Below are 143,400 nucleotides of genomic sequence, written 5' to 3'. Positions count from 1 at the left end.
TGACATTACTAGGAAAGGATTTGGAATCCAGGGTAAGACTCATACCAGCCACACCAATCACACCGTACAACTTGTGATAACTATACCCAGTTAACAGTATGAACAATAACTGAGCCTCTCTCAACAGATGGCTCATAACAATAACCCTTTAGTTAAGCAATAACTATATACATGTATTGCAGAGAGTCCGCACTTGGGACGGGCTCCCAGCATCCACTACGGACTACGAGAAATAGAATTACCGGTGAGTAAATTCTTATTTTCTCTGACGTCCTAGTGGATGCTGGGTACTCCGTAAGGACCATGGGGATTATACCAAAGCTCCCAAACGGGCGGGAGAGTGCGGATGACTCTGCAGCACCGAATGAGCAAACTCAAGGTCCTCCTCAGCCAGGGTATCAAACTTGTAGAATTTTGCAAATGTGTTTGAACCCGACCAAGTAGCAGCTCGGCAAAGTTGTAAAGCCGAGACCCCTCGGGCAGCCGCCCAAGAAGAGCCCACTTTCCTCGTGGAATGGGCTTTTACTGATTTAGGATGCGGCAGTCCAGCCGCAGAATGTGCAAGCTGAATCGTGTTACAGATCCAGTGAGCAATAGTCTGCTTTGAAGCAGGAGCACCCAGCTTGTTGGGTGCATGCAGGATAAATAGCGAGTCAGTTTTTCTGACTCCAGCTGTCCTGGAAACATATATTTTTAGGGCCCGGACTACGTCCAGCAACTTGGAATCCTCCAAGTCACGAGTAGCCGCAGGCACCACAATAGGTTGGTTCAAATGAAAAGCTGATACCACCTTTGGGAGAAATTGGGGACGAGTCCTCAATTCTGCCCTGTCCATATGGAAAATCAGATATGGGCTTTTACACGACAAAGCTGCCAATTCTGACACACGCCTGGCCGAAGCCAAGGCCAATAGCATGACCACTTTCCACGTGAGATATTTTAGCTCCACGGTTTTAAGTGGCTCAAACCAATATGATTTTAGGAAATCCAACACAACGTTGAGATCCCAAGGTGCCACTGGAGGCACAAAAGGGGGCTGAATATGGAGCACTCTCTTAACAAACTTTTGAACTTCAGGCAGTGAAGCCAGTTCTTTTTGAAAGAAAATAGACAGGGCCGAAATCTGGACTTTTATGGAACCCAATTTAAGGCCCATAGTCACTCCTGACTGTAGGAAGTGCAGAAATCGACCCAGCTGAAATTCCTCCGTTGGGGCCTTCTTGGCCTCACACCAAGCAACATATTTTCGCCATATGCGGTGATAATGTTTTGCTGTCACATCCTTCCTAGCTTTTATCAGCGTAGGAATGACTTCATCCGGAATGCCCTTTTCGTTTAGGATCCGGCGTTAAACCGCCATGCCGTCAAACGCAGCCGCGGTAAGTCTTGGAACAGACAGGGCCCCTGCTGTTGCAGGTCCTGTCTGAGCGGCAGAGGCCATGGGTCCTCTGAGATCATTTCCTGAAGTTCTGGGTACCAAGTTCTTCTTGGCCAATCCGGAACAATGAGTATAGTTCTTACTCCCCTTTTTCTTATTATCCTCAGTGCCTTGGGTATGAGGGGAAGAGGAGGGAACACATACACCGACTGGTACACCCACGGTGTCACTAGAGCGTCCACAGCTATCGCCTGAGGGTCCCTTAACTTGGCGCAATATCTTTTTAGCTTTTTGTTGAGGCGGGACGCCATCATGTCCACCTGTGGCCGTTCCCAGCTATTTACAATCAGCTTGAAGACTTCTGGATGAAGTCCCCACTCTCCCGGGTGGAGGTCGTGTCTGCTGAGGAAGTCTGCTTCCCAGTTGTCCACTCCCGGAATGAACACTGCTGACAGTGCTAGCACGTGATTCTCCGACCAATCGAAGAATCCTTGTGGCTTCTGCCATTGCCATCCTGCTTCGTGTGCCGCCCTGTCGATTTACATGGGCGACTGCCGTGATGTTGTCTGACTGAATCAGAACTGGTTGGTTTTGAAGCAGGGATTCTGCTTGACTCATGGCCCTTAGTTCCAGAATATTTATGTGTAGGGAAGTTTCCTGACTCAACCATTGTCCTTGGAAGTTTCTTCCCTGGGTGACTGCCCCCCAACCTCGGAGGCTTGCATCCGTGGTCACCAGGACCCAGTCCTGTATGCCGAATCTGCGGCCTTCGAGCAGATGAGCACTCTGCAGCCACCACAGCAGAGACACCCTGGCCCTCGGGGACAGGGTGATCAACCGATGCATCTGGAGATGCGATCCGGACCACTTGTCTAACAGATCCCACTGAAAGATCCTTGCATGGAATCTGCCGAAGGGAATTGCTTCGTAAGAAGCTACCATCTATCCCAGGACTCGCGTGCAGTGATGCACCGACACCTGCTTTGGTTTCAGGAGGTCCCTGACCAGAGATGATAATTCCTGGGCCTTCTCCTCCGGGAGAAACACCTTCTTCTGTTCTGTGTCCAGAATCATGCCCAAGAACAGCAGACGCTTCGCAGGAATCAGCTGTGACTTTGGGATATTCAGAATCCAGCCGTGCTGATGCAGCACTTCCTGAGATAGTGCTACGCTGACTAGCAACTGCTCTTTGGACCTCGCTTTTATAAGGAGATCGTCCAAGTACGGGATAATTATGACTCCTTTCTTTCGGAGGAGCATCATCATTTCGGCCATTACCTTGGTAAATACCCGCGGTGCCGTGGACAGACCAAACGGCAGCGTCTGGAATTGGTAATGACTGTCCTGTACCACAAACCTGAGGTACTCCTAGTGGGGTGGATAAATGGGGACATGCAGGTAAGCATCCTTGATGTCCAATGACACCATAAAATCCCCCTCTTCCAGGCTTGCAATAACCGCCCTGAGCGATTCCATCTTGAACTTGAACTTTTTTATATAAATGTTCAAGGATTTCAAATTTAGAATGGGCCTCACTGAACCGTCTGGTTTCGGTACCACAAACATTGTGGAATAGTAACCCCGTCCCTGTTGAAGGAGGGGTACCTTGATTATCACCTGCTGAAGATACAGCTTGTGAATTGCCGCCAGTACTACCTTCCTTTCTCTGAGCGCAGCAGGCAAGGCTGATTTGAGGTAACGGCGAGGGGGAGTCGCCTCGAACTCCAGCTTGTATCCCTGTGATACTACTTGTAGAACCCAGGGATCCACCTGTGAGCGAACCCACAGGTCGCTGAAGTTTCGGAGACGCGCCCCCACCGCACCTGGCTCCGCCTGTGGAGCCCCAGCGTCATGCGGTGGACTTAGAGGAAGCGGGGGAGGATTTTTGATCCTGGGAACTGGCAGTCTGGTGCAGCTTTTTCCCTCTTTCCTTGCCTCTGGGCAGAAAGGAAGCGCCTCTGACCCGCTTGCCTTTCTGGGGCCGAAAGGACTGTACCTGATAATACGGTGCTTTCTTAGGCTGTGAGGGAACCTGAAGTAAAAATGTCGACTTCCCAGCTGTTGCTGTGGAAACAAGTTCCGAGAGACCATCCCCAAACAATTCCTCACCCTTGTAAGGCAAAACCTCCATGTGCCTTTTAGAATCCGCATCACCTGTCCACTGCCGAGTCCATAATACTCTCCTGGCAGAAATGGACATTGCATTAATTCTAGATGCCAGCCGGCAAATATCCCTCTGTGCACCTCTCATATATAAGACGACGTCTTTAATATGCTCTATGGTTAGCAAAATCGTATCCCTGTCGAGGGTATCAATATTATCTGACAGGGTATCGGACCAAGCTGCTGCAGCACTACACATCCATGCTGAAGCAATTGCAGGTCTCAGTATAGTACCTGAGTGTGTATATACAGACTTCAGGATAGCCTCCTGCTTTCTATCCGCAGGCTCCTTTAAGGCGGCCGTATCCTGAGACGGCAGTGCCACCTTTTTTGACAAGCGTGTGAGCGCCTTATCCACCCTAGGGGATGTCTCCCAACGTAACCTGTCCTCTGGCAGGAAAGGGTACGCCATCAGTAACTTTTTAGAAATCACTAGTTTCTTATCGGGGGAAGCCCACGCTTCTTCACACACTTCATTCAACTCATCTGATGGGGGAAAAACCACTGGTTGCTTTTTCTCCCCAAACATAATACCCTTTTTAGTGGTACCTGGGTTAATGTCAGAAATGTGCAACACATCTTTCATTGCCGTAATCATGCAACGGGTGGCCCTAGTGGAATGTACATTAGTCTCGTCCTCGTCGACACTGGAGTCAGACTCCGTGTCGACATCTGTGTCTGCCATCTGAGGTAGCGGGCGTTTTTGAGCCCCTGATGGCCTTTGAGACGCCTGGGCAGGCACTGGCTGAGAAGCCGGCTGTCCCACAGCTGTTATGTCATCGAACCTTTTATGGAAGGAGTTGACACTGTCGTGTAATACCTTCCACATATCCACCCACTCTGGTGTCGGCCCCGCAGGGGGTGACATCACACTTATCGGCACCTGCTCCGCCTCCACATAAGCTTCCTCATCAAACATGTCGACACAGCCGTACCGACACACCGCACACACACAGGGAATGCTCTGACTGAGGACAGGACCCCACTAAGTCCTTAGGGGAGACAGAGAGAGAGTATGCCAGCACACACCACAGCGCTATATATCACAGGGATGCACACTATACTGAGTGATTTTTCCCAATAGCTGCTATTATACACAATTTTGCGCCTAAATTTATGTGCCCCCCCTCTCTTTTTTACCCTAGAAGTCTTGGAACTGCAGGGGAGAGCCTGGGGAGCGTCCTTCCAGCGGAGCTGTGAAGAGAAAATGGCGCTGGTGTGCTGAGGAAGATAACCCCGCCCCTTTCTCGGCGGACTTCTCCCGCTTTTTTGTATGCTTTATGGCGGGGGATTATGCACATATACAGTTTAATAACTGTATTATGTGCTATTTAGCCATGTAAGGTACTCTAATTGCTGCCCAGGGCGCCCCCCCCAGCGCCCTGCACCCATCAGTGACCGGAGTGTGTGGTGTGCAGAGGGAGCAATGGCGCACAGCTGCAGTGCTGTGCGCTACCTTAATGAAGACCGGAGTCTTCAGCCGCCGATTTTCAACTTCTCTTCGTTCTTCTGGCTGTGCGAGGGGGACGGCGGCGCGGCTCCGGGACCAGATGACCGAGGCTGGGCCTGTGTTCGATCCCTCTGGAGCTAATGGTGTCTAGTAACCTTAGAAGCCCAAGCTAGCTGCAAGCAGGTAGGTTCGCTTCTCTCCCCTCAGTCCCACGTAGCAGTGAGTCTGTTGCCAGCAGATCTCACTGAAAATAAAAAACCTAACAAATACTTTCTTTTCTAGGAAGCTCAGGAGAGCCCCTAGGGTGCATCCAGCTCTGGCCGGGCACAGATACTAACTAACTGAGGTCTGGAGGAGGGGCATAGAGGGAGGAGCCAGTGCACATCAGATATAGTACCTAATCTTTCTTTTAAGAGTGCCCAGTCTCCTGCGGAGCCCGTCTATACCCCATGGTCCTTACGGAGTACCCAGCATCCACTAGGACGTCAGAGAAAATGGCGCTGGTGTGCTGAGGAAGATAGCCCCGCCCCTTTCTCGGCTGACTTCTCCCGCTTTTTTATATGCTTTATGGCGGGGGATTACAGTTTAATAGCTGTATTATGTGCTATTTAGCCATGTAAGGTACTCTAATTGCTGCCCAGGGCGCCCCCCCCCCCCCCCCAGCGCCCTGCACCCATCAGTGACCGGAGTGTGTGGTGTGCAGAGGGAGCAATGGCGCACAGCTGCAGTGCTGTGCGCTACCTTAATGAAGACCGGAGTCTTCAGCCGCCGATTTTCAACTTCTCTTCGTTCTTCTGGCTCTGCGAGGGGGACGGCGGCGCGGCTCCGGGACCAGACGACCGAGGCTGGGCCTGTGTTCGATCCCTCTGGAGCTAATGGTGTCCAGTAGCCTTAGAAGCCCAAGCTAGCTGCATGCAGGTAGGTTCGCTTCTCTCCCCTCAGTCCCACGAAGCAGTGAGTCTGTTGCCAGCAGATCTCACTGAAAATAAAAAACCTAACAAATACTTTCTTTTCTAGGAAGCTCAGGAGAGCCCCTAGGGTGCATCCAGCTCGGGCCGGGCACAGATACTAACTGAGGTCTGGAGGAGGGGCATAGAGGGAGGAGCCAGTGCACACCAGATATAGTACCTAATCTTTCTTTTAAGAGTGCCCAGTCTCCTGCGGAGCCCGTCTATACCCCATGGTCCTTACTGAGTACCCAGCATCCACTAGGACGTCAGAGAAAAGTAGCTAGCGAGCGATCAACTTGGAATGACTTCCTATGTGCTTTATTCAGAGTGCCCTGGAGCAGCTGTTTTTAGCGTCATATTCTCGGGGCTTCAAGGGTCTTCTCACAGTCAGCAGATAACCGAGACTGTGTGACACTGCACAAGGGTGTGTGAGCAGGAGGACCAATCAGAAGCTGCAATCACTGTGATATCATGTTGACCTATTGACAGGAGCCGGATTAGGGGGGGGGGGGGGGCTCCGGGGTTAAGTACCCCGGTCATCAGGACAAGTGTGTCATGATGACGGTTGGGGGGATTACCTCAAAACGTTGCAGTAAAGCACTTTATCTTTCACCAAGTACTGAGTCCAGGAGTACCACCTCTGCTGTTTGCATAATGGATGGGCTTTGCTGGTCCCTAGGAGGGCACACTGGCAGGTTATTTCTGTGGCATACGAGGTACGAGGGAGTGCTGGATTGTTTTATATATATATATATATATATAGAGTAAAGATACACTCGGCACTCCGCCAAATAAATGTAGACATCTTGCCCGGTGCCTTCCTTCTGAGTTTGATATAAGTATGGTATGTAGGCGGCACTCGTGGACTTAATTCAAATAAGAAACCCGGACACTCCTGGGTTGAATACAACGTTTCGGATTTATTATCCTTCGTCAGGTATATAACAAATGCAAGAAATCAAGCTTACCTTTATGCAGTTAAGAAACACCAAGTGAAAGTGAAAGTAAGTGCAAAAACACTCCCCATGCTGCTGCTGCTGACGTCATCACCAATAGACGGCGCCTGAGCAGTGACTGGGACAAAGTGAAAATGAAAGTGAAAGTAAAAACCGTTACCATGGTTACAATGATACATTGTACAAACGGACATTACTACAAATGATCTTACAGCAATACTACAAAAAATAGCAACATAACCATTATAAGAAACAATTAAAGGAAATCATTTCATTCAGTCCATGCGGGGAAACGGTATTCAAAAGATGTATCCATTTAATTTCTAACTGCAGAAGGATCTTTCCTCTATCACCCCCCCTGATATCTTCCTTGACATGGTCCAACATCATGTAGCGTAATGAGGAGAGACTGTGCTTGCAAGTTTTAAAATGTTTGGCAACAGGCTGATCTATGTTTTTCCCTTCCAATATCTGCTTAATGGCACTGCGGTGTTGTGCCATTCTTTCTTTGAACTGGCACACCGTTTTGCCTATGTAATATAAGCTGCAAGGGCACCTAATGCAGTAGATCACATATTTGCTGGTGCAAGTAAAAACATGTTTTAATTTGATCTGTTTACCACTATGTGGATGCCTGATATAATTGCCGGTGTCCAGATAGGTGCAAGTAGTGCAACCTAAGCACCTGTAGTTTCCTGGTTTTTTAGTCATGAAGTGTTTAGGATATGTGGGTGACATGTTAGCAATGTCAACATGTATCACATGGTCCCCGATGTTTTTACCCCTTGTATAACAAGGTAGTAACGCACTTTCAGACAATTCTGCAAGGTCTGGGTCTGCTTGGACTACTGGCCAAACCCTTTTAGCGGTACTGACAATGGTCTTAGTAGATACCGTGTAATTGTTGACCCAAATCATGGTAGTGTCTATTTTATTAGGTTTGGGACAGGTGATATTCTTTACTTTAGGTGCTTTGAGTGCCTTAATTTTAGCTGATTGTAAATCCTTGTTGCTGTACCCCCTTTCTAGAAATTTTTTAGTCATAAGTTCCATTTTATTCACCTCATCAACAGGATCACTGCAAATGCGGTGAACCCGTAAGAATTGCGAATAGGGGAGACCTCTTTTAAGGGAGCTCGGATGGTGGCTGGAGGCATGCAGCATATTGTTGCAATCAGTGGGTTTCTGGTAAATAGATGTACTGAAGTCAACACCACGTATTTTTACCTCTACATCTAAAAAATGTATGTTTTCCTTTTGAATGTTCCACGTAAACTTGATGTGTCTGTCCCTAGTGTTGGCCAGTGACATCATATTAGTGAATTCCTCCTCTGTGCCCCTCCATAGGAGGAACACGTCGTCTATATATCTTGTATATAGGGGTATGAGATTGGCCAGGTCCTGGTCATCAAAGAACAATTGGTGTTCAACTAGGAACATGAAAGCATTCGCGTAGGTTGGTGCGACACAAGATCCCATCGCACAACCCGATGCACAACCTGCAGGAAAAATTCATTGTTAAAAATAAAATAATTTCTCTCCAAAACCAACCTCAAAAGTTGCAAGAAAAAAATCCACATTAGGACCAAGATAGAGGGTGTTATTGGTAATCAAACTTCGTACAGCCTCGAGTCCCTTGTCATGAGGAATACTAGTGTATAGGCTTACTACATCAATAGTGCCTAGCCAGCAGTCTTCAGGTATAACACCAAAAGATCTGAGTTTATGCAAAAACATTGTCGTGTCTTTCAGATATGTAGATTGATTCTGAACTACCGGCTGGAGGTAAAAGTCAAGATATTTGGATACTTGATAGTACAAGGAGTCCCTGGCAGACACAATGGGTCTGCCAGGTGGCTTCTCACTGTTTTGATGCAATTTGGGAAGCATATTGAATACGGGTACCCGTGGATAATTACAACACAAAGCATTCTTTACAGATTCAGTAATATGTCCAGCCTCAACCGCAGACAGCAAGACATCCTCAAGCTCCCTTAGATACATAGCAGTGGGATCAGCCTCTAGCTTGGTATACACATTATCATCACATAACTGTCTGTAAGCTTCATCTCTATAATCACATAAGTCTTGCACCACAATGCCCCCACCTTTATCGGCTGCCCTTGCAGCTTATATTACATAGGCAAAACGGTGTGCCAGTTCAAAGAAAGAATGGCACAACACCGCAGTGCCATTAAGCAGATATTGGAAGGGAAAAACATAGATCAGCCTGTTGCCAAACATTTTAAAACTTGCAAGCACAGTCTCTCCTTATTACGCTACATGATGTTGGACCATGTCAAGGAAGATATCAGGGGGGGTGATAGAGGAAAGATCCTTCTGCAGTTAGAAATTAAATGGATACATCTTTTGAATACCGTTTCCTGGGTTGAATACAACGTTTCGGATTTATTATCCTTCGTCAGGTATATAACAAATGCAAGAAATCCTGTTGTAATTATCCACGGGTACCCGTATTCAATATGCTTCCCAAATTGCATAAAAACAGTGAGAAGCCACCTGGCAGACCCATTGTGTCTGACAGGGACTCCTTGTACTATCAAGTATCCAAATATCTTGACTTTTACCTCCAGCCGGTAGTTCAGAATCAATCTACATATCTGAAAGACACGACAATGTTTTTGCATAAACTCAGATCTTTTGGTGTTATACCTGAAGACTGCTGGCTAGGCACTATTGATGTAGTAAGCCTATACACTAGTATTCCTCATGACAAGGGACTCGAGGCTGTACGAAGTTTGATTACCAATAACACCCTCTATCTTGGTCCTAATGTGGATTTTTTCTTGCAACTTTTGAGGTTGGTTTTGGAGAGAAATTATTTTATTTTTAACAATGAATTTTTCCTGCAGACCCGGGGTTGTGCGATGGGATCTTGTGTCGCACCAACCTACGCGAATGCTTTCATGTTCCTAGTTGAACACCAATTGTTCTTTGATGACCAGGACCTGGCCAATCTCATACCCCTATATACAAGATATATAGACGACGTGTTCCTCCTATGGAGGGGCACAGAGGAGGAATTCACTAATATGATGTCACTGGCCAACACTAGGGACAGACACATCAAGTTTACGTGGAACATTCAAAAGGAAAACATACATTTTTTAGATGTAGAGGTAAAAATACGTGGTGTTGACTTCAGTACATCTATTTACCAGAAACCCACTGATTGCAACAATATGCTGCATGCCTCCAGCCACCATCCGAGCTCCCTTAAAAGAGGTCTCCCCTATTCGCAATTCTTACGGGTTCACCGCATTTGCAGTGATCCTGTTGATGAGGTGAATAAAATGGAACTTATGACTAAAAAATTTCTAGAAAGGGGGTACAGCAACAAGGATTTACAATCAGCTAAAATTAAGGCACTCAAAGCACCTAAAGTAAAGAATATCACCTGTCCCAAACCTAATAAAATAGACACTACCATGATTTGGGTCAACAATTACACGGTATCTACTAAGACCATTGTCAGTACCGCTAAAAGGGTTTGGCCAGTAGTCCAAGCAGACCCAGACCTTGCAGAATTGTCTGAAAGTGCGTTACTACCTTGTTATACAAGGGGTAAAAACATCGGGGACCATGTGATACATGTTGACATTGCTAACATGTCACCCACATATCCTAAACACTTCATGACTAAAAAACCAGGAAACTACAGGTGCTTAGGTTGCACTACTTGCACCTATCTGGACACCGGCAATTATATCAGGCATCCACATAGTGGTAAACAGATCAAATTAAAACATGTTTTTACTTGCACCAGCAAATATGTGATCTACTGCATTAGGTGCCCTTGCAGCTTATATTACATAGGCAAAACGGTGTGCCAGTTCAAAGAAAGAATGGCACAACACCGCAGTGCCATTAAGCAGATATTGGAAGGGAAAAACATAGATCAGCCTGTTGCCAAACATTTTAAAACTTGCAAGCACAGTCTCTCCTCATTACGCTACATGATGTTGGACCATGTCAAGGAAGATATCAGGGGGGGTGATAGAGGAAAGATCCTTCTGCAGTTAGAAATTAAATGGATACATCTTTTGAATACCGTTTCCCCGCATGGACTGAATGAAATGATTTCCTTTAATTGTTTCTTATAATGGTTATGTTGCTATTTTTTGTAGTATTGCTGTAAGATCATTTGTAGTAATGTCCGTTTGTACAATGTATCATTGTAACCATGGTAACGGTTTTTACTTTCACTTTCATTTTCACTTTGTCCCAGTCACTGCTCAGGCGCCGTCTATTGGTGATGACGTCAGCAGCAGCAGCATGGGGAGTGTTTTTGCACTTACTTTCACTTTCACTTGGTGTTTCTTAACTGCATAAAGGTAAGCTTGATTTCTTGCATTTGTTATATACCTGACGAAGGATAATAAATCCGAAACGTTGTATTCAACCCAGGAGTGTCCGGGTTTCTTATTTGAATTAAGTCCACGAGTGCCGCCTACATACCATACTTATATATATATATATATATATATATATATATATATAAATATACACACAGTGGTCGAAGTGGGGCGGTATACGGCGGTATGGTATACCGCCATTTCTTCCACTGACCCGGAAATGAGGAACTAAAAGTGCAGCAGGAGGCGAGGTAAATGGCCATCCTGCTGCACATGGTGCTCCCCGTCCCTGCGCGGCGGCTGTGTAGAGCGCTGTACTAGCTCTCAGCCGCTCACCACCGCACGCCACTCACCGCCGCCAGCCGCTCACTGCTGCCAACCACCAGCTGCTCACCGCCACCAGCAGCCCACCGCTCACCGCCGCCAGCCACCAGCAGCCCACCGCTCGCCGCCGCCCGCCGCTCACAGCCGCCAGCAGCCCACTGCCGCCAGCCACCAGCAACAAATGAGGTAACGTTCCCCTGCTGTCACCTCTCTCCCTGTCGTTACCGTTCCCACTGTCACTCTCTCTCTCCCTGCTGTCACTGTCATTACTCTCTCTCCCTGTCGTTACTCTCTCTCCCTATTGTCACTCTCTCCCTGCTGTCACTTTCGTTACTCTCTCTCCCTGTCGTCACTCTCTGTCACTGTCGTCACTCTCTCACCATGTCGTCACTGTCGTCAGTATCTCTGATTGTCGTCACTCTCTCTCCCTGTCTTCACTGTCGTCACTCTCTCTCCCTGTCGTCGCTCTCTCTCCGTCATCACTCTCTCTCCCTGTCGTCACTGTCATCACTCTCTCTCCCTGTCGTCACTGTCGTCACTCTCTCTCCCTGTCGTCACTCTCTCTCCCTGTCGTCACTCTCTCCCCGTGTCATCACTCTCTCTCCCTGTCGTCACTCTCTCTCTCTCTCCCTGTCGTCACTCTCTCTCTCCCTGTCGTCACTCTCTCTCCCTGTCGTCACTCTCTCTCTCCCTGTCGTCACTCTCTCTCTCTCCATGTCGTCACTCTGGCTGTCCCTGCTGTCACAATTTCAGCTCATTCAGTGTGCTATAAAGTAAATTTCAGCTCATTCAGTGTGCTACAATGTGAATTTCGGCTCATTCAATGTGCTATAAAGTGAATTTCAGCTCATTCAGTATGCTATAATGTGAATTTCGGCTCATTCAGTGTGCTACAATGTGAATTTCGGTTCATTCAGTGTGCTATAATGTGAATTTCGGCTCATTCAGTGTGCTACAATGTGAATTTCGGCTCATTAAGTGTGCTATAACGTGAATTTCGGCTCATTTAGTGTGCTACAATGTGAATTTCGGCTCATTCATTCAGTGTGCTACAATGTGAATTTCGGCTCATTCAGTGTGCTACAATGTTAATGTCGGCTCATTCAGTGTGCTTTAATGTTAATGTCGGCTCATTCAGTGTGCTATAATGTTAATGTCGGCTCATTCAGTGTGCTACAATGTTAATGTCGGCTCATTCAGTGTGCTATAATGTTAATGTCGGCTCATTCAGTGTGCTATAATGTTAATGTCGGCTCATTCAGTGTGCTATAATGTGAATGTCGGCTCATTCAGTGTGCTATAATGTGAATTTCGGCTCATTCAGTGTGCTACAATGTGGATGTCGGCTCATTCAGTGTGCTATAATGTGGATGTCGGCTCATTCAGTGTGCTACATTGCGATTTTCAGCTCATTCAGTGTGCTACAATGTGAATTTCGGCTCATTCAGTGTGCTACAAGGTGAATTTCGGCTCCTACCGGGTGCTACAATGTGGGGTGGAGGTATAGGGGGTCATTCCGAGTTGTTCGCTCGCAAGTGAATTTTAGCAGATTTGCTCATGCTAAGCCGCCGCCTACTGGGAGTGAATCTTGGCATCTTAAAATTGCGAACGATGTATTAGCAATTTTGCGATTACACACCTCGTAGCAGTTTCTGAGTAGCTTCAGACTTACTCAGCATCTGCGATCATTTCACTGCTTGTCGTTCCTGGTTTGACGTCACAAACACACCCAGCGTTCGCCCAGACACTCCCCCGTTTCTCCAGCCACTCCTGCGTTTTTTCCGGAAACGGTAGCGTTTTTTCCCACACGCCCATAAAACGGCCTGTTTCCGCCCAGTAACACCCATTTCCTGTCAATCACATTACGATCGTCAGAACGATGAAAATGCCGTGAGTAAAATTCCTAAGTGCATAGCAAATTTACTTGGCGCAGTCGCAGTGCGGACATTGCGCATGCGCATTAAGCGGAAAATCGCTGCGATGCGAAGATTTTTACCGAGCGAACAACTCGGAATGACCCCCATAGTACAGAATAAACAGTGGCACCAGGGCTGATGAAAGGGTGTTCGGTGCCTCCCTGCAAACTATAAATTTGCACCCTCTCTCCCATACTTAATAAAGGGACAGTGCGCACCGAAGTCACACGCCTCAAGAAGCGGGTGGGGTTTGGCCACACAATAGTACCAATTCAAATTACTCCATAAAGTAGCACAATCTTGTTCACATTACACCGCACACTGGGGGTCATTCCGACCTGTTCGCACGCATCGGTTCTTCGCTGCAGTGCAAACGAGTCGGAACTGCGCATGCGCGCCGGACGCAATGCGCACGCGCAGCGTTGCCTGGCGACGGCCGTCACCGGGAAGCAACGTCGCCAGCGAGAAATGTGATTGCATCGGCGATCGCAAGAAGACGGACAGGCAGGAGGCGTTCTGGGGCGGATACTCACCGTTTTCCAGGCGTGGTGAGTCCAACGCAGGCGGATCCAGGCGTTTGGGGGGCGGATGTCTGACGTCACAGCCGGGAACATCATCGCTAGATCCGTCGCACTGGGGAGTAGCTGCAGGTCTGGTCTTGTTTTGCTTTAAACTTTTTTTTAGCATAGCAGGGCTGCACAAGAGATCGCAGCCCTGCTATGCTAAAATGGTTGATTCTAAATCGGAGTGGGAGAAGGGACCTTCAGACGTCACTAGGGGATGAGACACGTCACCAGGGGGAGGAGCTACGGCGGAACAGGGTACCCGAAAAGTACGCTCGCTCCGCTCCGCTCACCACCTGATTACTATAAGTAATAGTTGGTGGCGTGGATAGTAGAGGACCCATCCTGCTGGCCTAGCTCCTCCGCCTTGTGTCGTGCCTCCTCCCCCTGTCATAAAAGGTCCCTTAGGCCGCTTGAATCTAGCATACACTCCCCCACAGATATGAGATAGAAAGATGGATAGATCGACAGACACATAGATAAATAGATAGATAATATGCAGACACATAGATAGATAGATAAATAGACAGACACATAGATAGATAGATAGATAGATAGATAGATAGATAGATAGATAGATAGATAGATAGATAGATAGATAGATAGATAGAAAACTCACTTTAGTTCCTCTGTACTGGTCCCGGGCAGTCTCTTTTGTTTCTGAGTCCTGTCTGTGATGAGATGACTCCGTCCATACAGATGGGGGCACCTAGTGGCACCTGGCAGAACTGCAGTCAGCAGTGACTGCAGCTCTCTGCTCCGAAGCTGTCCTTTGCTGGTCCCGCCCCCACACCTCCCCTTACTAGCGTCACAGCGCTGACACAGGAGGGGAGGATGAGACATCAGCGGCGGGGCAGGAGTGGGGGGGACAAAAGAGCCCCGATCCAGGCTGCTGGCTGCCGCTGCTTGTACAGTGGTAGGCGCAGCGGCAGCCGGCAACAACAGTGCAGTGAAGGGATGCAGAGCAGTTAGAGCGCCTCTCCTGCCTGGCGCTTACCTGCACCGCATCCCTTCGCTGAGCGGGTTCCTCCGGCACTGAGTGGCACTCAGGGTCTTCTGTGTCCAAAAAAACTGTATTGAACAAGTCACATACAACCGACGTTTTGAGGCTTGCAGACCTTCTTTCCCCTTATTCACACCTTGAAAAAGGGTCTGCGAGCCTCGAAACGTCAGTTGTATGTGACTTGTTCAATACAGTTTTTTTGGACACAGAAGACTCTGAGTGCCACTGTTTATTCTGTAATATATATATATATAATTATATATATATATATATATATATATATATATATATGAGCAGGGTGGAGATCCTGGCAGTCGGGATCACAGCATTCGAAATACAGACACCGGAATCATGACACTGTTCGGATCCCTGACCGCTGGAATCCCCTATGAATGTTTGCCAGGCCCACGGAGAGGTAACATGCGGGGGGAATTAGGTTTAGGTTGCAGTGGGAGTGTTAGGGTTAGGCTGTGGTGAGTGTATATATATACATACCTCCCAACTGTCCCGCTATTCGGACCCTGTCCCGCTGTCCCACCCGCGAGCAGCAGTGTCCCGCGGGTGGGGGGGCAGTTAGGGGAGGCTTTGATCACCCGCTGCTCTGCTCTGCAAAGCAGCCGGTGATCACTGAATACATGCTGTACGCACGCGCACGGCATGTATTCAGAACTAGGAGGGGAGCGGGGGCTGCCCAGCTGCTGGGAGAGCGCTGAGCACGCCCCCAAAAGGAACAAAAACAGGCCGTTTGGTGAGGCCACGCCCACTCGCACGAGGCCACACCCATCACTGTCGAGGCCACGCCCCCTTTTCAGGTCGACGAGCGGCTTAGCCGCGCAAGAGTCCCGCTGTCGACAAGCCAAAAGTTGGGAGGTATGTATATATGTGTGTGTGTGTGTGTGTGTGTGTGTGTGTGTCTATGTATATTATCTATATATATATATATAATAACAGAAATTACCGGCACTCACTATCTCATCCGTGGTACGCCCAGGTGTGTGTGTATATATTTATATATATATATGTGTAGATGTAAAATAGCTAATTTATCCAAACTACCCGATACTCCCCTAGTTCAAACGATACATTGTGTATTTTATATATATATATATATATATATATATATATATATCATTTTAGACCTTAAGGCCCCCCCCGTCTTAAGAACCCCGGGCCCCCCAATGCCTTAATCCAGCTCTGCCTATTGACCATGTCAACCTAATGCATGTTCCCAGACATGCGGGGGGACACCCAGCACAGGGCTAGCCTGCCCCGCATGTCTGTCCGGCACCCCCTGCACAAGTACAAAAGCATCACACAGCGGCAATGCTTTTGTACTTGTTGAGTAGCTCCCAGCCAGCGCTGCTCCTGTGGCTGACCGGGAGTTGCTCGCCACTGCCTCTGGTCGCAGCAGCTGCATGTGACGTCACACTGCAGCCCGCTCCCCGCATGGTCTGCGTTGGCTGAACCATGCCCCAAAAACAGTGGCCAAGTGAAGGGTTAAATCTCCTCTGTCATTGTGCATTGTGTAAATATTGTTTCTTTTTCTTTTGCCTTGGATTTAGCTTGCATTGCATAAAATAAATATAGTTCCACCCATAGTTTGTTGGGAACTGTGTGAAATCCCCACCCCTAGATGAAGTACTAGGCTGTATCCTACTTCCCCCCATGTAGCCTGTTTTACCCCTCCTATGCAGTAAAGTTAAACAAATAAAGTATTTACTTTTGCCTACCCCTCCCTGGACATTCCAATCCCTCCCTAGACAATGATGCCTTATATACCATTGTTATGAACAATAAACGCAGAGTGATTCTTAATTACATGGTGTCGTGTATAATCTGTAATTTTAAGGATTGCTCTCACTGACGTCAGTGGCCATCAAATCGAGGGGTACAAGAAGAGGCTGATATCCTTTCAAGTGGGGGCTCAGTCCTGGATTCAGTTGATCGCCCCCGAATCGGTAAGATAGAGAATTCATTGTCTGTCTTTTCCGTAAGGGATTGCGTTCAAACACTGAATTTGAACTCGCTCCGTGTTCCGGGAACACGTGACAAGGTAATATTTAAGTCCGGGACTTAATATTACGTAGTTTTATGTAAAGCCATAAAACAGGTATCAGGGATACCATATAATCTTTAATGTCTGGGACTTAAAGATACGTCTGAGAAAAGCGCAATTCTCCAAAGACGTTAGTATCTGGGATACTTAAAAAATAGACCTGGGGTCTATACGTAACGTAGAAAATACCCCGATTTGATCGCCTATATTCTTGTATGCTTGTAGTGTGATAAGTTCTTATGTTTGGTCCAGACGGCTGGTAAGTTTTCGTCTGCCAGATATCTTTACTCAAAACACTTTTCTTGCTTCCTGTTTAAAACGCTGTATTTTTTCTGACATCTTGTACGAAGGTAAGCGTACCCGTCAAAAGATTTCATGTTCTCATTATACAGATAATATTGTGATATTGTCAATGACTAATTAACTGGTGTTAACTAATGCATGCATAGAAAGTTTTTGTAAATTGCATAGAAAGTCTTTTTGTTGTGAAGTTGTATAGAAGGTTTTTTTTTTAAACTGCATTTTTGTTGTGATATTGCATAGACAGTTGTTATAAGTTGTTGTAGAAATTGCGTAGAAAGCTGGTGTAGATTGTATTCTTTACTATGGGAGGGGGTCAGAGTAAGACAGTCATTTACCCCCCACCTTTACCAGGAGAAACATGTAAGGAATATGTTGCCCGTAACTCCACCACAGATTATTATTTAGTTAACCCTTGGGTGGATAACTTAGCAGGATGGACAGAGAAAGTTGGCAGCCCCAGTCCATTCCCCCGTGACGGTATTAATTATCCCTTTTATATGGACATGGTCAAAGGTCTTTGTCTGGAAGACAAGGAAGCCTGGCCATGGTACGATCATGACCCACAATGGGACATGACATATATGCGTGCTGGAGGAGAGCAATGGCTCACGATAGCACCTCATTGGTATGACAAGAATATCAAGCAGAAACAGCGTAGAATAAAATCTGTAACTTCCAGACTGCATAAAGCTGAGGAATTTAGAAGCAACAAGTTTCTGAAAAATTCTTCTCCCCCGCCTTACAATCCCCTATACCCCTCCTTAAAAGACACAGATCTGTTAGCTGCAGTTGCTTTGTCACGAATTCCGATGCAAAGGGGAGGGGGAGGAGGGGAAGGGGAAGGAGAAGGAAGCTCAGTTGCTTTGTCACGAATGCCGATGAAAAGGGGAGGGGGAGGAGGGGAAGGGGAAGGAGAAGGAGGCTCAGGAGGAATAGCCCCCCCTGACAGTACCCTCCACATAGACGTAACCACCCCCGCCCCTAGTGCCCCTACTCCTAACAAACAAATCACCTCCCGCCGTAACGCTGACTCAACTGTTATCATTCACCACCCTCTTACCCCCTCCATAACGCGATCCGGCACTGGTTTCCTTGAAAACAGTGCTGATGCCAGCAGTGTCGCCACCCAGCACCTGCCCTTCATGACAGTAGGGGATCAGTTGTTAAAGAAACCCATTGAAATAGAGGATTTAGACAGAATTGTTAAGAACTGTCCCAAACCCACTGTTGCACCTGACGGCTGCATAGCTTACTTGAAAAAGGCTTGCACAGGACGCAGCTATACTCAAGAAGATATGAAGCTGATCATAGATGGGGTTATAGACCATTACAACGGGTGGGATTGGAAAAAGATTCCCACCATAAACACTCCTACCACCCTTAACGATGCCGTTCGCTACCCTCTCAATACTGGGGACGGTGTAACGGAGATGTGGAAGGAAATTGAGACCCATATGAAAGAGATTTTTAAAACCCGAGCTTCTCTTCCTATTGCCGTAGCATGTAAACAAAAGCCCACTGAAACTGTCACTGAGTTTTGGAAGAGGTTTAAAAAGTGTTGGTCTGAAGATGCAGGTCTTACTCTTGTAGATACAGACCATTTACTAATTTCTACCTTTGTAAATAACTTGTTGCCATCTGTTATGGTCCCTGTTAAGCAAGGTGTTTCTTCCTGGACCTCTGATAATATTAAGGAATTTGAAAAGCACTTATATGAAAAGGAAGCTGCAGGATGCTTTGATGTTAAAAAACCCTTGCAGAATGCCCCAACTCATAATTACCAAAATCACAGAAACCGGGGAGATAGACGCCAGCAGCACTTTACTGGCCCACCCCGCAATCCAGCCCGATATCAAAACCCACAAGCCAGGCCACCCCACCCCCCTGACTCTGCCAGCAGGAAACAAACCTCCTGCTTCAACTGTGGAAGGGACGATCACTGGGCAAGGGATTGCCCTTGTCCCCCACAAAACCACCGACAGCCCCAAGCTCCGGCTCCCTCCCGGGATCATCCCCGACAGTCACACAACAACCCCTTTCAGGATCATGTCCGATTCCGAGTTGACTGGCAGGACCCCTCCCACTGACGGGGCCCGGAGGAGGGTATCCCAGCCTTTGCCCAACTCACCAGACACTGGAAGGACCCACCGCTACTAACCTTGATTATAGGAAAGAGAGCAATCCCTTTCCTGGTAGATAGCGGGGCAACTACTAGTGTTTTGTGTGTCGACCTGTACGATGGTCATTTGGAAAAGACTGCTCCTTCAATGGGAATCAATGGGATACCCACAGATGCTTACCTGACAGATGCCCTTAGTGTCAGAACCACGGGAGGCACGTATATGGGTAAACACAATTTCACTGTAATACCTGAATGTCCAATTAATCTTCTGGGAAGGGATCTTCTTAGCAAACTCGAAATCTCCATTCTCCCTTCACCCACTAGCAGTGGCCTGGAGGTCGAGTCCCCACACCTACCGGTGTGGGAGGCAACAGACATTACACCTGATTTTGACAAAGTGAACCCTGCTCTATGGTCGGAGGGTCCCTATGACACTGGCCTCATTCCTTGCACACCATATAGAGCAACCCTGAAACCTGACACACAACCTGTCTATCAAAAGCAATACCCCTTGTCACAAGGGAAGGTTGAAGGTCTTAGACCAATGATACAACAGTTTCTCCAACAAGGCATTCTCAGACACGTAATTTCACCTTACTGCACACCAGTCAACCCAGTTGCTAAGTCAGATGGCAGTGTAAGGTTTGTACAAGACCTTAGGGCAATTAACCAACTCATTGTGCCTATAGCACCCATTGTACCTGACATTAACTCACTCATTTCAGCTATCCCTGCAGATGCTGCATTATTTTCTGTAATTGATTTAAAAAATGCATTTTTTAGCATTCCAGTGGATGCACAGACACAGTTACTTTTTGCATTTTCTTTTGAGGGCAAGCAACTCACCTGGTGTCGTTTACCCCAGGGCTATATTGACGCACCCGTTGTCTATAGCATTGTACTCCAGGCCACATTGGGGCCCTGGCAACCTCACCATGGTTCAGTCCTGCTACAGTATGCAGATGATCTGCTGCTCTGTAGTCAAACTGAGGAGGCCTGCCGGGAGGATGGTATATCACTGTTAAACTGGCTCTGTGAATGTGGACACAAGGTGTCCAAAACAAAAATGCAATGGTGTAAGAAGCATGTGGATTACTTAGGTTTTGTGCTCACTCAGGGGGAAAGGAAAGTCAGTCCACAGCGCATTCAGTCTGTATTGGGCCTGGTCACCCCAACTACCCAGAGAGAACTGCTGTCTTTTCTGGGTATGGTAAATTACTGCAGACAGTGGATATCTGATTGTTCCTATTATGATAACATTTTGAGACAAGCCACACTGAAAGACAAACCTAATATTGTACAATGGTCACAAGAAATGTTAACTGCATATGAAAGCTTAAAGTGTATGTTAATGAAAAGTCCGGCACTTGGCCTCCCCAACTATGTACTACCTTTTCATTTGTTTGCAAGGGACAATTGTAAAACCATGGCGGGGGTGCTCACACAGTTTCATGGAGGAAAGTTGCGCCCAGTGGCATTTTTTTCCAAAGTAATGCCTGTCACTGTGCAAGGTATGCCTGCTTGCCTCAGGGCACTTGCAGCCTGTGCAATGGTAACTGAAATGGCCACCACACTCACCCTAGGCCACACAACAATACTTCACACCACTCATGATGTTCTAACCATTTTAAAAGGGTTACACACACAACACATGTCAGCTCAGCGCCTTAGTGGATATGAGGTTCTCCTTTTGAACAACCCCTCCCTCACCATTAAGTATGCCACCAACTCTTCAGGTCCTGCACCCATTCTCAACGCTCTCCTGGGGCTCAAAGGTCCTGAAGACCACCCTCCTGAACCCCATGACTGCTCAGCCTCCATTGAGTCAGAAACATCCCCCAGACTGGACATGTCCCCTGTCCCTGTCCCCGACGCGGATGTCATTTTTGTAGATGGTTCCTGTAGCAGACCCAATGACACCACGTACCAAGCGGGTTATGCTATTGTCACTCTCCCTGACATTATTCTGGAAGCACAGCCCATTCCTTACCAGTCAGCACAGGCTGCAGAGCTCATTGCTCTCACAAGGGCTTGTCACCTTTACCGGAATAAACCAGTCACCATCTACACTGACTCCAAATACGGGTACGGCGTCGTGCATGACCATGGGGTCATTTGGCAACGCCGTGGTTTCCTTGGAGCTGATGGAAAAGGCATATCACATGCCCAACTCATCTCTGACCTTCTGCATGCCATAACCTTACCCTCTGACATTGCAATCCTCCATTGCAGGGCACACACCGGGGGGAAGGATGCAGTCTCCCTTGGAAATGCCCTTGCTGACTCTGCTGCCAAACATGCAGCCTCACAGCCCATCACTCAGGCCCACATGACCATCATGACCCCCCCAGCTCTCGACAACCATTACCTGATCACCCAGTTACAGGCCTCAGCCTCCACTGCCGACCTAGCTGACTGGACTTACCCAGTTTTGCAGAAGAATCCTAAAACAGGATTAATCTGCAAAGAGGGGAAACCTTGTATACCCCAGTCCAGTGCACCCTTGTTTATTGCTCACTACCATGGCATAGGACACCACAGTAAGGCAACAACTACCTTACTCTTACGTAATGATTTCTATGTCACGGATGCCAAGTCATTAGTAGATCAGTATGTCAGTAGATGCATCACTTGCCTGCGAAACAACCCCAACAACCCTGACAAGGCAAAACATCAGCATCTTGAATACCCCACCACACCCTTTACACACCTGCAAATTGACTTCACCCATATCCCAGGTACTGGTAAACAGGAATATGCCCTGGTCATTGTAGACATGTTCTCTCGATGGCCAGAGGTATTCCCCACTAAATCTGAGGATGCAAAGACAGTTGCTAGGATCCTAACTCAGGAAATCATCCCCAGATGGGGGTGCCCATTGCAAATCAATAGTGATAAAGGCTCCGCCTTTACAGCAAAAATTACACAGGCCTTGGTAAAGGCCCTGCAGGTGGAATGGAAGTTCCACATCCCGTATCACCCGCAGAGTTCAGGGGTCGTAGAACGCATGAATAGGACCCTCAAAGACAAGCTTAGGAAGGCCACAGGGGGTACCTTCCATAAATGGAAGAAGGTCCTTCCTATTATCCTAGCAGAGATCAGAATGACACCACAAAAGACTTTGGGTTACTCCCCCTTTGAAATATTAATGGGTAGGCCCTTCCCTACACCTTGGGCTAAGAAACCATTGGTAATACAGGAGGGAGATCTAGAACTTATCAGAGAAGAGTATGTCAGGTCCCTGATAATAAAACTGAATGAAATTGAACATGAGGTTGTTTGTAAAAACCCTTTGAATCCACAGGAACCTACACACCCCTTTAAAGTCGGAGACAGAGTCGTGGTGAAGGTGCTCCCCAGGAACAAGAGCCCAGGAGACTTTACCTACGGTCCAGAGACAGAGGTCGTAGCAGTAACCAGAACAGCAGTCCTGACAGAGGAAAGCCCCACCTGGATCCATGCATCCCGAGTGAAAAAGGTTCCTAGACCAGACCTAGAGAGGGAAGCAAGTGATTCCAGCGAGGTACAAACGGGGGCAGACAGCCCTGACCTCCCACCTAGCGAAGACAGAAGAACAGAGGAGGATGAGGAACCTGTCCCCTACCTCTATCCTGGGGACTATGTTGATAATCCTAATGGTCCTCACTTGCCAAGCTACAGCTGAAGTAGACATTACACAAAAATCCGGCACCTACACATTTTGGTATAACTCCTCCAATACTGAGGTTGCCGCCTATAAAATAGATTTCTGTACCATTGCTCCCTGTCTTAACAAACATTATGCCTGGCAGTGTGATCAGTATGGTACACGTAATACCCCCACTGAAGCCTATATTTGTGTTACTAGTAAATATTGGGGAAATAAATGTGCGTATTGGGGATCAGTGGGATGGAATTCTGGCCATAGTTATGGATACCAGCCCAAAGAGGCTCTCTCAAGAAAAGACAAATATGGTGAGTCCCTGCTTACCCGTCTTACCCTTCATAGACAAAACAGATGTGATAGTAAATTCATATTAAGCATAAAACATCCCCAGTCTACTGATGCAGGCACCTATGTCCTAGGTGAATCCTTTTTTTTAAACCCATCCCTTACACCATTCTTGTTACAGGATATGTTTAACAATGAAAAGTATGCCCAGCTCAAGCCCCCTAAACCACGCCCCAACCTCTTGAAACCTCATATAACCACCTTCAAGGATATGATGGCCGTTAACAATCCCACCTTTAAAGACACCCTAGCTATTGAAACTGGTTTCTCTGACATCAATTTCTGGTTAGAATGGATGAAGTATAGTGCTAGCAAACATAATAAAAGTAATTGTTATGTCTGTGGCAAATCTAGGCCCCACCTAGGTACAGTGCCCCTTAATATACCCCTAGAACAGGAAAATTGTTTTTTCAGCCTTTTTAATGACACCAAAACAAATGACAGTCAGTGCGAAATGTGGAAAAGGGAATATCCCATATTGTCAAAAAATCCCAACCCAGGAAGCACCATAACCATATATCCTGGAAACTATACCTGTTATACATCTAACACCACCACAGGGAGAAATTTAAAAACCTTCCCACCAGGGTATTGTGCAAATAAAAGAACAACTGTTTTAGTCAACCAAACTAGATCATTAGGTGACATTTATTATATATGTGGGGATATGAAGCTTAGAACTAAATTAGACACACCATGGTATGGTGAGTGTGCCCTGGCCAAAGTCATAATGCCACTCCTAATGATCACTGATGACCCCACTCCTCCCTCTAATACTCCTGCTAATCGAAAGAAAAGAGCACTCCCAGGAGGTAGCTTTGACCCCCACGTATACATTGATGCTATAGGGGTCCCAAGAGGTGTTCCAAATGAGTTCAAAGCTAGAGATGAGGTGGCTGCGGGTTTTGAATCATTGTTCCCTATAGTAACTGTAAATAAAAACGTAGCCTGGATTAATTATATATATTATAATCAACAAAGATTTGTTAATGATACCAAAGATGCTCTTAAAGGTATAGCTGAACAGCTAGAAGCCACTTCCCAAATGACCTTCCAAAATAGAATGGCCCTTGACATGATTCTAGCAGAAAAAGGCGGTACATGTGTTTACATTAGTAAGGTGGAAGGCTGTTGTACATATATTCCTGACAACACTGGTCCCAACGGTAAGGTTACTTTAGCCATAAACAAGTTAGAAACCTTATCCATAGAACTTAAGAAAAATTCAGGTATTGATAACCCATGGAGCCAATATTTTGGGTGGTTTGAAAATTGGAAACAGGCTCTTGTGCAAATAAGCATATTCATACTTGTAACTTTAATTCTTTTAGGCATTATAGTTTATTGTGTAATTCCCTGTGGAAAGAAACTTACCTCCAAAGGCATTGATAAGGCCCTGATGTACTATGATATAACCACCAGTCCTGTCACCTCCTCTGATAGTAAGGGACCCGACGATTATGCCCAATATCTCAAGAACTGGAGGAACAAGAAAGGAGCCTCACTTAAGAATCATGTCATATAACAATCATGATTCTAAGAGGGGATTGAAGGGTTAAATCTCCTCTGTCATTGTGCATTGTGTAAATATTGTTTCTTTTTCTTTTGCCTTGGATTTAGCTTGCATTGCATAAAATAAATATAGTTCCACCCATAGTTTGTTGGGAACTGTGTGAAATCCCCACCCCTAGATGAAGTACTAGGCTGTATCCTACTTCCCCCCATGTAGCCTGTTTTACCCCTCCTATGCAGTAAAGTTAAACCAATAAAGTATTTACTTTTGCCTACCCCTCCCTGGACATTCCAATCCCTCCCTAGACAATGATGCCTTATATACCATTGTTATGAACAATAAACGCAGAGTGATTCTTAATTACATGGTGTCGTGTATAATCTGTAATTTTAAGGATTGCTCTCACTGACGTCAGTGGCCATCAAATCGAGGGGTACAAGAAGAGGCTGATATCCTTTCACCAAGCACCGCCATTCCGCCTCCTCCGCCCAGCGACCGACTCTGCCTGTCAATCAGGCAGAGGCGATCGCTAGGGAACGACGGACTTCGGCCGTCCGGCGCATGCGCTGTTCCGACCTGATCGCTGCGCTGCGAACAAGTCCACCTAGCGATCGGGTCGGAATGACCCCCCATACCCGCTCTTTTCACAACAGGCATTTTCCACCTGGGCCGAGAAGACGCAAACGTACGCTGGGGCTGATGCAGATTTGCATACAAGACCGGCAGGTTTTTCTTCCTCTGAATCTTTGCACCGCGCAGGCGTTGGAGCCGTGCATATACATTTATGGGCTATTCAGTGTGGTACTCAACTCAGTTGAGGCATAACTGGCTGGCAGCAGAACATTTCTAACTAGGCTAAATGTACAGAGGGTGAGTTGATGTGTGAGATTGATGGCATAGATGTTTACAAATCGGCATGCAAACATATATCCGCATTTAGGATATTATTCAGCATGAGTTGCAGTTTTGATATAAAAGCAAAACTGCAATTGCTGACAATCACATGCTGGGGGCTGCCTAACACAACGCAAGGCAGCCCAGCATGTTAATTGCCGCCAGTGATGCAATCGCAATTCAGTTGTGACCACATCGCTGTCCCTGCAGTTTAAGGGTAGCCCCTTGCCTGCGCACTGCTGCCATTTTGTATATCGGAGCGGCCCTGCATGATGTCAAGCAGCCACCTCAATAATGCTCACACCTATGTTTTTCCTGAAATGTCCCCCCCAATGCCACACTGCCACTCACCCAACGCCTGCCACTGTCAATCATATTGTGGTTGCAGTGCAGCTGATGCGCATACGCAGTAACAGCACAGGTCCGGAGAATGCAAATGCAATGCATTTCCAAACCGTGCTGAATGAGGCCCTTAGTTCCACACACACAGCAGATCATACTTGCCTACATTTTATTTCTCCTCTCCGGGAGAAGCCTGGAGAGGAGACGCTGCAGGAGTCTTCAGGGGGCGGGGGCCGGATGGTGACATCTCCAAGCCCCTCCCCCACATGGCAAATGCCGCGATTTGCGGGTACGTGGGAAGGGGGCGGGGCTAAAATGACGCAATTTGTGTCATTTTAACCCCTTCCCTTCACAGTAAGTATAGCATGGATATTGTATATAGATTACACCTCCTCTTATTATGCATCTGCCCATTTCTTGCACATCTATACCCTATTGACAAAGAACATTGGACCAGTATGAAATGCAGCTCCCATTTAACCAGTTAGTAGCAAACAGCAAAATTGGCGTATCCATAATGGGTGCAGGATGTGTTGTGTACATAGGCCCCTTGGTCCAGGGGACACTCCTAATTATACTTACCCCTCCAGAGTCCTGCGAAGGCTGATGCTGCAGAACAGCAGAAATCATTGTGAAAATGGCACAGTGACCATTTTCCTGGTGTTTTCCAAATGTACAATACAGAAGTCCCCGGAAATGTGTCACGGGTGCCATGTTACCGGAGACCTGCGCATGCGCAGTAAACTCTGGCACATAGCCAGGGTCAGGAGCATTTCTAGAGAGGAGGAGGCCCATGCAGGGTCCGTCTAGGCCCCCTCCTCTCCAGCCAGCAGTGCTGTAGAGCTCTGGGCACTAGGGTCCCTAGAGGACCCCAGCACTGTCCCAGAATCTAGAGCGCATGTGCAAATCACAGTGAAAATGGCGTGGTGGTCATTTTTCCATTGATTTTCCTACTGCGCATGCACAAATCACCGGGAAAATGGCACTGCGCCATTTTCCCAGTGATTTCGACAGCGCTGCTACTGCACTGCGGTACTCCGTAGGGGAAGTTCTTAAATTAATGGGTGCAGGGTGTTTGGTGTTTTCCTCCAGGGACACCCAGGGGCCCATGTGCACAGCACATACTGCACCCTTTATAAATACGCCATTGGCCAGGGTCTACTGCCAGAGAGGAGGGGGCCCACACGGAGCCTGCACATGGGCCCCCTCTGAAACTGCCTCTAAACAGCAGCCTTCTTACTAGTCCATTTACCATATGTTTTTCATCTGGGTTTGATTAGTGTCTTGTGGGGTTTAAATAAATTGTCTTGAAATTAAAAATTGAGAACGAATCCATACAACAGGGAATGAAAATCCCTCATTAATATTTTCACCACAGGACGAATGCAATACGGTCGTTAGGTCGACAGTCATTAGGTCGACCACTTAAGGTCAACATGCATTAGGTCAACATAGTCAATAGGTTGACACGGTCATTTGGTCGACATGTACTAGGTCGACATTAGTTTTTAACTTTTTTTTCATTCTTTGGATTTTTTCATTCTTAACGATTCGCATGGACTGCGATTGGAACAGTGACCTGTGCCGAGCGAAGCGAGCCATGCAAGGGGACATGGTGCACTAATTGGGGTTCCCCGTCACTTTATGACGAAAACAACACCAAAAACAGTAAAAATAACCATGTCGACCTAATGACCATGTCGACCTATTGTCCCTGTCGACCTAATGCATGTCGACCTTCCATGGTTAACCTTATGACTGTAGACCTAAGTTGTGTCTATCCAACGACCCGTACCCAGACGAATTTCACGTCTATTATTTATATTAATTTTCACTGGCATGGGGGTATAATAACATCGAATTTGTCTTTAAATTATACACGCACCAATTTTAAAGGAAGTTTAAGAAGAAAAGATATATTTTAAATGACTTCATTACGTTAACAAAACATAACAGAGTGCTCCCCACAAGGAATTTTCTTTCTGTTTTGGCCTAAGCCACACCAAATATGATATGGGCTCCTCCACTATGACAGGAGATGGGTGCTGCAGGAGAATGTTACACTGCAGCACCTGCTTCCTGTCACTAGGTAGAAGCCGGCATTTGGTCACTGGCGTTTCTATAATGTGTGCAGTTTGTGCAGTGCACACAGGCCCCTGAGTCCAGAGTGGGCCCCCACCGCACACTGCACCCATTTTTAAAATACTCACCCCTCCGAAGTCCAGCGCCGGCATCCGCAGCGCTGTTAGGACACAGTGAAAATGGCTCAGCAGCCATTTTCACGGAGTTCTGCACATGCGCAGTATAGAAATCTCAGGGAAAATGGCCGCCGCGCCATTTTCTCAGAGATCTGCACATGCGCAGTAAAGTCTGAGCCCTCTAGTGCTCAGACTCTACAGCGCTCCGGGCAGAGAGGAGGGGGCCCAAATGGAGGAGACTGAACACGGGCCTCCTCTTCTCTTAAAACGCCCCTGCATTTGGTGTAACCCCTTCTGAGGGTGACACCCGGGTACGGGACGCACCCCCCTTCTGATGCCACTGGAGATAAATGGGAATCTGCGTTTTACCATTGCATACCTCCCAACTGTCCCAATTTTCGCGGGACAGTCCCATTTTTGGGGTACTGTCCCGCTGTCCCACCCGCGGGCCGCAGTGTCTCGTGGTGGGGGCAGTTGATAGGCTCAGGCACTCGCTGTCCTGCTTAGCAGAGCAGCGGAGAATAGATGCTGTGCGCATGCGCACAGTGTCTATTCACTGGACTCAGAGGGAGAGGGGGCATGCCAGCGGCTCACAGAGTGCTGGGCATGCCTCCTCAGTGACTAAAAGGGGGCGTGGCTCACGATTGCCGGTCCTCCCACTGAGCCACGCCTCTTTTCTTAGACCACGACCCTTTTTCTGGAGCACACGTGGCGAAGCCACGCGTGTGTCCCGCTTATTACAAGTTAAAAGTTGGGAGGTATGCCAATGTCTATTTATGCTACTGTTTTAGGCACTTTTTAAATATGTTTAGATTAGAATATCAAAGTCTTTTACATGGTGCAGTTTTTCTTATTCTGCCTCTTTCTGTATTTCCAAAGGATCATAGTTTTCAATCCAAAATAGGCGCTGGTCATATATATATATATATATATATATATATATATATATATATATATATATACTATAATTACGATCTCTTGGAGATGGTTGCCCCCTAAAACTGGAAACAGAACACTGCCATTGAGAGATGTCCACTCCTTGGCAACGTGACCCTGTCCGGAGATGACGTATCGGGACTTAAAAGGTAACCTGGCAAAAGTGCCCTGACCAGATGTGGTGTATAACGTAACCAATCAGGTGCACTGTACTGTACAGAGTATCAAGTAGCCATGATTGGTGCAGGGATGTGCCACACTGAGAGGAAGCCCTGTTTAGGCAGGTGTGTTGGTATAGCGAAATTACCTATACTGACAGATGATTGGTTAGATTTGGTATTTAATTCTGTGAAGGAGATGAGGATAGCACACTGGGCTAGATGCATCTTTGCTTGGAGTGTGATAAAATGGAGACAGAAAAAGCAGCCAATCAGCAATCAGCTCCTAACTGCCATGTCACATGCTGTGTTTGAAAAAAAATGACAGTTGGGAGCTGACTGGCTGGTACTTTCTCTCTCTCCATTTTATCACTCTCCATCACTCTCTATCACTCTTGAAGGCCAGTAATAGTGTGCACATTTCGAACACTATTACTGGCCTTGAAAAAGATCCCAGAATGTGATTGAAACTCGTTGACATTTGTGTGGACTATACGGTAGATGGTGAAGGATTCTGGAGCCATTGCCTGACTGGGAGCTATGCCGTTGCTGTGATCCGGGACACCCGCTGGTACTGTATTTCTTTAATTATCTATACAGAGAGCTCATTTACATTGGTTCTCATGCACAGTCGGCAATTGTACCTTTATGCACACCATCTTGTAGAATGCTTATCTTTTATATATATTTTTTTATACCTTTATTCTTTTTAACAAAAATCTGCATGTTTAGATTAAAATGTACTGCACTATGGACCCTATTCAGTATGGCTCCTATATGAGATGTAATCACTTACGGACGATTTATGGGCAAGTGCGCATGTTCAGCACTTGTTCTGCGCATACACAGCCCGGGAGAGGCATTCACATCTCAGTGATGTGAATGCCTCTGCCTGATTGAGACAGAGGCGGGGGGGGGGGGGGGGGGGGGGGCTGTGTGGCCTTGCCCTGTACTAATTTAGCAATACTGCAATTGTAGCTGAATAAGGTCCAAAATACTATTTTATGCCCCTGACTATAATGTCTTGTGGGAGATTGTGAAGAAGGAGAGATTAACAGACTCCATATGCTCTGACAAACCCACAATTGCACTGTGGTCGGAGATTAGGAGGTGTCCTTATACAATAAGGGATGTATCACTCTTATATACTGACTGATTTCAATAATAAGTGCCAATAGAAAGGACGTTCAAAATGTTGGTTGCATTATTTGTTTAGTTAAGGAGTGAGGTTCTCCTTATGTGTGTCCTCTTTACAGGCAGCTTTGGCAGTGTGCGCATTTCATGGTACATACCTATTGTTATTTTTTTTGCATATATTTTGTAAAATGTCCTAAGCCTTGGAGAGAGATAAAGTACCAGTTAATCAGCTCATAATTGCCATGTTACAGGCTGTGTTTGAAAAAAGACAGGAGTTGATTGGCTGCTACTTTATCTCTCTCCATGGCCCTCACTCCGAGTCGTTCGCTCGGTATATTTCATCGCATCGCAGTGAAATTCCGCTTAGTACGCATGCGCAATATTCGCACTGCGACTGCGCCAAGTAATTTAACAATGAAGATAGTATTTTTACTCACGGCTTTTTCTTCGCTCCGGCGATCGTAATGTGATTGACAGGAAATGGGTGTTACTGGGCGGAAACACGGCGTTTCAGGGGCGTGTGGTTAAAAACGCTACCGTTTCCGGAAAAAACGCAGGAGTGGCCGGAGAAACGGAGGAGTGTCTGGGCGAACGCTGGGTGTGTTTATGACGTCAAACCAGGAACGACAAGCACTGAACTGATCGCAGATGCCGAGTAAGTCTGAAGCTACTCTGAAACTGCTAAGTAGTTTGTAATCGCAATATTGCGAATACATCGGTCGCAATTTTAAGAAGCTAAGATTCACTCCCAGTAGGCGGCGGCTTAGCGTGTGTAACTCTGCTAAAATCGCCTTGCGAGCGATCAACTCGGAATGAGGGCCCATGGCTTAGTACATCCAGGGCTGGTGCTAGGGTGTTTGCCCCCCCCCCCCAAACTATAAATTTGCGCCCTCCCGTATTTCACAAAGGGTCAGCGTGTGCCTTTGGCGCGTGCCTGGAAAAGGGGTGTGGTCTCACAAGGAAGGGGCATGGCCACACACTAGTACCCACATTTGAAATTACACCACACAGTAGCACAATCTTATTCACCTTATATGTAATGCCCCACCCGTAGTAGTAACGTCCTTATATAGTAATGCCCCCCAGTAGTAGTAGTAGCATCCTTATACATAATCCCCCCCCAGTAGTAGTAGTAGCATCCTTATACGTAGTGCACCTCCAGTAGTAGAAACATCCTTATACGTAATGCCTCCCCCAGTAGTAGTAGCGTCCTTATACGTAATGCCCCAAGTAGTAGTAGCTTCCCTATACGTAATGTGCCCCCAGTAGTAGTACCGTCTTTATACATAATGCCCCCCCAGTAGTAGTAGCGTCCTTATATGTAATGCTACCCCAAGTAGTAGTAGCATTGTTATATGTAATGCTGCTCCAGTAATAGTAGCGTCCTTATACGTAATGCTCCCCAGTAGTAGTATCCGTATACATAATGCCCCCTCTGCCAGTAGTAGCGTCCTTATACGTAATACTCCCCCCAGTAGTAGTAGAATCCTTACATGTAATGCCCCCCTAAGTGGTAGTAGCGTCCTTACATGTAATGCCCCCCCAGTAGTAGTAGCGTCCTTACATGTAATGCCCCCTCCCCCAGTAGTAGCGTCGTTACACATAATGCCCCCTCTCCCAGTAGTAGCATTGTTATACGTAATTCCCCCCCTGTAGTAGGAGCATTCTTACATGTAATGTCCCCCTAGTAGTAGTAGCATCCTTACATGTAATGGCCCCCCCAGTAGTAGCAAACATAATGTGCGTGCGCACACAGACACACATCCCCACCCCCACCATACACCCCCCCACCATACACACACACACACCATACACACATGCATATATTTCTCTCTCACCCTCCACTTACCTAAGTCTGGCTGGCTGCCACTGTAATTTTCTCTCCCTCTCTACAGCAGCTTTGTCCGTGTAGCTCCGCCCCCTCCATCCTGTGTAGCTCCATCCCTAGCATCCCGTGTAGCTCCGCCCCATCTTCAGATCTGTACATAGCTGCTGTCACACAGGTGAGGGGAGGGGAGTAGGCTTTTCATGCTGCCGACGCCGCTGCCTGTCATAAAGTGACAGTCACAGCAACCGGCAGCAGCAGGGGGGACAGGGTGGCGCAGCAGCAGGGAAGGGATGCAGAGTAGGGAGAACGCCTATCCAACCTAGCACCTCCCTGCACTGCATACCTTTGCTGAGCGGGTAGCGCTGGGCCTGAGTACATCATACCCTTGGTTTGATACCTGTAATCATCATCAGTGCAGACTTGCAGCAGCCAGCAAATGTAATGCGGCATATTTGCGCAAAAGTCTAATGCTGCATAGGCCGCAATTGCATCGACATGCCCTCACTTAGCATTGACCCAGTACGAACGCCCCCTTACAGCACAATTACACCTTCTCAGTTGCAAGTGCAGAAGTTACCCATACTTCTGTGCGCTCAGTTCTAGACTATGCGGAGTGCGATGCCATGTAAGATATGCTCTGCACATAGTGATAAGGCTGATGTTCCCATTTTTGCATGATCACCACCCACGTACTGTACGGTATCCAGACTCGACAACACTTAGGGCGACACCAGTTGGTCGATACACCTTAGGTCGACACGGCCAATAGGTCGACGTGAACAAGGTCGACATGAGGTTTTAGGAAAAAAAACAATTTTTAAAAAACTTTTTCATACATTATGATCCCCGTGGATTGGAAATGGTAACCTGTGCCGAGCGCAGCGAGGCACCTTGCCCAAAGCATGGCGAGTGAAGCGAGACATGTGAGGGGACACGGTGCACTAATTGGGGATCCCGGTCACTTTACAAAGAAAACAACACCCAAAAAATATTAAAAACTCATGTCGACAATTTTCTATGTCTACCTTGTTCATATCGACCTTCAGTATTGGCCGTATCCACCTATTTCTGGTGTCGACCTAAGGTGTATCGACCAATTGGTGTCGAGCTAAGGTGTGTGTCAACCTAGATACTGCCGACCCTGAGTCCAAGACCCGTACTGTACTTATCTGTACCAAATAACACACTAAACACTCCAGATCAGTTTTGAGTATATAAGTTTATTAAATTCCATTCAACTGTATTGGTAATGTAACCCTTATATTCCAAATATTCAGCAATAAACTAAAAAAAAAATCAGCAAAAATCACAGGAAAACCCATCAAGCTCTATACCCTGAGTTCACTGTATTCATTGTCATTTTATACTTGTCATGGCCTAATAGGTGGTGCCTGAAACTGGTGCCAGGGGTGAACTATGGACCTCACTTCTAGTGCCCAGTCTAACACAAAACAGACCACAGCCCAAAACTTATGCCAGGGGGTCACCTGCGGCCACCACGTCTAGTGCCCAGTCAAACAAACAACAGTCTGGAGCCTGAACCTGGTGCCAAGGGGTCACCTGTGTCCCCCAAGTCTAGAGCCCAGTCTAACAAACAACACGCCGAAGCCTGAAACTGGTGCCAGGGGGTCTCCTGCGACACGGGGAATCATCTGCGACCCCCACGTCTAGAGCCCAGTCTAACAAACAACAGGCTAGAGCCTGAAACTGGTGCAAGGGGGTCACCTGCGACCCCTGTGTCTAGTGCCCAGTCTAAGAAACAACATGCAGGAGCCCGAATCTGGTGCCAGGGGGTCACCCGCGGCCCCTAAAACTAGTGCCCATTCTAACATACAACAGGCCGGAACCTGAAACTGGTTCTAAGGGGTCACCTGCTACCCCTACGTCTAGAGGCCAGTCTAACAAACAACAGGCCGGAGCCTGCAACTGGTGCCAGGAGGTCCCTTGCGACCCCTATGTCCAGTGCCCAGTCTAAGAAACACCAGTCCGGAGCTCGAAACTGGCGCCCGGGGGTCACCTGCGGCCCCTACATCTAGTGTCCAGTCTAACAAACAACAGGCCGGAGCTTGAAACTGGTGCCAGGGGGTCCCTTGCGACCCCTACATCTAGTGCCCAGTCTAACAAACAACAGGACTGAGCAGGAAATTGGTGCCAGGGGGTCACCTGCGACCCTGATGTCTAGTGCTCAATCTAACAAACAACAGGCTGGAGCCTGAAACTGGTGCCATGGGGTCCCTTTTGACCTCTACTTATAGTGCCCAGTCTAACTAACAACTGCCTGAGTACGAAACTGGTGCCAGGGGGTCAACTGTGACCCCTATGTCTAGAACCCAGTCAAAAAAACAAAAGGCTGTAGACTGAAACTGGTGCCAGGGGGTCCCTTTTGGCCCCTACAACAAGTGCCCAGTTTAACAAACAATCGGCCGGAGCCTGAAACTGGTGCAGAAAGGTCCCATGTGGCCCACTACGTCTAGTGCCCAGTCTAACCAACAATAGGCCGGAGCCTGAAACTGGTGCCAGGGGGCCAACTGCGGCCCCCATGTCTAGTGCCCAGTCAAACAAAACGCCGGAGCCTGAACCTGGTGCCAGGGGGTCCCTTGTGGCCCCTAAAACTAGAACCCAGTCTAACAAACAATCGTCCGGAGTCTGAAACTGGTGCCAGGCGGTCCCATGTGGCCCCCGCGTCTAGTGCCCAGTCTAACAAACAATAGGCCGGAGCCTGAAACTGGTGCCAGGGGCTCCCTTGTGGCCCCTAAAACTAGTGCCCAGTCTAACAATCAATCGGCCGGAGACAGAAGCTGGTGCCAGGGGGTCCATTTTGGCCCCTACAAGTAGTGCCCAGTCTAACAAATAAAAGGCCGGAGCCTGAAACTGGTGCCAGGGGGTGACTTGTGGCCCCCGCGTCTAGTGCCCAGTCTAAAAAAATAAGGCTGGAGTATGAAACTGGTGCCAGGGGGTACCTTGTGGCCCCTAAAACTAGTGCCCAGTCTAACAATCAATCGGCCGGAGACAGAAGCTGGTGCCAGGGGGTCCCTTGTGGCCCCTACAACTAGTGCCCAGTCTAACAATCAATCGGCCGGAGCCTGAAACTGGTGCCAGGAGGTGACTTGTGGCCCCCGCGTCTAGTGCCCAGTCTAAAAAAATAAGGCTGGAGTATGAAACTGGTGCCAGGGGGAGACTTGTGGCCCCTACAACTACAGCCCAGTCTAACAAACAATAGGCCGGACCCTGAAACTGGTTCCAGGGGGGCCCTTGTGGCCCCTACAACTAGTGCCCAGTCTAACAAACAAAACGCCGGAGCCTGAACCTGGTGCCAGTAGGTCCCTTGTGGCCCCTAAAACTAGAACCCAGTCTAACAAACAATCGTCCGGAGCCTGAAACTGGTGCCAGGGTGTCCCTTGTGGCCCCCACGTCTAGTGCCCAGTCTAAAAAAATAAGGCTGGATTATGAAACTGGTGCCAGGGGGCCCCTTGTGGCCCCTACAACTAGTGCCCAGTCTAACAAACAGAGGCCGGAGCCTGAAACTGGTGCTAGGGGGACCCTTGCGGACACAACATTTAGTGCCCAGTCCAAAAAACAAAAGGGCGGTGCCTGAAACTGGTGCCAGGGGGTCCCTTATGGCCACTACAACTAGTGCCCAGTCTAACAAACAATCGGCCTGAGCCTGAAACTAGTGCCAGGGGGTCACCTGCGATCCACTTGTCTAGTGCCCAGTCCAAAAAACAAAAGGCTGGTGCCTGAAACTGGTGCCAGGGGGTCCCTTGTGGCCCCTACAGCTAGTGCCCAGTCTAACAAACAATCGTCCGGAGCCTGAAACTGGTGTTAGGGTGTCAACTAAGACCCCCACGTCTAGTGCCCAGTCTAATAAAAACAGGCCGGAGCCCCAAACTGGTGCCCAGGGGTCCCTTGCGGCCCTAATGTCTAGTGCCCAGTCTAACAAACAATAGACCGGAGCCTGAAACTGGTGCCAGGGGATCCCGTTTGGCCCCTACAACTAGTGCCCAGTCTAACAAACAAACGTCCCGAGACAGAAGCTGGTGCCAGGGGGTCCCTTGTGGCCCCTACAACTAGAGCCCAGTCTAACAAACAATAGGACGGAGCCTGAAACTGGTGCCAGGGGGTCCCTTGTGGCCCCTACAACTAGTGCCCAGTATAACAAACAAAAGGTCGGAGCCTGAAACTGGTGCCAGGGGGTCACCTGCGATCCCCTTGTCTAGTGACCAGTCCAAAAAATAAAAGGCTGGTGCCTGAATCTGGTGCCAGGGGGTCCGTTGTGGCCCCTACAACTAGTGCCCAGTATAACAAACAAAAGGCCGGAGCCTGAAACTGGTGCCCAGGCGACCCTTGCGGACACAACATTTAGTGCCCAGTCCAAAAAACAAAGGGGCAGTGCCTGAAACTGGTGCCAGGGGATCCCTTATGGCCCCTACAACTAGTGCCCAGTCAAACAAACAATCGGCCTAAGCCTGAAACAAGTACCGGGGGTCACCTGCGATCCCCTTGTCTAGTGCCCAGTCCAAAAAACAAAAGGCTAGTGCCTAAAACTGGTGCCAGGGCGTCCCTTGTGGCCCCTACAACTAGTGCCCAGTCTAACAAACAATCGTCCAGAGCCTTAAACTGGTGTTAGGGTGTCAACTATGACCCCCACGTCTAGTGCCCAGTCTAATAAAAACAGGCTGGAGCCCCAAACTGGTGCCCAGGGGTCCCTTGTGGCCCCAACGTCTAGTGCCCAGTCTAACAAACAATAGGCCGGAGCCTGAAACTGGTGCCAGGGGGTCCCGTTTGGCCCCTACAACTAGTGCCAAGTCTAACAAACAAAAGGCCAGTGCCTGAAACTGGTGCCAGGTGGTCAACTGCGGCCCCCACAAGTAGTGCCCACTCTAACAACTGGCCTGAATACGAAACTGGTGCTAGGGGGTTACCTGTAACCCCCACGTCTAGTGCCTAATCTAGAAAACAAAATGCTGTAGTCTGAAACTGGTGCCAGGGGGTTCCTTGTGGCCCCTACGTCTAGTGCCCAGTGTAACAAACAATCGCCCTGAGCCTGAAACTGGTGCATGGGGGTCCCTTATGGCCCCTACAACTAGTGCCCAGTTTAACAAACAATCGGCCTGAGCCTGAAAATAGTACCGGGGGTCACCTGCGATCCCCTTGCCTAGTGCCCAGTCCAAAAAACAAAAGGCTGGTGCCTGAAACTGGTGCCATGGGGTCCCTTGTGGCCCCTACAACTAGTGCCTAGTCTAACAAACAATCGTCCGGAGCCTGAAACTGGTGTTAGGGTGTCAACTACGACCCCCACGTCTAGTGCCCAGTCTAATAAAAACAGGCCGGAGCCCCAAACTGGTGCCCAGGGGTCCCTTGAGGCCCCAACGTCTAGTGACCAGTCTAACAAACAAAAGGCCAGTGCCTGAAACTGGTGCCAGGTGGTCAACTGCGGCACCCACAAGTAGTGCCCACTCTAACAACCGGCCTGAATACGAAACTGATGCTAGGGAGTTACCTGTAACCCCCACGTCTAGTGCCTAATCTAGAAAACAAAAGTCCGGAGTCTGAAACTGGTGCCAGGGGATCCCTTGTGGCCCCTACAACTAGAGCCCAGTCTAACAAACAATAGGTCGGAGCCCGAAACTGGTGCCAGGGGGTTCTTTGTGGCCCCTACAACTAGTGCCCAGTCTAACAAACAATCGGCCTGAGCCTGAAAATAGTGGCAGGGGGTCACCTGCGATCCCCTTGTCTAGTGACCAGTCCAAAAAATAAAAGGCCGGAGTCTGATACTGGTGCCAGGGGGTCCCTTGAGGCCCCTACGTGTAGTGCCCTGTGTAACAAACAATCGTCCGGAGCCCTAAACTGGTGTTAGGGTGTCAACTATGACCCCCACGTCTAGTGCCTAGTCTAATAAAAACAGGCCGGAGCCCCAAACTGGTGCCCAGGGGTCCCTTGCGGCCCCAACGTCTAGTGACCAGTCTAACAAACAAAAGGCCAGTGCCTGAAACTGGTGCCAGGTGGTCAACTGCGGCACCCACAAGTAGTGCGCACTCTAACAACCGGCCTGAATACGAAACTGGTGCTAGGGGGTTAACTGTAACCCCCACGTCTAGTGCCTAATCTAGAAAACAAAAGTCCGGAGTCTGAAACTGGTGCCAGGGGATCCCTTGTGGCCCCTACAACTAGTGCCCAGTCTAACAAACAATCGGCCTGAGCCTGAAAATAGTGGTAGGGGGTCACCTGCGATCCCCTTGTCTAGTGACCAGTCCAAAAAATAAAAGGCCGGAGTCTGAAACTGGTGCCAGGGGGTCCCTTGTGGCACCTACGTCTAGTGCCCAGTGTAACAAACAATCGCCCTGAACCTGAAACTGGTGCCACGGGGTCAACTACGACCCCCACGTCTAGTGCCCAGTCTAATAAAAACAGGCCGGAGCCCCAAACTGGTGCCCAGGGGTCCCTTGCGGCCCCATTGTCTAGTGCCCAGTCTAACAAACAATAGACCGGAGCCTGAAACTGGTGCCCGGGGGTCCCGTTTGGCGCCTACAACTAGTGCCCAGTCTAACAAACAATCGTCCGGAGACAGAAGCTGGTGCCAGGGGGTCCCTTTTGGCACCTACAACTAGTCCCAGTCTAACAAACAATAGGCCGGAGCCCCAAACTGGTGCCAGGGGGACCCTTGCGGCCACAACATTTAGTGCCCAGTCCAAAAAACAATAGACTGGTGCCTGAAACTGGTTCCAGGGGGTCCCTTGTGTCCCCTACAACTAGTGCCCAGTCTAACAAACAAATGGCCGGAGCCTGAAACTGGTGCCAGGGAGTCCCTTGTGGCCCCTACAACTAGTGCCCAGTCTAACAAACAATCGGCCTGAGCCTGGAACTAGTGCCAGGGGGTCACCTGCGATCCCCTTGTCTAGTGACCAGTCCAAAAAATGTAAGGCTGGTGCCTGAATCTGGTGCCAGGGGGTCCCTTGTGGCCCCTACAACTAGTGCCCAGTCTAACAAACAAAATGCCGGAGCCTGAAACTGGTGCCAGGGGGACCCTTGCGGACACAACATTTAGTGCCCAGTCCAAAAAACAAAGGGGCGGTGCCTGAAACTGGTGCCAGGGGGTCCATTATGGCCCCTACAACTAGTGCCCAGTCTAACAAACAATCGGCCTGAGCCTGAAACTAGTGCCAGGGGGTCACCTGAGATCCCCTTGTCTAGTGCCCAGTCCAAAAAACATAAGGCTGGTGCCTGAAACTGGTGCCCGGGGGTCCCTTGTGGCCTCTACAACTAGTGCCCAGTCTAACAAACAAAAGGCCGGAGCCTGAAACTGGTGCCAGGGGGACACTTGTGGACACAACATTTAGTGCCCAGTCCAAAAAACAAAGGGGCGGTGCCTGAAACTGGTGCCAGGGGGTTACGTTTGGCCCCTACAACTAGTGCCCAGTCTAACAAACAAAAGGCCAGTGCCTGAAACTGGTGCCAGGTGGTCAACTGCGGCCCCCACAAGTAGTGCCCACTCTAACAACCGGCCTGAATACGAAACTGGTGCTGGGGGGTTACCTGTAACACCCACGTCTAGTGCCTAATCTAGAAAACAAAAGGCCGGAGTCTGAAACTGGTGCCAGGGGGTCCCTTGTGGCCCCTACGTCTAGTGCCCAGTGTAACAAACAATTGCCCTGAGCCTGAAACTGGTGCCAGGGAGTCCCTTGTGGCCCCTACAACTAGTGCCCAGTCTAACAAACAATCGGCCTGAGCCTGAAACTAGTGCCAGGGGGTCACCTGCGATCCCCTTGTCTAGTACCCAGTCCAAAAAACAAAAGGCTGGTGCCTGAAACTGGTGCCAGGGGGTCCCTTGTGGCCCCTACAGCTAGTGCCCAGTCTAACAAACAATTGTCCGGAGCCTGAAACTGGTGTTAGGGTGTCAACTACGACCCCCACGTCTAGTGCCCAGTCTAATAAAAACAGACCGGAGCCCCAAACTGGTGCCCAGGGGTCCATTGCAGCCCAAACGTCTAGTGCCCAGTCTAACAAACAATAGGCCGGAGCCTGAAACTGGTGCCAGGGGGTCCCGTTTGGCCCCTACAACTAGTGCCCAGTCTAACAAGCAAACGGCCGGAGACAGAAGCTGGTGCCATGGGTTCCCTTGTGACCCCTACAACTAGAGCCCAGTCTAACAAACAATATTCCGGAGCCAGAAACTGGTGCCAGGGGGTCCCTTGTGGCCCCTACAACTAGTGCCCAGTCTAACAAACAATCGGCCTGAGCCTGAAACTAGTGCCAGGGGGTCACCTATGATCCCCTTGTCTAGTGCCCAGTCTAAAAAATAAAAGGCTGGTGCATGAAACTGGTGCCAGGGGGTCCCTTGTGGCCGCTACAACTAGTGCCCAGTCTAACAAACAATCGTCCGGAGCCTTAAACTGGTGTTAGGGTGTCAACTATGACCCCCACGTCTAGTGCCCAGTCTAATAAAAACAGGCCGGAACCCCAAACTGGTGCCCAGGGGTCCCTTGCGGCCCCAACGTCTAGTGACCAGTCTAACAAACAAAAGGCCAGTGCCTGAAACTGGTGCCAGGTGGTCAACTGCGGCACCCACAAGTAGTGCCCACTCTAACAACCGGCCTGAATACGAAACTGGTGCTAGGGCGTTAACTGTAACCCCCACGTCTAGTGCCTAATCTAGAAAACAAAAGTCCGGAGTCTGAAACTGGTGCCAGGGGATCCCTTGTGGCCCCTACAACTAGAGCCCAGTCTAACAAACAATAGGACGGAGCCTGAAACTGGTGCCAGGGGGTCCCTTGTGGCCCCTACAACTAGTGCCCAGTCTAACAAACAATCGGCCTGAGCCTGAAAATAGTGGTAGGGGGTCACCTGCGATCCCCTTGTCTAGTGACCAGTCCAAAAAATAAAAGGCCGGAGTCTGAAACTGGTGCCAGGGGGTCCCTTGTGGCCCCTACGTCTAGTGCCCAGTGTAACAAACAATCGCCCTGAACCTGAAACTGGTGCCACGGGGTCAACTACGACCCCCACGTCTAGTGCCCAGTCTAATAAAAACAGGCCGGAGCCCCAAACTGGTGCCCAGGGGTCCCTTGCGGCCCCATTGTCTAGTGCCCAGTCTAACAAATAATAGGCCGGAGCCTGAAACTGGTGCCGGGGGTCCCGTTTGGCCCCTACAACTAGTGCCCAGTCTAACAAACAATCGACCTGAGCCTGAAACTAGTACCGGGGGTCACCTGCGATCCCCTTGTCTAGTGCCCAGTCCAAAAAACAAAAGGCTGGTGCCTGAAACTGGTGCCCAGGGGTCCCTTGCGGCCCCAACTTCTAGTGCCCAATCTAACAAACAATAGGCCGGAGCCTAAAACTGGTGCCAGGGGGTCCCGTTTGGCCCCTACAACTAGTGCCCAGTCTAACAAACAAAAGGCCAGTGCCTGAAACTGGTGCCAGGTGGTCAACTGCGGCCCCCACAAGTAGTGCCCAGTCTAACAACCGGCCTGAATACGAAACTGGAGCTAGGGGGTTACCTGTAACCGCCACGTCTAGTGCCTAATCTAGAAAACAAAATGCCGGAGTCTGAAACTAGTGCCAGGGGGTCCCTTGTGGCCCCTACATCTAGTGCCCAGTGTAACAAACAATTGCCCTGAGCCTGAAACTGGTGCCAGGGGGTCCCTTGTGGCCCCTACAACTAGTGCCCAGTCTAACAAACAATCGGCCTGAGCCTGAAACTAGTGCCAGGGGGTCACCTGCGATCCCCTTGTCTAGTACGCAGTCCAAAAAACAAAAGGCTGGTGCCTGAAACTGGTGCCAGGGGGTCCCTTGTGGCCCCTACAGCTAGTGCCCAGATTAACAAACAATTGTCCGGAGCCTGAAACTGGTGTTAGGGTGTCAACTACGACCCCCACGTCTAGTGCCCTGTCTAATAAAAACAGACCGGAGCCCCAAACTGGTGCCCAGGGGTCCCTTGCGGCCCCAACGTCTCGTGCCCAGTCTAACAAACAATAGACCGCAGCCTGAAACTGGTGCCAGGGGATCCCATTTGGCCCCTACAACTAGTGCCCAGTCTAACAAACAAACGGCCGGAGACAGAAGCTGGTGCCAGGGGGTCCCTTTTGGCCCCTACAACTAGAGCCCAGTCTAACAAATAATGGACCGGAGCCTGAAACTGGTTCCAGGGGGTCCCTTGTGGCCCCTACAACTTGTGCCCAGTCTAACAAACAATCGGCCTGATCCTGAAACTAGTGCCAGGGGGTCACCTGCGATCCCCTTGTCTAGTGTCCAGTCCAAAAAATAAAAGACTGGTGCTGAAACTGGTGCCAGGAGGTCCCTTGTGGCCCCTACAACTAGTGCCCAGTCTAACAAACAATCGTTTGGAGTCTTAAACTGGTGTTAGGGTGTCAACTATGACACCCACGTCTAGTGCCCAGTCTAATAAAAACAGGCCAGAGCCCCAAACTGGTGCCCAGGGGTCCAATGCGGCCCAAACGTCTAGTGCCCAGTCTAACAAACAATAGGCCGGAGCCTGAAACTGGTGCCAGGGGGTCCCGTTTGGCCCCTACAACTAGTGCCCAGTCTAACAAACAAACGGCCGGAGACAGAAGCTGGTGCCATGGGTTCCCTTGTGACCCCTACAACTAGAGCCCAGTCTAACAAACAATATTCCGGAGCCAGAAACTGGTGCCAGGGGGTCCCTTGTGGCCCCTACAACTAGTGCCCAGTCTAACAAACAATCGGCCTGAGCCTGAAACTAGTGCCAGGGGGTCACCTATGATCCCCTTGTCTAGTGCCCAGTCTAAAAAATAAAAGGCTGGTGCATGAAACTGGTGCCAGGGGGTCCCTTGTGGCCGCTACAACTAGTGCCCAGTCTAACAAACAATCGTCCGGAGCCTTAAACTGGTGTTAGGGTGTCAACTATGACCCCCACGTCTAGTGCCCAATCTAATAAAAACAGGCCGGAGCCCCAAACTTGTGCCCAGGGGTCCCTTGCGGCCCCAACGTCTAGTGCCCAGTCTAACAAACAATAGGCCGGGGCCTGAAACTGGTGCCAGGGGGTCCCGTTTGACCCCTACAACTAGTGCCCAGTCTAACAAACAAAAGGCCAGTGCCCAGGGGTCCCTTGCGGCCCCAACGTCTCGTGCCCAGTTTAACAAACAATAGACCAGAGCCTGAAACTGGTGCCAGGGGATCCCATTTGGCCCCTACAACTAGTGCCCAGTCTAACAAACAAACAAACAAACAAACAAACGGCCGGAGACAGAAGCTGGTGCCAGGGGGTCACTTGTGGCCCCTACAACTAGAGCCCAGTCTAACAAACAATAGGCCGGAGCCTGAAACTGGTGCCATGGGGTCCCTTATGGCCCCTACAACTAGTGCCCAGTCTAACAAACAATCGGCATGATCCTGAAACTAGTGCCAGGGAGTCACCTGTGATCCCCTTGTCTAGTGCCCAGTCTAATAAAAACTGTCCGGAGCCCCAAACTGGTGCCCAGGGGTCCCTTGCGGCCCCAACGTCTAGTGCCCAGTCTAACAAACAATAGGCCGGGGCCTGAAACTGGTGCCAGGGGGTCCCGTTTGACCCCTACAACTAGTGCCCAGTCTAACAAACAAAAGGCCAGTGCCCAGGGGTCCCTTGCGGCCCCAACGTATCGTGCCCAGTTTAACAAACAATAGACCAGAGCCTGAAACTGGTGCCAGGGGATCCCATTTGGCCCCTACAACTAGTGCCCAGTCTAACAAACAAACAAACGGCCGGAGACAGAAGCTGGTGCCAGGGGGTCACTTGTGGCCCCTACAACTAGAGCCCAGTCTAACAAACAATAGGCCGGAGCCTGAAACTGGTGCCATGGGGTCCCTTATGGCCCCTACAACTAGTGCCCAGTCTAACAAACAATCGGCATGATCCTGAAACTAGTGCCAGGGAGTCACCTGTGATCCCCTTGTCTAGTGCCCAGTCTAATAAAAACTGTCCGGAGCCCCAAACTGGTGCCCAGGGGTCCCTTGCGGCCCCAACGTCTAGTGCCCAGTCTAACAAACAATAGGCCGGAGCCTGAAACTGGTGCCAGGGGGTCCCTTGTGGCCCCTACAACTAGTGCCCAGTCTAACAAACAATCGGCCTGATCCTGAAACTAATGCCAGGGGGTCACCTACGATCCCCTTGTCAAGTGCCCAGTCCAAAAAATAAAAGGCTGGTGCATGAAACTGGTGCCAGGGGGTCCCTTGTGGCCCCTACAACTAGTGCCTAGTCTAACAAACAATCGTCCGGAGCCTTAAACTGGTGTTAGGGTGTCAACTATGACCCCCACGTCTAGTGCCCAGTCTAATAAAAACAGGCCGGAGCCCCAAACTGGTGCCCAGGGGTCCCTTGCGGCCCCAACGTCTAGTGCCCAGTCTAACAAACTATAGGCCGGAGCCTGAAACTGGTGCCAGGGGGTCCCGTTTGGCCCCTACAACTAGTGCCCAGTCTAACAAACAAAAGGCCAGTGCCCAGGGGTCCCTTGCGGCCCCAACGTCTCGTGCCCAGTTTAACAAACAATAGACCAGAGCCTGAAACTGGTGCCAGGGGGTCCCGATTGGCCCCTACAACTAGTGCCCAGTCTAACAAACAAACGGCCGGAGACAGAAGCTGGTGCCAGGGGGTCCCTTGTGACCCCTACAACTAGAGCCCAGTCTAACAAACAATAGGCCGGAGCCAGAAACTGGTGCCAGGGGGTCCCTTGTGGCCCCTACAACTAGTGCCCAGTCTAACAAACAATCGTCCGGAGCCTTAAACTGATTTTAGGGTGTCAACTATGACCCACACGTCTAGTGCCCAGTCTAATAAAAACAGGCCGGAGCCCCAAACTGGTGCCCAGGGGTCCCTTGCGGCCCCAACGTCTAGTGCCCAGTCTAACAAACAATAGGCCGGAGCCTGAAACTGGTGCCAGGGGGTCCCGTTTGGCCCCTACAACTAGTGCCCAGTCTAACAAACAAAAGGCCGGAGCCTGAAACTGGTGCCAGGGGGACCCTTGCGGACACAACATTTAGTGCCCAGTCCAAAAACAAAGGGGCGGTGCCTAAAACTGGTGCCAGGGGGTCCATTATGGCCCCTACAACTAGTGCCCAGTCTAACAAACAATCGGCCTGAGCCTGAAACTAGTACCGGGGATCACCTGTGATCCCCTTGTCTAGTGCCCAGTCCATAAAACAAAAGGCTGGTGCCTGAAACTGGTGCCAGGGGGTCCCTTGTGGTCCCTACAACTAGTGCCCAGTCTAACAAACAATTGTCCGGAGCCTGAAACTGGTGTTAGGGTGTCAACTACGACCCCCACGTCTAGTGCCCAGTCTAATAAAAACAGGCCGGAGCCCCAAACTGGTGCCCAGGGGTCCCTTGCGGCCCCAACGTCTAGTGCCCAGTCTAACAAACAATTGGCCGGAGCCTGAAACTGGTGCCAGGGGGTCCCTTGTGGCCCCTACAACTAGTGCCCAGTCTAAAAAACAATCGTCCGGAGCCTGAAACTGGTGTTAGGGCGTCAACTACGACCCCCACGTCTAGTGCCCAGTCCAAAAAACAAAAGGCTGGTGCCTGAAACTGGTGCCCAGGGGTCCCTTGCGGCCCCAACTTCTAGTGCCCAGTCTAACAAACAATAGGCCGGAGCCTAAAACTGGTGCCAGGGGGTCCCGTTTGGCCCCTACAACTAGTGCCCAGTCTAACAAACAAAAGGCCAGTGCCTGAAACTGGTGCCAGGTGGTCAACTGCGGCCCCCACAAGTAGTGCCCACTCTAACAACCGGCCTGAATACGAAACTGGTGCTAGGGGGTTACCTGTAACCGCCACGTCTAGTGCCTAATCTAGAAAACAAAAGGCCGGAGTCTGAAACTGGTGCCAGGGGGTCCCTTGTGGCCCCTACGTCTAGTGCCCAGTGTAACAAACAATTGCCCTGAGCCTGAAACTGGTGCCAGGGGGTCCCTTGTGGCCCCTACAACTAGTGCCCAGTCTAACAAACAATCGGCCTGAGCCTGAAACTAGTGCCAGGGGGTCACCTGCGATCCCCTTGTCTAGTACCCAGTCCAAAAAACAAAAGGCTGGTGCCTGAAATTGGTGCCAGGGGTTCCCTTGTGGCCCCTACAGCTAGTGCCCAGTCTAACAAACAATTGTCCGGAGCCTGAAACTGGTGTTAGGGTGTCAACTACGACCCCCACGTCTAGTGCCCAGTCTAATAAAAACAGACCGGAGCCCCAAACTGGTGCCCAGGGGTCCCTTGCGGCCCCAACGTCTCGTGCCCAGTCTAACAAACAATAGACCGCAGCCTGAAACTGGTGCCGGGGGATCCCATTTGGCCCCTACAACTAGTGCCCAGTCTAACAAACAAACGGCCGGAGACAGAAGCTGGTGCCAGGGGGCCCCTTGTGGCCCCTACAACTAGAGCCCAGTCTAACAAATAATAGACCGGAGCCTGAAACTGGTTCCAGGGGGTCCCTTGTGGCCCCTACAACTAGTGCCCAGTCTAACAAACAATCGGCCTGAGCCTGAAACTAGTGCCAGGGGGTCACCTGCGATCCCCTTGTCTAGTGTCCAGTCCAAAAAATAAAAGGCTGGTGCTGAAACTGGTGCCAGGGGGTCCCTTGTGGCCCCTACAACTAGTGCCCAGTCTAACAAACAATCGTTCGGAGTCTTAAACTGGTGTTAGGGTGTCAACTATGACCCCCACGTCTAGTGCCCAGTCTAATAAAAACAGGCCGGAGCCCCAAACTGGTGCCCAGGGGTCCCTTGCGGCCCCAACGTCTCGTGCCCAGTCTAACAAACAATAGACCGCAGCCTGAAACGGGTGCCAGGGGATCCCATTTGGCCCCTACAACTAGTGCCCAGTCTAACAAACAAACGGCCGGAGACAGAAGCTGGTGCCAGGGGGCCCCTTGTGGCCCCTACAACTAGAGCCCAGTCTAACAAATAATAGGCCGGAGCCAGAAACTGGTGCCAGGGGGTCCCTTGTGGCCCCTACAACTAGTGCCCAGTCTAACAAACAATCGGCCTGATCCTGAAACTAATGCCAGGGGGTCACCTACGATCCCCTTGTCAAGTGCCCAGTCCAAAAAATAAAAGGCTGGTGCATGAAACTGGTGCCAGGGGGTCCCTTGCGGCCCCTACAACTAGTGCCTAGTCTAACAAACAATCGTCCGGAGCCTTAAACTGGTGTTAGGGTGTCAACTATGACCCCCACGTCTAGTGCCCAGTCTAATAAAAACAGGCCGGAGCCCCAAACTGGTGCCCAGGGGTCCCTTGCGGCCCCAACGTCTAGTGCCCAGTCTAACAAACTATAGGCCGGAGCCTGAAACTGGTGCCAGGGGGTCCCGTTTGGCCCCTACAACTAGTGCCCAGTCTAACAAACAAACGGCCGGAGACAGAAGCTGGTGCCAGGGGGTCCCTTGTGACCCCTACAACTAGAGCCCAGTCTAACAAACAATAGGCCGGAGCCAGAAACTGGTGTCAGGGGGTCCCTTGTGGTCCCTACAACTAGTGCCCAGTCTAACAAACAATCAGCCTGAGCCTGAAACTAGTGCCAGGGGGTCACCTACGATCCCCTTGTCAAGTGCCCAGTCCAAAAAATAAAAGGCTGGTGCATCAAACTGGTGCCACGGGGTCCCTTGTGGCCCCTACAACTAGTGCCCAGTCTAACAAACAATCGTCCGGAGCCTTAAACTGATTTTAGGGTGTCAACTATGACCCCCACGTCTAGTGCCCAGTCTAATAAAAACAGGCCGGAGCCCCAAACTGGTGCCCAGGGGTCCCTTGCGGCCCCAACGTCTAGTGCCCAGTCTAACAAACAATAGGCCGGAGCCTGAAACTGGTGCCAGGGGGTCCCGTTTGGCCCCTACAACTAGTGCCCAGTCTAACAAACAAAAGGCCGGTGCCTGAAACTGGTGCCAGGGGGACCCTTGCGGACACAACATTTAGTGCCCAGTCCAAAAACAAAGGGGCGGTGCCTAAAACTGGTGCCAGGGGGTCCATTATGGCCCCTACAACTAGTGCCCAGTCTAACAAACAATCGGCCTGAGCCTGAAACTAGTACCGGGGATCACCTGTGATCCCCTTGTCTAGTGCCCAGTCCATAAAACAAAAGGCTGGTGCCTGAAACTGGTGCCAGGGGGTCCCTTGTGGTCCCTACAACTAGTGCCCAGTCTAACAAACAATTGTCCGGAGCCTGAAACTGGTGTTAGGGTGTCAACTACGACCCCCACGTCTAGTGCCCAGTCTAATAAAAACAGGCCGGAGCCCCAAACTGGTGCCCAGGGGTCCCTTGCGGCCCCAACGTCTAGTGCCCAGTCTAACAAACAATTGGGCGGAGCCTGAAACTGGTGCCAGGGGGTCCCTTGTGGCCCCTACAACTAGTGCCCAGTCTAAAAAACAATCGTCCGGAGCCTGAAACTGGTGTTAGGGTGTCAACTACGACCCCCACGTCTAGTGCCCAGTCCAAAAAACAAAAGGCTGGTGCCTGAAACTGGTGCCCAGGGGTCCCTTGCGGCCCCAACTTCTAGTGCCCAGTCTAACAAACAATAGGCCGGAGCCTAAAACTGGTGCCAGGGGGTCCCGTTTGGCCCCTACAACTAGTGCCCAGTCTAACAAACAAAAGGCCAGTGCCTGAAACTGGTGCCAGGTGGTCAACTGCGGCCCCCACAAGTAGTGCCCACTCTAACAACCGGCCTGAATACGAAACTGGTGCTAGGGGGTTACCTGTAACCGCCACGTCTAGTGCCTAATCTAGAAAACAAAAGGCCGGAGTCTGAAACTGGTGCCAGGGGGTCCCTTGTGGCCCCTACGTCTAGTGCCCAGTGTAACAAACAATTGCCCTGAGCCTGAAACTGGTGCCAGGGGGTCCCTTGTGGCCCCTACAACTAGTGCCCAGTCTAACAAACAATCGGCCTGAGCCTGAAACTAGTGCCAGGGGGTCACCTGCGATCCCCTTGTCTAGTACCCAGTCCAAAAAACAAAAGGCTGGTGCCTGAAATTGGTGCCAGGGGGTCCCTTGTGGCCCCTACAGCTAGTGCCCAGTCTAACAAACAATTGTCCGGAGCCTGAAACTGGTGTTAGGGTGTCAACTACGACCCCCACGTCTAGTGCCCAGTCTAATAAAAACAGACCGGAGCCCCAAACTGGTGCCCAGGGGTCCCTTGCGGCCCCAACGTCTCGTGCCCAGTCTAACAAACAATAGACCGCAGCCTGAAACTGCTGCCAGGGGATCCCATTTGGCCCCTACAACTAGTGCCCAGTCTAACAAACAAACGGCCGGAGACAGAAGCTGGTGCCAGGGGGCCCCTTGTGGCCCCTACAACTAGAGCCCAGTCTAACAAATAATAGACCGGAGCCTGAAACTGGTTCCAGGGGGTCCCTTGTGGCCCCTACAACTAGTGCCCAGTCTAACAAACAATCGGCCTGAGCCTGAAACTAGTGCCAGGGGGTCACCTGCGATCCCCTTGTCTAGTGTCCAGTCCAAAAAATAAAAGGCTGGTGCTGAAACTGGTGCCAGGGGGTCCCTTGTGGCCCCTACAACTAGTGCCCAGTCTAACAAACAATCGTTCGGAGTCTTAAACTGGTGTTAGGGTGTCAACTATGACCCCCACGTCTAGTGCCCAGTCTAATAAAAACAGGCCAGAGCCCCAAACTGGTGCCCAGGGGTCCATTGCGGCCCAAACGTCTAGTGCCCAGTCTAACAAACAATAGGCCGGAGCCTGAAACTGGTGCCAGGGGGTCCCGTTTGGCCCCTACAACTAGTGCCCAGTCTAACAAACAAACGGCCGGAGACAGAAGCTGGTGCCATGGGTTCCCTTGTGACCCCTACAACTAGAGCCCAGTCTAACAAACAATATTCCGGAGCCAGAAACTGGTGCCAGGGGGTCCCTTGTGGCCCCTACAACTAGTGCCCAGTCTAACAAACAATCGGCCTGAGCCTGAAACTAGTGCCAGGGGGTCACCTATGATCCCCTTGTCTAGTGCCCAGTCTAAAAAATAAAAGGCTGGTGCATGAAACTGGTGCCAGGGGGTCCCTTGTGGCCGCTACAACTAGTGCCCAGTCTAACAAACAATCGTCCGGAGCCTTAAACTGGTGTTAGGGAGTCAACTATGACCCCCACGTCTAGTGCCCAATCTAATAAAAACAGGCCGGAGCCCCAAACTTGTGCCCAGGGGTCCCTTGCGGCCCCAACGTCTAGTGCCCAGTCTAACAAACAATAGGCCGGAGCCTGAAACTGGTGCCAGGGGGTCCCGTTTGACCCCTACAACTAGTGCCCAGTCTAACAAACAAAAGGCCAGTGCCCAGGGGTCACTTGCGGCCCCAATGTCTCGTGCCTAGTTTAACAAACAATAGACCAGAGCCTGAAACTGGTGCCAGGGGATCCCATTTGGCCCCTACAACTAGTGCCCAGTCTAACAAACAAACGGCCGGAGACAGAAGCTGGTGCCAGGGGGTCACTTGTGGCCCCTTCAACTAGAGCCCAGTCTAACAAACAATAGGCCGGAGCCTGAAACTGGTGCCAGGGGGTCCCTTATGGCCCCTACAACTAGTGCCCAGTCTAACAAACAATCGGCCTGAGCCTGAAACTAGTGCCAGGGGGTCACCTGTGATCCCCTTGTCTAGTGCCCAGTCCAAAAAATAAAAGGCTGGTGCCTGAAACTGGTGCCAGGGGATCCCTTGTGGCCCTTACAACTAGTGCCCAGTCTAACAAACAATCGCCCGGAGCCTTAAACTGGTGTTAGGGTGTCAACTGTGACCCCCACGTCTAGTGCCCAGTCTAATAAAAACAGGCCGGAGCCCCAAACTGGTGCCCAGGGGTCCCTTGTGGCCCCAACGTCTAGTGCCCAGTCTAACAAACTATAGGCCGGAGCCTGAAACTGGTGCCAGGGGGTCCCGTTTGGCCCCTACAACTAGTGCCCAGTCTAACAAACAAACGGCCGGAGACAGAAGCTGGTGCCAGGGGGTCCCTTGTGACCCCTACAACTAGAGCCCAGTCTAACAAACAATAGGCCGGAGCCAGAAACTGGTGCCAGGGGGTCCCTTGTGGCCCCTACAACTAGTGCCCAGTCTAACAAACAATCAGCCTGAGCCTGAAACTAGTGCCAGGGGGTCACCTACGATCCCCTTGTCAAGTGCCCAGTCCAAAAAATAAAAGGCTGGTGCATCAAACTGGTGCCACGGGGTCCCTTGTGGCCCCTACAACTAGTGCCCAGTCTAACAAACAATCGTCCGGAGCCTTAAACTGAATTTAGGGTGTCAACTATGACCCCCACGACTAGTGCCCAGTCTAATAAAAACAGGCCGGAGCCCCAAACTGGTGCCCAGGGGTCCCTTGCGGCCCCAACGTCTAGTGCCCAGTCTAACAAACAATAGGCCGGAGCCTGAAACTGGTGCCAGGGGGTCCCGTTTGGCCCCTACAACTAGTGCCCAGTCTAACAAACAAAAGGCCGGAGCCTGAAACTGGTGTCAGAGGGACCCTTGCGGACACAACATTTAGTGCCCAGTCCAAAAAACAAAGGGGCAGTGCCTGACACTGGTGCCAGGGGGTCCATTATGGCCCCTACAACTAGTGCCCAGTCTAACAAACAATCGGCCTGAGCCTGAAACTAGTGCCGGGGGTCACCTGCGATCCCCTTGTCTAGTGCCCAGTCCAAAAAACAAAAGGCTGGTGCCTGAAACTGGTGCCAGGTGGTCCCGTTTGGCCCCTACAACTAGTGCCCAGTCTAACAAACAATCGGCCTGAGCCTGAAACTAGTACCGGGGATCACCTGTGATCCCCTTGTCTAGTGCCCAGTCCATAAAACAAAAGGCTGGTGCCTGAAACTGGTGCCAGGGGGTCCCTTGTGGTCCCTACAACTAGTGCCCAGTCTAACAAACAATTGTCCGGAGCCTGAAACTGGTGTTAGGGTGTCAACTACGACCCCCACGTCTAGTGCCCAGTCTAATAAAAATAGGCCGGAGCCCCAAACTGGTGCCCAGGGGTCCCTTGCGGCCCCAACGTCTAGTGCCCAGTCTAACAAACAATTGGCCGGAGCCTGAAACTGGTGCCAGGGGGTCCCTTGTGGCCCCTACAACTAGTGCCCAGTCTAAAAAACAATCGTCCGGAGCCTGAAACTGGTGTTAGGGTGTCAACTACGACCCCCACGTCTAGTGCCCAGTCCAAAAAACAAAAGGCTGGTGCCTGAAACTGGTGCCCAGGGGTCCCTTGCGGCCCCAACTTTTAGTGCCCAGTCTAACAAACAATAGGCCGGAGCCTAAAACTGGTGCCAGGGGATCCAGTTTGGCCCCTACAACTAGTGCCCAGTCTAACAAACAAAAGGCCAGTGCCTGAAACTGGTGCCAGGTGGTCAACTGCGGCCCCCACAAGTAGTGCCCACTCTAACAACCGGCCTGAATACGAAACTGGTGCTAGGGGGTTACCTGTAACCGCCACGTCTAGTGCCTAATCTAGAAAACAAAAGGCCGGAGTCTGAAACTGGTGCCAGGGGGTCCCTTGTGGCCCCTACGTCTAGTGCCCAGTGTAACAAACAATTGCCCTGAGCCTGAAACTGGTGCCAGGGGGTCCCTTGTGGCCCCTACAACTAGTACCCAGTCTAACAAACAATCGGCCTGAGCCTGAAACTAGTACTGGGGGTCACCTGCGATCCCCTTGTCTAGTGCCCAGTCCAAAAAACAAAAGGCTGGTGCCTGAAACTGGTGCCAGGGGGTCCCTTGTGCCCCTACAACTAGTGCCCAGTCTAACAAACAATCGTCTGGAGCCTTAAACTGGTGTTAGGGTGTCAAATATGACCCCCACGTCTAGTGAACAGTCTAATAAAAACAGGCCGGAGCCCCAAACTGGTGCCCAGGGGTCCCTTGCGGCCCCAACGTCTAGTGCCCAGTCTAACAAACAATAGGCCGGAGCCTGAAACTGGTGCCAGGGGGTCCCGTTTGGCCCCTACAACTAGTGCCCAGTCTAACAAACAAACGGCCGGAGACAGAAGCTGGTGCCAGGGGGTCCCTTGTGGCCCCTACAACTAGAGCCCAGTCTAACAAATAATAGACCGGAGCCTGAAACTGGTTCCAGGGGGTCCCTTGTGGCCCCTACAACTAGTGCCCAGTCTAACAAACAATCGGCCTGATCCTGAAACTAGTGCCAGGCGGTCACCTGCGATCCCCTTGTCTAGTGTCCAGTCCAAAAAATAAAAGGCTGGTGCTGAAACTGGTGCCAGGGGGTCCCTTGTGGCCCCTGCAACTAGTGCCCAGTCTAACAAACAATCGTTCTGAGTCTTAAATTGGTGTTAGGGTGTCAACTATGACCCCCACGTCTAGTGCCCAGTCTAATAAAAACAGGCCAGAGCCCCAAACTGGTGCCCAGGGGTCCATTGCGGCCCAAACGTCTAGTGCCCAGTCTAACAAACAATAGGCCGGAGCCTGAAACTGGTGCCAGGGGGTCCCGTTTGGCCCCTACAACTAGTGCCCAGTCTAACAAACAAACGGCCGGAGGCAGAAGCTGGTGCCATGGGTTCCCTTGTGACCCCTACAACTAGAGCCCAGTCTAACAAACAATATTCCGGAGCCAGAAACTGGTGCCAGGGGGTCCCTTGTGGCCCCTACAACTAGTGCCCAGTCTAACAAACAATCGGCCTGAGCCTGAAACTAGTGCCAGGGGGTCACCTATGATCCCCTTGTCTAGTGCCCAGTCTAAAAAATAAAAGGCTGGTGCATGAAACTGGTGCCAGGGGGTCCCTTGTGGCCGCTACAACTAGTGCCCAGTCTAACAAACAATCGTCCGGAGCCTTAAACTGGTGTTAGGGTGTCAACTATGACCCCCACGTCTAGTGCCCAATCTAATAAAAACAGGCCGGAGCCCCAAACTTGTGCCCAGGGGCCCCTTGCGGCCCCAACGTCTAGTGCCCAGTCTAACAAACAATAGGCCGGAGCCTGAAACTGGTGCCAGGGGGTCCCGTTTGACCCCTACAACTAGTGCCCAGTCTAACAAACAAAAGGCCAGTGCCCAGGGGTCCCTTGCGGCCCCAATGTCTCGTGCCCAGTTTAACAAACAATAGACCAGAGCCTGTAACTGGTGCCAGGGGATCCCATTTGGCCCCTACAACTAGTGCCCTGTCTAACAAACAAACGGCTGGAGACAGAAGCTGGTGCCAGGGGGTCACTTGTGGCCCCCACAACTAGAGCCCAGTCTAACAAACAATAGGCCGGAGCCTGAAACTGGTGCCAGGGGGTCCCTTATGGCCCCTACAACTAGTGCCCAGTCTAACAAACAATCGGCCTGATCCTGAAACTAGTGCCAGGGGGTCACCTGTGATCCCCTTGTCTAGTGCCCAGTCCAAAAAATAAAAGGCTGGTGCCTGAAACTGGTGCCAGGGGGTCCCTTGTGGCCCTTACAACTAGTGCCCAGTCTAACAAACAATCGCCCGAAGCCTTAAACTGGTGTTAGGGTGTCAACTATGACCCCCACGTCTAGTGCCCAGTCTAATAAAAACTGTCCGGAGCCCCAAACTGGTGCCCAGGGGTCCATTGCGGCCCCAACGTCTAGTGTCCAGTCTAACAAACAATAGGCCGGAGCCTGAAACTGGTGCCAGGGGGTCCCGTTTGGCCCCTACAACTAGTGCCCAGTCTAACAAACAAACGGCCGGAGACAGAAGCTGGTGCCAGAGGGTCCCTTGTGACCCCTACAACTAGAGCCCAGTCTAACAAACAATAGGCCGGAGCCAGAAACTGGTGCCAGGGGGTCCCTTGTGGCCCCTACAACTAGTGCCCAGTCTAACAAACAATCGGCCTGATCCAGAAAATAATGCCAGGGGGTCACCTACGATCCCCTTGTCAAGTGCCCAGTCCAAAAAATAAAAGGCTGGTGCATGAAACTGGTGCCAGGGGGTCCCTTGTGGCCCCTACAACTAGTGCCCAGTCTAACAAACAATCGTCCGGAGCCTTAAACTAGTGTTAGGGTGTCAACTATGACCCCCATGTCTAGTGCCCGGTCTAATAAAAACAGGCCGGAGCCCCAAACTGGTGCCCAGGGGTCCCTTGCGGCCCCAACGTCTAGTGCCCAGTCTAACAAACTATAGGCCGGAGCCTGAAACTGGTGCCAGGGGGTCCCGTTTGGCCCCTACAAATAGTGCCCAGTCTAACAAACAAACAAACGGCCGGAGACAGAAGCTGGTGCCAGGGGGTCCCTTGTGACCCCTACAACTAGAGCCCAGTCTAACAAACAATAGGCCGGAGCCAGAAACTGGTGCCAGGGGGTCCCTTGTGGCCCCTACAACTAGTGCCCAGTCTAACAAACAATCAGCCTGAGCCTGAAACTAGTGCCAGGGGGTCACCTACGATCCCCTTGTCAAGTGCCCAGTCCAAAAAATAAAAGGCTGGTGCATCAAACTGGTGCCACGGGGTCCCTTGTGGCCCCTACAACTAGTGCCCAGTCTAACAAACAATCGTCCGGAGCCTTAAACTGATTTTAGGGTGTCAACTATGACCCCCACGTCTAGTGCCCAGTCTAATAAAAACAGGCCGGAGCCCCAAACTGGTGCCCAGGGGTCCCTTGAGGCCCCAACGTCTAGTGCCCAGTCTAACAAACAATAGGCCGGAGCCTGAAACTGGTGCCAGGGGGTCCCGTTTGGCCCCTACAACTAGTGCCCAGTCTAACAAACAAAAGGCCGGAGCCTGAAACTGGTGCCAGGGGGACCCTTGCGGACACAACATTTAGTGCCCAGTCCAAAAAACAAAGGGGCGGTGCCTGAAACTGGTGCCAGGGGGTCCATTATGGCCCCTACAACTAGTGCCCAGTCTAACAAACAATCGGCCTGAGCCTGAAACTAGTACCGGGGGTCACCTGCGATCGCCTTGTCTAGTGCCCATTCCAAAAAACAAAAGGCTGGTGCCTGAAACTGGTGCCAGGGGGTCCCGTTTGGCCCCTACAACTAGTGCCCAGTCTAACAAACAATCGGCCTGAGCCTGAAACTAGTACCGGGGATCACCTGTGATCCCCTTGTCTAGTGCCCAGTCCATAACACAAAAGGCTGGTGCCTGAAACTGGTGCCAGGGGGTCCCTTGTGGTCCCTACAACTAGTGCCCAGTCTAACAAACAATTGTCCGGAGCCTGAAACTGGTGTTAGGGTGTCAACTACGACCCCCACGTCTAGTGCCCAGTCTAATAAAAACAGGCCGGAGCCCCAAACTGGTGCCCAGGGGTCCCTTGCGGCCCCAACGTCTAGTGCCCAGTCTAACAAACAATTGGCCGGAGCCTGAAACTGGTGCCAGGGGGTCCCTTGTGGCCCCTACAACTAGTGCCCAGTCTAAAAAACAATCGTCCGGAGCCTGAAACTGGTGTTAGGGTGTCAACTACGACCCCCACGTCTAGTGCCCAGTCCAAAAAACAAAAGGCTGGTGCCTGAAACTGGTGCCCAGGGGTCCCTTGCGGCCCCAACTTCTAGTGCCCAGTCTAACAAACAATAGGCCGGAGCCTAAAACTGGTGCCAGGGGGTCCCGTTTGGCCCATACAACTAGTGCCCAGTCTAACAAACAAAAGGCCAGTGCCTGAAACTGGTGCCAGGTGGTCAACTGCGGCCCCCACAAGTAGTGCCCACTCTAACAACCGGCCTGAATACGAAACTGGTGCTAGGGGGTTACCTGTAACCGCCATGTCTAGTGCCTAATCTAGAAAACAAAAGGCCGGAGTCTGAAACTGGTGCCAGGGGGTCCCTTGTGGCCCCTACGTCTAGTGCCCAGTGTAACAAACAATTGCCCTGAGCCTGAAACTGGTGCCAGGGGGTCCCTTGTGGCCCCTACAACTAGTGCCCAGTCTAACAAACAATCGGCCTGAGCCTGAAATTAGTGCCAGGGGGTCACCTGCGATCCCCTTGTCTAGTACCCAGTCCAAAAAACAAAAGGCTGGTGCCTGAAACTGGTGCCAGGGGGTCCCTTGTGGCCCCTACAGCTAGTGCCCAGTCTAACAAACAATCGTTCGGAGTCTTAAACTGGTGATAGGGTGTCAACTATGACCCCCACGTCTAGTGCCCAGTCTAATAAAAACAGGCCAGAGCCCCAAACTGGTGCCCAGGGGTCCATTGCGGCCCAAACGTCTAGTGCCCAGTCTAACAAACAATAGGCCGGAGCCTGAAACTGGTGCCAGGGGGTCCCGTTTGGCCCCTACAACTAGTGCCCAGTCTAACAAACAAACAGCCGGAGACAGAAGCTGGTGCCATGGGTTCCCTTGTGACCCCTACAACTAGAGCCCAGTCTAACAAACAATATTCCGGAGCCAGAAACTGGTGCCAGGGGGTCCCTTGTGGCCCCTACAACTAGTGCCCAGTCTAACAAACAATCGGCCTGAGCCTGAAACTAGTGCCAGGGGGTCACCTATGATCCCCTTGTCTAGTGCCTAGTCTAAAAAATAAAAGGCTGGTGCATGAAACTGGTGCCAGGGGGTCCCTTGTGGCCGCTACAACTAGTGCCCAGTCTAACAAACAATCGTCCGGAGCCTTAAACTGGTGTTAGGGTGTCAACTATGACCCCCACGTCTAGTGCCCAATCTAATAAAAACAGGCCGGAGCCCCAAACTTGTGCCCAGGGGTCCCTTGCGGCCCCAACGTCTAGTGCCCAGTCTAACAAACAATAGGCCGGAGCCTGAAACTGGTGCCAGGGGGTCCCGTTTGACCCCTACAACTAGTGCCCAGTCTAACAAACAAAAGGCCAGTGCCCAGGGGTCCCTTGCGGCCCCAATGTCTCGTGCCCAGTTTAACAAACAATAGACCAGAGCCTGTAACTGGTGCCAGGGGATCCCATTTGGCCCCTACAACTAGTGCCCTGTCTAACAAACAAACGGCTGGAGACAGAAGCTGGTGCCAGGGGGTCACTTGTGGCCCCTACAACTAGAGCCCAGTCTAACAAACAATAGGCCGGAGCCTGAAACTGGTGCCAGGGGGTCCCTTATGGCCCCTACAACTAGTGCCCAGTCTAACAAACAATCGGCCTGATCCTGAAACTAGTGCCAGGGGGTCACCTGTGATCCCCTTGTCTAGTGCCCAGTCCAAAAAATAAAAGGCTGGTGCCTGAAACTGGTGCCAGGGGGTCCCTTGTGGCCCTTACAACTAGTGCCCAGTCTAACAAACAATCGCCCGGAGCCTTAAACTGGTGTTAGGGTGTCAACTATGACCCCCACGTCTAGTGCCCAGTCTAATAAAAACTGTCCGGAGCCCCAAACTGGTGCCCAGGGGTCCATTGCGGCCCCAACGTCTAGTGTCCAGTCTAACAAACAATAGGCCGGAGCCTGAAACTGGTGCCAGGGGGTCCCGTTTGGCCCCTACAACTAGTGCCCAGTCTAACAAACAAACGGCCGGAGACAGAAGCTGGTGCCAGGGGGTCCCTTGTGACCCCTACAACTAGAGCCCAGTCTAACAAACAATAGGCCGGAGCCAGAAACTGGTGCCAGGGGGTCCCTTGTGGCCCCTACAACTAGTGCCCAGTCTAACAAACAATCGGCCTGATCCAGAAAATAATGCCAGGGGGTCACCTACGATCCCCTTGTCAAGTGCCCAGTCCAAAAAATAAAAGGCTGGTGCATGAAACTGGTGCCAGGGGGTCCCTTGTGGCCCCTACAACTAGTGCCCAGTCTAACAAACAATCGTCCGGAGCCTTAAACTAGTGTTAGGGTGTCAACTATGACCCCCATGTCTAGTGCCCAGTCTAATAAAAACAGGCCGGAGCCCCAAACTGGTGCCCAGGGGTCCCTTGCGGCCCCAACGTCTAGTGCCCAGTCTAACAAACTATAGGCCGGAGCCTGAAACTGGTGCCAGGGGGTCCCGTTTGGCCCCTACAACTAGTGCCCAGTCTAACAAACAAACGGCCGGAGACAGAAGCTGGTGCCAGGGGGTCCCTTGTGACCCCTACAACTAGAGCCCAGTCTAACAAACAATAGGCCGGAGCCAGAAACTGGTGCCAGGGGGTCCCTTGTGGCCCCTACAACTAGTGCCCAGTCTAACAAACAATCAGCCTGAGCCTGAAACTAGTGCCAGGGGGTCACCTACGATCCCCTTGTCAAGTGCCCAGTCCAAAAAATAAAAGGCTGGTGCATCAAACTGGTGCCACGGGGTCCCTTGTGGCCCCTACAACTAGTGCCCAGTCTAACAAACAATCGTCCGGAGCCTTAAATTGATTTTAGGGTGTCAACTATGACCCCCACGTCTAGTGCCCAGTCTAATAAAAACAGGCCGGAGCCCCAAACTGGTGCCCAGGGGTCCCTTGAGGCCCCAACGTCTAGTGCCCAGTCTAACAAACAATAGGCCGGAGCCTGAAACTGGTGCCAGGGGGTCCCGTTTGGCCCCTACAACTAGTGCCCAGTCTAACAAACAAAAGGCCGGAGCCTGAAACTGGTGCCAGGGGGACCCTTGCGGACACAACATTTAGTGCCCAGTCCAAAAAACAAAGGGGCGGTGCCTGAAACTGGTGCCAGGGGGTCCATTATGGCCCCTACAACTAGTGCCCAGTCTAACAAACAATCGGCCTGAGCCTGAAACTAGTACCGGGGGTCACCTGCGATCCCCTTGTCTAGTGCCCAGTCCAAAAAACAAAAGGCTGGTGCCTGAAACTGGTGCCAGGGGGTCCCGTTTGGCCCCTACAACTAGTGCCCAGTCTAACAAACAATCGGCCTGAGCCTGAAACTAGTACCGGGGATCACCTGTGATCCCCTTGTCTAGTGCCCAGTCCATAAAACAAAAGGCTGATGCCTGAAACTGGTGCCAGGGGGTCCCTTGTGGTCCCTACAACTAGTGCCCAGTCTAACAAACAATTGTCCGGAGCCTGAAACTGGTGTTAGGGTGTCAACTACGACCCCCACGTCTAGTGCCCAGTCTAATAAAAACAGGCCGGAGCCCCAAACTGGTGCCCAGGGGTCCCTTGCGGCCCCAACGTCTAGTGCCCAGTCTAACAAACAATTGGCCGGAGCCTGAAACTGGTGCCAGGGGGTCCCTTGTGGCCCCTACAACTAGTGCCCAGTCTAAAAAACAATCGTCCGGAGCCTGAAACTGGTGTTAGGGTGTCAACTACGACCCCCACATCTAGTGCCCAGTCCAAAAAACAAAAGGCTGGTGCCTGAAACTGGTGCCCAGGGGTCCCTTGCGGCCCCAACTTCTAGTGCCCAGTCTAACAAACAATAGGCCGGAGCCTAAAACTGGTGCCAGGGGGTCCCGTTTGGCCCCTACAACTAGTGCCCAGTCTAACAAACAAAAGGCCAGTGCCTGAAACTGGTGCCAGGTGGTCAACTGCGGCCCCCACAAGTAGTGCCCACTCTAACAACCGGCCTGAATACGAAACTGGTGCTAGGGGGTTACCTGTTACCGCCATGTCTAGTGCCTAATCTAGAAAACAAAAGGCCGGAGTCTGAAACTGGTGCCAGGGGGTCCCTTGTGGCCCCTACGTCTAGTGCCCAGTGTAACAAACAATTGCCCTGAGCCTGAAACTGGTGCCAGGGGGTCCCTTGTGGCCCCTACAACTAGTGCCCAGTCTAACAAACAATCGGCCTGAGCCTGAAATTAGTGCCAGGGGGTCACCTGCGATCCCCTTGTCTAGTACCCAGTCCAAAAAACAAAAGGCTGGTGCCTGAAACTGGTGCCAGGGGGTCCCTTGTGGCCCCTACAGCTAGTGCCCAGTCTAACAAACAATCGTTCGGAGTCTTAAACTGGTGATAGGGTGTCAACTATGACCCCCACGTCTAGTGCCCAGTCTAATAAAAACAGGCCAGAGCCCCAAACTGGTGCCCAGGGGTCCATTGCGGCCCAAACGTCTAGTGCCCAGTCTAACAAACAATAGGCCGGAGCCTGAAACTGGTGCCAGGGGGTCCCGTTTGGCCCCTACAACTAGTGCCCAGTCTAACAAACAAACAGCCGGAGACAGAAGCTGGTGCCATGGGTTCCCTTGTGACCCCTACAACTAGAGCCCAGTCTAACAAACAATATTCCGGAGCCAGAAACTGGTGCCAGGGGGTCCCTTGTGGCCCCTACAACTAGTGCCCAGTCTAACAAACAATCGGCCTGAGCCTGAAACTAGTGCCAGGGGGTCACCTATGATCCCCTTGTCTAGTGCCTAGTCTAAAAAATAAAAGGCTGGTGCATGAAACTGGTGCCAGGGGGTCCCTTGTGGCCGCTACAACTAGTGCCCAGTCTAACAAACAATCGTCCGGAGCCTTAAACTGGTGTTAGGGTGTCAACTATGACCCCCACGTCTAGTGCCCAATCTAATAAAAACAGGCCGGAGCCCCAAACTTGTGCCCAGGGGTCCCTTGCGGCCCCAACGTCTAGTGCCCAGTCTAACAAACAATAGGCCGGAGCCTGAAACTGGTGCCAGGGGGTCCCGTTTGACCCCTACAACTAGTGCCCAGTCTAACAAACAAAAGGCCAGTGCCCAGGGGTCCCTTGCGGCCCCAATGTCTCGTGCCCAGTTTAACAAACAATAGACCAGAGCCTGTAACTGGTGCCAGGGGATCCCATTTGGCCCCTACAACTAGTGCCCTGTCTAACAAACAAACGGCTGGAGACAGAAGCTGGTGCCAGGGGGTCATTTGTGGCCCCTACAACTAGAGCTCAGTCTAACAAACAATAGGCCGGAGCCTGAAACTGGTGCCAGGGGGTCCCTTATGGCCCCTACAACTAGTGCCCAGTCTAACAAACAATCGGCCTGATCCTGAAACTAGTGCCAGGGGGTCACCTGTTATCCCCTTGTCTAGTGCCCAGTCCAAAAAATAAAAGGCTGGTGCCTGAAACTGGTGCCAGGGGGTCCCTTGTGGCCCTTACAACTAGTGCCCAGTCTAACAAACAATCGCCCGGAGCCTTAAACTGGTGTTAGGGTGTCAACTATGACCCCCACGTCTAGTGCCCAGTCTAATAAAAACTGTCCGGAGCCCCAAACTGGTGCCCAGGGGTCCATTGCGGCCCCAACGTCTAGTGTCCAGTCTAACAAACAATAGGCCGGAGCCTGAAACTGGTGCCAGGGGGTCCCGTTTGGCCCCTACAACTAGTGCCCAGTCTAACAAACAAACGGCCGGAGACAGAAGCTGGTGCTAGGGGGTCCCTTGTGACCCCTACAACTAGAGCCCAGTCTAACAAACAATAGGCCGGAGCCAGAAACTGGTGCCAGGGGGTCCCTTGTGGCCCCTACAACTAGTGCCCAGTCTAACAAACAATCAGCCTGAGCCTGAAACTAGTGCCAGGGGGTCACCTACGATCCCCTTGTCAAGTGCCCAGTCCAAAAAATAAAAGGCTGGTGCATCAAACTGGTGCCACGGGGTCCCTTGTGGCCCCTACAACTAGTGCCCAGTCTAACAAACAATCGTCCGGAGCCTTAAACTGATTTTAGGGTGTCAACTATGAACCCCACGTCTAGTGCCCAGTCTAATAAAAACAGGCCGGAGCCCCAAACTGGTGCCCAGGGGTCCCTTGAGGCCCCAACGTCTAGTGCCCAGTCTAACAAACAATAGGCCGGAGCCTGAAACTGGTGCCAGGGGGTCCCGTTTGGCCCCTACAACTAGTGCCCAGTCTAACAAACAAAAGGCCGGAGCCTGAAACTGGTGCCAGGGGGACCCTTGCGGACACAACATTTAGTGCCCAGTCCAAAAAACAAAGGGGCGGTGCCTGAAACTGGTGCCAGGGGGTCCATTATGGCCCCTACAACTAGTGCCCAGTCTAACAAACAATCGGCCTGAGCCTGAAACTAGTACCGGGGGTCACCTGCGATCCCCTTGTCTAGTGCCCAGTCCAAAAAACAAAAGGCTGGTGCCTGAAACTGGTGCCAGGGGGTCCCGTTTGGCCCCTACAACTAGTGCCCAGTCTAACAAACAATCGGCCTGAGCCTGAAACTAGTACCGGGGATCACCTGTGATCCCCTTGTCTAGTGCCCAGTCCATAAAACAAAAGGCTGATGCCTGAAACTGGTGCCAGGGGGTCCCTTGTGGTCCCTACAACTAGTGCCCAGTCTAACAAACAATTGTCCGGAGCCTGAAACTGGTGTTAGGGTGTCAACTACGACCCCCACGTCTAGTGCCCAGTCTAATAAAAACAGGCCGGAGCCCCAAACTGGTGCCCAGGGGTCCCTTGCGGCCCCAACGTCTAGTGCCCAGTCTAACAAACAATTGGCCGGAGCCTGAAACTGGTGCCAGGGGGTCCCTTGTGGCCCCTACAACTAGTGCCCAGTCTAAAAAACAATCGTCCGGAGCCTGAAACTGGTGTTAGGGTGTCAACTACGACCCCCACGTCTAGTGCCCAGTCCAAAAAACAAAAGGCTGGTGCCTAAAACTGGTGCCCAGGGGTCCCTTGCGGCCCCAACTTCTAGTGCCCAGTCTAACAAACAATAGGCCGGAGCCTAAAACTGGTGCCAGGGGGTCCCGTTTGGCCCCTACAACTAGTGCCCAGTCTAACAAACAAAAGGCCAGTGCCTGAAACTGGTGCCAGGTGGTCAACTGCGGCCCCCACAAGTAGTGCCCACTCTAACAACCGGCCTGAATACGAAACTGGTGCTAGGGGGTTACCTGTAACCGCCATGTCTAGTGCCTAATCTAGAAAACAAAAGGCCGGAGTCTGAAACTGGTGCCAGGGGGTCCCTTGTGGCCCCTACGTCTAGTGCCCAGTGTAACAAACAATTGCCCTGAGCCTGAAACTGGTGCCAGGGGGTCCCTTGTGGCCCCTACAACTAGTGCCCAGTCTAACAAACAATCGGCCTGAGCCTGAAATTAGTGCCAGGGGGTCACCTGCGATCCCCTTGTCTAGTACCCAGTCCAAAAAACAAAAGGCTGGTGCCTGAAACTGGTGCCAGGGGGTCCCTTGTGGCCCCTACAGCTAGTGCCCAGTCTAACAAACAATCGTTCGGAGTCTTAAACTGGTGATAGGGTGTCAACTATGACCCCCACGTCTAGTGCCCAGTCTAATAAAAACAGGCCAGAGCCCCAAACTGGTGCCCAGGGGTCCATTGCGGCCCAAACGTCTAGTGCCCAGTCTAACAAACAATAGGCCGGAGCCTGAAACTGGTGCCAGGGGGTCCCGTTTGGCCCCTACAACTAGTGCCCAGTCTAACAAACAAACAGCCGGAGACAGAAGCTGGTGCCATGGGTTCCCTTGTGACCCCTACAACTAGAGCCCAGTCTAACAAACAATATTCCGGAGCCAGAAACTGGTGCCAGGGGGTCCCTTGTGGCCCCTACAACTAGTGCCCAGTCTAACAAACAATCGGCCTGAGCCTGAAACTAGTGCCAGGGGGTCACCTATGATCCCCTTGTCTAGTGCCTAGTCTAAAAAATAAAAGGCTGGTGCATGAAACTGGTGCCAGGGGGTCCCTTGTGGCCGCTACAACTAGTGCCCAGTCTAACAAACAATCGTCCGGAGCCTTAAACTGGTGTTAGGGTGTCAACTATGACCCCCACGTCTAGTGCCCAATCTAATAAAAACAGGCCGGAGCCCCAAACTTGTGCCCAGGGGTCTCTTGCGGCCCCAACGTCTAGTGCCCAGTCTAACAAACAATTGGCCGGAGCCTGAAACTGGTGCCAGGGGGTCCCGTTTGACCCCTACAACTAGTGCCCAGTCTAACAAACAAAAGGCCAGTGCCCAGGGGTCCCTTGCGGCCCCAATGTCTCGTGCCCAGTTTAACAAACAATAGACCAGAGGCTGTAACTGGTGCCAGGGGATCCCATTTGGCCCCTACAACTAGTGCCCTGTCTAACAAACAAACGGCTGGAGACAGAAGCTGGATCCAGGGGGTCACTTGTGGCCCCTACAACTAGAGCCCAGTCTAACAAACAATAGGCCGGAGCCTGAAACTGGTGCCAGGGGGTCCCTTATGGCCCCTACAACTAGTGCCCAGTCTAACAAACAATCGGCCTGATCCTGAAACTAGTGCCAGGGGGTCACCTGTGATCCCCTTGTCTAGTGCCCAGTCCAAAAAATAAAAGGCTGGTGCCTGAAACTGGTGCCAGGGGGTCCCTTGTGGCCCTTACAACTAGTGCCCAGTCTAACAAACAATCGCCCGGAGCCTTAAACTGGTGTTAGGGTGTCAACTATGACCCCCACGTCTAGTGCCCAGTCTAATAAAAACTGTCCGGAGCCCCAAACTGGTGCCCAGGGGTCCATTGCGGCCCCAACGTCTAGTGTCCAGTCTAACAAACAATAGGCCGGAGCCTGAAACTGGTGCCAGGGGGTCCCGTTTGGCCCCTACAACTAGTGCCCAGTCTAACAAACAAACGGCCGGAGACAGAAGCTGGTGCCAGGGGGTCCCTTGTGACCCCTACAACTAGAGCCCAGTCTAACAAACAATAGGCCGGAGCCAGAAACTGGTGCCAGGGGGTCCCTTGTGGCCCCTACAACTAGTGCCCAGTCTAACAAACAATCGGCCTGATCCAGAAAATAATGCCAGGGGGTCACCTACGATCCCCTTGTCAAGTGCCCAGTCCAAAAAATAAAAGGCTGGTGCATGAAACTGGTGCCAGGGGGTCCCTTGTGGCCCCTACAACTAGTGCCCAGTCTAACGAACAATCGTCCGGAGCCTTAAACTAGTGTTAGGGTGTCAACTATGACCCCCATGTCTAGTGCCCAGTCTAATAAAAACAGGCCGGAGCCCCAAACTGGTGCCCAGGGGTCCCTTGCGGCCCCAACGTCTAGTGCCCAGTCTAACAAACTATAGGCCGGAGCCTGAAACTGGTGCCAGGGGGTCCCGTTTGGCCCCTACAACTAGTGCCCAGTCTAACAAACAAACGGCCGGAGACAGAAGCTGGTGCCAGGGGGAACCCTTGTGACCCCTACAACTAGAGCCCAGTCTAACAAACAATAGGCCGGAGCCAGAAACTGGTGCCAGGGGGTCCCTTGTGGCCCCTACAACTAGTGCCCAGTCTAACAAACAATCGTCCGGAGCCTTAAACTGATTTTAGGGTGTCAACTATGACCCCCACGTCTAGTGCCCAGTCTAATAAAAACAGGCCGGAGCCCCAAACTGGTGCCCAGGGGTCCCTTGAGGCCCCAACGTCTAGTGCCCAGTCTAACAAACAATAGGCCGGAGCCTGAAACTGGTGCCAGGGGGTCCCGTTTGGCCCCTACAACTAGTGCCCAGTCTAACAAACAAAAGGCCGGAGCCTGAAACTGGTGCCAGGGGGACCCTTGCGGACACAACATTTAGTGCCCAGTCCAAAAAACAAAGGGGCGGTGCCTGAAACTGGTGCCAGGGGGTCCATTATGGCCCCTACAACTAGTGCCCAGTCTAACAAACAATCGGCCTGAGCCTGAAACTAGTACCGGGGGTCACCTGCGATCCCCTTGTCTAGTGCCCAGTCCAAAAAACAAAAGGCTGGTGCCTGAAACTGGTGCCAGGGGGTCCCGTTTGGCCCCTACAACTAGTGCCCAGTCTAACAAACAATCGGCCTGAGCCTGAAACTAGTACCGGGGATCACCTGTGATCCCCTTGTCTAGTGCCCAGTCCATAAAACAAAAGGCTGATGCCTGAAACTGGTGCCAGGGGGTCCCTTGTGGTCCCTACAACTAGTGCCCAGTCTAACAAACAATTGTCCGGAGCCTGAAACTGGTGTTAGGGTGTCAACTACGACCCCCACGTCTAGTGCCCAGTCTAATAAAAACAGGCCGGAGCCCCAAACTGGTGCCCAGGGGTCCCTTGCGGCCCCAACGTCTAGTGCCCAGTCTAACAAACAATTGGCCGGAGCCTGAAACTGGTGCCAGGGGGTCCCTTGTGGCCCCTACAACTAGTGCCCAGTCTAAAAAACAATCGTCCGGAGCCTGAAACTGGTGTTAGGGTGTCAACTACGACCCCCACGTCTAGTGCCCAGTCCAAAAAACAAAAGGCTGGTGCCTGAAACTGGTGCCCAGGGGTCCCTTGCGGCCCCAACTTCTAGTGCCCAGTCTAACAAACAATAGGCCGGAGCCTAAAACTGGTGCCAGGGGGTCCCGTTTGGCCCCTACAACTAGTGCCCAGTCTAACAAACAAAAGGCCAGTGCCTGAAACTGGTGCCAGGTGGTCAACTGCGGCCCCCACAAGTAGTGCCCACTCTAACAACCGGCCTGAATACGAAACTGGTGCTAGGGGGTTACCTGTAACCGCCATGTCTAGTGCCTAATCTAGAAAACAAAAGGCCGGAGTCTGAAACTGGTGCCAGGGGGTCCCTTGTGGCCCCTACGTCTAGTGCCCAGTGTAACAAACAATTGCCCTGAGCCTGAAACTGGTGCCAGGGGGTCCCTTGTGGCCCCTACAACTAGTGCCCAGTCTAACAAACAATCGGCCTGAGCCTGAAATTAGTGCCAGGGGGTCACCTGCGATCCCCTTGTCTAGTACCCAGTCCAAAAAACAAAAGGCTGGTGCCTGAAATTGGTGCCAGGGGTTCCCTTGTGGCCCCTACAGCTAGTGCCCAGTCTAACAAACAATTGTCCGGAGCCTGAAACTGGTGTTAGGGTGTCAACTACGACCCCCACGTCTAGTGCCCAGTCTAATAAAAACAGACCGGAGCCCCAAACTGGTGCCCAGGGGTCCCTTGCGGCCCCAACGTCTTGTGCCCAGTCTAACAAACAATAGACCGCAGCCTGAAACTGGTGCCAGGGGATCCCATTTGGCCCCTACAACTAGTGTCCAGTCTAAAAAACAAACGGCCGGAGACAGAAGCTGGTGCCAGGGGGCCCCTTGTGGCCCCTACAACTAGAGCCCAGTCTAACAAATAATAGACCGGAGCCTGAAACTGGTTCCAGGGGGTCCCTTGTGGCCCCTACAACTAGTGCCCAGTCTAACAAACAATCGGCCTGAGCCTGAAACTAGTGCCAGGGGGTCACCTGCGATCCCCTTGTCTAGTGTCCAGTCCAAAAAATAAAAGGCTGGTGCTGAAACTGGTGCCAGGGGGTCCCTTGTGGCCCCTACAACTAGTGCCCAGTCTAACAAACAATCGTTCGGAGTCTTAAACTGGTGTTAGGGTGTCAACTATGACCCCCACGTCTAGTGCCCAGTCTAATAAATAGAGGCCGGAGCCCCAAACTGGTGCCCAGGGGTCCCTTGCGGCCCCAACGTCTCGTGCCCAGTCTAACAAACAATAGACCGCAGCCTGAAACTGGTGCCAGGGGATCCCATTTGGCCCCTACAACTAGTGCCCAGTCTAACAAACAAACGGCCGGAGACAGAAGCTGGTGCCAGGGGGCCCCTTGTGGCCCCTACAACTAGAGCCCAGTCTAACAAAAATAATAGGCCGGAGCCAGAAACTGGTGCCAGGGGGTCCCTTGTGGCCCCTACAACTAGTGCCCAGTCTAACAAACAATCGGCCTGATCCTGAAACTAATGCCAGGGGGTCACCTACGATCCCCTTGTCAAGTGCCCAGTCCAAAAAATAAAAGGCTGGTGCATGAAACTGGTGCCAGGGGGTCCCTTGTGGCCCCTACAACTAGTGCCTAGTCTAACAAACAATCGTCCGGATCCTTAAACTGGTGTTAGGGTGTCAACTATGACCCCCACGTCTAGTGCCCAGTCTAATAAAAACAGGCCGGAGCCCCAAACTGGTGCCCAGGGGTCCCTTGCGGCCCCAACGTCTAGTGCCCAGTCTAACAAACTATAGGCCGGAGCCTGAAACTGGTGCCAGGGGGTCCCGTTTGGCCCCTACAACTAGTGCCCAGTCTAACAAACAAACAAACGGCCGGAGACAGAAGCTGGTGCCAGGGGGTCCCTTGTGACCCCTACAACTAGAGCCCAGTCTAACAAACAATATTCCGGAGCCAGAAACTGGTGCCAGGGGGTCCCTTGTGGCCCCTACAACTAGTGCCCAGTCTAACAAACAATCGGCCTGAGCCTGAAACTAGTGCCAGGGGGTCACCTATGATCCCCTTGTCTAGTGCCTAGTCTAAAAAATAAAAGGCTGGTGCATGAAACTGGTGCCAGGGGGTCCCTTGTGGCCGCTACAACTAGTGCCCAGTCTAACAAACAATCGTCCGGAGCCTTAAACTGGTGTTAGGGTGTCAACTATGACCCCCACGTCTAGTGCCCAATCTAATAAAAACAGGCCGGAGCCCCAAACTTGTACCCAGGGGTCCCTTGCGGCCCCAACGTCTAGTGCCCAGTATAACAAACAATAGGCCGGAGCCTGAAACTGGTGCCAGGGGGTCCCGTTTGACCCCTACAACTAGTGCCCAGTCTAACAAACAAAAGGCCAGTGCCCAGGGATCCCTTGCGGCCCCAACGTCTCGTGCCCAGTTTAACAAACAATAGACCAGAGCCTGAAACTGGTGCCAGGGGATCCCATTTGGCCCCTACAACTAGTGCCCAGTCTAACAAACAAACGGCCGGAGACAGAAGCTGGTGCCAGGGGGTCACTTCTGTCCCCTACAACTAGAGCCCACTCTAACAAACAATAGGCCGGAGCCTGAAACTGGTGCCAGGGGGTCCCTTATGGCCCCTACAACTAGTGCCCAGTCTAACAAACAATCGGCCTGATCCTGAAACTAGTGCCAGGGGGTCACCTGTGATCCCCTTGTCTAGTGCCCAGTCCAAAAAATAAAAGGCTGGTGCCTGAAACTGGTGCCCAGGGGTCCCTTGCGGCCCTAACGTCTAGTGCCCAGTCTAACAAACAATAGGCCGGAGCCTGAAACTGGTGCCAGGGGGTCCCGCTTGGCCCCTACAACTAGTGCCCAGTCTAACAAACAAACGGCCGGAGACAGAAGCTGGTGCCAGGGGGTCCCTTGTGGCCCCTACAACTAGTGCCCAGTCTAACAAACAATCGGCCTGATCCTGAAACTAATGCCAGGGGGTCACCTACGATCCCCTTGTCAAGTGCCCAGTCCAAAAAATAAAAGGCTGGTGCATGAAACTGGTGCCAGGGGGTCCCTTGTGGCCCCTACAACTAGTGCCCAGTCTAACAAACAATCGTCCGGAGCCTTAAACTGGTGTTAGGGTGTCAACTATGACCCCCACGTCTAGTGCCCAGTCTAATAAAAACAGGCCGGAGCCCCAAACTGGTGCCCAGGGGTCCCTTGCGGCCCCAACGTCTAGTGCCCAGTCTAACAAACTATAGGCCGGAGCCTAAAACTGGTGCCAGGGGGTCCCGTTTGGCCCCTACAACTAGTGCCCAGTCTAACAAACAAACGGCCGGAGACAGAAGCTGGTGCCAGGGGGTCCCTTGTGACCCCTACAACTAGAGCCCAGTCTAACAAACAATAGGCCGGGCCATAAACTGGTGCCAGGGGGTCCCTTGTGGCCCCTACAACTAGTGCCCAGTCTAACAAACAATCAGCCTGAGCCTGAAACTAGTGCCAGGGGGTCACCTACGATCCCCTTGTCAAGTGCCCAGTCCAAAAAATAAAAGGCTGGTGCATCAAACTGGTGCCACGGGGTCCCTTGAGGCCCCTACAACTAGTGCCCAGTCTAACAAACAATCGTCCGGAGCCTTAAACTGATTTTAGGGTGTCAACTATGACCCCCACGTCTAGTGCCCAGTCTAATAAAAACAGGCCGGAGCCCCAAACTGGTGCCCAGGGGTCCCATGCGGCCCCAACGTCTAGTGCCCAGTCTAACAAACAATAGGCCGGAGCCTGAAACTGGTGCCAGGGGGTCCCGTTTGGCCCCTACAACTAGTGCCCAGTCTAACAAACAAAAGGCCGAAGCCTGAAACTGGTGCCAGGGGGACCCTTGCGGACACAACATTTAGTGCCCAGTCCAAAAAACAAAGGGGCGGTGCCTGAAACTGGTGCCAGGGGGTCCATTATGGCCCCTACAACTAGTGCCCAGTCTAACAAACAATCGGCCTGAGCCTGAAACTAGTACCGGGGGTCACCTGCGATCCCCTTGTCTAGTGCCCAGTCTAAAAAACAAAAGGCTGGTGCCTGAAACTGGTGCCAGGGGGTCCCGTTTGGCCCCTACAACTAGTGCCCAGTCTATCAAACAATCGGCCTGAGCCTGAAACTAGTACCGGGGATCACCTGTGATCCCCTTGTCTAGTGCCCAGTCCATAAAACAAAAGGCTGGTGCCTGAAACTGGTGCCAGGGGGTCCCTTGTGGTCCCTACAACTAGTGTCCAGTCTAACAAACAATTGTCCGGAGCCTGAAACTGGTGTTAGGGTGTCAACTACGACCCCCACGTCTAGTGCCCAGTCTAATAAAAACAGGCCGGAGCCCCAAACTGGTGCCCAGGGGTCCCTTGCGGCCCCAACGTCTAGTGCCCAGTCTAACAAACAATTGGCCGGAGCCTGAAACTGGTGCCAGGGGGTCCCTTGTGGCCCCTACAACTAGTGCCCAGTCTAAAAAACAATCGTCCGGAGCCTGAAACTGGTGTTAGGGTGTCAACTACGACCCCCACGTCTAGTGCCCAGTCCAAAAAACAAAAGGCTGGTGCCTGAAACTGGTGCCCAGGGGTCCCTTGCGGCCCCAACTTCTAGTGCCCAGTCTAACATACAATAGGCCGGAGCCTAAAACTGGTGCCAGGGGGTCCCGTTTGGCCCCTACAACTAGTGCCCAGTCTAACAAACAAAAGGCCAGTGCCTGAAACTGGTGCCAGGTGGTCAACTGCGGCCCCCACAAGTAGTGCCCACTCTAACAACCGGCCTGAATACGAAACTGGTGCTAGGGGGTTACCTGTAACCGCCACGTCTAGTGCCTAATCTAGAAAACAAAAGGCCGGAGTCTGAAACTGGTGCCAGGGGGTCCCTTGTGGCCCCTACGTCTAGTGCCCAGTGTAACAAACAATTGCCCTGAGCCTGAAACTAGTGCCAGGGGGTCACCTGCGATCCCCTTGTCTAGTACCCAGTCCAAAAAACAAAAGGCTGGTGCCTGAAACTGGTGCCAGGGGGTCCCTTGTGGCCCCTACAGCTAGTGCCCGGTCTAACAAACAATCGTCCGGAGCCTGAAACTGGTGTTAGGGTGTCAACTACGACCCCCACGTCTAGTGCCCAGTCTTATAAAAACAGACCGGAGCCCCAAACTGGTGCCCAGGGGTCCCTTGCTGCCCCAACGTCTCGTGCCCAGTCTAACAAACAATAGACCGCAGCCTGAAACTGGTGCCAGGGGATCCCATTTGGCCCCTACAACTAGTGCCCAGTCTAACAAACAAACGGCCGGAGACAGAAGCTGGTGCCAGGGGGTCCCTTGTGGCCCCTACAACTAGAGCCCAGTCTAACAAATAATAGACCGGAGCCTGAAACTGGTTCCAGGGGGTCCCTTGTGGCCCCTACAACTATTGCCCAGTCTAACAAACAATCGGCCTGATCCTGAAACTAGTGCCAGGGGGTCACCTGCGATCCCCTTGTCTAGTGTCCAGTCCAAAAAATAAAAGGCTGGTGCTGAAGCTGGTGCCATGGGTTCCCTTGTGACCCCTACAACTAGAGCCCAGTCTAACAAACAATATTCCGGAGCCAGAAACTGGTGCCAGGGGGTCCCTTGTGGCCCCTACAACTAGTGCCCAGTCTAACAAACAATCGGCCTGAGCCTGAAACTAGTGCCAGGGGGTCACCTATGATCCCCTTGTCTAGTGCCCAGTCTAAAAAATAAAAGGCTGGTGCATAAAACTGGTGCCAGGGGGTCCCTTGTGGCCGCTACAACTAGTGCCCAGTCTAACAAACAATCGTCCGGAGCCTTAAACTGGTGTTAGGGTGTCAACTATGACCCCCACGTCTAGTGCCCAATCTAATAAAAACAGGCCGGAGCCCCAAACTTGTGCCCAGGGGTCCCTTGCGGCCCCAACGTCTAGTGCCCAGTCTAACAAACAATAGGCCGGAGCCTGAAACTGGTGCCAGGGGGTCCCGTTTGACCCCTACAACTAGTGCCCAGTCTAACAAACAAAAGGCCAGTGCCCAGGGGTCCCTTGCGGCCCCAACGTCTCGTGCCCAGTTTAACAAACAATAGACCAGAGCCTGAAACTGGTGCCAGGGGATCCCATTTGGCCCCTACAACTAGTGCCCAGTCAAACAAACGGCCGGAGACAGAAGCTGGTGCCAGGGGGTCACTTGTGGCCCCTACAACTAGAGCCCAGTCTAACAAACAATAGGCCGGAGCCTGAAACTGGTGCCAGGGGGTCCCTTATGGCCCCTACAACTAGTGCCCAGTCTAACAAACAATCGGCCTGATCCTGAAACTAGTGCCAGGGGGTCACCTGTGATCCCCTTGTCTAGTGCCCAGTCCAAAAAATAAAAGGCTGGTGCCTGAAACTGGTGCCAGGGGGTCCCTTGTGGCCCTTACAACTAGTGCCCAGTCTAACAAACAATCGTCCGGAGCCTTAAACTGGTGTTAGGGTGTCAACTATGACCCCCACGTCTAGTGCCCAGTCTAATAAAAACTGTCCGGAGCCCCAAACTGGTGCCCAGGGGTCCCTTGCGGCCCTAACGTCTAGTGCCCAGTCTAACAAACAATAGGCCGGAGCCTGAAACTGGTGCCAGGGTGTCCCGTTTGGCCCCTACAACTAGTGCCCAGTCTAACAAACAAACGGCCGGAGACAGAAGCTGGTGCCAGGGAGTCCCTTGTGACCCCTACAACTAGAGCCCAGTCTAACAAACAATAGGCCGGGCCAGAAACTGGTGCCAGGGGGTCCCGTTTGGCCCCTACAACTAGTGCCCAGTCTAACAAACAAAAGGCCAGTGCCTGAAACTGGTGCCAGGTGGTCAACTGCGGCCCCCACAAGTAGTGCCCACTCTAACAACCGGCCTGAATACGAAACTGGTGCTAGGGGGTTACCTGTAACCGCCACGTCTAGTGCCTAATCTACAAAACAAAAGGCCGAAGTCTGAAACTGGTGCCAGGGGGTCCCTCGTGGCCCCTACGTCTAGTGCCCAGTGTAACAAACAATTGCCCTGAGCCTGAAACTGGTGCCAGGGGGTCCCTTGTGGCCCCTACAACTAGTGCCCAGTCTAACAAACAATCGGCCTGAGCCTGAAACTAGTGCCAGGGGGTCACCTGCGATCCCCTTGTCTAGTACCCAGTCCAAAAAACAAAAGGCTGGTGCCTGAAACTGGTGCCAGGGGGTCCCTTGTGGCCCCTACAGCTAGTGCCCAGTCTAACAAACAATTGTCCGGAGCCTGAAACTGGTGTTAGGGTGTCAACTACGACCCCCACGTCTAGTGCCCAGTCTTATAAAAACAGACCGGAGCCCCAAACTGGTGCCCAGGGGTCCCTTGCGGCCCCAACGTCTCGTGCCCAGTCTAACAAACAATAGACCGCAGCCTGAAACTGGTGCCAGGGGATCCCATTTGGCCCCTACAACTAGTGCCCAGTCTAACAAACAAACGGCCGGAGACAGAAGCTGGTGCCAGGGGGTCCCTTGTGGCCCCTACAACTAGAGCCCAGTCTAACAAATAATAGACCGGAGCCTGAAACTGGTTCCAGGGGGTCCCTTGTGGCCCCTACAACTATTGCCCAGTCTAACAAACAATCGGCCTGATCCTGAAACTAGTGCCAGGGGGTCACCTGCGATCCCCTTGTCTAGTGTCCAGTCCAAAAAATAAAAGGCTGGTGCTGAAACTGGTGCCAGGGGGTCCCTTGTGGCCCCTACAACTAGTGCCCAGTCTAACAAACAATCGTTCGGAGTCTTAAACTGGTGTTAGGGTGTCAACTATGACCCCCACGCAGGAACGTCGGAATGGGGGGGGGCAAGGGGGCAGCTCGCTCCCCCCAAACATGAGAGAGGCGCCATCCATTCCCTGCCTGTGTAAGCCACCGCCGCCGCCGGCTGCAGAGGAGCCGCTGTGTAGTGTTACTGCTTCTACTATAGTGCGCAGTGCGTGCTGCGGCAAAGACGGCCCTAGGCATAAAAGGCAAATGCGGCGTACGGGAACTGGGCGGGCGCCGCCGCGCGCACGGGGAGGGGAGGAGAGGAAGAATCAGTGATCTCACCTTATCACCAGCAGCTGGGGGCGGAACGGGGAGCCGTGAGTGCGTGACTGAGAGTGGGGGCGGGTTCTAGCTGTGTGCACTGCTGCCTGTTCCCTCTCTTTCTCCTGCCGCTCAATCACAATCTGAGGTGAGCAACCTGCCTCAGCATATCCTCACTGTAGCTGAAACCTGTGTATGTGTGTAAGTCAGTGTGTATCTCATGTTATATACCCTACCAGGCTCTAATGTACTTGTAACCAGGTCCCCCCCACCCAGGCCCCAAGTATGTGTGTCCCCATGTCCCTCATTGGCCCCACTATGTGTGTCCCCATACCCCTCACCCGTCCCCACTATGTGTGTCCCCATATCCCTCACCCGGCCCCACTATGTGTGTCCCCATATCCCTCACCCGTCCCCACTATGTGTGTCCCCATATCCCTCACCCGGCCCCACTATGTGTGTCCCCATATCCCTCACCCAGCCCCCAGTATGTGTAACAAGGGCACGCAGTCTGCCGCAATGTGTAACAAGGGCACACTGTCTGCCGTTATGTGTAAAAAGGGCACGCTGTCTGCCATTATGTGTAAAAAGTGTACGCTGTCTGCCGCAATGTATAACAAGGGCACGCTGTCTGCCGTAATGTGTAAAAAGTGTACGCTGTCTGCCGTAATGTGTAAAAAGGGGACGCTGTCTGCCGTAATGTGTAAAAAGAAGAATCTGTCCGCTGTAAGGTGTAAAAGGGTCTCTACCTGGTGTAGTGGTGCTACTGTGCGGCGTAATTTGAAGAATGGAGACTACTGTGCACCGTATTATGAATTGGTATTATTTTGTGGCCATACCCCTTCCCCACGAAGCCACGCCACTATGTATTTTTGCACGCGCCTACGGCGCGCACTGCCCCTGTTTTGCATGGAGGGGTGGGGCTCCGATGCTGTTTCTTGCACACAGTGCTAAAATGTCTAGTTACGGCACTGTTGCTAGGTATCCATTTCTCTGGCTCTGAGCAGGTCCCCCTCACCAGATCCTCTCCAGGGGTGAGGGGGTGGACTTGGATGGGATGGGGGGGCCCAAAGCATTTTGTCGCACCTGGGCCCACCGCTCGCTATTTCCGCCACTGCACCCGGCCCCACTATGTGTCCCCCCATGTCCCTCACCCGGCCCCCAGGATGAGTGTCCCCATATCCCTCACCCGGCCCCACTATGTGTGTCCCCATATCCCTCACCCGTCCCCCAGTATGTGTGTCCCCATGTCCCTAAACCAGCCCCCAGGTTGTGTCCCCCCATATCCCTCACCCAGCCCCCCACGATGTGTGTCCCCATGTCCCTCACCCGGCCCCCCAGGATGTGTGTCCCCATGTCCCTCACCCGGCCCCCCAGGATGTGTGTCCCCATGTCCCTCACCCAGCCCCCAGGATGTATGTCCCCATGTCCCTCACCCGGCCCCAGTATGTGTGTTCCCATATCCCTCACCCGGCCCCCAGGATGTGTGTCCCCATGTCCCTCACCCGGCCCAGGATGAGTGTCCCCATGTCCCTCACCCGGCCCCCCAGGATATGTATCCCCATGTCCCTCACCCGGCCTAACTATGTATGTCCCCATATCCCTCACCAACCCCCCAGTATGTGTGTCACAATGTCCCTCACCTAGCCCCCAGGATGTGTGCCCCCATTTCCCTCACCCACCCCCCAGTATGTGTCACCATGCCCTCCCAGACACCAGTATGTGTGCCAGCATATCCCTCTAAGCCCCTATGCATATGTCACCATATCCTCCCAGGTCCCAGTATGTGTGCCACCATGCTTTACCATGTCACCATGCCCCCACCCCAGTGTGTATGTCACCATGCCCCCACGCAAGTGTGTATGTCACCGTATCCCCCCAAGCTACTCTGTGTATGTCACCATCCCCCTCCCCAGGCCCAGAGTGTATGTCCTCATGCCCCTCAAAGGCATATGTGTGTATGTTTCCCCCCTTTCCATGTTCTAGGGGTCACCAGACAAAATCTTGCCTAGGGCATTAAATTGGTTAGGGCCGGCTCTGGGCAGTGCTGAAGCAGCCCGCGCCTGCCCCGTGTGCTCCGCCCCCACCTCATCTCCTGCAGTGTAATGTGTATAATGGGCTTTACCAGGGGTAATGTGTACAGTGATCGCAAAAACGCGCTATGGCACGTTTTTTACCCATTTTTGAAGACATGGGACTCCAGTTTACAAAGTGGGAGGGTCCCCGGGGACGCACTCCTCATTAGCCAATCCCTAAGGGGGATTTGTTTTAACTGACACGCTGGCCTCGGGCTGAATGATATAAAGAGGAGGTGGAGCCAGTTTCCCCTCCTCTTTGGCACCTGGCTGCTTGCGGAGGCCGGGTGACTTGGTGTCGGTGAGTGAATAGTGCGGCTGGTGGATGGGTTAAGGGGGGGGTGGGTGAGGGTTGCCACAGCGTCTCTGGGGGGTGCTGGCAATGTGCAGGGATCGGCGTCCTCCAGCTTTACCCACTAGATCACGGAGGATGCCGATCCCTCCACGTGTGGTGCGTTCCCCGTACTGTGTCCCTGTGTCCGCTACGGCCCGGGGGGGCGGGGGGGGGGGGGGGGGAGGAGGAGGACGACGGTGATTACTGCAGTGTGCCTCAGTGCTCTTACCTGGTGCAGTGTGCCTCAGTGCTCTTACCTGGTGCAGTGTGCCTCAGTGCTCTTACCTGATGCAGTGTGCCTCAGTGCTCTTACCTGGGGCAGTGTGCCTCAGTGCTCTTACCTGGGGCAGTGTGCCTCAGTGCTCTTACCTGGTGCAGTGTGTCTCAGTGCTCTTACCTGGTGCAGTGTGTCTCAGTGCTCTTACCTGGTGCAGTGTGTCTCAGTGCTCTTACCTGGTGCAGTGTGCCTCAGTGCTCTTACCTGGTGCAGTGTGCCTCAGTGCTCTTACCTGGTGCATTGTGTATAACGTGTTCTACCGGGCGCATTGTGTATAACGTGCTTTACTGGGCGCATTGTGTATAACGTGCTTTACCGGGCGCATTGTGTATAACGAGCTCTACCGGGCGAAGTGTGTATAACGCGCTCTAACTGGCGCAGTGTGTATAATGCGCTCTGCCTGGCGCAATGTGTATAACGTGCTCTAACTGGCGCAGTGTGTATAACGTGCAATAACTGGAGAAATGTGTATAACGTGCTGTACCTGGTGCAATTTGTATAAGTCCTCTACCTGGTGCAAAGTGTATAACGTGCTGTACCTGGTGCAAAGTGTATAACGTGCTGTACCTGGTCCAAAGTGTATAACGTGCTGTACCTGGTGCAAAGTGTATAACGTGCTGTACCTGGTGCAAAGTGTATAACGTGCTGTACCTGGTGCAAAGTGTATAACGTGCTGTACCTGGTGCAAAGTGTATAACGTGCTGTACCTGGTGCAAAGTGTATAACGTGCTGTACCTGGTGCAAAGTGTATAATGTGCTGTACCTGGTGCAAAGTGTATAACGTGCTGTACCTGGTGCAAAGTGTATAACGTGCTGTACCTGGTGCAAAGTGTATAACGTGCTGTACCTGGTGCAAAGTGTATAACGTGCTGTACCTGGTGCAAAGTGTATAACGTGCTGTACCTGGTGCATTGTGTATAACGTGCTGTACCTGGTGCAAAGTGTATAACGTGCTGTACCTGGTGCAAAGTGTATAACGTGCTGTACCTGGTGCAAAGTGTATAACGTGCTGTACCTGGTGCAAAGTGTATAACGTGCTGTACCTGGTGCATTGTGTATAACGTGCTGTACCTGGTGCAAAGTGTATAACATGCTGTACCTGGCGCAGTGTGCATAGGAGGTTCTACCTGGTGCAATGTGTATAAGCGGCACTACTGTGTGGTGTAATGTGAATTGGCACTATTATGTGGTCACGCCCCTTCCCCACGAAGCCACGCCCCTAAAATTTTGTGGCGCGCCTTCGGCGCGCATTGCCTATATTTTACGGTCTGGGAGGTGGGACACCAATTCACTTCCTGCCTAAGGGCACCAAAATGTCTAGTTACACCTCTGGCGCAGGGTGTCCTGCATGCTACACAGCCCAGCAGCATTGTCGCCCCATCCTCCCCACCTTGCAACACTTTTGTAGTGTCCAAACAAGATTAAGTTTAAAAGAACCTTCATTCCGATGGGACCCAGAAAAAGACCGGTAGGACCCCAATTTTCAAAAGTGAGGGGTCCCTGGGACCCACTTTTTTTTGGTCTCAGCGCGATCACTGGTGTATAAGCGGCTCTACCTGGCATAATGTGTACAAGGAGATACTCACTCCCAGCTACTTCGTAGAGTTCCGTAGAGGTACAAGTGACCTTTCTAAGGTGGTCAGAAGTTAGGGGCGCCAAACTGAGATTTCATCTTGCCCCCCCCCAACCAAAAAACGTTCTGACACCCCTGCCCCCACGTCTAGTGCCCAGTCTAATAAAAACAGGCCAGAGCCCCAAACTGGTGCCCAGGGGTCCATTGCGGCCCAAACGTCTAGTGCCCAGTCTAACAAACAATAGGCCGGAGCCTGAAACTGGTGCCAGGGGGTCCCGTTTGGCCCCTACAACTAGTGCCCAGTCTAACAAACAAACAGCCGGAGACAGAAGCTGGTGCCATGGGTTCCCTTGTGACCCCTACAACTAGAGCCCAGTCTAACAAACAATATTCCGGAGCCAGAAACTGGTGCCAGGGGGTCCCTTGTGGCCCCTACAACTAGTGCCCAGTCTAACAAACAATCGGCCTGAGCCTGAAACTAGTGCCAGGGGGTCACCTATGATCCCCTTGTCTAGTGCCCAGTCTAAAAAATAAAAGGCTGGTGCATGAAACTGGTGCCAGGGGGTCCCTTGTGGCCCCTACAACTAGTGCCCAGTCTAACAAACAATCGTCCGGCCCTTAAACTGGTGTTAGGGTGTCAACTATGACCCCCACGTCTAGTGCCCAATCTAATAAAAACAGGCCGGAGCCCCAAACTTGTGCCCAGGGGTCCCTTGCGGCCCTAACGTCTAGTGCCCAGTCTAACAAACAATAGGCCGGAGCCTGAAACTGGTGCCAGGGGGTTCCGTTTGACCCCTACAACTAGTGCCCAGTCTAACAAACAAAAGGCCAGTGCCCAGGGGTCCCTTGCGGCCCCAACGTCTCGTGCCCAGTCTAACAAACAATAGACCAGAGCCTGAAACTGGTGCCAGGGGATCCCATTTGGCCCCTACAACTAGTGCCCAGTCTAACAAACAAACGGCCGGAGACAGAAGCTGGTGCCAGGGGGTCACTTGTGGTCCCTACAACTAGAGCCCAGTCTAACAAACAATAGGCCGGAGCCTGAAACTGGTGCCAGGGGGTCCCTTGTGGCCCCTACAACTAGTGCCCAGTCTAACAAACAATCAGCCTGAGCCTGAAACTAGTACCGGGGGTCACCTGCGATCCCCTTGTCTAGTGCCCAGTCCAAAAAACAAAAGGCTGGTGCCTGAAACTGGTGCCAGGGGGTCCCGTTTGGCCCCTACAACTAGTGCCCAGTCTAACAAACAATCGGCCTGAGCCTGAAACTAGTACCGGGGATCACCTGTGATCCCCTTGTCTAGTGCCCAGTCCATAAAACAAAAGGCTGGTGCCTGAAACTGGTGCCAGGGGGTCCCTTGTGGTCCCTACAACTAGTGCCCAGTCTAACAAACAATTGTCCGGAGCCTGAAACTGGTGTTAGGGTGTCAACTACGACCCCCACGTCTAGTGCCCAGTCTAATAAAAACCGTCCGGAGCCCCAAACTGGTGCCCAGGGGTCCCTTGCAGCCCCAACGTCTAGTGCCCAGTCTAACAAACAATTGGCCGGAGCCTGAAACTGGTGCCAGGGGGTCCTTTGTGGCCCCTACAACTAGTGCCCAGTCTAAAAAACAATCGTCCGGAGCCTGAAACTGGTGTTAGGGTGTCAACTACGACCCCCACGTCTAGTGCCCAGTCCAAAAAACAAAAGGCTGGTGCCTGAAACTGGTGCCCAGGGGTCCCTTGCGGCCCCAACGTCTAGTGCCCAGTCTAACAAACAATTGGCCGGAGCCTGAAACTGGTGCCAGGGGGTCCCGTTTGGCCCCTACAACTAGTGCCCAGTCTAACAAACAAAAGGCCGGAGCCTGAAACTGGTGCCAGGGGGACCCTTGCGGACACAACATTTAGTGCCCAGTCCAAAAAACAAAGGTGCGGTGCCTGAAACTGGTGCCAGGTGGTCCATTATGGCCCCTACAACTAGTGCCCAGTCTAACAAACAATCGGCCTGAGCCTGAAACTAGTACCGGGGATCACCTGTGATCCCCTTGTCTAGTGCCCAGTCCATAAAACAAAAGGCTGGTGCCTGAAACTGGTGCCAGGGGGTCCCTTGTGGTCCCTACAACTAGTGCCCAGTCTAACAAACAATTGTCCGGAGCCTGAAACTGGTGTTAGGGTGTCAACTACGACCCCCACGTCTAGTGCCCAGTCTAATAAAAACAGGCCGGAGCCCCAAACTGTTGCCCAGGGGTCCCTTGCGGCCCCAACGTCTAGTGCCCAGTCTAACAAACAATTGGCCGGAGCCTGAAACTGGTGCCAGGGGGTCCCGTTTGGCCCCTACAACTAGTGCCCAGTTTAGCAAACAAAAGGCCGGAGCCTGAAACTGGTGCCAGGGGGACCCTTGCGGACACAACATTTAGTGCCCAGTCCAAAAAACAAAGGGGCGGTGCCTGAAACTGGTACCAGGGGGTCCATTATGGCCCCTACAACTAGTGCCCAGTCTAACAAACAATCGGCCTGAGCCAGAAACTAGTACCGGGGGGTCACCTGCGATCCCCTTGTCTAGTGCCCAGTCCAAAAAACAAAAGGCCGGTGCCTGAAACTGGTGCCAGGGGGTCCCTTGTGGCCCCTACAACTAGTGCCCAGTCTAACAAACAATTGTCCGGTGCCTAAAAACTGGTGTTAGGTTGTCAACTATGACCCCCACGTCTAGTGCCCAGTCTAATAAAAATAGGCCGGAGCCCCAAACTGGTGCCCAGGGGTAACTTGCGGCCCCAACGTCTAGTGCCCTGTCTAACAAACAATAGGCCGGAGCCTGAAACTGGTGCCAGGGGGTCCCGTTTGGCCCCTACAACTAGTGCCCAGTCTAACAAACAATCGGCCTGAGCCTGAAACTAGTACAGGGGATCACCTGTGATCCCCTTGTCTAGTGCCCAGTCCATAAAACAAAAGGCTGGTGCCTGAAACTGGTGCCAGGGGGTCCCTTGTGGTCCCTACAACTAGTGCCCAGTCTAACAAACAATTGTCCGGAGCCTGAAACTGGTGTTAGGGTGTTAACTACGACCCCCACGTCTAGTGCCCAGTGTAATAAAAACAGGCCGGAGCCCCAAACTGGTGCCCAGGAGTCCCTTGCGGCCCCAACGTCTAGTGCCCAGTCTAACAAACAATTGGCCGGAGCCTGAAACTGGTGCCAGGGGGTCCCGTTTGGCCCCTACAACTAGTGCCCAGTCTAACAAACAAAAGGCCAGTGCCTGAAACTGGTGCCAGGTGGTCAACTGCGGCCCCCACAAGTAGTGCCCACTCTAACAACCGGCCTGAATACGAAACTGGTGCTAGGGGGTTACCTGTAACCCCCACGTCTAGTGCCTAATCTAGAAAACAAAAGGCCGGAGTCTGAAACTGGTGCCAGGGGGTCCCTTGTGGCCCCTACGTCTAGTGCCCAGTGTAACAAACAATTGCCCTGAGCCTGAAACTGGTGCCATGGGGTCCCTTGTGGTCCCTACAACTAGTGCCCAGTCTAACAAACAATCGGCCTGAGCCTGAAACTAGTACTGGGGGTCACCTGCGATCCCCTTGTCTAGTGCCCAGTCCAAAAAACAAAAGGCTGGTGCCTGAAACTGGTGCCAGGGGGTCCCTTGTGCCCCTACAACTAGTGCCCAGTCTAACAAACAATAGGCCGGAGCCTGAAACTGGTGCCAGGGGGTCCCGTTTGGCCCCTACAACTAGTGCCCAGTCTAACAAACAATCGGCCTGAGCCTGAAACTAGTACCTGGGGTCACCTGCGATCCCCTTGTCTAGTGCCCAGTCCAAAAAACAAAAGGCTGGTGCCTGAAACTGGTGCCAGGGGGTCCCTTGTGGCCCCTACAACTAGTGCCCAGTCTAACAAACAATCGTCTGGAGCCTTATACTGGTGTTAGGGTGTCAACTATGACCCCCACGTCTAGTGCCCAGTCTAATAAAAACAGGCCGGAGCCTGAAACTGGTGCCAGGGGGTCCCGTTTGGCCCCTACAACTAGTGCCCAGTCTAACAAACAATCGGCCTGAGCCTGAAACTAGTACTGGGGGTCACCTGCAATCCCCTTGTCTAGTGCCTAGTCCAAAAAACAAAAGGCTGGTGCCTGAAACTGGTGCCAGGGGGTACCTTGTGGCCACTACAACTAGTGCCCAATCTAACAAACAATCGTCCGGAGCCTGAAACTGGTGTTAGGGTGTCAACTACGACCCCCACGTCTAGTGCCCAGTCCAAAAAACAAAAGGCTGGTGCATGAAACTGGTGCACAGGGGTCCCTTGCGGCCACAACGTCTAGTGCCCAGTCTAACAAACAATAGGCCGGAGCCTAAAACTGGTGCCAGGGGGTCCCTTTTGGCCCCTACAACTAGTGCCCAGTCTAACAAACAAAAGGCCAGTGCCTGAAACTGGTGCCAGGTGGTCAACTGCGGCCCCCACAAGTAGTGCCCACTCTAACAACCGGCCTGAATACGAAACTGGTGCTAGGGGGTTACCTGTAACCCCCACGTCTAGTGCCTAATCTAGAAAACAAAATGCTGGAGTCTGAAACTGGTGCCAGGGGGTCCCTTGTGGCCCCTACGTCTAGTGCCCAGTCTAACAAACAATCGGCCTGAGCCTGAAACTAGTACCGGGGGTCACCTGCGATCCCCTTGTCTAGTGCCCAGTCCAAAAAACAAAAGGCCGGTGCCTGAAACTGGTGCCAGGGGGTCCCTTGTGGCCCCTACAACTAGTGCCCAGTCTAACAAACAATTGTCCGGAGCCTTAAACTGGTGTTAGGTTGTCAACTATGACCCCCACGTCTAGTGCCCAGTCTAATAAAAATAGGCCGGAGCCCCAAACTGGTGCCCAGGGGTAACTTGCGGCCCCAACGTCTAGTGCCCAGTCTAACAAACAATAGGCCGGAGCCTGAAACTGGTGCCAGGGGGTCCCGTTTGACCCCTACAACTAGTGCCCAGTCTAACAAACAATCGGCCTGAGCCTGAAACTAGTACCGGGGATCACCTGTGATCCCCTTGTCTAGTGCCCAGTCCATAAAACAAAAGGCTGGTGCCTGAAACTGGTGCCAGGGGGTCCCTTGTGGTCCCTACAACTAGTGCCCAGTCTAACAAACAATTGTCCGGAGCCTGAAACTGGTGTTAGGGTGTCAACTACGACCCCCACGTCTAGTGCCCAGTCTAATAAAAATAGGCCGGAGCCCCAAACTGGTGCCCAGGGGTAACTTGCGGCCCCAACGTCTAGTGCCCAGTCTAACAAACAATAGGCCGGAGCCTGAAACTGGTGCCAGGGGGTCCCGTTTGGCCCCTACAACTAGTGCCCAGTCTAACAAACAAAAGGCCAGTGCCTGAAACTGGTGCCAGGTGGTCAACTGCGGCCCCCACAAGTAGTGCCCACTCTAACAACCGGCCTGAATACGAAACTGGTGCTAGGGGGTTACCTGTAACCCCCACATCTAGTGCCTAATCTAGAAAACAAAAGGCCGGAGTCTGAAACTGGTGCCAGGGGGTCCCTTGTGGCCCCTACGTCTAGTGCCCAGTGTAACAAACAATTGCCCTGAGCCTGAAACTGGTGGCAGGGGGTCCCTTGTGGTCCCTACAACTAGTGCCCAGTCTAACAAACAATCGGCCTGAGCCTGAAACTAGTACTGGGGGTCACCTGCGATCCCCTTGTCTAGTGCCCAGTCCAAAAAACGAAAGGCTGGTGCCTGAAACTGGTGCCAGGGGGTCCCTTGTGCCCCTACAACTAGTGCCCAGTCTAACAAACAATAGGCCGGAGCCTGAAACTGGTGCCAGGGGGTCCCGTTTGGCCCCTACAACTAGTGCCCAGTCTAACAAACAATCGGCCTGAGCCTGAAACTAGTACCGGGGGTCACCTGCGATCCCCTTGTCTAGTGCCCAGTCCAAAAAAAAAAAGGCTGGTGCCTGAAACTGGTGCCAGGGGGTCCCTTGTGCCCCTACAACTAGTGCCCAGTCTAACAAACAATCGTCTGGAGCCTTAAACTGGTGAAAGGGTGTCAACTACGACCCCCACGTCTAGTGCCCAGTCTAATAAAAACAGGCCGGAGCCTGAAACTGGTGCCAGGGGGTCCCGTTTGGCCCCTACAACTAGTGCCCAGTCTAACAAACAATCGGCCTGAGCCTGAAACTAGTACTGGGGGTCACCTGCAATCCCCTTGTCTAGTGCCCAGTCCAAAAAACAAAAGGCTGGTGCCTGAAACTGGTGCCAGGGGGTCCCTTGTGGCCACTACAACTAGTGCCCAGTCTAACAAACAATCGTCCTGAGCCTGAAACTGGTGTTAGGGTGTCAACTACGACCCCCATGTCTAGTGCCCAGTCCAAAAAACAAAAGGCTGGTGCCAGAAACTGGTGCCCAGGGGTCCCCTGCGGCCACAACTTCTAGTGCCCAGTCTAACAAACAATAGGCCGGAGCCTAAAACTGGTGCCAGGGGGTCCCGTTTGGCCCCTACAACTAGTGCCCAGTCTAACAATCAAAAGGCCAGTGCCTGAAACTGGTGCCAGGTAGTCAACTGCGGCCCCCACAAGTAGTGCCCACTCTAACAACCGGCCTGAATACGAAACTGGTGCTAGGGGGTTACCTGTAACCGCTACGTCTAGAGCCTAATCTAGAAAACAAAATGCTGGAGTCTGAAACTGGTGCCAGGGGGTCCCTTGTGGCCCCTACGTCTAGTGCCCAGTGTAACAAACAATTGCCCTGAGCCTGAAACTGGTGCCAGGGGGTCCCTTGTGGCCCCTACAACTAGTGCCCAGTCTAACAAACAATCGGCCTGAGCCTGAAACTATTGCCTGCGATCCCCTTATCTAGTACCCAGTCCAAAAAACAAAAGGCTGGTGCCTGAAACTGGTGCCAGGGGGTCCCTTGTGGCCCCTACAGCTAGTGCCCAGTCTAACAAACAATTGTCCGGAGCCTGAAACTGGTGTTAGGGTGTCAACTACGACCCCCACGTCTAGTGCCCAGTCTAATAAAAACAGACCGGAGCCTCAAACTGGTGCCAGGGGTCCCTTGCGGCCCCAACGTCTCGTGCCCAGTCTAACAAAGAATAGACCGCAGCCTGAAACTGGTGCCAGGGGATCCCATTTGGCCCCTTCAACTAGTGCCCAGTCTAACAAACAAACGGCTGGAGACAGAAGCTGGTGCCAGGGGGTCCCTTGTGGCACCTACAACTAGAGCCCAGTCTAACAAATAATAGACCGGAGCCTGAAACTGGCTCCAGGGGGTCCCTTGTGGCCCCTACAACTAGTGCCCAGTCTAACAAACAATTGGCCTGATCCTGAAACTAGTGCCAGGGGATCACCTGCGATCCCCTTGTCTAGTGTCCAGTCCAAAAAATAAAAGGCTGGTGCTGAAACTGGTGCCAGGGGGTCCCTTGTGGCCCCTACAACTAGTGCCCAGTCTAACAAACAATCGGCCTGATCCTGAAAATAATGCCAGGGGGTCACCTACGATCCCCTTGTCTAGTGCCCAGTCCAAAAAATAAAAGGCTGGTGCATGAAACTGGTGCCAGGGGGTCCCTTGTGGCCCCTACAACTAGTGCCCAGTCTAACAAACAATCGTCCGGAGCCTTAAACTGGTGTTAGGGTGTCAACTATGACCCCCACGTCTAGTGCCCAGTCTAATAAAAACAGGCCGGAGCCCCAAACTGGTGCCCAGGGGTCCCTTGCGGCCCCAACGTCTAGTGCCCAGTCTAAGAAACTATAGGCCGGAGCCTGAAACTGGTGCCAGGGGGTCCCGTTTGGCCCCTACAACTAGTGCCCAGTCTAACAAACAAACGGCCGGAGACAGAAGCTGGTGCCAGGGGGTCCCTTGTGACCCCTACAACTAGAGCCCAGTCTAACAAACAATAGGCCGGAGCCAGAAACTGGTGCCAGGGGGTCCCTTGTGGCCCCTACAACTAGTGCCCAGTCTAACAAACAATCGGCCTGATCCTGAAACTAATGCCAGGGGGTCACCTATGATCCCCTTGTCAAGTGCCCAGTCCAAAAAATAAAAGGCTGGTGCATGAAACTGGTGCCAGGGGGTCCCTTGTGGCCCCTACAACTAGTGCCCAGTCTAACAAACAATCGTCCGGAGCCTTAAACTGGTGTTAGGGTGTCAACTATGACCCCCACGTCTAGTGCCCAGTCTAATAAAAACAGGCCGTAGCCCCAAACTGGTGCCCAGGGGTCCCTTGCGGCCCCAACGTCTAGTGCCCAGTCTAACAAACAATAGGCCGGAGCCTGAAACTGGTGCCAGGGGGTCCCGTTTGGCCCCTACAACTAGTGCCCAGTCTAACAAACAAACGGCCGGAGACAGAAGCTGGTGCCAGGGGGTCCCTTGTGACCCCTACAACTAGAGCCCAGTCTAACAAACAATAGGCCGGAGCCAGAAACTGGTGCCAGGGGGTCCCTTGTGGCCCCTACAACTAGTGCCCAGTCTAACAAACAATCAGCCTGAGCCTGAAACTAGTGCCAGGGGGTCACCTACGATCCCCTTGTTAAGTGCCCAGTCCAAAAAATAAAAGGCTGGTGCATCAAACTGGTGCCACGGGGTCCCTTGTGGCCCCTACAACTAGTGCCCAGTCTAACAAACAATCGTCCGGAGCCTTAAACTGATTTTAGGGTGTCAACTATGACCCCCACGTCTAGTGCCCAGTCTAATAAAAACAGGCCGGAGCCCCAAACTGGTGCCCAGGGGTCCCTTGCGGCCCCAACGTCTAGTGCCCAGTCTAACAAACAATAGGCCGGAGCCTGAAACTGGTGCCAGAGGGTCCCGTTTGGCCCCTACAACTAGTGCCCAGTCTAACAAACAAAAGGCCGGAGCCTGAAACTGGTGCCAGGGGGACCCTTGCGGACACAACATTTAGTGCCCAGTCCAAAAAACAAAGGGGCGGTGCCTGAAACTGGTGCCAGGGGGTCCATTATGGCCCCTACAACTAGTGCCCAGTCTAACAAACAATCGGCCTGAGCCTGAAACTAGTACCGGGGGTCACCTGCGATCCCCTTGTCTAGTGCCCAGTCCAAAAAACAAAAGGCTGGTGCCTGAAACTGGTGCCAGGGGGTCCCTTGTGCCCCTACAACTAGTGCCCAGTCTAACAAACAATCGTCTGGAGCCTTAAACTGGTGTTAGGGTGTCAACTATGACCCTCAGTCCTGTGCCCAGTCTAATAAAAACAGGCCGGAGCCCCAAACTGGTGCCCAGGGGTCCCTTGCGGCCCCAACGTCTAGTGCCCAGTCTAACAAACAATAGGCCGGAGCCTGAAACTGGTGCCAGGGGTCCCGTTTGGCCCCTACAACTAGTGCCCAGTCTAACAAACAATCGGCCTGAGCCTGAAACTAGTACTGGGGGTCACCTGCGATCCCCTTGTCTAGTGCCCAGTCCAAAAAACAAAAGGCTGGTGCCTGAAACTGGTGCCAGGGGGTCCCTTGTGCCCCTACAACTAGTGCCCAGTCTAACAAACAATCGTCTGGAGCCTTAAACTGGTGTTAGGGTGTCAACTATGACCCCCACGTCTAGTGCCCAGTCTAATAAAAACAGGCCGGAGCCTGAAACTGGTGCCAGGGGGTCCCGTTTGGCCCCTACAACTAGTGCCCAGTCTAACAAACAATCGGCCTGAGCCTGAAACTAGTACTGGGGTTCACCTGCAATCCCCTTGTCTAGTGCCCAGTCCAAAAAACAAAAGACTGGTGCCTGAAACTGGTGCCAGGGGGTCCCTTGTGGCCACTACAACTAGTGCCCAGTCTAACAAACAATCGTCCGGAGCCTGAAACTGGTGTTAGGGTGTCAACTACGACCCCCACGTCTAGTGCCCAGTCCAAAAAACAAAAGGCTGGTGCCTGAAACTGGTGCCCAGGGGTCCCTTGCGGCCACAACTTCTAGTGCCCAGTCTAACAAACAATAGGCCGGAGCCTAAAACTGGTGCCAGGGGGTCCCGTTTGGCCCCTACAACTAGTGCCCAGTCTAACAAACAAAAGGCCAGTGCCTGAAACTGGTGCCAGGTGGTCAACTGCGGCCCCCACAAGTAGTGCCCACTCTAACAACCGGCCTGAATACGAAACTGGTGCTAGGGGGTTACCTGTAACCGCCACGTCTAGTGCCTAATCTAGAAAACAAAAGGCCGGAGTCTGAAACTGGTGCCAGGGGGTCCCTTGTGGCCCCTACAACTAGTGCCCAGTCTAACAAACAATCGGCCTGAGCCTGAAACTATTGCCTGCGATCCCCTTATCTAGTACCCAGTCCAAAAAACAAAAGGCTGGTGCCTGAAACTGGTGCCAGGGGGTCCCTTGTGGCCCCTACAGCTAGTGCCCAGTCTAACAAACAAAAGGCCTGTGCCTGAAACTAGTGCCAGGTGGTCAACTGCGGCCCCCACAAGTAGTGCCCACTCAAACAACCGGCCTGAATACGAAACTGGTGCTAGGGGGGTTACCTGTAACCGCCACGTCTAGTGCCTAATCTAGAAAACAAAATGCTGGAGTCTGAAACTGGTGCCAGGGGGTCCCTTGTGGCCCCTACGTCTAGTGCCCAGTGTAACAAACAATTGCCCTGAGCCTGAAACTGGTGCCAGGGGGTCCCTTGTGGCCCCTACAACTAGTGCCCAGTCTAATAAACAATCGGCCTGAGCCTGAAACTATTGCCAAGGGGTCACCTGCGATCCCCTTATCTAGTACCCAGTCCAAAAAACAAAAGGCTGGTGCCTGAAACTGGTGCCAGGGGGTCCCTTGTGGCCCCTACAGCTAGTGCCCAGTCTAACAAACAATCGGCCTGAGCCTGAAACTCGTACTGGGGGTCACCTGCGATCCCCTTGTCTAGTGCCCAGTCCAAAAAACAAAAGGCTGGTGCCTGAAACTGGTGCCAGGGGGTCCCTTGTGGCCACTACAACTAGTGCCCAGTCTAACAAACAATCGTCCGGAGCCTGAAACTGGTGTTAGGGTGTCAACTACGACCCCCACGTCTAGTGCCCAGTCCAAAAAACAAAAGGCTGGTGCCTGAAACTGGTGCCCAGGGGTCCCTTGCGGCCCCAACTTCTAGTGCTAAGTCTAGCAAACAATAGGCCGGAGCCTAAAACTGGTGCCAGGGGGTCCCGTTTGGCCCCTACAACTAGTGCCCAGTCTAACAAACAAAAGGCCAGTGCCTGAAACTAGTGCCAGGTGGTCAACTGCGGCCCCCACAAGTAGTGCCCACTCAAACAACCGGCCTGAATACGAAACTGGTGCTAGGGGGGTTACCTGTAACCGCCACGTCTAGTGCCTAATCTAGAAAACAAAATGCTGGAGTCTGAAACTGGTGCCAGGGGGTCCCTTGTGGCCCCTACGTCTAGTGCCCAGTGTAACAAACAATTGCCCTGAGCCTGAAACTGGTGCCAGGGGGTCCCTTGTGGCCCCTACAACTAGTGCCCAGTCTAATAAACAATCGGCCTGAGCCTGAAACTATTGCCAAGGGGTCACCTGCGATCCCCTTATCTAGTACCCAGTCCAAAAAACAAAAGGCTGGTGCCTGAAACTGGTGCCAGGGGGTCCCTTGTGGCCCCTACAGCTAGTGCCCAGTCTAACAAACAATTGTCCGGAGCCTGAAACTGGTGTTAGGGTGTCAACTACGACCCCCACGTCTAGTGCCCAGTCTAATAAAAACAGACCGGAGCCCCAAACTGGTGCCCAGGGGTCCCTTGCGGCCCCAACGTCTCGTGCCCAGTCTAACAAACAATAGACCGCAGCCTGAAACTGGTGCCAGGGGATCCCATTTGGCCCCTTCAACTAGTGCCCAGTCTAACAAACAAACGGCCGGAGACAGAAGCTGGTGCCAGGGGGTCCCTTGTGGCCCCTACAACTAGAGCCCAGTCTAACAAATAATAAACCGGAGCCTGAAACTGGTTCCAGGGGGTCCCTTGTGGTTCCTACAACTAGTGCCCAGTCTAACAAACAATCGGCTTGATCCTGAAACTAGTGCCAGGGGGTCACCTGCGATCCCCTTGTCTAGTGTCCAGTCCAAAAAATAAAAGTTTGGTGCTGAAACTGGTGCCAGGGGGTCCCTTGTGGCCCCTACAACTAGTGCCCAGTCTAACAAACAATCGTCCGGAGCCTTAAACTGATTTTAGGGTGTCAACTATGACCCCCACGTCTAGTGCCCAGTCTAATAAAAACAGGCCGGAGCCCCAAACTGGTGCCAGGGGGTCCCGTTTGGCCCCTACAACTAGTGCCCAGTCTAACAAACAAAAGGCCGGAGCCTGAAACTGGTGCCAGGGGGACACTTGCGGACACAACATTTAGTGCCCAGTCCAAAAAACAAAGGGGCGGTGCCTGAAACTGGTGCCAGGGGGTCCATAATGGCCCCTACAACTAGTGCCCAGTCTAACAAACAATCGGCCTGAGCCTGAAACTAGTACCGGGGGTCACCTGCGATCCCCTTGTCTAGTGTCCAGTCCAAAAAACAAAAGGCTGGTGCCTGAAACTGGTGCCAGGGGGTCCCTTGTGCCCCTACAACTAGTGCCCAGTCTAACAAACAATCGTCTGGAGCCTTAAACTGGTGTTAGGGTGTCAACTATGACCCCAACGTCTAGTGCCCAGTCTAATAAAAACAGGCCGGAGCCCCAAACTGGTGCCCAAGGGTCCCTTGCGGCCCCAACGTCTAGTGCCCAGTCTAACAAACAATAGGCCGGAGCCTGAAACTGGTGCCAGGGGGTCCCGTTTGGCCCCTACAACTAGTGCCCAGTCTAACAAACAAAAGGCCGGAGCCTGAAACTGGTGCCAGGGGGACCCTTGCGGACACAACATTTAGTGCCCAGTCCAAAAAACAAAGGGGCGGTGCCTGAAACTGGTGCCAGGGGGTCCATTATGGCCCCTACAACTAGTGCCCAGTCTAACAAACAATCGGCCTGAGCCTGAAACTAGTACCGGGGGTCACCTGCGATCCCCTTGTCTAGTGCCCAGTCCAAAAAACAAAAGGCTGGTGCCTGAAACTGGTGCCAGGGGGTCCCTTGTGCCCCTACAACTAGTGCCCAGTCTAACAAACAATCGTCTGGAGCCTTAAACTGGTGTTAGGGTGTCAACTATGACCCTCAGTCCTGTGCCCAGTCTAATAAAAACAGGCCGGAGCCCCAAACTGGTGCCCAGGGGTCCCTTGCGGCCCCAACGTCTAGTGCCCAGTCTAAAAACAATAGGCCGGAGCCTGAAACTGGTGCCAGGGGGTCCCGTTTGGCCCCTACAACTAGTGCCCAGTCTAACAAACAATCGGCCTGAGCCTGAAACTAGTACCGGGGGTCACCTGCGATCCCCTTGTCTAGTGCCCCATCCAAAAAACAAAAGGCTGGTGCCTGAAACTGGTGCCAGGGGGTCTCTTGTGCCCCTACAACTAGTGCCCAGTCTAACAAACAATCGTCTAGAGCCTTAAACTGGTGTTAGGGTGTCAAATATGACCCCCACGTCTAGTGCCCAGTCTAATAAAAACAGGCCGGAGCCTGAAACTGGTGCCAGGGGGTCCCGTTTGGCCCCTATAACTAGTGCCCAGTCTAACAAACAATCGGCCTGAGCCTGAAACTAGTACTGGGGGTCACCTGCAATCCCCTTGTCTAGTGCCCAGTCCAAAAAACAAAAGGCTGGTGCCTGAAACTGGTGCCAGGGGGTCCCTTGTGGCCACTACAACTAGTGCCCAGTCTAACAAACAATCGTCCGGAGCCTGAAACTGGTGTTAGGGTGTCAACTACGACCCCCACGTCTAGTGCCCAGTCCAAAAAACAAAAGGCTGGTGCCTGAAACTGGTGCCCAGGGGTCCCTTGCGGCCACATCTTCTAGTGCCCAGTCTAACAAACAATAGGCCGGAGCCTAAAACTGGTGCCAGGGGGTCCCGTTTGGCCCCTACAACTAGTGCCCAGTCTAACAAACAAAAGGCCAGTGCCTGAAACTGGTGCCAGGTGGTCAACTGCGGCCCCCACAAGTAGTGCCCACTCTAACAACCGGCCTGAATACGAAACTGGTGCTAGGGGGTTACCTGTAACCGCCAAGTCTAGTGCCTAATCTAGAAAACAAAATGCTGGAGCCTGAAACTGGTGCCAGGGGGTCCCTTGTGGCCCCTACAACTAGTGCCCAGTCTAACAAACAATTGTCCGGAGCCTGAAACTATTGCCTACGATCCCCTTATCTAGTACCCAGTCCAAAAAACAAAAGGCTGGTGCCTGAAACTGGTGCCAGGGGGTCCCTTGTGGCCCCTACAGCTAGTGCCCAGTCTAACAAACAATTGTCCGGAGCCTGAAACTGGTGTTAGGGTGTCAACTACGACCCCCACGTCTAGTGCCCAGTCTAATAAAAACAGACCGGAGCCCCAAACTGGTGCCCAGGGGTCCCTTGCGGCCCCAACGTCTCGTGCCCAGTCTAACAAACAATAGACCGCAGCCTGAAACTGGTGCCAGGGGATCCCATTTGGCCCCTTCAACTAGTGCCCAGTCTAACAAACAAACGGCTGGAGACAGAAGCTGGTGCCAGGGGGTCCCTTGTGGCACCTACAACTAGAGCCCAGTCTAACAAATAATAGACCGGAGCCTGAAACTGGTTCCAGGGGGTCCCTTGTGGCCCCTACAACTAGTGCCCAGTCTAACAAACAATCGGCCTGATCCTGAAACTAGTGCCAGGGGGTCACCTGCGATCCCCTTGTCTAGTGTCCAGTCCAAAAAATAAAAGGCTGGTGCTGAAACTGGTGCCAGGGGGTCCCTTGTGGCCCCTACAACTAGTGCCCAGTCTAACAAACAATCGGCCTGAGCCTGAAACTAGTGCCAGGGGGTCACCTGCGATCCCCTTGTCTAGTGTCCAGTCCAAAAAATAAAAGGCTGGTGCTGAAACTGGTGCCAGGGGGTCCCTTGTGGCCCCTACAACTAGTGCCCAGTCTAACAAACAATCGGCCTGAGCCTGAAACTAGTGCCAGGGGGTCACCTGCGATCCTCTTGTCTAGTGCCCAGTCCAAAAAATAAAAGGCTGGTGCATGAAACTGGTGCCAGGGGGTCCCTTGTGGCCCCTACAACTAGTGCCCAGTCTAACAAACAATCGGCCCCTACAACTAGTGCCCAGTCTAACAACTAGTGCCCAGTCTAACAAACAAAAGGCCAGTGCCTGAAACTGGTGCCAGGTGGTCAACTGCGGCCCCCACAAGTAGTGCCCACTCTAACAACCGGCCTGAATACGAAACTGGTGCTAGGGGGTTACCTGTAACCCCCACGTCTAGTGCCTAATCTAGAAAACAAAAGGCCGGAGTCTCAAACTGGTGCCAGGGGGTCCCTTGTGGCCCCTACGTCTAGTGCCCAGTGTAACAAACAATTGCCCTGAGCCTGAAACTGCTGCCAGGGGGTCCCTTGTTGCCCCTACAACTAGTGCCCAGTCTAACAAACAATCGGCCTGAGCCTGAAACTAGTACCGGGGGTCATCTGCGATCCCCTTGTCTAGTGCCCAGTCCAAAAAACAAAAGGCTGATGCCTGAAACTGGTGCCAGGGGGTCCCTTGTGGCCCCTACAACTAGTGCCCTGTCTAACAAACAATCGTCTGGAGCCTTAAACTGGTGTTAGGGTGTCAACTATGACCCCCACGTCTAGTGCCGAATCTAATAAAAACAGCCCGGAGCCCCAAACTGGTGCCCAGGGGTCCCTTGCGGCCCCAACGTCTAGTGCCCAGTCTAACAAACAATAGGCCGAAGCCTGAAACTGGTGCCAGGGGGTCCCGTTTGGCCCCTACAACTAGTGCCCAGTCTAACAAACAAAAGGCCAGTGCCTGAAACTGGTGCCAGGTGGTCAACTGCGGCCCCCACAAGTAGTGCCCACTCTAACAACCGGCCTGAATACGAAACTGGTGCTAGGGGGTTACCTGTAACCCCCACGTCTATTGCCTAATCTAGAAAACAAAAGGCCGGAGTCTGAAACTGGTGCCAGGGGGACCCTTGTGGCCCCTACGTCTAGTGCCCAGTGTAACAAACAATTGCCCTGAGCCTGAAACTGGTGCCCAGGGGTCCCTTGCGGCCCCAACGTCTAGTGCCCAGTCTAACAAACAATAGGCCGAAGCCTGAAACTGGTGCCAGGGGGTCCCGTTTGGCCCCTACAACTAGTGCCCAGTCTAACAAACAAAAGGCCAGTGCCTGAAATTGGTGCCAGGTGGTCAACTGCGGCCCCCACAAGTAGTGCCCACTCTAACAACCGGCCTGAATACGAAACTGGTGCTAGGGGGTTAACTGTAACCCCCACGTCTATTGCCTAATCTAGAAACAAAAGGCCGGAGTCTGAAACTGGTGCCAGGGGGACCCTTGTGGCCCCTACGTCTAGTGCCCAGTGTAACAAACAATTGCCCTGAGCCTGAAACTGGTGCCCAGGGGTCCCTTGCGGCCCCAACGTCTAGTGCCCAGTCTAACAAACAATAGGCCGGAGCCTGAAACTGGTGCCAGGGGGTCCCGTTTGGCCCCTACAACTAGTGCCCAGTCTAACAAACAAAAGGCCAGTGCCTGAAACAGGTGCCAGGTGGTCAACTGCGGCCCCCACAAGTAGTGCCCACTCTAACAACCGGCCTGAATACGAAACTGGTGCTAGGGGGTTACCTGTAACCCCCACGTCTAGTGCCTAATCTAGAAAACAAAAGGCCGGAGTCTGAAACTGGTGCCAGGGGGTCCCTTGTGGCCCCTACGTCTAGTGCCCAGTCTAACAAACAATCGTCTGGAGCCTTAAACTGGTGTTAGGGTGTCAACTATGACCCCCACGTCTAGTGCCGAGTCTAATAAAAACAGGCCGGAGCCCCAAACTAGTGCCCAGTGGTCCCTTGCGGCCCCAACGTCTAGTGCCCATTCTAACAAACAATAGGCCGGAGCCTGAAACTGGTGCCAGGGGGTCCCGTTTGGCCCCTACAACTAGTGCCCAGTCTAACAAACAATCGGCCTGAGCCTGAAACTAGTACCGGGGGTCACCTGTGATCCCCTTGTCTAGTGCCCAGTCCATAAAACAAAAGGCTGGTGCCTGAAACTGGTACCAGGGGGTCCCTTGTGGTCCCTACAACTAGTGCCCAGTCTAACAAACAATTGTCCGGAGCCTGAAACTGGTGTTAGGGTGTCAACTACGACCCCCACGTCTAGTGCCCAGTCTAATAAAAACAGGCCGGAGCCCCAAACTGGTGCCCAGGGGTCCCTTGCGGCCCCAACGTCTAGTGCCCAGTCTAACAAACAATTGGCCGGAGCCTGAAACTGGTGCCAGGGGGTCCCGTTTGGCCCCTACAACTAGTGCCCAGTCTAACAAACAAAAGGCCAGTGCCTGAAACTAGTGCCAGGTGGTCAACTGCGGCCCCCACAAGTAGTGCCCACTCAAACAACCGGCCTGAATACGAAACTGGTGCTAGGGGGGTTACCTGTAACCGCCACGTCTAGTGCCTAATCTAGAAAACAAAATGCTGGAGTCTGAAACTGGTGCCAGGGGGTCCCTTGTGGCCCCTACGTCTAGTGCCCAGTGTAACAAACAATTGCCCTGAGCCTGAAACTGGTGCCAGGGGGTCCCTTGTGGCCCCTACAACTAGTGCCCAGTCTAATAAACAATCGGCCTGAGCCTGAAACTATTGCCAAGGGGTCACCTGCGATCCCCTTATCTAGTACCCAGTCCAAAAAACAAAAGGCTGGTGCCTGAAACTGGTGCCAGGGGGTCCCTTGTGGCCCCTACAGCTAGTGCCCAGTCTAACAAACAATTGTCCGGAGCCTGAAACTGGTGTTAGGGTGTCAACTACGACCCCCACGTCTAGTGCCCAGTCTAATAAAAACAGACCGGAGCCCCAAACTGGTGCCCAGGGGTCCCTTGCGGCCCCAACGTCTCGTGCCCAGTCTAACAAACAATAGACCGCAGCCTGAAACTGGTGCCAGGGGATCCCATTTGGCCCCTTCAACTAGTGCCCAGTCTAACAAACAAACGGCCGGAGACAGAAGCTGGTGCCAGGGGGTCCCTTGTGGCCCCTACAACTAGAGCCCAGTCTAACAAATAATAGACCGGAGCCTGAAACTGGTTCCAGGGGGTCCCTTGTGGTTCCTACAACTAGTGCCCAGTCTAACAAACAATCGGCTTGATCCTGAAACTAGTGCCAGGGGGTCACCTGCGATCCCCTTGTCTAGTGTCCAGTCCAAAAAATAAAAGTTTGGTGCTGAAACTGGTGCCAGGGGGTCCCTTGTGGCCCCTACAACTAGTGCCCAGTCTAACAAACAATCGTCCGGAGCCTTAAACTGATTTTAGGGTGTCAACTATGACCCCCACGTCTAGTGCCCAGTCTAATAAAAACAGGCCGGAGCCCCAAACTGGTGCCAGGGGGTCCCGTTTGGCCCCTACAACTAGTGCCCAGTCTAACAAACAAAAGGCCGGAGCCTGAAACTGGTGCCAGGGGGACACTTGCGGACACAACATTTAGTGCCCAGTCCAAAAAACAAAGGGGCGGTGCCTGAAACTGGTGCCAGGGGGTCCATAATGGCCCCTACAACTAGTGCCCAGTCTAACAAACAATCGGCCTGAGCCTGAAACTAGTACCGGGGGTCACCTGCGATCCCCTTGTCTAGTGTCCAGTCCAAAAAACAAAAGGCTGGTGCCTGAAACTGGTGCCAGGGGGTCCCTTGTGCCCCTACAACTAGTGCCCAGTCTAACAAACAATCGTCTGGAGCCTTAAACTGGTGTTAGGGTGTCAACTATGACCCCAACGTCTAGAGCCCAGTCTAATAAAAACAGGCCGGAGCCTGAAACTGGTGCCAGGGGGTCCCGTTTGGCCCCTACAACTAGTGCCCAGTCTAACAAACAATCGGCCTGAGCCTGAAACTAGTACTGGGGGTCACCTGCGATCCCCTTGTCTAGTGCCCAGTCCAAAAAACAAAAGGCTGGTGCCTGAAACTGGTGCCAGGGGGTCCCTTGTGGCTACTACAACTAGTGCCCAGTCTAACAAACAAACGGCCGGAGACAGAAGCTGGTGCCAGGGGGTCCCTTGTGACCCCTACAACTAGGGCCCAGTCTAACAAACAATAGGCCGGAGCCAGAAACTGGTGCCAGGGGGTCCCTTGTGGCCCCTACAACTAGTGCCCAGTCTAACAAACAATCAGCCTGAGCCTGAAACTAGTGCCAGGGGGTCACCTACGATCCCCTTGTCAAGTGCCCAGTCCAAAAAATAAAAGGCTGGTGCATCAAACTTGTGCCATGGGGTCCCTTGTGGCCCCTACAACTAGTGCCCAGTCTAACAAACAATCGTCCGGAGCCTTAAACTGATTTTAGGGTGTCAACTATGACCCCCACGTCTAGTGCCCAGTCTAATAAAAACAGGCCGGAGCCCCAAACTGGTGCCCAGGGGTCCCTTGCGGCCCCAACGTCTAGTGCCCAGTCTAACAAACTATAGGCCGGAGCCTGAAACTGGTGCCAGGGGGTCCCGTTTGGCCCCTACAACTAGTGCCCAGTCTAACAAACAAACGGCCGGAGACAGAAGCTGGTGCCAGGGGGTCCCTTGTGACCCCTACAACTAGAGCCCAGTCTAACAAACAATAGGCCGGAGCCAGAAACTGGTGCCAGGGGGTCCCTTGTGGCCCCTACAACTAGTGCCCAGTCTAACAAACAATCAGCCTGAGCCTGAAACTAGTGCCAGGGGGTCACCTACGATCCCCTTGTCAAGTGCCCAGTCCAAAAAATAAAAGGCTGGTGCATCAAACTGGTGCCACGGGGTCCCTTGTGGCCCCTACAACTAGTGCCCAGTCTAACAAACAATCGTCCGGAGCCTTAAACTGATTTTAGGGTGTCAACTATGACCCCCACGTCTAGTGCCCAGTCTAATAAAAACAGGCCGGAGCCCCAAACTGGTGCCCAAGGGTCCCTTGCGGCCCCAACGTCTAGTGCCCAGTCTAACAAACAATAGGCCGGAGCCTGAAACTGGTGCCAGGGGGTCCCGTTTGGCCCCTACAACTAGTGCCCAGTCTAACAAACAAAAGGCCGGAGCCTGAAACTGGTGCCAGGGGGACCCTTGCGGACACAACATTTAGTGCCCAGTCCAAAAAACAAAGGGGCGGTGCCTGAAACTGGTGCCAGGGGGTCCATTATGGCCCCTACAACTAGTGCCCAGTCTAACAAACAATCGGCCTGAGCCTGAAACTAGTACCGGGGGTCACCTGCGATCCCCTTGTCTAGTGCCCAGTCCAAAAAACAAAAGGCTGGTGCCTGAAACTGGTGCCAGGGGGTCCCTTGTGCCCCTACAACTAGTGCCCAGTCTAACAAACAATAGTCTGGAGCCTTAAACTGGTGTTAGGGTGTCAACTATGACCCTCAGTCCTGTGCCCAGTCTAATAAAAACAGGCCGGAGCCCCAAACTGGTGCCCAGGGGTCCCTTGCGGCCCCAACGTCTAGTGCCCAGTCTAAAAACAATAGGCCGGAGCCTGAAACTGGTGCCAGGGGGTCCCGTTTGGCCCCTACAACTAGTGCCCAGTCTAACAAACAATCGGCCTGAGCCTGAAACTAGTACCGGGGGTCACCTGCGATCCCCTTGTCTAGTGCCCCATCCAAAAAACAAAAGGCTGGTGCCTGAAACTGGTGCCAGGGGGTCTCTTGTGCCCCTACAACTAGTGCCCAGTCTAACAAACAATCGTCTAGAGCCTTAAACTGGTGTTAGGGTGTCAACTATGACCCCCACGTCTAGTGCCCAGTCTAATAAAAACAGGCCGGAGCCTGAAACTGGTGCCAGGGGGTCCCGTTTGGCCCCTACAACTAGTGCCCAGTCTAACAAACAATCGGCCTGAGCCTGAAACTAGTACTGGGGGTCACCTGCAATCCCCTTGTCTAGTGCCCAGTCCAAAAAACAAAAGGCTGGTGCCTGAAACTGGTGCCAGGGGGTCCCTTGTGGCCACTACAACTAGTGCCCAGTCTAACAAACAATCGTCCGGAGCCTGAAACTGGTGTTAGGGTGTCAACTACGACCCCCACGTCTAGTGCCCAGTCCAAAAAACAAAAGGCTGGTGCCTGAAACTGGTGCCCAGGGGTCCCTTGCGGCCACATCTTCTAGTGCCCAGTCTAACAAACAATAGGCCGGAGCCTAAAACTGGTGCCAGGGGGTCCCGTTTGGCCCCTACAACTAGTGCCCAGTCTAACAAACAAAAGGCCAGTGCCTGAAACTGGTGCCAGGTGGTCAACTGCGGCCCCCACAAGTAGTGCCCACTCTAACAACCGGCCTGAATACGAAACTGGTGCTAGGGGGTTACCTGTAACCGCCAAGTCTAGTGCCTAATCTAGAAAACAAAATGCTGGAGCCTGAAACTGGTGCCAGGGGGTCCCTTGTGGCCCCTACAACTAGTGCCCAGTCTAACAAACAATCGGCCTGAGCCTGAAACTATTGCCTACGATCCCCTTATCTAGTACCCAGTCCAAAAAACAAAAGGCTGGTGCCTGAAACTGGTGCCAGGGGGTCCCTTGTGGCCCCTACAGCTAGTGCCCAGTCTAACAAACAATTGTCCGGAGCCTGAAACTGGTGTTAGGGTGTCAACTACGACCCCCACGTCTAGTGCCCAGTCTAATAAAAACAGACCGGAGCCCCAAACTGGTGCCCAGGGGTCCCTTGCGGCCCCAACGTCTCGTGCCCAGTCTAACAAACAATAGACCGCAGCCTGAAACTGGTGCCAGGGGATCCCATTTGGCCCCTTCAACTAGTGCCCAGTCTAACAAACAAACGGCTGGAGACAGAAGCTGGTGCCAGGGGGTCCCTTGTGGCACCTACAACTAGAGCCCAGTCTAACAAATAATAGACCGGAGCCTGAAACTGGTTCCAGGGGGTCCCTTGTGGCCCCTACAACTAGTGCCCAGTCTAACAAACAATCGGCCTGATCCTGAAACTAGTGCCAGGGGGTCACCTGCGATCCCCTTGTCTAGTGTCCAGTCCAAAAAATAAAAGGCTGGTGCTGAAACTGGTGCCAGGGGGTCCCTTGTGGCCCCTACAACTAGTGCCCAGTCTAACAAACAATAGGCCGGAGCCTGAAACTGGTGCCAGGGGGTCCCTTGTGGCCCCTACAACTAGTGCCCAGTCTAACAAACAATCGGCCTGAGCCTGAAACTAGTGCCAGGGGGTCACCTGCGATCCTCTTGTCTAGTGCCCAGTCCAAAAAATAAAAGGCTGGTGCATGAAACTGGTGCCAGGGGGTCCCTTGTGGCCCCTACAACTAGTGCCCAGTCTAACAAACAATCGGCCCCTACAACTAGTGCCCAGTCTAACAACTAGTGCCCAGTCTAACAAACAAAAGGCCAGTGCCTGAAACTGGTGCCAGGTGGTCAACTGCGGCCCCCACAAGTAGTGCCCACTCTAACAACCGGCCTGAATACGAAACTGGTGCTAGGGGGTTACCTGTAACCCCCACGTCTAGTGCCTAATCTAGAAAACAAAAGGCCAGAGTCTCAAACTGGTGCCAGGGGGTCCCTTGTGGCCCCTACGTCTAGTGCCCAGTGTAACAAACAATCGGCCTGAGCCTGAAACTGCTGCCAGGGGGTCCCTTGTTGCCCCTACAACTAGTGCCCAGTCTAACAAACAATCGGCCTGAGCCTGAAACTAGTACCGGGGGTCATCTGCGATCCCCTTGTCTAGTGCCCAGTCCAAAAAACAAAAGGCTGATGCCTGAAACTGGTGCCAGGGGGTCCCTTGTGGCCCCTACAACTAGTGCCCTGTCTAACAAACAATCGTCTGGAGCCTTAAACTGGTGTTAGGGTGTCAACTATGACCCCCACGTCTAGTGCCGAGTCTAATAAAAACAGGCCGGAGCCCCAAACTGGTGCCCAGGGGTCCCTTGCGGCCCCAACGTCTAGTGCCCAGTCTAACAAACAATAGGCCGAAGCCTGAAACTGGTGCCAGGGGGTCCCGTTTGGCCCCTACAACTAGTGCCCAGTCTAACAAACAAAAGGCCAGTGCCTGAAACTGGTGCCAGGTGGTCAACTGCGGCCCCCACAAGTAGTGCCCACTCTAACAACCGGCCTGAATACGAAACTGGTGCTAGGGGGTTACCTGTAACCCCCACGTCTATTGCCTAATCTAGAAAACAAAAGGCCGGAGTCTGAAACTGGTGCCAGGGGGACCCTTGTGGCCCCTACGTCTAGTGCCCAGTGTAACAAACAATTGCCCTGAGCCTGAAACTGGTGCCCAGGGGTCCCTTGCGGCCCCAACGTCTAGTGCCCAGTCTAACAAACAATAGGCCGAAGCCTGAAACTGGTGCCAGGGGGTCCCGTTTTGCCCCTACAACTAGTGCCCAGTCTAACAAACAAAAGGCCAGTGCCTGAAATTGGTGCCAGGTGGTCAACTGCGGCCCCCACAAGTAGTGCCCACTCTAACAACCGGCCTGAATACGAAACTGGTGCTAGGGGGTTAACTGTAACCCCCACGTCTATTGCCTAATCTAGAAAACAAAAGGCCGGAGTCTGAAACTGGTGCCAGGGGGACCCTTGTGGCCCCTACGTCTAGTGCCCAGTGTAACAAACAATTGCACTGAGCCTGAAACTGGTGCCCAGGGGTCCCTTGCGGCCCCAACGTCTAGTGCCCAGTCTAACAAACAATAGGCCGGAGCCTGAAACTGGTGCCAGGGGGTCCCGTTTGGCCCCTACAACTAGTGCCCAGTCTAACAAACAAAAGGCCAGTGCCTGAAACAGGTGCCAGGTGGTCAACTGCGGCCCCCACAAGTAGTGCCCACTCTAACAACCGGCCTGAATACGAAACTGGTGCTAGGGGGTTACCTGTAACCCCCACGTCTAGTGCCTAATCTAGAAAACAAAAGGCCGGAGTCTGAAACTGGTGCCAGGGGGTCCCTTGTGGCCCCTACGTCTAGTGCCCAGTCTAACAAACAATCGTCTGGAGCCTTAAACTGGTGTTAGGGTGTCAACTATGACCCCCACGTCTAGTGCCGAGTCTAATAAAAACAGGCCGGAGCCCCAAACTAGTGCCCAGTGGTCCCTTGCGGCCCCAACGTCTAGTGCCCATTCTAACAAACAATAGGCCGGAGCCTGAAACTGGTGCCAGGGGGTCCCGTTTGGCCCCTACAACTAGTGCCCAGTCTAACAAACAATCGGCCTGAGCCTGAAACTAGTACCGGGGGTCACCTGTGATCCCCTTGTCTAGTGCCCAGTCCATAAAACAAAAGGCTGGTGCCTGAAACTGGTACCAGGGGGTCCCTTGTGGTCCCTACAACTAGTGCCCAGTCTAACAAACAATTGTCCGGAGCCTGAAACTGGTGTTAGGGTGTCAACTACGACCCCCACGTCTAGTGCCCAGTCTAATAAAAACAGGCCGGAGCCCCAAACTGGTGCCCAGGGGTCCCTTGCGGCCCCAACGTCTAGTGCCCAGTCTAACAAACAATTGGCCGGAGCCTGAAACTGGTGCCAGGGGGTCCCGTTTGGCCCCTACAACTAGTGCCCAGTCTAACAAACAAAAGGCCAGTGCCTGAAACTGGTGCCAGGTGGTCAACTGCGGCACCCACAAGTAGTGCCCACTCTAACAACCGGCCTGAATACGAAACTGGTGCTAGGGGGTTACCTGTAACCCCCACATCTAGTGCCTAATCTAGAAAACAAAAGGCCGGAGTCTGAAACTGGTGCCAGGGGGTCCCTTGTGGCCCCTACGTCTAGTGCCCAGTGTAACAAACAATTGCCCTGAGCCTGAAACTGGTGCCAGGGGGTCCCTTGTGGTCCCTACAACTAGTGCCCAGTCTAACAAACAATCGGCCTGAGCCTGAAACTAGTACTGGGGGTCACCTGCGATCCCCTTGTCTAGTGCCCAGTCCAAAAAACGAAAGGCTGGTGCCTGAAACTGGTGCCAGGGGGTCCCTTGTGCCCCTACAACTAGTGCCCAGTCTAACAAACAATAGGCCGGAGCCTGAAACTGGTGCCAGGGGGTCCCGTTTGGCCCCTACAACTAGTGCCCAGTCTAACAAACAATCGGCCTGAGCCTGAAACTAGTACCGGGGGTCACCTGCGATCCCCTTGTCTAGTGCCCAGTCCAAAAAACAAAAGGCTGGTTCCTGAAACTGGTGCCAGGGGGTCCCTTGTGCCCCTACAACTAGTGCCCAGTCTAACAAACAATCGTCTGGAGCCTTAAACTGGTGAAAGGGTGTCAACTACGACCCCCACGTCTAGTGCCCAGTCTAATAAAAACAAGCCGGAGCCTGAAACTGGTGCCAGGGGGTCCCGTTTGGCCCCTACAACTAGTGCCCAGTCTAACAAACAATCGGCCTGAGCCTGAAACTAGTACTGGGGGTCACCTGCAATCCCCTTGTCTAGTGCCCAGTCCAAAAAACAAAAGGCTGGTGCCTGAAACTGGTGCCAGGGGGTCCCTTGTGGCCACTACAACTAGTGCCCAGTCTAACAAACAATCGTCCTGAGCCTGAAACTGGTGTTAGGGTGTCAACTACGACCCCCATGTCTAGTGCCCAGTCCAAAAAACAAAAGGCTGGTGCCAGAAACTGGTGCCCAGGGGTCCCTTGCGGCCACAACTTCTAGTGCCCAGTCTAACAAACAATAGGCCGGAGCCTAAAACTGGTGCCAGGGGGTCCCGTTTGGCCCCTACAACTAGTACCCAGTCTAACAATCAAAAGGCCAGTGCCTGAAACTGGTGCCAGGTGGTCAACTGCGGCCCCCACAAGTAGTGCCCACTCTAACAACCGGCCTGAATACGAAACTGGTGCTAGGGGGTTACCTGTAACCGCTACGTCTAGAGCCTAATCTAGAAAACAAAATGCTGGAGTCTGAAACTGGTGCCAGGGGGTCCCTTGTGGCCCCTACGTCTAGTGCCCAGTGTAACAAACAATTGCCCTGAGCCTGAAACTGGTGCCAGGGGGTCCCTTGTGGCCCCTACAACTAGTGCCCAGTCTAACAAACAATCGGCCTGAGCCTGAAACTATTGCCTGCGATCCCCTTATCTAGTACCCAGTCCAAAAAACAAAAGGCTGGTGCCTGAAACTGGTGCCAGGGGGTCCCTTGTGGCCCCTACAGCTAGTGCCCAGTCTAACAAACAATTGTCCGGAGCCTAAAACTGGTGTTAGGGTGTCAACTACGACCCCCACGTCTAGTGCCCAGTCTAATAAAAACAGACCGGAGCCCCAAACTGGTGCCCAGGGGTCCCTTGCGGCCCCAACGTCTCGTGCCCAGTCTAACAAAGAATAGACCGCAGCCTGAAACTGGTGCCAGGGGATCCCATTTGGCCCCTTCAACTAGTGCCCAGTCTAACAAACAAACGGCTGGAGACAGAAGCTGGTGCCAGGGGGTCCCTTGTGGCACCTACAACTAGAGCCCAGTCTAACAAATAATAGACCGGAGCCTGAAACTGGTTCCAGGGGGTCCCTTGTGGCCCCTACAACTAGTGCCCAGTCTAACAAACAATTGGCCTGATCCTGAAACTAGTGCCAGGGGATCACCTGCGATCCCCTTGTCTAGTGTCCAGTCCAAAAAATAAAAGGCTGGTGCTGAAACTGGTGCCAGGGGGTCCCTTGTGGCCCCTACAACTAGTGCCCAGTCTAACAAACAATCGGCCTGATCCTGAAAATAATGCCAGGGGGTCACCTACGATCCCCTTGTCTAGTGCCCAGTCCAAAAAATAAAAGGCTAATGCATGAAACTGGTGCCAGGGGGTCCCTTGTGGCCCCTACAACTAGTGCCCAGTCTAACAAACAATCGTCCGGAGCCTTAAACTGGTGTTAGGGTGTCAACTATGACCCCCACGTCTAGTGCCCAGTCTAATAAAAACAGGCCGGAGCCCCAAACTGGTGCCCAGGGGTCCCTTGCGGCCCCAACGTCTAGTGCCCAGTCTAACAAACTATAGGCCGGAGCCTAAAACTGGTGCCAGGGGGTCCCGTTTGGCCCCTACAACTAGTGCCCAGTCTAACAAACAAAAGGCCAGTGCCTGAAACTGGTGCCAGGTGGTCAACTGCGGCCCCCACAAGTAGTGCCCACTCTAACAACCGGCCTGAATACGAAACTGGTGCTAGGGGGGTTACCTGTAACCGCCACGTCTAGTGCCTAATCTAGAAAACAAAATGCTGGAGTCTGAAACTGGTGCCAGGGGGTCCCTTGTGGCCCCTACGTCTAGTGCCCAGTGTAACAAACAATTGCCCTGAGCCTGAAACTGGTGCCAGGGGGTCCCTTGTGGCCCCTGCAACTAGTGCCCAGTCTAACAAACAATCGGCCTGAGCCTGAAACTATTGCCTGCGATCCCCTTATCTAGTACCCAGTCCAAAAAACAAAAGGCTGGTGCCTGAAACTGGTGCCAGGGGGTCCCTTGTGGCCCCTACAACTAGTGCCCAGTCTAATAAACAATCGGCCTGAGCCTGAAACTATTGCCAAGGGGTCACCTGCGATCCCCTTATCTAGTACCCAGTCCAAAAAACAAAAGGCTGGTGCCTGAAACTGGTGCCAGGGGGTCCCTTGTGGCCCCTACAGCTAGTGCCCAGTCTAACAAACAATTGTCCGGAGCCTGAAACTGGTGTTAGGGTGTCAACTACGACCCCCACGTCTAGTGCCCAGTCTAATAAAAACAGACCGGAGCCCCAAACTGGTGCCCAGGGGTCCCTTGCGGCCCCAACGTCTCGTGCCCAGTCTAACAAACAATAGACCGCAGCCTGAAACTGGTGCCAGGGGATCCCATTTGGCCCCTTCAACTAGTGCCCAGTCTAACAAACAAACGGCCGGAGACAGAAGCTGGTGCCAGGGGGTCCCTTGTGGCCCCTACAACTAGAGCCCAGTCTAACAAATAATAGACCGGAGCCTGAAACTGGTTCCAGGGGGTCCCTTGTGGTTCCTACAACTAGTGCCCAGTCTAACAAACAATCGGCTTGATCCTGAAACTAGTGCCAGGGGGTCACCTGCGATCCCCTTGTCTAGTGTCCAGTCCAAAAAATAAAAGTTTGGTGCTGAAACTGGTGCCAGGGGGTCCCTTGTGGCCCCTACAACTAGTGCCCAGTCTAACAAACAATCGTCCGGAGCCTTAAACTGATTTTAGGGTGTCAACTATGACCCCCACGTCTAGTGCCCAGTCTAATAAAAACAGGCCGGAGCCCCAAACTGGTGCCAGGGGGTCCCTTGCGGCCCCAACGTCTAGTGCCCAGTCTAACAAACAATAGGCCGGAGCCTGAAACTGGTGCCAGGGGGTCCCGTTTGGCCCCTACAACTAGTGCCCAGTCTAACAAACAAAAGGCCGGAGCCTGAAACTGGTGCCAGGGGGACACTTGCGGACACAACATTTAGTGCCCAGTCCAAAAAACAAAGGGGCGGTGCCTGAAACTGGTGCCAGGGGGTCCATAATGGCCCCTACAACTAGTGCCCAGTCTAACAAACAATCGGCCTGAGCCTGAAACTAGTACCGGGGGTCACCTGCGATCCCCTTGTCTAGTGTCCAGTCCAAAAAACAAAAGGCTGGTGCCTGAAACTGGTGCCAGGGGGTCCCTTGTGCCCCTACAACTAGTGCCCAGTCTAACAAACAATCGTCTGGAGCCTTAAACTGGTGTTAGGGTGTCAACTATGACCCCAACGTCTAGTGCCCAGTCTAATAAAAACAGGCCGGAGCCTGAAACTGGTGCCAGGGGGTCCCGTTTGGCCCCTACAACTAGTGCCCAGTCTAACAAACAATCGGCCTGAGCCTGAAACTAGTACTGGGGGTCACCTGCGATCCCCTTGTCTAGTGCCCAGTCCAAAAAACAAAAGGCTGGTGCCTGAAACTGGTGCCAGGGGGTCCCTTGTGGCTACTACAACTAGTGCCCAGTCTAACAAACAAACGGCCGGAGACAGAAGCTGGTGCCAGGGGGTCCCTTGTGACCCCTACAACTAGAGCCCAGTCTAACAAACAATAGGCCGGAGCCAGAAACTGGTGCCAGGGGGTCCCTTGTGGCCCCTACAACTAGTGCCCAGTCTAACAAACAATCAGCCTGAGCCTGAAACTAGTGCCAGGGGGTCACCTACGATCCCCTTGTCAAGTGCCCAGTCCAAAAAATAAAAGGCTGGTGCATCAAACTGGTGCCATGGGGTCCCTTGTGGCCCCTACAACTAGTGCCCAGTCTAACAAACAATCGTCCGGAGCCTTAAACTGATTTTAGGGTGTCAACTATGACCCCCACGTCTAGTGCCCAGTCTAATAAAAACAGGCCGGAGCCCCAAACTGGTGCCCAGGGGTCCCTTGCGGCCCCAACGTCTACTGCCCAGTCTAACAAACTATAGGCCGGAGCCTGAAACTGGTGCCAGGGGGTCCCGTTTGGCCCCTACAACTAGTGCCCAGTCTAACAAACAAACGGCCGGAGACAGAAGCTGGTGCCAGGGGGTCCCTTGTGACCCCTACAACTAGAGCCCAGTCTAACAAACAATAGGCCGGAGCCAGAAACTGGTGCCAGGGGGTCCCTTGTGGCCCCTACAACTAGTGCCCAGTCTAACAAACAATCAGCCTGAGCCTGAAACTAGTGCCAGGGGGTCACCTACGATCCCCTTGTCAAGTGCCCAGTCCAAAAAATAAAAGGCTGGTGCATCAAACTGGTGCCACGGGGTCCCTTGTGGCCCCTACAACTAGTGCCCAGTCTAACAAACAATCGTCCGGAGCCTTAAACTGATTTTAGGGTGTCAACTATGACCCCCACGTCTAGTGCCCAGTCTAATAAAAACAGGCCGGAGCCCCAAACTGGTGCCCAAGGGTCCCTTGCGGCCCCAACGTCTAGTGCCCAGTCTAACAAACAATAGGCCGGAGCCTGAAACTGGTGCCAGGGGGACCCTTGCGGACACAACATTTAGTGCCCAGTCCAAAAAACAAAGGGGCGGTGCCTGAAACTGGTGCCAGGGGGTCCATTATGGCCCCTACAACTAGTGCCCAGTCTAACAAACAATCGGCCTGAGCCTGAAACTAGTACCGGGGGTCACCTGCGATCCCCTTGTCTAGTGCCCAGTCCAAAAAACAAAAGGCTGGTGCCTGAAACTGGTGCCAGGGGGTCCCTTGTGCCCCTACAACTAGTGCCCAGTCTAACAAACAATCGTCTGGAGCCTTAAACTGGTGTTAGGGTGTCAACTATGACCCTCAGTCCTGTGCCCAGTCTAATAAAAACAGGCCGGAGCCCCAAACTGGTGCCCAGGGGTCCCTTGCGGCCCCAACGTCTAGTGCCCAGTCTAAAAACAATAGGCCGGAGCCTGAAACTGGTGCCAGGGGGTCCCGTTTGGCCCCTACAACTAGTGCCCAGTCTAACAAACAATCGGCCTGAGCCTGAAACTAGTACCGGGGGTCACCTGCGATCCCCTTGTCTAGTGCCCCATCCAAAAAACAAAAGGCTGGTGCCTGAAACTGGTGCCAGGGGGTCTCTTGTGCCCCTACAACTAGTGCCCAGTCTAACAAACAATCGTCTAGAGCCTTAAACTGGTGTTAGGGTGTCAACTATGACCCCCACGTCTAGTGCCCAGTCTAATAAAAACAGGCCGGAGCCTGAAACTGGTGCCAGGGGGTCCCGTTTGGCCCCTACAACTAGTGCCCAGTCTAACAAACAATCGGCCTGAGCCTGAAACTAGTACTGGGGGTCACCTGCAATCCCCTTGTCTAGTGCCCAGTCCAAAAAACAAAAGGCTGGTGCCTGAAACTGGTGCCAGGGGGTCCCTTGTGGCCACTACAACTAGTGCCCAGTCTAACAAACAATCGTCCGGAGCCTGAAACTGGTGTTAGGGTGTCAACTACGACCCCCACGTCTAGTGCCCAGTCCAAAAAACAAAAGGCTGGTGCCTGAAACTGGTGCCCAGGGGTCCCTTGCGGCCACATCTTCTAGTGCCCAGTCTAACAAACAATAGGCCGGAGCCTAAAACTGGTGCCAGGTGGTCAACTGCGGCCCCCACAAGTAGTGCCCACTCTAACAACCGGCCTGAATACGAAACTGGTGCTAGGGGGTTACCTGTAACCGCCACGTCTAGTGCCTAATCTAGAAAACAAAATGCTGGAGCCTGAAACTGGTGCCAGGGGGTCCCTTGTGGCCCCTACAACTAGTGCCCAGTCTAACAAACAATCGGCCTGAGCCTGAAACTATTGCCTACGATCCCCTTATCTAGTACCCAGTCCAAAAAACAAAAGGCTGGTGCCTGAAACTGGTGCCAGGTGGTCCCTTGTGGCCCCTACAGCTAGTGCCCAGTCTAACAAACAATTGTCCGGAGCCTGAAACTGGTGTTAGGGTGTCAACTACGACCCCCACGTCTAGTGCCCAGTCTAATAAAAACAGACCGGAGCCCCAAACTGGTGCCCAGGGGTCCCTTGCGGCCCCAACGTCTCGTGCCCAGTCTAACAAACAATAGACCGCAGCCTGAAACTGGTGCCAGGGGATCCCATTTGGCCCCTTCAACTAGTGCCCAGTCTAACAAACAAACGGCTGGAGACAGAAGCTGGTGCCAGGGGGTCCCTTGTGGCACCTACAACTAGAGCCCAGTCTAACAAATAATAGACCGGAGCCTGAAACTGGTTCCAGGGGGTCCCTTGTGGCCCCTACAACTAGTGCCCAGTCTAACAAACAATAGGCCGGAGCCTGAAACTGGTGCCAGGGGGTCCCTTGTGGCCCCTACAACTAGTGCCCAGTCTAACAAACAATCGGCCTGAGCCTGAAACTAGTGCCAGGGGGTCACCTGCGATCCCCTTGTCTAGTGTCCAGTCCAAAAAATAAAAGGCTGGTGCTGAAACTGGTGCCAGGGGGTCCCTTGTGGCCCCTACAACTAGTGCCCAGTCTAACAAACAATAGGCCGGAGCCTGAAACTGGTGCCAGGGGGTCCCTTGTGGCCCCTACAACTAGTGCCCAGTCTAACAAACAATCGGCCTGAGCCTGAAACTAGTGCCAGGGGGTCACCTGCGATCCTCTTGTCTAGTGCCCAGTCCAAAAAATAAAAGGCTGGTGCATGAAACTGGTGCCAGGGGGTCCCTTGTGGCCCCTACAACTAGTGCCCAGTCTAACAAACAATCGGCCCCTACAACTAGTGCCCAGTCTAACAACTAGTGCCCAGTCTAACAAACAAAAGGCCAGTGCCTGAAACTGGTGCCAGGTGGTCAACTGCGGCCCCCACAAGTAGTGCCCACTCTAACAACCGGCCTGAATACGAAACTGGTGCTAGGGGGTTACCTGTAACCCCCACGTCTAGTGCCTAATCTAGAAAACAAAAGGCCGGCGTCTCAAACTGGTGCCAAGGGGTCCCTTGTGGCCCCTACGTCTAGTGCCCAGTGTAACAAACAATTGCCCTGAGCCTGAAACTGCTGCCAGGGGGTCCCTTGTTGCCCCTACAACTAGTGCCCAGTCTAACAAACAATCGGCCTGAGCCTGAAACTAGTACCGGGGGTCATCTGCGATCCCCTTGTCTAGTGCCCAGTCCAAAAAACAAAAGGCTGATGCCTGAAACTGGTGCCAGGGGGTCCCTTGTGGCCCCTACAACTAGTGCCCTGTCTAACAAACAATCGTCTGGAGCCTTAAACTGGTGTTAGGGTGTCAACTATGACCCCCACGTCTAGTGCCGAGTCTAATAAAAACAGGCCGGAGCCCCAAACTGGTGCCCAGGGGTCCCTTGCGGCCCCAACGTCTAGTGCCCAGTCTAACAAACAATAGGCCGAAGCCTGAAACTGGTGCCAGGGGGTCCCGTTTGGCCCCTACAACTAGTGCCCAGTCTAACAAACAAAAGGCCAGTGCCTGAAACTGGTGCCAGGTGGTCAACTGCGGCCCCCACAAGTAGTGCCCACTCTAACAACCGGCCTGAATACGAAACTGGTGCTAGGGGGTTACCTGTAACCCCCACGTCTATTGCCTAATCTAGAAAACAAAAGGCCGGAGTCTGAAACTGGTGCCATGGGGACCCTTGTGGCCCCTACGTCTAGTGCCCAGTGTAACAAACAATTGCCCTGAGCCTGAAACTGGTGCCCAGGGGTCCCTTGCGGCCCCAACGTCTAGTGCCCAGTCTAACAAACAATAGGCCGAAGCCTGAAACTGGTGCCAGGGGGTCCCGTTTGGCCCCTACAACTAGTGCCCAGTCTAACAAACAAAAGGCCAGTGCCTGAAATTGGTGCCAGGTGGTCAACTGCGGCCCCCACAAGTAGTGCCCACTCTAACAACCGGCCTGAATACGAAACTGGTGCTAGGGGGTTACCTGTAACCCCCACGTCTATTGCCTAATCTAGAAAACAAAAGGCCGGAGTCTGAAACTGGTGCCAGGGGGACCCTTGTGGCCCCTACGTCTAGTGCCCAGTGTAACAAACAATTGCCCTGAGCCTGAAACTGGTGCCCAGGGGTCCCTTGCGGCCCCAACGTCTAGTGCCCAGTCTAACAAACAATAGGCCGGAGCCTGAAACTGGTGCCAGGGGGTCCCGTTTGGCCCCTACAACTAGTGCCCAGTCTAACAAACAAAAGGCCAGTGCCTGAAACAGGTGCCAGGTGGTCAACTGCGGCCCCCACAAGTAGTGCCCACTCTAACAACCGGCCTGAATACGAAACTGGTGCTAGGGGGTTACCTGTAACCCCCACGTCTAGTGCCTAATCTAGAAAACAAAAGGCCGGAGTCTGAAACTGGTGCCAGGGGGTCCCTTGTGGCCCCTACGTCTAGTGCCCAGTCTAACAAACAATCGTCTGGAGCCTTAAACTGGTGTTAGGGTGTCAACTATGACCCCCACGTCTAGTGCCGAGTCTAATAAAAACAGGCCGGAGCCCCAAACTAGTGCCCAGGGGTCCCTTGCGGCCCCAACGTCTAGTGCCCATTCTAACAAACAATAGGCCGGAGCCTGAAACTGGTGCCAGGGGGTCCCGTTTGGCCCCTACAACTAGTGCCCAGTCTAACAAACAATCGGCCTGAGCCTGAAACTAGTACCGGGGGTCACCTGCGATCCCCTTGTCTAGTGCCCAGTCCAAAAAACAAAAGGCTGGTGCCTGAAACTGGTGCCAGGGGGTCCCTTGTGGCCCCTACAACTAGTGCTCAGTCTAACAAACAATCGTCTGGAGCCTGAAACTGGTGTTAGGGTGTCAACTACGACCCCCACGTCTAGTGCCCAGTCTAATAAAAACAGGCCGGAGCCCCAAACTGGTGCCCAGGGGTCCCTTGTGGCCCCAACGTCTCGTGCCCAGTCTAACAAACAATCATCCGGAGACAGAAGCTGGTGCCAGGGGGTCCCTTTTGGCACCTACAACTAGTGCCCAGTCTAACAAGCAATAGGCCGGAGCCCCAAACTGGTGCCAGGGGGACCCTTGCGGCCACATCATTAAGTGCCCCGTCCAAAAAACAATAGACTGGTGCCTTAAACTGGTGCCAGGGGGTCCCTTGTGGCCCCTACAACTAGTGCCCAGTCCAAAAAATTAAAGGCTGGTGCCTAAATTTGGTGCCAGGGGGTCCCTTGTAGCCCCTACAACTAGTGCCCAGTCTAACAAACAAAAGGCCGGAGCCTGAAACTGGTGCCAGGGGGACCCTTGCGGACACAACATTTAGTGCCCAGTCCAAAAAACAAAGGGGCGGTGCCTGAAACTGGTGCCAGGGGGTCCATTATGGCCTCTACAACTAGTGCCCAGTCTAACAATGTCATGACTGAGGTTTTTGTGAACCCGGTGTAGTGAAGTCTGTGCGGGCGACTGGAGGATTATGTGAATACTACCACTGACCTGGTTCTGAAATGCTGTGGACTCAGGGTTTCCTCCGGTGACTGGGAAGAGGAACCGCAGCAGAGATGGCCGAATCTAGGTTCTCCTCATGCAGGATTAGGTCGGCAGACAGGAGGCATGCTGAAGGTCTCCTGAAAGACAGAACTGGAAAGGCACTGATGAATCAGTGAAGAATACCAGGTATAATTGTGCTAACGGGGTGCTTGGAGACACTGAGGTGCTTGCGGACACTGAGGTGCTTGCGGACACTGAGGTGCTTGCGGACACTGAGGTGCTTGGAGACACTGAGGTGCTTGGAGACACTGAGGTGCTTGCGGACACTGAGGTGCTTGGAGACACTGAGGTGCTTGGAGACACTGAGGTGCTTGGAGACACTGAGGTGCTTGGAGACACTGAGGTGCTTGGAGACACTGAGGTGCGTGGAGACACGGAGGTACGTGGAGGCACTGGGGTGCGTGGAGGCACGGAGGTACTGAAACACGGAGATGCTGGAAGCACGGAGATGCTGAGGCACGAGGTGCTGGAAGCACGGAGGTACTGAGGCACGGAGGTACTGAGGCACGGAGGTGCTGGAAGCACGGAGGTACTGAGGCACGGAAGTGCTGAGGCACGGAGGTGCTGGAAGCACGGAGGTACTGAGGTACTGAGGCACGAGGTGCTGGAAGCACGGAGGTACTGAGGCACGGAGATGCTGGAAGCACGGAGATGCTGAGGCACGAGGTGCTGGAAGCACGGAGGTACTGAGGCACGGAGGTGCTGGAAGCACGGAGGTACTGAGGTACTGAGGCACTGAGGCACGGAGGTGCTGGAAGCACGGAGGTACTGAGGCACGGAGGTACTGAGGCACGGAGGTGCTGAGGCACGGAGGTGCTGAGGCACGGAGGTACTGAGCTCTGGAGATCCCAACTACAACAGTAGTAAAACTGAAACACGACAACTGTGGTATTAGTGGAGAACACGGAATTCTGTACTGTGCCTTTAAGACAAAACACTGCAGCTGTGCCTTTACATTGAGACTCAGGGAAATGGTGAAATCAATGGCAACACAAAGGTAAACCATACGGTAACAAGGGAACAGAGTTTCCACAGGAACTTAGGTACAAAGGTTACCTTTAGGGAGCTCAGCTTTTCAGACTCACACAAGGCTGTATGTGACACAAGGAACTGGCCCAGATTGTAACTCAGCCTCCTGATTTATACTTCCTGGTCCTTGATGATTGGTGGGCAGGATTAGGTGATGTCACTGACATGTGACTACTCTAGCCAAGGCTGTAATGTAGAATGAGGCCTAGCAGGCCAAGAGAACACTGAAGCCTGGACTTCTGCAAAACACAGGATGCTTGCTTTTAGATTACTGAATTCAGCCTCACACAGGAGACCACCACAGGTGGAGCTGATTACCTCTCAGGCAGAGAACTCAGGAATACTCATAGTGCTGACAAGCTGTTTAACTCCGTGAGTGAAAAGACACAGGATCCAGGACAGATGGCAGGGGTAAGTCACCAAATATAAACCTACAGTCAGGATTGTGACAGTATCCCCCTCTTCAAGGGTGGACTCCGGACACCCATCTTGAATCTTAGAGGAACTTGATGAATAACTTGTACACAAAGCTTCTAAAAAGTGGAAACCAGAGGGTCCAGAACAAAACTTAAGCTGGATTCTTTAGAAGTCTTCCTGATCTTCATCTTCAGAACAGGTAGACCATCCATCATAGACAAGACTGGAATTTCCTTCATCCGAAAGGACTGAGGAATAAACTGTAGAAGGTTCCAAAGGTTTAGGACTAAATTCTTTAACTACAGCGTTACTAAAAGTCTGTAAGTCATGGAACACAGGATCATTACTCTCAAAGAGCATGTTGGCCCACTCCAAAGCTCTTCCTCTGAATGCCAGGAACAGATATCGAGTAACGTTGGAAGGAGTTATTGCACCTAAAGGATCAGACTCCATCCGAGAGAGAAATTGTTCAACCAGAGCGGCATATTGCAATAAATCTCCATCAAAGTAAATAGGTGGAAAACCATCAGACGAAAGCTTAGAGGATGAAACTGAAGAAAGCTTTGGCTGGACGAGTAGGACTGGATTGGATCCGAGGATACTTGGATTGGCTGGAGCCAAAGGAGACGGACCAGGCTGGTCCTGGAGTATTGCTGGACCGGCTGGAACCGGGACGGACTGACCAGGCGGAGCCTGGAGTATTGCTGGACCGGCTGGAACCGGGACGGACTGACCAGGCTGGGCCTGGAGTATTGCTGGACCGGCTGGAACCGGGACGGACTGACCAGGCAGGGCCTGGAGTATTGCTGGACCGGCTGGAACCGGGACGGACTGACCAGGCAGGGCCTGGAGTATTGCTGGACCGGCTGGAACCGGGACGGGCTGAGCCCTTTCTTCACAGGGCTGGGCTGAGGCAAGAGCCCCCACTTCACGGGGCTGGGCTGAGGCAAGAGCCCCCTCTTCACGGGGCTGGGCTGAGGCAAGAGCCCCCTCTTCACGGGGCTGGGCTGAGGCAAGAGCCCCCTCTTCACGGGGCTGGGCTGAGGCAAGAGCCCCCTCTTCACGGGGCTGGGCAGCACTCTGTAGAATCTCTGGCTGGGCAGCACTCTGTAGAATCTCTGGCTGGGCAACACTCTGTAGAATCTCTGGCTGGGCAGCACTCTGTAGAATCTCTGGCTGGGCAGCACTCTGTAGAATCTCTGGCTGGGCAGCACTCTGTAGAATCTCTGGCTGGGCAGCACTCTGTAGACTCACTGGCTGGGCAGCACTCTGTAGACTCACTGGCTGGGCAGCACTCTGTAGACTCACTGGCTGGGCAGCACTCTGTAGACTCACTGGCTGGGCAGCACTCTGTAGACTCACTGGGGCTGGACGCTCTGAAGACGCCCCTCCTGGGGCTGGACGCTCTGAAGACGCCCCTCCTGGGGCTGTGGACACGGACTCCTCTGTGACTGTAAATGGCTTGAACATTCTTCTCTGGACACCCAACTTGGGATAAGGTCTTTTAACCACCGGACCCCAGTCATAAATTTGAGTCTCTCTCAGAAGAGTAGCCTTCTTGATACCCCCGTCAGCAGCAGAAGAATCGGATACTGTGGATGACTTGTAGACATGAGCACTATGATACTGAGATTTGTCACTATTACCTGGCTTGCGAAGAATGCAGTCTTTAACAAAATGACCAGAATTTCCACAGTAAAGACAGAGATGTAGCTCCTTACGCCGCTGACGTTCAGCTTCAGAGAGCTTGGGCCGTGGATAGCTCTGATGAAAAACTTTCCCTTGCGCAGAGGAAGAGACTCTATTAACTGGATGGAACAAAACAGGATCAACAACGTTGGTAGTATTCCTGAAGAGATCAGGCATCACAGAGAGAATACTAGGCAAAAGTTCTTGTAACTGTAGTAACATCTGGTAGAAAATCTGCAGTTGGTCAGGAGTCTTAGAGCAGAAGGTCATAGAATCACTGGAGGACGAATTCCGCTGCAGACACTGTGCCAATCGATGCTGAGTCGACTCCAGACCTTCCAAGCGTCCTGCAATATTGCTTAGGAGGTCATGCGTCAGACTAACACTTTCGGCCGGGTCCATGTGGCCAGTTCCTACTGTCATGACTGAGGTTTTTGTGAACCCGGTGTAGTGAAGTCTGTGCGGGCGACTGGAGGATTATGTGAATACTACCACTGACCTGGTTCTGAAATGCTGTGGACTCAGGGTTTCCTCCGGTGACTGGGAAGAGGAACCGCAGCAGAGATGGCCGAATCTAGGTTCTCCTCATGCAGGATTAGGTCGGCAGACAGGAGGCATGCTGAAGGTCTCCTGAAAGACAGAACTGGAAAGGCACTGATGAATCAGTGAAGAATACCAGGTATAATTGTGCTAACGGGGTGCTTGGAGACACTGAGGTGCTTGCGGACACTGAGGTGCTTGCGGACACTGAGGTGCTTGCGGACACTGAGGTGCTTGCGGACACTGAGGTGCTTGGAGACACTGAGGTGCTTGGAGACACTGAGGTGCTTGGAGACACTGAGGTGCTTGGAGACACTGAGGTGCTTGGAGACACTGAGGTGCTTGGAGACACTGAGGTGCTTGGAGACACTGAGGTGCGTGGAGACACGGAGGTACGTGGAGACACGGAGGTACGTGGAGGCACTGGGGTGCGTGGAGGCACGGAGGTACTGAAACACGGAGATGCTGGAAGCACGGAGATGCTGAGGCACGAGGTGCTGGAAGCACGGAGGTACTGAGGCACGGAGGTACTGAGGCACGGAGGTGCTGGAAGCACGGAGGTACTGAGGCACGGAAGTGCTGAGGCACGGAGGTGCTGGAAGCACGGAGGTACTGAGGTACTGAGGCACGAGGTGCTGGAAGCACGGAGGTACTGAGGCACGGAGATGCTGGAAGCACGGAGATGCTGAGGCACGAGGTGCTGGAAGCACGGAGGTACTGAGGCACGGAGGTGCTGGAAGCACGGAGGTACTGAGGTACTGAGGCACGAGGTGCTGGAAGCACGGAGGTACTGAGGCACGGAGGTACTGAGGCACGGAGGTGCTGGAAGCACGGAGGTACTGAGGCACGGAGGTACTGAGGCACGGAGGTGCTGAGGCACGGAGGTGCTGAGGCACGGAGGTGCTGAGCTCTGGAGATCCCAACTACAACAGTAGTAAAACTGAAACACGACAACTGTGGTATTAGTGGAGAACACGGAATTCTGTACTGTGCCTTTAAGACAAAACACTGCAGCTGTGCCTTTACATTGAGACTCAGGGAAATGGTGAAATCAATGGCAACACAAAGGTAAACCATACGGTAACAAGGGAACAGAGTTTCCACAGGAACTTAGGTACAAAGGTTACCTTTAGGGAGCTCAGCTTTTCAGACTCACACAAGGCTGTATGTGACACAAGGAACTGGCCCAGATTGTAACTCAGCCTCCTGATTTATACTTCCTGGTCCTTGATGATTGGTGGGCAGGATTAGGTGATGTCACTGACATGTGACTACTCTAGCCAAGGCTGTAATGTAGAATGAGGCCTAGCAGGCCAAGAGAACACTGAAGCCTGGACTTCTGCAAAACACAGGATGCTTGCTTTTAGATTACTGAATTCAGCCTCACACAGGAGACCACCACAGGTGGAGCTGATTACCTCTCAGGCAGAGAACTCAGGAATACTCATAGTGCTGACAAGCTGTTTAACTCCGTGAGTGAAAAGACACAGGATCCAGGACAGATGGCAGGGGTAAGTCACCAAATATAAACCTACAGTCAGGATTGTGACAAACAAACAATCGGCCTGAGCCTGAAACTAGTACCGGGGGTCACCTGCGATCCCCTTGTCTAGTGCCCAGTCCAAAAAACAAAAGGCTGGTGCCTGAAACTGGTGCCAGGGGGTCCCTTGTGGCCCCTACAACTAGTGCCCAGTCTAACAATCAATTGTCCGGAGCCTTAAACTGGTGTTAGGGTGTCAACTATGACCCCCACGTCTAGTGCCCAGTCTAATAAAAATAGGCCGGAGCCCCAAACTGGTGCCCAGGGGTCCCTTGCGGCCCCAACGTCTAGTGCCCAGTCTAACAAACAATAGGCCGGAGCCTGAAACTGGTGCCAGGGGGTCCCGTTTGGCCCCTACAACTAGTGCCCAGTCTAACAAACAAAAGGCCAGTGCCTGAAACTGGTGCCAGGTGGTCAACTGCGGCCCCCACAAGTAGTGCCCACTCTAAAAACCGGCTTGAATACGAAACTGGTGCTAGGGGGTTACCTGTAACCCCCACGTCTAGTGCCTAATCTAGAAAACAAAAGGCCGGAGTCTGAAACTGGTGCCAGGGGGTCCCTTGTGGCCCCTACGTCTAGTGCCCAGTGTAACAAACAATTGCCCTGAGCCTGAAACTGCTGCCAGGGGGTCCCTTGTGGCCCCTACAACTAGTGCCCAGTCTAACAAACAAACAGCCGGAGACAGAAGCTGGTGCCATGGGTTCCCTTGTGACCCCTACAACTAGAGCCCAGTCTAACAAACAATATTCCGGAGCCAGAAACTGGTGCCAGGGGGTCCCTTGTGGCCCCTACAACTAGTGCCCAGTCTAACAAACAATCGGCCTGAGCCTGAAACTAGTGCCATGGGGTCACCTATGATCCCCTTGTCTAGTGCCCAGTCTAAAAAATAAAAGGCTGGTGCATGAAACTGGTGCCAGGGGGTCCCTTGTGGCCCCTACAACTAGTGCCCAGTCTAACAAACAATCGTCCGGAGCCTTAAACTGGTGTTAGGGTGTCAACTATGACCCCCACGTCTAGTGCCCAATCTAATAAAAACAGGCCGGAGCCCCAAACTTGTGCCCAGGCGTCCCTTGCGGCCCCAACGTCTAGTGCCCAGTCTAACAAACAATAGGCCGGAGCCTGAAACTGGTGCCAGGGGGTTCCGTTTGACCCCTACAACTAGTGCCCAGTCTAACAAACAAAAGGCCAGTGCCCAGGGGTCCCTTGCGGCCCCAACGTCTCGTGCCCAGTCTAACAAACAATAGACCAGAGCCTGAAACTGGTGCCAGGGGATCCCATTTGGCCCCTACAACTAGTGCCCAGTCTAACAAACAAACGGCCGGAGACAGAAGCTGGTGCCAGGGGATCACTTGTGGCCCCTACAACTAGAGCCCAGTCTAACAAACAATAGGCCGGAGCCTGAAACTGGTGCCAGGGGGTCCCTTGTGGCCCCTACAACTAGTGCCCAGTCTGACAAACAATCGTCCGGAGCCTTAAACTGGTGTTAGGGTGTCAACTATGACCCCCACGTCTAGTGCCCAGTCTAATAAAAACTGTCCGGAGCCCCAAACTGGTGCCCAGGGGTCCCTTGCGGCCCCAACGTCTAGTGCCCAGTCTAACAAACAATAGACCAGAGCCTGAAACTGGTGCCAGGGGGTCCCATTTGGCCACTACAACTAGTGCCCAGTTTAACAAACAAACGGCCGGAGACAGAAGCTGGTGCCAGGGGGTCCCTTGTGACCCCTACAACTAGAGCCCAGTCTAACAAACAATCGGCCTGATCCTGAAACTAATGCCAGGGGGTCACCTACGATCCCCTTGTCAAGTGCCCAGTCCAAAAAATAAAAGGCTGGTGCATGAAACTGGTGCCAGGGGGTCCCTTGTGGCCCCTACAACTAGTGCCCAGTCTAACAAACAATCGTCCGGAGCCTTAAACTGGTGTTAGGGTGTCAACTATGACCTCCACGTCTAGTGCCCAGTCTAATAAAAATAGGCCGGAGCCCCAAACTGGTGCCCAGGGGTCCCTTGCGGCCCCAACGTCTAGTGCCCAGTCTAACAAACTATAGGCCGGAGCCTGAAACTGGTGCCAGGGGGTCCCGTTTGGCCCCTACAACTAGTGCCCAGTCTAACAAACAAACGGCCGGAGACAGAAGCTGGTGCCAGGGGGTCCCTTGTGACCCCTACAACTAGAGCCCAGTCTAACAAACAATAGGCCGGAGCCAGAAACTGGTGCCAGGGGGTCCCTTGTGGCCCCTACAACTAGTGCCCAGTCTAACAAACAATCGGCCTGATCCTGAAACTAATGCCAGGGGGTCACCTACGATCCCCTTGTCAAGTGCCCAGTCCAAAAAACAAAAGGCTGGTGCATGAAACTGGTGCCAGGGGGTCCCTTGTGGCCCCTACAACTAGTGCCCAGTCTAACAAACAATCGTCCGGAGCCTTAAACTGGTGTTAGGGTGTCAACTATGACCCCCAAGTCTAGTGCCCAGTCTAATAAAAACAGGCCGGAGCCCCAAACTGGTGCCCAGGGGTCCCTTGCGGCCCCAACGTCTAGTGCCCAGTCTAACAAACTATAGGCCGGAGCCTTAAACTGGTGTTAGGGTGTCAACTATGACCTCCACGTCTAGTGCCCAGTCTAATAAAAATAGGCCGGAGCCCCAAACTGGTGCCCAGGGGTCCCTTGCGGCCCCAACGTCTAGTGCCCAGTCTAACAAACTATAGGCCGGAGCCTGAAACTGGTGCCAGGGGGTCCCGTTTGGCCCCTACAACTAGTGCCCAGTCTAACAAACAAACGGCCGGAGACAGAAGCTGGTGCCAGGGGGTCCCTTGTGACCCCTACAACTAGAGCCCAGTCTAACAAACAATAGGCCGGAGCCAGAAACTGGTGCCAGGGGGTCCCTTGTGGCCCCTACAACTAGTGCCCAGTCTAACAAACAATCGGCCTGATCCTGAAACTAATGCCAGGGGGTCACCTACGATCCCCTTGTCAAGTGCCCAGTCCAAAAAACAAAAGGCTGGTGCATGAAACTGGTGCCAGGGGGTCCCTTGTGGCCCCTACAACTAGTGCCCAGTCTAACAAACAATCGTCCGGAGCCTTAAACTGGTGTTAGTGTGTGAACTATGACCCCCAAGTCTAGTGCCCAGTCTAATAAAAACAGGCCGGAGCCCCAAACTGGTGCCCAGGGGTCCCTTGCGGCCCCAACGTCTAGTGCCCAGTCTAACAAACTATAGGCCGGAGCCTGAAACTGGTGCCAGGGGGTCCCGTTTGGCCCCTACAACTAGTGCCCAGTCTAACAAACAAACGGCCGGAGACAGAAGCTGGTGCCAGGGGGTCCCTTGTGACCCCTACAACTAGAGCCCAGTCTAACAAACAATAGGCCGGAGCCAGAAACTGGTGCCAGGGGGTCCCTTGTGGCCCCTACAACTAGTGCCCAGTCTAACAAACAATCAGCCTGAGCCTGAAACTAGTGCCAGGGGGTCACCTACGATCCCCTTGTCAATTGCCCAGTCCAAAAAATAAAAGGCTGGTGCATCAAACTGGTGCCACGGGGTCCCTTGTGGCCCCTACAACTAGTGCCCAGTCTAACAAACAATCGTCCGGAGCCTTAAACTGATTTTAGGGTGTCAACTATGACCCCCACGTCTAGTGCCCAGTCTAATAAAAATAGGCCGGAGCCCCAAACTGGTACCCAGGGGTCCCTTGCGGCCCCAACGTCTAGTGCCCAGTTTAACAAACAATAGGCCGGAGCCTGAAACTGGTGCCAGGGGGTCCCGTTTGGCCCCTACAACTAGTGCCCAGTCTAACAAACAAAAGGCCGGAGCCTGAAACTGGTGCCAGCGGGACCCTTGCGGACACAACATTTAGTGCCCAGTCCAAAAAACAAAGGGGCGGTGCCTGAAACTGGTGCCAGGGGGTCCATTATGGCCCCTACAACTAGTGCCCAGTCTAACAAACAATCGGCCTGAGCCTGAAACTAGTACCGGGGGTCACCTGCGATCCCCTTGTCTAGTGCCCAGTCCAAAAAACAATAGGCTGGTGCCTGAAACTGGTGCCAGGGGGTCCCTTGTGGCCCCTACAACTAGTGCCCAGTCTAACAAACAATTGTCCGGAGCCTTAAACTGGTGTTAGGTTGTCAACTATGACCCCCACGTCTAGTGCCCAGTCTAATAAAAATAGGCCGGAGCCTGAAACTGGTGCCCAGGGGTCCCTTGCGGCCCCAACGTCTAGTGCCCAGTCTAACAAACAATAGGCCGGAGCCTGAAACTGGTGCCAGGGGGTCCCGTTTGGCCCCTACAACTAGTGCCCAGTCTAACAAACAATCGGCCTGAGCCTGAAACTAGTACCGGGGATCACCTGTGATCCCCTTGTCTAGTGCCCAGTCCATAAAACAAAAGGCTGGTTCCTGAAACTGGTGCCAGGGGGTCCCTTGTGGTCCCTACAACTAGTGCCCAGTCTAACAAACAATTGTCCGGAGCCTGAAACTGGTGTTAGGGTGTCAACTACGACCCCCACGTCTAGTGCCCAGTCTAATAAAAACAGGCCGGAGCCCCAAACTGGTGCCCAGGGGTCCCTTGCGGCCCCAACGTCTAGTGCCCAGTCTAACAAACAATTGGCCGGAGCCTGAAACTGGTGCCAGGGGGTCCCGTTTGGCCCCTACAACTAGTGCCCAGTCTAACAAACATAAGGCCGGAGCCTGAAACTGGTGCCAGGGGGACCCTTGCGGACACAACATTTAGTGCCCAGTCCAAAAAACAAAGGTGCGGTGCCTGAAACTGGTGCCAGGGGGTCCATTATCGCCCCTACAACTAGTGCCCAGTCTAACAAACAATCGGCCTGAGCCTGAAACTAGTACCGGGGATCACCTGTGATCCCCTTGTCTAGTGCCCAGTCCATAAAACAAAAGGCTGGTGCCTGAAACTGGTGCCAGGGGGTCCCTTGTGGTCCCTACAACTAGTGCCCAGTCTAACAAACAATTGTCCGGAGCCTGAAACTGGTGTTAGGGTGTCAACTACGACCCCCACGTCTAGTGCCCAGTCTAATAAAAACAGGCCGGAGCCCCAAACTGGTGCCCAGGGGTCCCTTGCGGCCCCAACGTCTAGTGCCCAGTCTAACAAACAATTGGCCGGAGCCTGAAACTGGTGCCAGGGGGTCCCGTTTGGCCCCTACAACTAGTGCCCAGTCTAGCAAACAAAAGGCCGGAGCCTGAAACAGGTGCCAGGGGGACCCTTGCGGACACAACATTTAGTGCCCAGTTCAAAAAACAAAGGGGCGGTGCCTGAAACTGGTACCAGGGGGTCCATTATGGCCCCTACAACTAGTGCCCAGTCTAACAAACAATCGGCCTGAGCCTGAAACTAGTACCGGGGGTCACCTGCGATCCCCTTGTCTAGTGCCCAGTCCAAAAAACAAAAGGCCGGTGCTTGAAACTGGTGCCAGGGGGTCCCTTGTGGCCCCTACAACTAGTGCCCAGTCTAACAAACAATTGTCCGGAGCCTTAAACTGGTGTTAGGTTGTCAACTATGACCCCCACGTCTAGTGCCCAGTCTAATAAAAATAGGCCGGAGCCCCAAACTGGTGCCCAGGGGTAACTTGCGGCCCCAACGTCTAGTGCCCTGTCTAACAAACAATAGGCCCGAGCCTGAAACTGGTGCCAGGGGGTCCCGTTTGGCCCCTACAACTAGTGCCCAGTCTAACAAACAATCGGCCTGAGCCTGAAACTAGTACTGGGGATCACCTGTGATCCCCTTGTCTAGTGCCCAGTCCATAAAACAAAAGGCTGGTACCTGAAACTGGTGCCAGGGAGTCCCTTGTGGTCCCTACAACTAGTGCCCAGTCTAACAAACAATTGTCCGGAGCCTGAAACTGGTGTTAGGGTGTCAACTACGACCCCCACGTCTAGTGCCCAGTCTAATAAAAACAGGCCGGAGCCCCAAACTGGTGCCCAGGGGTCCCTTGCGGCCCCAACGTCTAGTGCCCAGTCTAACAAACAATTGGCCGGAGCCTGAAACTGGTGCCAGGGGGTCCCGTTTGGCCCCTACAACTAGTGCCCAGTCTAACAAACAAAAGGCCAGTGCCTGAAACTGGTGCCAGGTGGTCAACTGCGGCCCCCACAAGTAGTGCCCACTCTAACAACCGGCCTGAATACGAAACTGGTGCTAGGGGGTTACCTGTAACCCCCACGTCTAGTGCCCAATCTAGAAAACAAAAGGCCGGAGTCTGAAACTGGTGCCAGGGGGTCCCTTGTGGCCCCTACGTCTAGTGCCCAGTGTAACAAACAATTGCCCTGAGCCTGAAACTGGTGCCAGGGGGTCCCTTGTGGCCCCTACAACTAGTGCCCAGTCTAACAAACAATCGGCCTGAGCCTGAAACTATTGCCTGCGATCCCCTTATCTAGTACCCAGTCCAAAAAACAAAAGGCTAGTGCCTGAAACTGGTGCCAGGGGGTCCCTTGTGGCCCCTACAGCTAGTGCCCAGTCTAACAAACAATTGTCCGGAGCCTGAAACTGGTGTTAGGGTGTCAACTACGACCCCCACGTCTAGTGCCCAGTCTAATAAAAACAGACCGGAGCCCCAAACTGGTGCCCAGGGGTCCCTTGCGGCCCCAACGTCTCGTGCCCAGTCTAACAAACAATAGACCGCGGCCTGAAACTGGTGCCAGGGGATCCCATTTGGCCCCTTCAACTAGTGCCCAGTCTAACAAACAAACGGCTGGAGACAGAAGCTGGTGCCAGGGGGTCCCTTGTGGCACCTACAACTAGAGCCCAGTCTAACAAATAATAGACCGGAGCCTGAAACTGGTTCCAGGGGGTCCCTTGTGGCCCCTACAACTAGTGCCCAGTCTAACAAACAATCGGCCTGATCCTGAAACTAGTGCCAGGGGGTCACCTGCGATCCCCTTGTCTAGTGTCCAGTCCAAAAAATAAAAGGCTGGTGCTGAAACTGGTGCCAGGGGGTCCCTTGTGGCCCCTACAACTAGTGCCCAGTCTAACAAACAATCGGCCTGATCCTGAAAATAATGCCAGGGGGTCACCTACGATCCCCTTGTCAAGTGCCCAGTCCAAAAAATAAAAGGCTGGTGCATGAAACTGGTGCCAGGGGAACCTTGTGGCCCCTACAACTAGTGCCCAGTCTAACAAACAATCGTCCGGAGCCTTAAACTGGTGTTAGGGTGTCAACTATGACCCCCACGTCTAGTGCCCAGTCTAATAAAAACAGGCCGTAGCCCCAAACTGGTGCCCAGGGGTCCCTTGCGACCCCAACGTCTAGTGCCCAGTCTAACAAACTATAGGCCGGAGCCTGAAACTGGTGCCAGGGGGTCCCGTTTGGCCCCTACAACTAGTGCCCAGTCTAACAAACAAACAAACGGCTGGAGACAGAAGCTGGTGCCAGGGGGTCCCTTGTGACCCCTACAACTAGAGCCCAGTCTAACAAACAATAGGCCGGAGCCAGAAACTGGTGCCAGGGGGTCCCTTGTGGCCCCTACAACTAGTGCCCAGTCTAACAAACAATCAGCCTGAGCCTGAAACTAGTGCCAGGGGGTCACCTACGATCCCCTTGTCAAGTGCCCAGTCCAAAAAATAAAAGGCTGGTGCATCAAACTGGTGCCACGGGGTCCCTTGTGGCCCCTACAACTAGTGCCCAGTCTAACAAACAATCGTCCGGAGCCTTAAACTGGTGTTAGGGTGTCAACTATGACCCCCACGTCTAGTGCCCAGTCTAATAAAAACAGGCCGTAGCCCCAAACTGGTGCCCAGGGGTCCCTTGCGGCCCCAACGTCTAGTGCCCAGTCTAACAAACTATAGGCCGGAGCCTGAAACTGGTGCCAGGGGGTCCCGTTTGGCCCCTACAACTAGTGCCCAGTCTAACAAACAAACGGCTGGAGACAGAAGCTGGTGCCAGGGGGTCCCTTGTGACCCCTACAACTAGAGCCCAGTCTAACAAACAATAGGCCGGAGCCAGAAACTGGTGCCAGGGGGTCCCTTGTGGCCCCTACAACTAGTGCCCAGTTTAACAAACAATCAGCCTGAGCCTGAAACTAGTGCCAGGGGGTCACCTACGATCCCCTTGTCAAGTGCCCAGACCAAAAAATAAAAGGCTGGTGCATCAAACTGGTGCCACGGGGTCCCTTGTGGCCCCTACAACTAGTGCCCAGTCTAACAAACAATCGTCCGGAGCCTTAAACTGATTTTAGGGTGTCAACTATGACCCCCACGTCTAGTGCCCAGTCTAATAAAAACAGGCCGGAGCCCCAAACTGGTGCCCAGGGGTCCCTTGCGGCCCCAACGTCTAGTGCCCAGTCTAACAAACAAAAGGCCGGAGCCTGAAACTGGTGCCAGGGGGACCCTTGCGGACACAACATTTAGTGCCCAGTCCAAAAAACAAAGGGGCGGTGCCTGAAACTGGTGCCAGGGGGTCCATTATGGCCCCTACAACTAGTGCCCAGTCTAACAAACAATCGGCCTGAGCCTGAAACTAGTACCGGGGGTCACCTGCTATCCCCTTGTCTAGTGCCCAGTCCAAAAAACAAAAGGCCGGTGCCTGAAACTGGTGCCAGGGGGTCCCTTGTGGCCCCTACAACTAGTGCCCAGTCTAACAAACAATTGTCCGGAGCCTTAAACTGGTGTTAGGTTGTCAACTATGACCCCCACGTCTAGTGCCCAGTCTAATAAAAATAGGCCGGAGCCCCAAACTGGTGCCCAGGGGTAACTTGCGGCCCCAACAACTAGTGCCCAGTCTAACAAACAATAGGCTGGAGCCTGAAACTGGTGCCAGGGGGTCCCGTTTGACCCCTACAACTAGTGCCCAGTCTAACAAACAATCGGCCTGAGCCTGAAACTAGTACCGGGGATCACCTGTGATCCCCTTGTCTAGTGCCCAGTCCATAAAACAAAAGGCTGGTGCCTGAAACTGGTGCCAGGGGGTCCCTACAACTAGTGCCCAGTCTAACAAACAGTTGTCCGGAGCCTGAAACTGGTGTTAGGGTGTCAACTACGACCCCCACGTCTAGTGCCCAGTCTAATAAAAACAGGCCGGAGCCCCAAACTGGTGCCCAGGGGTCCCTTGCGGCCCCAACGTCTAGTGCCCAGTCTAACAAACAATTGGCCGGAGCCTGAAACTGGTGCCAGGGGGTCCCGTTTGGCCCCTACAACTAGTGCCCAGTCTAACAAACAAAAGGCCAGTGCCTGAAACTGGTGCCAGGTGGTCAACTGCGGCCCCCACAAGTAGTGCGGTTACCTGTAACCCCCACGTCTAGTGCCTAATCTAGAAAACAAAAGGCCGGAGTCTGAAACTGGTGCCAGGGGGTCCCTTGTGGCCCCTACGTCTAGTGCCCAGTGTAACAAACAATTGCCCTGAGCCTGTAACTGGTGCCAGGGGGTCCCTTGTGGTCCCTACAACTAGTGCCCAGTCTAACAAACAATCGGCCTGAGCCTGAAACTAGTACTGGGGGTCACCTGCGATCCCCTTGTCTAGTGCCCAGTCCAAAAAACGAAAGGCTGGTGCCTGAAACTGGTGCCAGGGGGTCCCTTGTGCCCCTACAACTAGTGCCCAGTCTAACAAACAATAGGCCGGAGCCTGAAACTGGTGCCAGGGGGTCCCGTTTGGCCCCTACAACTAGTGCCCAGTCTGACAAACAATCGTCCGGAGCCTTAAACTGGTGTTAGGGTGTCAACTATGACCCCCACGTCTAGTGCCCAGTCTAATAAAAACTGTCCGGAGCCCCAAACTGGTGCCCAGGGGTCCCTTGCGGCCCCAACGTCTAGTGCCCAGTCTAACAAACAATAGACCAGAGCCTGAAACTGGTGCCAGGGGGTCCCATTTGGCCCCTACAACTAGTGCCCAGTTTAACAAACAAACGGCCGGAGACAGAAGCTGGTGCCAGGGGGTCCCTTGTGACCCCTACAACTAGAGCCCAGTCTAACAAACAAAAGGCCGGAGCCAGAAACTGGTGCCAGGGGGTCCTTGTGGCCCCTACAACTAGTGCCCAGTCTAACAAGCAATCGGCCTGATCCTGAAACTAATGCCAGGGGGTCACCTACGATCCCCTTGTCAAGTGCCCAGTCCAAAAAACAAAAGGCTGGTGCATGAAACTGGTGCCAGGGGGTCCCTTGTGGCCCCTACAACTAGTGCCCAGTCTAACAAACAATCGTCCGGAGCCTTAAACTGGTGTTAGGGTGTCAACTATGACCTCCACGTCTAGTGCCCAGTCTAATAAAAATAGGCCGGAGCCCCAAACTGGTGCCCAGGGGTCCCTTGCGGCCCCAACGTCTAGTGCCCAGTCTAACAAACTATAGGCCGGAGCCTGAAACTGGTGCCAGGGGGTCCCGTTTGGCCCCTACAACTAGTGCCCAGTCTAACAAACAAACGGCCGGAGACAGAAGCTGGTGCCAGGGGGTCCCTTGTGACCCCTACAACTAGAGCCCAGTCTAACAAACAATAGGCCGGAGCCAGAAACTGGTGCCAGGGGGTCCCTTGTGGCCCCTACAACTAGTGCCCAGTCTAACAAACAATCGGCCTGAGCCTGAAACTAGTGCCATGGGGTCACCTATGATCCCCTTGTCTAGTGCCCAGTCTAAAAAATAAAAGGCTGGTGCATGAAACTGGTGCCAGGGGGTCCCTTGTGGCCCCTACAACTAGTGCCCAGTCTAACAAACAATCGTCCGGAGCCTTAAACTGGTGTTAGGGTGTCAACTATGACCCCCACGTCTAGTGCCCAATCTAATAAAAACAGGCCGGAGCCCCAAACTTGTGCCCAGGCGTCCCTTGCGGCCCCAACGTCTAGTGCCCAGTCTAACAAACAATAGGCCGGAGCCTGAAACTGGTGCCAGGGGGTTCCGTTTGACCCCTACAACTAGTGCCCAGTCTAACAAACAAAAGGCCAGTGCCCAGGGGTCCCTTGCGGCCCCAACGTCTCGTGCCCAGTCTAACAAACAATAGACCAGAGCCTGAAACTGGTGCCAGGGGATCCCATTTGGCCCCTACAACTAGTGCCCAGTCTAACAAACAAACGGCCGGAGACAGAAGCTGGTGCCAGGGGATCACTTGTGGCCCCTACAACTAGAGCCCAGTCTAACAAACAATAGGCCGGAGCCTGAAACTGGTGCCAGGGGGTCCCTTGTGGCCCCTACAACTAGTGCCCAGTCTGACAAACAATCGTCCGGAGCCTTAAACTGGTGTTAGGGTGTCAACTATGACCCCCACGTCTAGTGCCCAGTCTAATAAAAACTGTCCGGAGCCCCAAACTGGTGCCCAGGGGTCCCTTGCGGCCCCAACGTCTAGTGCCCAGTCTAACAAACAATAGACCAGAGCCTGAAACTGGTGCCAGGGGGTCCCATTTGGCCCCTACAACTAGTGCCCAGTTTAACAAACAAACGGCCGGAGACAGAAGCTGGTGCCAGGGGGTCCCTTGTGACCCCTACAACTAGAGCCCAGTCTAACAAACAAAAGGCCGGAGCCAGAAACTGGTGCCAGGGGGTCCCTTGTGGCCCCTACAACTAGTGCCCAGTCTAACAAACAATCGGCCTGATCCTGAAACTAATGCCAGGGGGTCACCTACGATCCCCTTGTCAAGTGCCCAGTCCAAAAAATAAAAGGCTGGTGCATGAAACTGGTGCCAGGGGGTCCCTTGTGGCCCCTACAACTAGTGCCCAGTCTAACAAACAATCGTCCGGAGCCTTAAACTGGTGTTAGGGTGTCAACTATGACCTCCACGTCTAGTGCCCAGTCTAATAAAAATAGGCCGGAGCCCCAAACTGGTGCCCAGGGGTCCCTTGCGGCCCCAACGTCTAGTGCCCAGTCTAACAAACTATAGGCCGGAGCCTGAAACTGGTGCCAGGGGGTCCCGTTTGGCCCCTACAACTAGTGCCCAGTCTAACAAACAAACGGCCGGAGACAGAAGCTGGTGCCAGGGGGTCCCTTGTGACCCCTACAACTAGAGCCCAGTCTAACAAACAATAGGCCGGAGCCAGAAACTGGTGCCAGGGGGTCCCTTGTGGCCCCTACAACTAGTGCCCAGTCTAACAAACAATCGGCCTGATCCTGAAACTAATGCCAGGGGGTCACCTACGATCCCCTTGTCAAGTGCCCAGTCCAAAAAACAAAAGGCTGGTGCATGAAACTGGTGCCAGGGGGTCCCTTGTGGCCCCTACAACTAGTGCCCAGTCTAACAAACAATCGTCCGGAGCCTTAAACTGGTGTTAGGGTGTCAACTATGACCCCCAAGTCTAGTGCCCAGTCTAATAAAAACAGGCCGGAGCCCCAAACTGGTGCCCAGGGGTCCCTTGCGGCCCCAACGTCTAGTGCCCAGTCTAACAAACTATAGGCCGGAGCCTTAAACTGGTGTTAGGGTGTCAACTATGACCTCCACGTCTAGTGCCCAGTCTAATAAAAATAGGCCGGAGCCCCAAACTGGTGCCCAGGGGTCCCTTGCGGCCCCAACGTCTAGTGCCCAGTCTAACAAACTATAGGCCGGAGCCTGAAACTGGTGCCAGGGGGTCCCGTTTGGCCCCTACAACTAGTGCCCAGTCTAACAAACAAACGGCCGGAGACAGAAGCTGGTGCCAGGGGGTCCCTTGTGACCCCTACAACTAGAGCCCAGTCTAACAAACAATAGGCCGGAGCCAGAAACTGGTGCCAGGGGGTCCCTTGTGGCCCCTACAACTAGTGCCCAGTCTAACAAACAATCGGCCTGATCCTGAAACTAATGCCAGGGGGTCACCTACGATCCCCTTGTCAAGTGCCCAGTCCAAAAAACAAAAGGCTGGTGCATGAAACTGGTGCCAGGGGGTCCCTTGTGGCCCCTACAACTAGTGCCCAGTCTAACAAACAATCGTCCGGAGCCTTAAACTGGTGTTAGTGTGTGAACTATGACCCCCAAGTCTAGTGCCCAGTCTAATAAAAACAGGCCGGAGCCCCAAACTGGTGCCCAGGGGTCCCTTGCGGCCCCAACGTCTAGTGCCCAGTCTAACAAACTATAGGCCGGAGCCTGAAACTGGTGCCAGGGGGTCCCGTTTGGCCCCTACAACTAGTGCCCAGTCTAACAAACAAACGGCCGGAGACAGAAGCTGGTGCCAGGGGGTCCCTTGTGACCCCTACAACTAGAGCCCAGTCTAACAAACAATAGGCCGGAGCCAGAAACTGGTGCCAGGGGGTCCCTTGTGGCCCCTACAACTAGTGCCCAGTCTAACAAACAATCAGCCTGAGCCTGAAACTAGTGCCAGGGGGTCACCTACGATCCCCTTGTCAATTGCCCAGTCCAAAAAATAAAAGGCTGGTGCATCAAACTGGTGCCACGGGGTCCCTTGTGGCCCCTACAACTAGTGCCCAGTCTAACAAACAATCGTCCGGAGCCTTAAACTGATTTTAGGGTGTCAACTATGACCCCCACGTCTAGTGCCCAGTCTAATAAAAATAGGCCGGAGCCCCAAACTGGTACCCAGGGGTCCCTTGCGGCCCCAACGTCTAGTGCCCAGTTTAACAAACAATAGGCCGGAGCCTGAAACTGGTGCCAGGGGGTCCCGTTTGGCCCCTACAACTAGTGCCCAGTCTAACAAACAAAAGGCCGGAGCCTGAAACTGGTGCCAGCGGGACCCTTGCGGACACAACATTTAGTGCCCAGTCCAAAAATACAAAGGGGCGGTGCCTGAAACTGGTGCCAGGGGGTCCATTATGGCCCCTACAACTAGTGCCCAGTCTAACAAACAATCGGCCTGAGCCTGAAACTAGTACCGGGGGTCACCTGCGATCCCCTTGTCTAGTGCCCAGTCCAAAAAACAATAGGCTGGTGCCTGAAACTGGTGCCAGGGGGTCCCTTGTGGCCCCTACAACTAGTGCCCAGTCTAACAAACAATTGTCCGGAGCCTTAAACTGGTGTTAGGTTGTCAACTATGACCCCCACGTCTAGTGCCCAGTCTAATAAAAATAGGCCGGAGCCTGAAACTGGTGCCCAGGGGTCCCTTGCGGCCCCAACGTCTAGTGCCCAGTCTAACAAACAATAGGCCGGAGCCTGAAACTGGTGCCAGGGGGTCCCGTTTGGCCCCTACAACTAGTGCCCAGTCTAACAAACAATCGTCCGGAGCCTTAAACTGGTGTTAGGGTGTCAACTATGACCCCCACGTCTAGTGCCCAATCTAATAAAAACAGGCCGGAGCCCCAAACTTGTGCCCAGGCGTCCCTTGCGGCCCCAACGTCTAGTGCCCAGTCTAACAAACAATAGGCCGGAGCCTGAAACTGGTGCCAGGGGGTTCCGTTTGACCCCTACAACTAGTGCCCAGTCTAACAAACAAAAGGCCAGTGCCCAGGGGTCCCTTGCGGCCCCAACGTCTCGTGCCCAGTCTAACAAACAATAGACCAGAGCCTGAAACTGGTGCCAGGGGATCCCATTTGGCCCCTACAACTAGTGCCCAGTCTAACAAACAAACGGCCGGAGACAGAAGCTGGTGCCAGGGGATCACTTGTGGCCCCTACAACTAGAGCCCAGTCTAACAAACAATAGGCCGGAGCCTGAAACTGGTGCCAGGGGGTCCCTTGTGGCCCCTACAACTAGTGCCCAGTCTGACAAACAATCGTCCGGAGCCTTAAACTGGTGTTAGGGTGTCAACTATGACCCCCACGTCTAGTGCCCAGTCTAATAAAAACTGTCCGGAGCCCCAAACTGGTGCCCAGGGGTCCCTTGCGGCCCCAACGTCTAGTGCCCAGTCTAACAAACAATAGACCAGAGCCTGAAACTGGTGCCAGGGGGTCCCATTTGGCCCCTACAACTAGTGCCCAGTTTAACAAACAAACGGCCGGAGACAGAAGCTGGTGCCAGGGGGTCCCTTGTGACCCCTACAACTTGAGCCCAGTCTAACAAACAAAAGGCCGGAGCCAGAAACTGGTGCCAGGGGGTCCCTTGTGGCCCCTACAACTAGTGCCCAGTCTAACAAACAATCGGCCTGATCCTGAAACTAATGCCAGGGGGTCACCTACGATCCCCTTGTCAAGTGCCCAGTCCAAAAAATAAAAGGCTGGTGCATGAAACTGGTGCCAGGGGGTCCCTTGTGGCCCCTACAACTAGTGCCCAGTCTAACAAACAATCGTCCGGAGCCTTAAACTGGTGTTAGGGTGTCAACTATGACCTCCACGTCTAGTGCCCAGTCTAATAAAAATAGGCCGGAGCCCCAAACTGGTGCCCAGGGGTCCCTTGCGGCCCCAACGTCTAGTGCCCAGTCTAACAAACTATAGGCCGGAGCCTGAAACTGGTGCCAGGGGGTCCCGTTTGGCCCCTACAACTAGTGCCCAGTCTAACAAACAAACGGCCGGAGACAGAAGCTGGTGCCAGGGGGTCCCTTGTGACCCCTACAACTAGAGCCCAGTCTAACAAACAATAGGCCGGAGCCAGAAACTGGTGCCAGGGGGTCCCTTGTGGCCCCTACAACTAGTGCCCAGTCTAACAAACAATCGGCCTGATCCTGAAACTAATGCCAGGGGGTCACCTACGATCCCCTTGTCAAGTGCCCAGTCCAAAAAACAAAAGGCTGGTGCATGAAACTGGTGCCAGGGGGTCCCTTGTGGCCCCTACAACTAGTGCCCAGTCTAACAAACAATCGTCCGGAGCCTTAAACTGGTGTTAGGGTGTCAACTATGACCCCCAAGTCTAGTGCCCAGTCTAATAAAAACAGGCCGGAGCCCCAAACTGGTGCCCAGGGGTCCCTTGCGGCCCCAACGTCTAGTGCCCAGTCTAACAAACTATAGGCCGGAGCCTTAAACTGGTGTTAGGGTGTCAACTATGACCTCCACGTCTAGTGCCCAGTCTAATAAAAATAGGCCGGAGCCCCAAACTGGTGCCCAGGGGTCCCTTGCGGCCCCAACGTCTAGTGCCCAGTCTAACAAACTATAGGCCGGAGCCTGAAACTGGTGCCAGGGGGTCCCGTTTGGCCCCTACAACTAGTGCCCAGTCTAACAAACAAACGGCCGGAGACAGAAGCTGGTGCCAGGGGGTCCCTTGTGACCCCTACAACTAGAGCCCAGTCTAACAAACAATAGGCCGGAGCCAGAAACTGGTGCCAGGGGGTCCCTTGTGGCCCCTACAACTAGTGCCCAGTCTAACAAACAATCGGCCTGATCCTGAAACTAATGCCAGGGGGTCACCTACGATCCCCTTGTCAAGTGCCCAGTCCAAAAAACAAAAGGCTGGTGCATGAAACTGGTGCCAGGGGGTCCCTTGTGGCCCCTACAACTAGTGCCCAGTCTAACAAACAATCGTCCGGAGCCTTAAACTGGTGTTAGTGTGTGAACTATGACCCCCAAGTCTAGTGCCCAGTCTAATAAAAACAGGCCGGAGCCCCAAACTGGTGCCCAGGGGTCCCTTGCGGCCCCAACGTCTAGTGCCCAGTCTAACAAACTATAGGCCGGAGCCTGAAACTGGTGCCAGGGGGTCCCGTTTGGCCCCTACAACTAGTGCCCAGTCTAACAAACAAACGGCCGGAGACAGAAGCTGGTGCCAGGGGGTCCCTTGTGACCCCTACAACTAGAGCCCAGTCTAACAAACAATAGGCCGGAGCCAGAAACTGGTGCCAGGGGGTCCCTTGTGGCCCCTACAACTAGTGCCCAGTCTAACAAACAATCAGCCTGAGCCTGAAACTAGTGCCAGGGGGTCACCTACGATCCCCTTGTCAATTGCCCAGTCCAAAAAATAAAAGGCTGGTGCATCAAACTGGTGCCACGGGGTCCCTTGTGGCCCCTACAACTAGTGCCCAGTCTAACAAACAATCGTCCGGAGCCTTAAACTGATTTTAGGGTGTCAACTATGACCCCCACGTCTAGTGCCCAGTCTAATAAAAATAGGCCGGAGCCCCAAACTGGTACCCAGGGGTCCCTTGCGGCCCCAACGTCTAGTGCCCAGTTTAACAAACAATAGGCCGGAGCCTGAAACTGGTGCCAGGGGGTCCCGTTTGGCCCCTACAACTAGTGCCCAGTCTAACAAACAAAAGGCCGGAGCCTGAAACTGGTGCCAGCGGGACCCTTGCGGACACAACATTTAGTGCCCAGTCCAAAAATACAAAGGGGCGGTGCCTGAAACTGGTGCCAGGGGGTCCATTATGGCCCCTACAACTAGTGCCCAGTCTAACAAACAATCGGCCTGAGCCTGAAACTAGTACCGGGGGTCACCTGCGATCCCCTTGTCTAGTGCCCAGTCCAAAAAACAATAGGCTGGTGCCTGAAACTGGTGCCAGGGGGTCCCTTGTGGCCCCTACAACTAGTGCCCAGTCTAACAAACAATTGTCCGGAGCCTTAAACTGGTGTTAGGTTGTCAACTATGACCCCCACGTCTAGTGCCCAGTCTAATAAAAATAGGCCGGAGCCTGAAACTGGTGCCCAGGGGTCCCTTGCGGCCCCAACGTCTAGTGCCCAGTCTAACAAACAATAGGCCGGAGCCTGAAACTGGTGCCAGGGGGTCCCGTTTGGCCCCTACAACTAGTGCCCAGTCTAACAAACAATCGGCCTGAGCCTGAAACTAGTACCGGGGATCACCTGTGATCCCCTTGTCTAGTGCCCAGTCCATAAAACAAAAGGCTGGTTCCTGAAACTGGTGCCAGGGGGTCCCTTGTGGTCCCTACAACTAGTGCCCAGTCTAACAAACAATTGTCCGGAGCCTGAAACTGGTGTTAGGGTGTCAACTACGACCCCCACGTCTAGTGCCCAGTCTAATAAAAACAGGCCGGAGCCCCAAACTGGTGCCCAGGGGTCCCTTGCGGCCCCAACGTCTAGTGCCCAGTCTAACAAACAATTGGCCGGAGCCTGAAACTGGTGCCAGGGGGTCCCGTTTGGCCCCTACAACTAGTGCCCAGTCTAACAAACATAAGGCCGGAGCCTGAAACTGGTGCCAGGGGGACCCTTGCGGACACAACATTTAGTGCCCAGTCCAAAAAACAAAGGTGCGGTGCCTGAAACTGGTGCCAGGGGGTCCATTATCGCCCCTACAACTAGTGCCCAGTCTAACAAACAATCGGCCTGAGCCTGAAACTAGTACCGGGGATCACCTGTGATCCCCTTGTCTAGTGCCCAGTCCATAAAACAAAAGGCTGGTGCCTGAAACTGGTGCCAGGGGGTCCCTTGTGGTCCCTACAACTAGTGCCCAGTCTAACAAACAATTGTCCGGAGCCTGAAACTGGTGTTAGGGTGTCAACTACGACCCCCACGTCTAGTGCCCAGTCTAATAAAAACAGGCCGGAGCCCCAAACTGGTGCCCAGGGGTCCCTTGCGGCCCCAACGTCTAGTGCCCAGTCTAACAAACAATTGGCCGGAGCCTGAAACTGGTGCCAGGGGGTCCCGTTTGGCCCCTACAACTAGTGCCCAGTCTAGCAAACAAAAGGCCGGAGCCTGAAACAGGTGCCAGGGGGACCCTTGCGGACACAACATTTAGTGCCCAGTTCAAAAAACAAAGGGGCGGTGCCTGAAACTGGTACCAGGGGGTCCATTATGGCCCCTACAACTAGTGCCCAGTCTAACAAACAATCGGCCTGAGCCTGAAACTAGTACCGGGGGTCACCTGCGATCCCCTTGTCTAGTGCCCAGTCCAAAAAACAAAAGGCCGGTGCTTGAAACTGGTGCCAGGGGGTCCCTTGTGGCCCCTACAACTAGTGCCCAGTCTAACAAACAATTGTCCGGAGCCTTAAACTGGTGTTAGGTTGTCAACTATGACCCCCACGTCTAGTGCCCAGTCTAATAAAAATAGGCCGGAGCCCCAAACTGGTGCCCAGGGGTAACTTGCGGCCCCAACGTCTAGTGCCCTGTCTAACAAACAATAGGCCCGAGCCTGAAACTGGTGCCAGGGGGTCCCGTTTGGCCCCTACAACTAGTGCCCAGTCTAACAAACAATCGGCCTGAGCCTGAAACTAGTACTGGGGATCACCTGTGATCCCCTTGTCTAGTGCCCAGTCCATAAAACAAAAGGCTGGTACCTGAAACTGGTGCCAGGGGGTCCCTTGTGGTCCCTACAACTAGTGCCCAGTCTAACAAACAATTGTCCGGAGCCTGAAACTGGTGTTAGGGTGTCAACTACGACCCCCACGTCTAGTGCCCAGTCTAATAAAAACAGGCCGGAGCCCCAAACTGGTGCCCAGGGGTCCCTTGCGGCCCCAACGTCTAGTGCCCAGTCTAACAAACAATTGGCCGGAGCCTGAAACTGGTGCCAGGGGGTCCCGTTTGGCCCCTACAACTAGTGCCCAGTCTAACAAACAAAAGGCCAGTGCCTGAAACTGGTGCCAGGTGGTCAACTGCGGCCCCCACAAGTAGTGCCCACTCTAACAACCGGCCTGAATACGAAACTGGTGCTAGGGGGTTACCTGTAACCCCCACGTCTAGTGCCCAATCTAGAAAACAAAAGGCCGGAGTCTGAAACTGGTGCCAGGGGGTCCCTTGTGGCCCCTACGTCTAGTGCCCAGTGTAACAAACAATTGCCCTGAGCCTGAAACTGGTGCCAGGGGGTCCCTTGTGGCCCCTACAACTAGTGCCCAGTCTAACAAACAATCGGCCTGAGCCTGAAACTATTGCCTGCGATCCCCTTATCTAGTACCCAGTCCAAAAAACAAAAGGCTAGTGCCTGAAACTGGTGCCAGGGGGTCCCTTGTGGCCCCTACAGCTAGTGCCCAGTCTAACAAACAATTGTCCGGAGCCTGAAACTGGTGTTAGGGTGTCAACTACGACCCCCACGTCTAGTGCCCAGTCTAATAAAAACAGACCGGAGCCCCAAACTGGTGCCCAGGGGTCCCTTGCGGCCCCAACGTCTCGTGCCCAGTCTAACAAACAATAGACCGCGGCCTGAAACTGGTGCCAGGGGATCCCATTTGGCCCCTTCAACTAGTGCCCAGTCTAACAAACAAACGGCTGGAGACAGAAGCTGGTGCCAGGGGGTCCCTTGTGGCACCTACAACTAGAGCCCAGTCTAACAAATAATAGACCGGAGCCTGAAACTGGTTCCAGGGGGTCCCTTGTGGCCCCTACAACTAGTGCCCAGTCTAACAAACAATCGGCCTGATCCTGAAACTAGTGCCAGGGGGTCACCTGCGATCCCCTTGTCTAGTGTCCAGTCCAAAAAATAAAAGGCTGGTGCTGAAACTGGTGCCAGGGGGTCCCTTGTGGCCCCTACAACTAGTGCCCAGTCTAACAAACAATCGGCCTGATCCTGAAAATAATGCCAGGGGGTCACCTACGATCCCCTTGTCAAGTGCCCAGTCCAAAAAATAAAAGGCTGGTGCATGAAACTGGTGCCAGGGGAACCTTGTGGCCCCTACAACTAGTGCCCAGTCTAACAAACAATCGTCCGGAGCCATAAACTGGTGTTAGGGTGTCAACTATGACCCCCACGTCTAGTGCCCAGTCTAATAAAAACAGGCCGTAGCCCCAAACTGGTGCCCAGGGGTCCCTTGCGACCCCAACGTCTAGTGCCCAGTCTAACAAACTATAGGCCGGAGCCTGAAACTGGTGCCAGGGGGTCCCGTTTGGCCCCTACAACTAGTGCCCAGTCTAACAAACAAACAAACGGCTGGAGACAGAAGCTGGTGCCAGGGGGTCCCTTGTGACCCCTACAACTAGAGCCCAGTCTAACAAACAATAGGCCGGAGCCAGAAACTGGTGCCAGGGGGTCCCTTGTGGCCCCTACAACTAGTGCCCAGTCTAACAAACAATCAGCCTGAGCCTGAAACTAGTGCCAGGGGGTCACCTACGATCCCCTTGTCAAGTGCCCAGTCCAAAAAATAAAAGGCTGGTGCATCAAACTGGTGCCACGGGGTCCCTTGTGGCCCCTACAACTAGTGCCCAGTCTAACAAACAATCGTCCGGAGCCTTAAACTGGTGTTAGGGTGTCAACTATGACCCCCACGTCTAGTGCCCAGTCTAATAAAAACAGGCCGTAGCCCCAAACTGGTGCCCAGGGGTCCCTTGCGGCCCCAACGTCTAGTGCCCAGTCTAACAAACTATAGGCCGGAGCCTGAAACTGGTGCCAGGGGGTCCCGTTTGGCCCCTACAACTAGTGCCCAGTCTAACAAACAAACGGCTGGAGACAGAAGCTGGTGCCAGGGGGTCCCTTGTGACCCCTACAACTAGAGCCCAGTCTAACAAACAATAGGCCGGAGCCAGAAACTGGTGCCAGGGGGTCCCTTGTGGCCCCTACAACTAGTGCCCAGTTTAACAAACAATCAGCCTGAGCCTGAAACTAGTGCCAGGGGGTCACCTACGATCCCCTTGTCAAGTGCCCAGACCAAAAAATAAAAGGCTGGTGCATCAAACTGGTGCCACGGGGTCCCTTGTGGCCCCTACAACTAGTGCCCAGTCTAACAAACAATCGTCCGGAGCCTTAAACTGATTTTAGGGTGTCAACTATGACCCCCACGTCTAGTGCCCAGTCTAATAAAAACAGGCCGGAGCCCCAAACTGGTGCCCAGGGGTCCCTTGCGGCCCCAACGTCTAGTGCCCAGTCTAACAAACAAAAGGCCGGAGCCTGAAACTGGTGCCAGGGGGACCCTTGCGGACACAACATTTAGTGCCCAGTCCAAAAAACAAAGGGGCGGTGCCTGAAACTGGTGCCAGGGGGTCCATTATGGCCCCTACAACTAGTGCCCAGTCTAACAAACAATCGGCCTGAGCCTGAAACTAGTACCGGGGGTCACCTGCTATCCCCTTGTCTAGTGCCCAGTCCAAAAAACAAAAGGCCGGTGCCTGAAACTGGTGCCAGGGGGTCCCTTGTGGCCCCTACAACTAGTGCCCAGTCTAACAAACAATTGTCCGGAGCCTTAAACTGGTGTTAGGTTGTCAACTATGACCCCCACGTCTAGTGCCCAGTCTAATAAAAATAGGCCGGAGCCCCAAACTGGTGCCCAGGGGTAACTTGCGGCCCCAACAACTAGTGCCCAGTCTAACAAACAATAGGCTGGAGCCTGAAACTGGTGCCAGGGGGTCCCGTTTGACCCCTACAACTAGTGCCCAGTCTAACAAACAATCGGCCTGAGCCTGAAACTAGTACCGGGGATCACCTGTGATCCCCTTGTCTAGTGCCCAGTCCATAAAACAAAAGGCTGGTGCCTGAAACTGGTGCCAGGGGGTCCCTACAACTAGTGCCCAGTCTAACAAACAGTTGTCCGGAGCCTGAAACTGGTGTTAGGGTGTCAACTACGACCCCCACGTCTAGTGCCCAGTCTAATAAAAACAGGCCGGAGCCCCAAACTGGTGCCCAGGGGTCCCTTGCGGCCCCAACGTCTAGTGCCCAGTCTAACAAACAATTGGCCGGAGCCTGAAACTGGTGCCAGGGGGTCCCGTTTGGCCCCTACAACTAGTGCCCAGTCTAACAAACAAAAGGCCAGTGCCTGAAACTGGTGCCAGGTGGTCAACTGCGGCCCCCACAAGTAGTGCGGTTACCTGTAACCCCCACGTCTAGTGCCTAATCTAGAAAACAAAAGGCCGGAGTCTGAAACTGGTGCCAGGGGGTCCCTTGTGGCCCCTACGTCTAGTGCCCAGTGTAACAAACAATTGCCCTGAGCCTGTAACTGGTGCCAGGGGGTCCCTTGTGGTCCCTACAACTAGTGCCCAGTCTAACAAACAATCGGCCTGAGCCTGAAACTAGTACTGGGGGTCACCTGCGATCCCCTTGTCTAGTGCCCAGTCCAAAAAACGAAAGGCTGGTGCCTGAAACTGGTGCCAGGGGGTCCCTTGTGCCCCTACAACTAGTGCCCAGTCTAACAAACAATAGGCCGGAGCCTGAAACTGGTGCCAGGGGGTCCCGTTTGGCCCCTACAACTAGTGCCCAGTCTGACAAACAATCGTCCGGAGCCTTAAACTGGTGTTAGGGTGTCAACTATGACCCCCACGTCTAGTGCCCAGTCTAATAAAAACTGTCCGGAGCCCCAAACTGGTGCCCAGGGGTCCCTTGCGGCCCCAACGTCTAGTGCCCAGTCTAACAAACAATAGACCAGAGCCTGAAACTGGTGCCAGGGGGTCCCATTTGGCCCCTACAACTAGTGCCCAGTTTAACAAACAAACGGCCGGAGACAGAAGCTGGTGCCAGGGGGTCCCTTGTGACCCCTACAACTAGAGCCCAGTCTAACAAACAAAAGGCCGGAGCCAGAAACTGGTGCCAGGGGGTCCTTGTGGCCCCTACAACTAGTGCCCAGTCTAACAAGCAATCGGCCTGATCCTGAAACTAATGCCAGGGGGTCACCTACGATCCCCTTGTCAAGTGCCCAGTCCAAAAAACAAAAGGCTGGTGCATGAAACTGGTGCCAGGGGGTCCCTTGTGGCCCCTACAACTAGTGCCCAGTCTAACAAACAATCGTCCGGAGCCTTAAACTGGTGTTAGGGTGTCAACTATGACCTCCACGTCTAGTGCCCAGTCTAATAAAAATAGGCCGGAGCCCCAAACTGGTGCCCAGGGGTCCCTTGCGGCCCCAACGTCTAGTGCCCAGTCTAACAAACTATAGGCCGGAGCCTGAAACTGGTGCCAGGGGGTCCCGTTTGGCCCCTACAACTAGTGCCCAGTCTAACAAACAAACGGCCGGAGACAGAAGCTGGTGCCAGGGGGTCCCTTGTGACCCCTACAACTAGAGCCCAGTCTAACAAACAATAGGCCGGAGCCAGAAACTGGTGCCAGGGGGTCCCTTGTGGCCCCTACAACTAGTGCCCAGTCTAACAAACAATCGGCCTGATCCTGAAACTAATGCCAGGGGGTCACCTACGATCCCCTTGTCAAGTGCCCAGTCCAAAAAACAAAAGGCTGGTGCATGAAACTGGTGCCAGGGGGTCCCTTGTGGCCCCTACAACTAGTGCCCAGTCTAACAAACAATCGTCCGGAGCCTTAAACTGGTGTTAGGGTGTCAACTATGACCCCCAAGTCTAGTGCCCAGTCTAATAAAAACAGGCCGGAGCCCCAAACTGGTGCCCAGGGGTCCCTTGCGGCCCCAACGTCTAGTGCCCAGTCTAACAAACTATAGGCCGGAGCCTTAAACTGGTGTTAGGGTGTCAACTATGACCTCCACGTCTAGTGCCCAGTCTAATAAAAATAGGCCGG

This window comes from Pseudophryne corroboree, chromosome 10 (assembly GCF_028390025.1).
Source record: "Pseudophryne corroboree isolate aPseCor3 chromosome 10, aPseCor3.hap2, whole genome shotgun sequence".
NCBI classification, from domain to species: domain Eukaryota; kingdom Metazoa; phylum Chordata; class Amphibia; order Anura; family Myobatrachidae; genus Pseudophryne; species Pseudophryne corroboree.
Note: the sequence above shows the minus strand (reverse complement) of the source record.